Here is a 121,034-nt window from a genome sequence, read left to right as displayed (position 1 = left end):
TCCATTGTTCTGCTGGGGGACTTCAACGCACACGTGGGCAATGATGGAGACACCTGGAGAGGCGTGATTGGGAGGAACGGCCTCCCTGATCTAAACCAGAGTGGTTGTTTGTTGTTGGACTTCTGTGCTGTGGGCAGGGGCAGGGTCACTCCATCTCTACCTTGTTTTTCCATAGGGATAACATATCCCGGAAAGATTCCTTCTTCAGTCGGACGGCTTCCCTGACCACCGGTGTCCACCACGGTGTTCGTGGGTTACCGCCCCCTGAGGCACCTAAGACCCTAAGACCACAGCTCCTCGCCGCAGCTTCAGCAATGGAAACTTTGAACATTGTCCACTCGGGTTCAATGCCCCCAGCCTCCACAGGGATGCACGAAAAGCTCCGCCGGAGGTGTGAGTTGAAAGTCTGTCGGACAGGGGCCTCCTCCAGACGTTCCCAATTTACCCGCACTACACGTTTGGGCTTACCAGGTCTGTCCAGAGCTGTGGTGGATGGAGCACTTTGAGGAACTCCTGAATCCGACTAATACGCCCTCTATGTTAGAGGCAGAGCTGGAGGATAACTGGGGATTGTCGTCGATTTCCCAGGCGGAAGTCACTGAGAAATGCTCAAGGCTCTGGGTGTGGAGGGGCTATCCTGGTTGACACGCCTCTTCAACATTGCGTGGAAGTCTGGGACGGTGCCAAAGGAGTGGCAGACTGGGGTGGTGGTTCCCCTTTTTAAAAAGGGGGACCAGAGGGTGTGTGCCAATTACAGGGGTATCACACTTCTCAGCCTCCCTGGTAAAGTCTACTCCAAGGTGCTGGAAAGGAGGGTTCGGCCGATAGTCGAACCTCGGGTTGAGGAGGAACAATGCGGATTCCGTCCTGGTCGTGGAACAACGGACCAGCTCTTCACTCTCGCAAGGATCCTGGAGGGAGCCTGGGAGTATGCCCAACCGGTCTACATGTGTTTTGTGGATTTGGAGAAGGCGTATCACCGGGTCCCCCGGGAGATACTGTGGGAGGTGCTGCGGGAGTATGGGGTGAGGGGGTATATACTCAGGGCCATCCAATCTCTGTACAACCAAAGTGAGAGCTGTGTCCGGGTTCTCGGCAGTAAGTCGGACTCGTTTCAGGTGAGGGTTGGCCTCCGCCAGCGCTGCGCTTTGTCACCAATCCTGTTTGTAATATTTATGGACAGGATATCGAGGCGTAGTCGGGGTGGGGAGGGGTTGCAGTTTGGTGGGCTGGGGATCTCATCGCTGCTCTTTGCAGATGATGTGGTCCTGATGGCATCATCGGCCTGTAACCTTCAGCACTCACTGGATCGGTTCGCAGCCGAGTGTGAAGCGGTTGGGATGAGGATCAGCACCTCTAAATCGGAGGCCATGGTTCTCAGCAGGAAACCGATGGAATGCCTTCTCCGGGTAGGGAATGAGTCCTTACCCCAAGTGAAGTTGTTCAAGTACCTTGGGGTTTTGTCCCCGAGTGAGGGGACAATGGAGCGGGAGATTGGTCGGAGAATCGGCGCAGCGGGTGCGGTATTACATTCAATCTATCGCACCGTTGTGACGAAAAGAGAGCTGAGCCAGAAGGCAAAGCTCTCGATCTACCGGTCAGTTTTCGTTCCTACCCTCACCTATGGTCATGAAGGCTGGGTCATGACCGAAAGAACGAGATACAGGGTACAAGCGGCCGAAATGGGTTTCCTCAGGAGGGTGGCTGGCGTCTCCCTTAGAGATAGGGTGAGAAGCTCAGTCATCCGTGAGGAGCTCGGAGTAGAGCCGCTGCTCCTTCGCGTCGAAAGGAGCCAGTTGAGGTGGTTCGGGCATCTGGTAAGGATGCCCGAACCACCTCAACTGGCTCCTGGATGTCAAAGTGATGTCAAAATGAATGGGAGTCAATGGGATGCTCCCTAACGGGAGGTGATGGCTTGGTAACTTATCCCCTTGGATGAAAACATGGTTGGACGTTACAACCGTAATAAATGTGTCATTTATATTTTAAAAACTAGTGAAGGGTTAGGGATAGAGCTGCAGATATTAATATTAAAGGGAAACTATGCAGTTTTGGCAATTTCTTTGCTGTTTTCTTGCCAGCCCAAAGTTGCGTGGCTGGTTTTTCCGCTCACAGATGCTAGGGTGGGGAGCGAGACGGCGAAGCTGTTAACGGGGAAATCCCTCAATCTTGTGGTTGAGGGTCATACTTAACATATCTAAAACCCATTTAACCCCGGATTTCCCCTTGAAGTTAAGGTAAATTAAGCTAAAAAAAAAACGGCATAGTTTCCCTTTAATGTGCAAATTAAATATTTAATTTAATATAATTAATGTGACTCGGCCTAAGCCTACCAAGCCCCCCACCCCCTCTCTCTCTGTTGTTGAGAATGTTTGAGTTCATGTTTAAACTTTTTTGAGGTGTTCTACCCATTAAATCATTTTCTTGCATTATAATTTGATGGCTTCACCTCTTTTTTTGTCATGTAGTATGAAAAAAAGGTAATCATTACTTTAAAACATGAAATAAATAGTCACAATAACATGACTGATAAATAATATTTTCCATTTTGAGTATATGATTGATTCATTATGTATATTTTAGACATGTTACAACCGTCCCTGTACACTGGGACGGTTGTAACAGTGGAGAGACTGTATTAAAATCAATTTTGCAACCTGTACATATTTTATAAAACCACTTAAATACATTGTTTCAGCAGTTGACAGATTGAAGTTTAGAATGTAACAAATTGATTATTCCAGTGTAAATGGTTTTTGATGTGGCCCTAATCCTCTTCCGTACATCATTCTAGCCTATGTTTTGTTGAACGTTTTTTTTTAGAACTTTTTATTTATATTTTTCACAGAACAAACCAAAAAGAACATTATCTGAGACAAGTGATAAAATAACAGGAGTAATACAGAGAAAAATAATAATAATAAATAAAGATATTCTGTATATATATTGCTGCACCTAAAATGAATAATGTTCACATCTCAACAAACATGATACAATAATATACAGCCATATAATGATATAAAATATATAATGTATACAAAAAAAAAAAAAAAAAAAAGGACAGATTTCAATTGTAATGATGCAGTCATTTTTTCCATCATATAGATCTGTTTTAGTCTCCGTTTCCATTCAGTTACAGTTGGTGATTCCACAGACTTCCAATTAGCAGTAATGTTTTTTTTTTGGCAATTAGTAGTAATACATGTAAAATATATCTTTGGTCAGCATTGAAAACATCAACTGATATAACACCCAGCAAGAAAAACCGTACATTTGAGGGAACTTCTCTTTTTACAATTTTCTCCATCTCTTCTTTAATATTTTTCCAATATGCAAGGATTACTGGACAGTCCCAAAATATATGTGTATGGTCACCTGTTTTACCACATTGTCTCCAGCATAAAGCTGCAGAGGGGTCTTTTACAAAATTTGAAATAACCAGAGGAGTATGAAAATAACGTATTTTAATTTTCCAGTCAAACTCCTTCCACTGTTGACTATTAATTCCCTTATGGCACCTATAACAGAGTTTATCCTATAACACATCATCTATTACTGTATTAGCTTCTATTTCCCACGTTTCCTTAATATTGTAAGTGTTTCCAACCATGTCTGTTAACAATCTTTTATAAAGATGAGAAATATGTCTACCAACAGGGAGGCGTTTTTCTGAAATTGTGATAAAATATTGTTCTATGCCATTTGGGATTTTGCCAATTCTTTCTTTTTCCTTATGGTTTGTAATGTAATTTTTTGAACGTTTTTACTGCCTACCATTTGAGAATAAATAGCCTATAAAAAGCACTTCTTGCTTAGTTGGCAGTGGCGCATATTATGCAGCCTATTACTGTCAATAATCTAATTTTGGACATTAAACTCTTTTCAAAACATCAACTGTCTGATTTTGAAAGGTAAAGCGACCACAGTACGAAGCTCCCCGTCCCGGTTACGTGTGGTCCCGTTTTGAGAAGTCAAGGGGTTCCCGAACCTTTATAGGCACGTGCACGTGCTTTGTGAACGAGAGGGGGCGGAGACATACTGGAAAACAACAGTGAGGGACGTGCACGTCCGAGACAGCCACCGGAAACCCCGATTCGTCAGGAATGTTTGACAGACAATTTATCTGACAAATCACCAAAGAACAAAATGTTGCGACATAGGTTTTCTCTAACTACATGACGGAAAGTGGGTGGTCCTACCCTAGAACCAGCGGTGGCACCATTGAGTGGCACGGACGCGACACAGGTGCCAGCTGAAATTCTTGTTTTAGAGATTGTTAGCTAGGTTTTAGCAATACTTAAATATGGTATTAATCTAACAGAGATTACACAGGGACCAGCATTGAAGCCAGTTAGGTAAGTAAAGACCTCTTGCTTTTGAGGCGGAAATAATATGGCGTTATCAGGGATGGCAATGCGTGCTCTCAATGCTAGCTAAATATTGAATACGCAACACTCCGGGCGTTGTTAGCCACACGCTACCACCGTCTTCTTTTTTAACAACGCTACGTTAGCCACTATTGGCTAACACCGTGATACAGTCTTACCTAGCTTTAACCTTAGTATCCTAGCACAAGTTTTAACGTACGGACCGGGGACACATGAGATGGTAAGATGGTCGGATCAGATAAACAACCTGCAACGTTAAACTAATCTCGGCGTCGCCGTCACGCCACTACTTGTAACTAAGACTAACGTTACATTTTATAACAGTTTGTAAGCTGGGTTCAAAATTAACTTTTTTGTCTACCAGCCAAATGGCTAGTGAATGTAAAAATGTTACCAGCCACTCGATAGATTTACGAGCATTTAGCTGGCTAATGGTGCTAATTTTGAAACCTGTTTGTAATTTGCAACGTTAATGTATTAGATAGAACTAACCTTTCCAGTTTTACATTCTGTTGTTCTTTTTATGTTCCTAGTTCGTCGTCATCATGGTGTGTGCCAGAGTGCTCCAGCTGTTGGCGTTAGCTTGCCTTGGCTCTGCTCTACCTGCCAGAGTTGGTCAGTACCCTTTTTACACATTTAACACTTTCACAACGATGTGTGCAGTAAATCTTTCCCACGGTCATTTTTACTTGTCACAGCAGGAAAACACAGGTGGTACTAATAACATGAGTAATGGCTGCATTCCATTTAGATGCTTCAATTAAAGGGGCTCTTGTATTGTACATACTGTATGCAAGCTCGCTGACACAGGACAGAAGCTGCTCCCTGGGCGCTTGATAGCAGCCCACTGCTCCTATTGCTTAGAATGGGTTTAAAGAAGAGGTTACTGCTGGACGACAAGAATAAAATCAAATATCTCTGTCACGTAAACCTGTTACGATCTGTGATTGAGCATACGTCAGTACTCACGCATACAGACGATAATACAGGAAGTCAAATTAACAGTTTCACGTGTGTTAAGTTATGACATGTGGGAATAAAGTCGAGCTAAAGACAATCTACTGTCTCCTCGTAATATATATTATACGAAGATAGCAACACTTCACAATCACAATATTTTTTTGACCAAATACCTCAATGTCGATATTGCGACGATATTGTAGTGTTCACTATATTCCCAAAATATTTACGCAATGAGATTTGTGATAAATAATGATAGGTAATGTGGATATAATGACTAAGTGGGTAAAGGCAAATAATATAACAGTCTGGTAAGTTTAGAAAATGACATCACTTTACACACAGACTTTAAAACCAGGAAAAGGGCAACACTTATGTCACGATATTACGATATGTGACGTGTTTAATGTTTTTTCAATAAAAAAAAAAGCTATTTTGTGTCTCTTTGTCTCTCTGTGGGTTTTTGCATCTCTTTGTAGTCATGTGTGTCTCTTTTTGGTCGTTTTTCATATAATTTTGGACCCTTATCACCATATCTGTGTCTAAAATGTTGGAAAAGCTAGAGTAAATCATATATAAATAACACTCAAAAAGCTTAAAGACAAAACTTCTTAAGACAAACTGTGGACAAACTGCAATTATTAGATTTTAAAAAGTAATTTAGTCACATTCATTTGGCTAACAGGTGCTGCCCAAAACTGCTTGGGTGCTACGCCCAAACCTTATCATGGCTGGGAAAACCCTGAAATCTAAGAGGATATCTAGTCTCATATTGCATTGTTTCCTCTATGTTGATTTGACCATGGCACCATGACATTTCTGCCCCCCACGGTATCCGAAATAGGGCTGCATTGTTGGAGTGCATGTCGGTGAATAGCGCGGACACACAATGATAACTAGCCAGTTGAGATGGTGTGTGTACGTACTTGAGAACTGTAAGTCGTATAACTTCTGTTGTCAGTTCATTTAAGCCTGGTCTTGCAAATTTAAATTAAGTTAACTGGTGATTTCGTTGTTTGGACCTGCCCCCACTGCTAACAAAAAAATCCTAAATGAAACACTGTATCACAATATCAATATAATATCGATATGTTGCCCAGCCCTAGCAGAGGTCAAATTGTGCTATGTTGTGCTGTAATCGGTCGCATATAACAACAAACAAAGTTTACAGTTGTGCCACTAGGTTGAGTTTGATTCTGAAAATTGAAGTTTCTTGTTTTGTTGATCTTCAGAAGCCGACTACTATTTGATGGTAGTCCCGCAGTCTCCAGTGCTAGAGATGGGGACCAACTTCACGGCTACCTGCGTGATCATCAACACGTCGGAAGTTACAGCAGATGACCTTTACTGGACTCTTGCCGGGACAACTGTACCCAAAGAACAGTACACCAAGATCAACGGATCAGCTCTCAATGTCACTGTCCCCATCACCAGTGAAAAGACTGAATGGTTAATGTGTAAATGCAAAAAGAAAAACACCCTCTTTTTCATCCACAACGAAGGCAAATTAATTCATGGGATCGACCTTAAAAAAGGCTGTAAGTGTTTTTTTTTGTTTGCTTTGAACCACGTGCATTTAAATGGGACTTATCATGAACAACTCACTTTTTCAGTGCTTTTGCACACAACCTCTGGGGGCTCACTAGAAGGGTTGCCACGATGAAGAACATTTTCCAACAGTTAATAAACTCGTGACAACACTGGTGTTACGGAGTACACCACAAATGCGCTTACCTGATTAGACATAATAACGTATTGCACATTTTCTAACATCCTCTGTCCACCATGCGGCGTTAGTGATTGGGCTGCACAATATATATATATATATATATATATATATATATATATATATATATATATATATATATATATTTTTTTTTTAGTCCTCGCAATATCAACTGGTGCAATATACACATCACAAAGGCTGCAACATATCGCGAAAGACAAATTTTTTGTAGAAGTGTTGAAATTAATCAAATAATCAATGCATCGAATCGTGGACATGGACGATGCTGCATCGATAATCAGCAGGCTCATAATTGATTATTTCTGTTTACAATTTATTGTAGACCTAACAACATTTCTGTTTACATATTCTGTTATGTTTTGCACATTCAGGAAGTGCCATGTGCTCAGTGCTGTATATTTTTATGTATCCAATTTATTTAGTAGTAGTATTAGAGCACTGCAGAATGTTTTTTGTTTTTGAAGCTTCAAAAGCTATGAAATAAATATCCTACATGGCTTTAATAGAAAAATGTATTTGACGCATCGAGATATCGAATTGAATCGCTGACATAATCGTAATTGAATCGGGAGATCAGTAAAGATTCACACCTAATTTTTTGTTAGTTGAAAGAAATTATCACTATGAAAATGCACTTTAAAATGTCACTTTTTTTAGTGGTGCCTATTTTTTCCTTTTTTTTTTTTTTTATTCAACAAGCAATTTGTTGTATTTTAGCAGAATGCTGAAAGCAGCTGAAATTCAGAAATGAGTACACTTTAATATCTGTTTATTTATCGCAAGTAATTCAAAAACGTTATCGATATCTCATATTTTCCTCATATCGTGCAGCCCTAGCAAGCGACCGTACTGATTGTACGTCATGTTGCTGTACATCATGTGTGGACCACAACATGTTAACTTCCTGTAAATCGGAAGATCTTTGTTGCATAGGGCGGCTTCGTGTTGTTGGCGGCGCTATGACTATGGCTGCACCCCGGGTTCTTTAAAGGCCCTGAACACCCACACAGGTGTTTATAGTTAATGTGGCTGATTGGACCTGGACTGTGTGGGTGTGGTTAGACTGAGTGATTGACATCTTCCTGAGTGTTGTTGCACGTGTTAGGCGGGACAAATGACACCTTTAACAACCCTATTGGTATAAAGAACTTATGACCTAATAAGTTCCCATCAAAGCTCCGGTCCACCTTCAACTTGAACAGAGTCTAATCAGCCAGAATAACCTGTGTGGGTGTTCAGAGGCTTTAAATTGCATCCCGGTTCCTCCACTTGCTTCCCTTCTTCGCGTATTTGACTGTCCCACCAAGGAAGCATAGGAGAGACCTGAGGAAATTGTACAAGGAAAGAGGAAACTAGGAAATGTGTTTTAAGGCAGCTACACACCGGGCCGATAATCTGCCGTCGGACAGTCTGGCTTAGTGACTCAAGTCTGTTCGGTGTGTTCCGTGTCGTCGTCCGTCTGGGGGGGGGCCGTTGCCGTTTGTTTTGGCCGACCTGACATGTTCAGTCGGCGGCAGGGCAGTCGGGACTCACCCGGAAATCGGGAGCGGAATGAGCGTGACTAGAGTCTCTCAAAATCTGATGAATATCTTTTAAACTGACCTTTGTCAATCTGAAATGAAGACAGATTCAGCAACTGCACGGTCTATTTCTCTCTTCAAATGTTTTCAGAAACATGTTTCAGTGAACTATTTTAGTACAATATGAGATCGTATTCTGAACGAGCCGCCATGACAGTCTGGCTTTGAAACTTCCGGAGAAAACGAACCCAATAACTTTCGTCCAATCAGCTGCCGGTTTTCATTTTTTGGGCAACACTACAGATTAGTGCCGCCTGCTGTTATGGAGACGTATTATGTCTAGTCTCTTCTGTGTGTTCTGAGGAACTTTTTGGACCAACTCTGAGAGATTGATCAGTCCGACTGGCTTTTCTGCCGACGGTTGGCCGTCTGGTTGGTGTGTAACCGCCTTTAGAGGGATGAAGCAACTCGTAAATTTGTCGGCTGTATGGTCGGAGTTAGCAACGGTTTTCAGCTGCACTGCTTCTGGGAAGGCAGCTCTTTGTATCCTTGCTCATAGCTCCTCAGAGATCCATCCTCACTCATTGCTCCTCAGCGATCCATCCTCACTCATAGCTCCCCAGAGATCCATCCTCCATCCTCACTCATAGCTCCTCAGCGATCCATCCTCACTCATAGCTCCTCAGAGATCCATCCTCACTCATAGCTCCCCAGAGATCCATCCTCCATCCTCACTCATAGCTCCTCAGCGATCCATCCTCACTCATAGCTCCCCAGAGATCCATCCTCCATCCTCACTTATAGCTCCTCAGCGATCCATCCTCACTCATAGCTCCTCAGAGATCCATCCTCACTCATAGCTCCTCAGCGATCCATCCTCACTCATAGCTCCTCAGAGATCCATCCTCTATCCTCGGGGCAGGAACAAGAGCTTTGAGACGGCCTTAACAAAGGAGGGCCAGAACAACTTCCGGTTCAACCGAGGAGCTATCAAATAAGAGAACATGAGCCTTTAGAGGGATGAAGCAACTCGTAAATTTGTCGGCTGTATGGATGGAGTTAGCAACGGTTTTCAGCTGCACTGCTTCTGGGAAGGCAGCTCTTTGTATCCTTGCTCATAGCTCCTCAGAGATCCATCCTCACTCATAGCTCCTCAGCGATCCATCCTCACTCATAGCTCCTCAGAGATCCATCCTCACTCATAGCTCCTCAGAGATCCATCCTCACTCATGCCTCCCCAGAGATCCATCCTCACTCATAGCTCCTCAGCGATCCATCCTCACTCATAGCTCCCCAGAGATCCATCCTCACTCATAGCTCCTCAGCGATCCATCCTCACTCATAGCTCCTCAGAGATCCATCCTCACTCATAGCTCCCCAGAGATCCATCCTCCATCCTCACTCATAGCTCCTCAGCGAACCATCCTCACTCATAGCTCCTCAGAGATCCATCCTCACTCATAGCTCCTCAGCGATCCATCCTCACTCATAGCTCCCCAGAGATCCATCCTCCATCCTCACTCAAAGCTCCTCAGCGATCCATCCTCACTCATAGCTCCTCAGAGATCCATCCTCTATCCTCGGGGCAGGAACAAGAGCTTTGAGACGGCCTTAACAAAGGAGGGCCAGAACAACTTCCGGTTCAACCGAGGAGCTAGCAAATAAGAGAACATGAGATTCAGTGACTCAATATGGGCAGGTAGATGTCTTCAGGCCTGGACTTGTATCCAGCAATGGAAATTTGGGCAGATTGGATTACTGTAGGGTTACTACACTAAATATTAAATTTAAATAATAATATATCATTAATAAATAACCAGCTTTTCAAAATAACTATTAAAAAAGCGGAGAAGTATAAACATCAGGCTACTTGTATGCTACGGGGAAAGCTCTGCGTGGAGCCTCCGCAGGACCAAGAAAATCTTTGTTTCAAAAGAAGCTGGTGGCAGCAAACAACCACCGCTGGCTAAACTATTTAAAGTGCTATAACTTTTACTCGCATTGCTCCCATTTCCTCCGTGACACGCTCTCTTCCACTTCACCTGACAACTCTTCTCCAAAACAGCGCTGACTCAAGCACGTAGTATGTGTGAAATAAAAACAGGACACGTAATTTCACTGTGTGTAGTGTTAACTACGCTAACTAACCATGTTTTGTGAACCGCGTGTAGTGATAAAAAAACAAAACAAACCGACAACAGCTGTGTCTCAAAGACCGGGCAACAGCCGGGACGTTGAGAATCTGCGCGCGGGAGGTGATGGATAGTTCCCGTCACTGCGTCATGTATTCCCTTCATTGAAACGAGAGAAGAAAGCCTCACTGATGTGAAGAACAGGACAGAGATGCATATATAAATGCTCTCTGCCTGCCATATGCCATAACGCTCCAGTAAGTCCACTCACCCCGTCTATTTGTTGATAAACTCCGATTTTTAGTGAGTTGCCGAGCATTCTAAGCCCCTCAAATGTCTGATTGCCCAGCAGAAAAATGATATCCACAAAAACAATAAGGTTCTTCACACTTTCAGTGCTCTTCGTGCTTGGGCCCTAATAAGATCTGTGTGTGTTGTTTGTCTCAATGTCAGATGTTCCGGAGAAGCCTGAGAATCTGTCCTGTGTGGCAGTTCAGCAGAAACAGTACATCTCTACAAATTTCAGCTGTGAGTGGCAAACAGTAGGACGTCAGACTGCTACAGTCCCTACATCATATATTCTGTATACTGCAGTCCTCCCAGGGAGGTGAGTGTACACCTCCATGTTTTTGCATCACAGCATCGTCTGTTTGAAAGTTTTATCATCAGAAAATTCTGAAATTTTTTTGTTTTGGTACATTCCAGCATGTTGATATCAAGTCAAGCTGCTAAAGTACTTGAAATAATGTTTTGTTAATGTCAAGGTGTTTTACTGCTAGTTTCGAGGACTTGATGAGTTCATTTGTCATGGCTTATCATTTGTAGTTTCTGACTTTGAATGTGTACATTTCTGTGCAGCCCCTTTCAGACACACCCTTCACTCTGTAAACTGCTGCGCAATTCTACATGTAAGAAGCCCCTGAGGCACACATAAAGCCACACTTTATGGGGCATTGGAACTATCCTAAATGAACCGTCGTCCATATAGACCAGGGGTGTCAAACTCAGTTTCCCAGAGGGCCACACCGGAGAATTAGAATCACATCAAGAGCCGGACATGTAGATTATTGACATGCTTTTATTTAAGAGAAAAAGTCAAATATTTTGACTTTATTATTGCATGTCTCATGTACTGTCGTCTTCTCACTTACATTTTGGGCGTAAAAAAGACCCAAAAAAGGTCGACATAAAAATTCCTCAGCCAGCGACAAAAAAAAAGTTTAAAAAAGCATCAAAATTGTCTGAAAAAGTGACAAAAACATCAGAAAGCGCCAAAAACTTCCATGAAAGTGGCAAAACATTGAGTAAAGCGTCAAAAACGTTAAAACAAAGAGCCTAAAGCATTGAAAAAAAAGCATAAACGGCCTGAAAAAGCACCAAAATCTTAAAGCGACAAAAATTAAGTGGGCCTAAATGTATTGTGAACCTAAATTGAAATGCAGGCCGGATCAAAATCTGCAAGGGGTTGGATTTGGCCCCCGGGCCTTGAGTTTGACACATGTGATATAGACTAAAGCCAAAGCAATCAGACTAGAAAAGGCATTGTTACATTTCCGTAACACTTTCCTAGTGGATTCAAATTGTAGTTAGTATATGTATATATCAGCGATATATAAGTAGTGCTTATTCAATTAGTTGTTTGGTCTATATTCAATTAGTTGTTTGGTCTATATTCAATTAGTTGTTTGGTCTATAAAATGCCAGAAAAGCCAGAGATGACATCCTCAAATGTCTTGTTTTGTCCACAACTCATAGGTATTCAGTTTACTGTAACGTATTCACATTTTTAGTTTTTTTTGTAAAAAATTACTCCAACTTTTTCAACAGACTAATCAATGATAAAAATAGTTGGCGATTAATTTAATAGTTGACAACTAATCAATTAATCTTTGCAGTTTAATATATAATAAAAGTATATCTGACTTTGTCTTAGGGCTGGGCGATATGGACCAAAAGTCATATCCCGATATATTTTGGCTGAATATCGATATACGATATATATCCCGATATTTTTTTCCGCAAAGTGAGAGCAAATGTTCAGTCAAAGCCAAAATCAAATATGACATGTCACAAGTAGTTTCATAGAGACAGTTGCAAAATCAAATAAATAATAAACTGGTTTCTTCACCTGGTTCATGATTAAATGCTCAGCTGTTCAAATAACAATAAAATGTAAACCTAAATACTGTATAACAGGAGTACCTTTTTTGAAATCAAAGCTCCATATTTGTGATTCGTTCCAAAGGTCAATTAAGCTTTTGATATTAATATAATCTACTTTGTTCAAAATGTAATGCCTCATGCCTGTAAGCCTAGGTTTATAGTCCCATTCTTCCACTTGATACTGCTTCCACTTAAGTAAACTAAAAGATGAACTATCGACTACAAAACAAAGAAACTAATTAATGTGTTAATACAAAGAATATTTATTATGATCGGTTCACAGATCTGAGTCCAAACGGAAACTTCACCCTTCTGAACTAAGAGTTTCTGCTTCAGGTGAAGTTTAAAACAGACTGAAATGTCCAGGCTCATTCCTCCACTATTTATTTCTGTATGTATTTATGCGTTACATGTAATTTTAACGGGCACTGAGCTCCAGATCCTGCAGCTGCAGGCGGTCTCTGCTGCCCCGCTGTAGCTTCTCCGTCCGCCTGCCGCCCGGCAAACTTAGTGGAACTTTCCGCCGATATCGACATACAGGTCGTCCTGGACTACGTGTAAGATCCTACCGATCACCACTCTGTCTTTGGCTGGTCCGATCTGGATCAGCGGGGACCCAGCGCAGCAGCGAGGCAAAGCTGTGTTTTTCCGGGGGAAGGCGCTGCGGCCGGCCACGGAGCTCTCAGCCTCCCGCTGCCGCCGGAGCTCAGGTTGCTGGTCGAAGGCGGCATACATAATCATAAAACACATTGTCACCTGTTAAATGTTATTCATTGCTGTTTGTTCTTTTCATTTCCTCTATCGAACATAATTAAGCAGTACAAAAGTCCGGCATCTTTAGCGTTGATCTGAATGCTTCGGACCCCTGTTCCAAGATGGCGGCGGTTTTGACGTATGTTTAGAACCTCAAGGCGACATCTGTGTATATATCTATGGGAGCAAGGATCACATTTGAACTATATCGATATATGCGATATGGTCTAATTCCATATCTCATTTAAAAATATATCGATATATTTTTAATATCGATATATCGCCCAGCCCTACTTTGTCTACAACTGGTAACATCATGTGATCTGTACCTGGACATCTTATCTGGCTCAGGAAAAACACACACCTTAATACAGGTGTAAAAACATTCTGATTGAATCAGCCAGACCAGCATCTGCCAATCAGAGCACATGTGGAGGTGGTTTACAAGAAAAACTTCATTCAGCAGTTTTAAAAAGTAACATAACCCAGATTGTTATTCCTGCTTGCCCTGCCAGCCAGTGGCTGAATTGGACCAAAAAAGCTGTTGCATGACATGATCAACGCATGTGTCTTGGATATATTTATATTCATTCACACATACATCTTGTAAGGGTGACCCCGACTAATCGAAGATTCAATCTAAGGAGACTGATTCGACTGTTGAATTGTCGCAGTGTCTGAAAATGTGGTAATGAAACAAAGGAACATTCCGTTCAGGCTATATAGGGGTGCTGAATGTGTTTTTTGCTTGGTTTTTACCAATAAATAATTATTTATATATATATATATATATATATATATATATATATATATATATAATATATAAAACACAGATTATAAGTAAGAAGTAACTCGACTTTCTTCGGTTGCAAAATTATCTTTTTTTGTGCTCATATTATGAAAAAAACACTTTATGGTTTTTGGGGTGTTCTTTTGTGTCTCTGGTGCTTCCACACACATACAAACTTTGAAAAAAATCCATCCACGCTGTTTTGAGTGAGATACGGTTTGTGAATGTGTCCTGCCTTCAGTCTCCGGGTGAGCTGTGACGTCACAGTCCGAAATGAGCTGGCTAACCACAACCGTTAGCTCGTAGCGTTAGCATGCTACGTCGTTCTCAATAGCAAAGCACTGCTACAACACACACAAGTTCACCATAATCTACAAAAGAACTACTTACATGTTCAGACCTGCCAACCTGTACGCAGTTTGCGTAGAAGATACGCATTTTGACATCAAAATACGGTGATACGATTTATCACTTTAAACTACGCGAAAATCAGGTGACTGCTTTGAGTTCACTCGTTGACGTGCAGTAGCATGGCAGTAGCCGTCTGGTCTCACTCTTGATGTAAAAGAAGAAGAGTTCGACCAATCACAGCTTCGGGTTCCTTCCTCTAATGTCAAGCGGGGATATCGGCTACTGATAGTAAAACGAAAGCATCCGATGCAAGTGTTATTCAGTGGTGTTATTCCTCCCTCATTCCCGTTTAGTTTGGTTGGTTTCGCCCCCCCATATATGTATGGGTTTCCCCAAGGGAGGACGGTGCTTGCAAAGGTAAACTGATTTGATGTAGAAAGGTGAAATGAATTAATGTATGTACCCTACCGGTCAACTTTGGAGAAATCTGATTTAAAGACTTGCATTTATAAAGTCTTGGATTTCGTTACAAAGGTCTTATATTGTTTTGCCTTTCCTAGGATTAAGTTCATACCGTAACAAAATTAACTGTTACTAATGTAGGCTAATTAAAAACTGACCGGAGCCTATCGCTGGACGCACCGGACCGAGACACAAATTGAACACGCCTTTCTGACCGGTACCGGGGGGTTAGCGGTTAAACTGAGCGGAGGATGTGCGGAATGTGTCGGTGTCTGTCGGACCTTGGCTGGCCGCTCGGCGCTAACAGGCTAACGGCTTATTAGCTAGCCAAACACCGAGCGGTAACATCTGCAAAGATTGGCTCTGTGAGCGCATCAATCTGCTCGGTGTGCTTAACAAACAGAGCGAGCAGCCGCCGGACTCTTGACATCTGTTGATCCGTGCAGGACTTCACTGTGAGGACACGATGTGACCGGCAGGTAACGTTAAAGGTTATCTGCTACTGTAGCAGAGCTGCAAGGAAACGCTGAACTGAGCTGTGTGTTTTCAGTGTTAAACACTGCTGCAGTTGTTCATGCACGACTGTTGTTGGTGATTTCCAGAGGTGGAAGACTTACTCAGATCATGTATTGCAGTAAAAGTAGAAAAAACAGTGTTGTAGAGTTACAAATTACTTGTCAGTTACAAGTCCTGCATTCAACATCTTCCCTATGTAATAGTACAAAAGTATTATCAAAATATACTTAAAGTACCAAAAGTAAAAGGGCTCATTATGCAATTTAATATATTTAATTTGATTGGATTATATTATGATCCAATTAATTGTATTAAATATGACCGATAATTTAAATAAAATGTTTTATTTAATTCAAGTAGCCTACTTGAACATAATTATTTTCTAGGGTTTAAAATGTATACTCATTTGACATTTAATGGCACATTTATTCAGCGTGCGTGCCGCTGTGTTCATGAACCAGAACTTCGACAATAAATCCGTAAGTTGCTACTCAAAAAAGTTTCTCAAGGTTGGCAGGTCTGCATGTGCGCCCTCTTTTAGAAGTCTCCCAGCTAATCCTGCCTTGTAACTGACCAAAGTTGGAGAAACAGCCTTTCTTTTACTGCCTCTAGAGTTAGCTAGCTGACATGATCTACATCTGAGCTACTGCGAATGTGCGAGTGCAATCAAAGATAGTACAGAAGATGAAAAGAGGTCTCACTCTGTAGCTAAAACAGAGACCAGGTGAAAAGAGGATCTGCAGCAGTGAGAGAGAGCTGTGCAGTACAACAAAAATATGGTGTTTTTTGAAAATTAAACCTAGCTTCCCGATACATCCAGTCACTGTTCCATTATTAATGTGACTATTATCGCCACTGTTCATCACACCCCCAACCGGCCCGTCAGACACCGCCTACCAAGAGCCTGGGTCTGTCCCAGGTTTCTTCCCAAGAGGGAGTTTTTCCTCGCCACTGTCGCACTGCTTGCTCTTGAGGGAATTACTGGAATTGTTGGAATTGTTGGGGCTTTGTAAATTATAGAGTGTGGTCTAGACCTACTCTATCTGTAAAGTGTCTCGAGATAACTCTTGTTATGATTTGATACTATAAATAAAATTGAATTGAATTAAACCTATTCTGGTACAACCTTAAAATACAGCTATGAACCTGAAAATGAGCATAAGCACTTTAAAGATAATTTTTGGGGGCATTTCCCTTTATTGTATAGTGACAGTGGTTAGACATGAAAGGGGGAGAGAGATGTGGGATGACACGCAGCAAAGGGCAGCAGGTCAGATTCAAACCTGTGCCGCTGCAGGACTCTGCCTACATGGGGCGAACGCTCTTACTGGGTGAGCTAGAGGCTGCCCCAGATTATCTTTTAAATTGACGAACATATTTGTAATCCATGGCTCAATTCAAACGGGATCAAAAAATAATTATCTCTCCATTGACTCGTTGATATTTTTTCCGAATGAAGGTCCCATGAGGTCCACCGGAAGGGGAGGGACTTTGCCTCTCTATGACAATACTCCACACCCAGCTACAAAAAGGGACGTGATGAGTCATAAATCATCAAACTGTGACGATAGTTGTCAGTACAGTCACAGAGACAAAGTGTCATTCAACTACAATCCCTGCTGCAGCCAGTGAGAGAAGTGACACGCCTCCTTTCTTTGGTATTAGTTTAAGCCATCACTGTTGCTCTTCATCAACGTACAGATGAAGATTCCATGTCTGAGAGGGGCTCGTGTTTTTGTGATAGTCATACCTTTTCCTAGGTCAAATCATTGGTTTAAAGGTCATTCTTATAGCATATAGTGGAAGGGTTGTAAAGTTGGAATATATATATAAAAAAAAGTGAAATTGTTTTTGAATTTAAAGAGTTTCCATTTGTATCGTTGTGTAGGCCTTGTTGTTAATGTTCCCCTAAAGAGTATTATAATCTTTTGTCAACAGCGGGCAGCCCTATAAAGAGCCAACACAAAAAAACAATACCCAAGTGAAGTTAGGGGACACTTTCCCCCATTATATGACGCTGGAGGTCTGGGTGGAAGCACACAATAAACTGGGAAAAATAGAATCTGAGCATCTGAAAGAAGATTCCGGATGGTTTGGTAAGTTAAATGTTGTAATGTTATATGATAAAGCTTTGCACAGTAATGCAGTTTAAGAAAAAGATTATATTTGGGTTAAGGTAATACCCCGATTTCTCAAACACCATGTAACATGTAAAATCCGAGTTCTCATAACCCGGTTAACAGAGCTAGAGAACTCCTTCAGTAACCGGGGGATTCCTGCATGTTTACACCTTAAACGGAGTATGGTTGGGTTAAGTGTCCAACTGCCCCTCCCCAATCGTCGTCGTAGTAGTCGTAGTCATTGCTATGATACTATAAAACAAATGTATCAGCGGTCCATCTGTTTTACTCCCCGCCGAGGCAGCGGCGGACATCGGGAGATGGCTAAACAGATTGTCCATCTCCAGGGCTGTCAACGCCGTGTCTCGGCAAAAATGTGGAGGGACCGAGCAGCCCCCGCTGTTAACGTTAGTCAGCTAACGCTAGCGAAGTTAGCTTGCTAATTCCACCCAACACTGGTTACAGATATAATGAGCTGACGTAAGTTGTCAGTAGTCTGGCGAGAGCACTGTGCTTTCCAAAGCTGTGACAAGAGTGTGTTAATGAAACATTAAGTTAACATTTTACTAATTGAGATGCCGGTCAGTGTAATTTTGACAAAGGTCAACCGGAAAAAGCCAGTTGTGTGTCGGCAGAGCGCCACCTACTGTACTGGAGGCAGAGTTACTATGTCATTCTTCCCATTCATTCTCATGTATATGGGGAGAACTGGCAGAACCCGGTTATTCAAATTCCCCGGTTACTGCTGTGCATGGAAACGCACTCGGTGTTGCCATCTTTATGTCTGCTATAGCCTGGTCTAAAACATGTACTCACCTTAGTCACAATGCTGGCTCGGCTGAAATGTGACAGAGGCCAGTGTAGCTGTTTTCCCTTCTCTAAAATCTAGTGTGCACCAGGTGTGTGAAGGTATGGTCGCATTACGTTTTCCATCAATGGCATGATGTTCGGTAAACACCATCTCGCATAGTCTTGACCACTTGTTGTCTTTTGTTGCAGTGAAAACCGACCCTCCTTCGGACGTCAAAGTCTTTTCAGAGAACAGTTTTCCCACTTCCCTTCTGATAAACTGGACTCATCTTATTCCTACAATACGTCTGAAATTAACCTATCGAATAAGATACCGCCAGAATGGGACTCAAAATTGGACTGATGTAAGTATGTTTTTCTCATTCTACCACTCACAGTAATTTATCATAGTGTGTTTCTTTGATTTATTTGAAGAAAAAAAAACATAACCCTGCACAGCAGTGATTACCTAGGCAGACACAGTAAACCACACAGGATAAAAACAAAGTCTTAATTCTTTTTAACATCGTGGTCCTCTAGTAAAAACTTATCACACTATTACAATATCATACAGCACAACAAGTGCAGACAATACAATTAACATGTATTACAGTGGGGTAGCTATGTCAACATGCTCTTTGCCTTATTGGTCGTAAAACAAAAAGAATAGAATTGAAAATGCTACATGGTACTTAGTAACTGTTTCTTTAAAGCCACTTTAAACATGCTCAGTGAAACAGATTATTGCGCTGCTCCACTGTATACAAATGTGTTTTTGCCCGTTAGACTATTGATTAGGAAAGGGAATCAAAAAAAAAAAAAAAAATCTGTCAAGCTACCTCTTATAAGTAGGGTTGGGTATCAGTTTTTTTTTTCTTTTCTTCAATACTGGTGCTAAAGTGATGATTTAAAATCATCGCCGGTGTCTGAACCGACACTTACTTAAAAGAAAAAGAATTGCACAAAACCACAGTCTGTGGCGTTAATTTAAAATGTAATAACAACTGGGTTTTATCAGCTATGTGTAAGTTCAAACTTAGACTAGTTTGAACGTAAGTTCTGATTTAGGTCAGAGTTTACGCGCTACAAACATTTTAACAGTTGCACCATCTGAAATAGTTCTAACGTAGGCATAAGTTACAAATTAAATCTTACACCTAGCCCTTAGTAGGTGTAAAGTTCTCCGTAAAACAGCGGTTGTCATGGTGCATCGTTTTGACAGGTGGCATAATTTAGGATCACACCCCTTCAGGTATCTATTATGATTTTGATAGATACTTTCCACGAGTGGAGATACAGAGGACTTCTGACCATTACTGACCTGCAGGCAGCAGATTTGGGTTAACGTTAGGTTTTACCTATTTATAACAGTTTGCCAGTGTAGGCGATCATTGTGTTTGTTCTAACGTTTAATCTTCCCAACAATAACAGGGTAACGTTCCCTTATATTACTCCATGTTGTAGTCAACGTTTTACCACTCGATGTCTCTAATGCTATTTTGCACTAACGTTAGCTGTAGGTTAAGGTTGTATATAGTCAATCCTAATGCTTTGTCCTAGTTTAGGTACATTTCTGTCATTCTTTTGGTGATCATCATTACAAAGGTTAGCTGTTTTTAGCCGTTAGCCTCTTCGCTATTGTGGAAGAAACTGTTCAAAGACAATTGGCACAAGATAATATCATAATGATAATAAACACTGTGCCAAGAATAGCGCCTTTCACTGATTGGCCACGGGAAGTGAAAGATAATTTTCCGTGACAATATTCTGGTTAGTGTGGACTTTATGCCAGTGTAACTAAGATTAACTTTATGTCGCTGTGGTGCAACCCAACGTCAACACAACTCTAGTATCAAACTACCTTGTTTCAACCTATCGTTTTGTGTGGACTTTAAACCCTAACTTAAGAGAGAACTTACACAGCTGGGGCAACAGCCTGCTGTTCTATTTCTGCAGGAGTAGCTGCTCAGGGTGCATTCGCGGCCTCCAGGGACCTGTATTATTAGCACCAGTAGCCACAGGTGTCCCCACATCAACCAGGACTGAAATCTTTATCTTCATTTGTGTGCCTGGTACGTATTGTGGTGTAGTGTGCCTGGTAGGGGTGCATGATATATCGACTCAATATCACGTTGCACAATATTGTATCGAAAGGGGTTGCAATATTTGCAATATTTAGTTTATATTGTGGAGGGCTGCGTCCCGTCTGTTGGCTGTGTGGCTTAGTTGTGTTCGATTTAGAGTCCACTTGAAACGCTATAATGATCATTATTTCATTGGCCAGTTACCGTGGTTACGTGCCACCTGCACATGTTAGTGCACGTCAGCGCGCGGGGACCACTACGTGACAAACCCTATGGAGTGTACCACGTGTATGCATATTTGGACAGAGTGACCGTGTAAGTGAAGAAATAGCTAGAGACAACTAAACGGAACAGATCAGAGAAGCGAAAGTTGTGTCCTGTTCTCTTTATTTATATATTTGATACTGTCCAACCAGTAAAACATGTCCTCTTCTCTTTATTTATATATTTGATACTGTCCAACCAGTACAACATGTCCTGTTCTCTTTATTTATATATTTGATACTGTTTGTTCTCTTTATTTATATATTTGATACTGTCCAACCAGTACAACATGTCCTGTTCTCTTTATTTATATATTTGATACTGTCCAACCAGTACATGTCCTGTTCTCTTTATTTATATATTTTATACTGTCCAACCAGTACAACATGTCCTGTTCTCTATATTTATTTATTTATTTTATACTGTCCAACAGTACAACATGTCCTGTTCTCTTAATTTATATATGTGATACTGTCCAACCAGTAAAACATGTCCTGTTCTCTTTATTTATATATTTGATACTGTCCAACCAGTAAAACATGTCCTGTTCTCTTTATTTATATATGTTATACTGTCCAACCAGTACAACATGTCCTGTTCTCTTTATTTATATATGTTATACTGTCCAACCAGTACATGTCCTGTTTGTAGACATGGTCCTTATTTATGTTTTCATGTTGTACCAGTCCAATATGACTGTCAGTTGAAATAAACCTTGTGTTGTATTTATTATGAATTTATTTTGATGTGTTTTCCCGTAACTTTTGTAATTTGACATATGTTTAAAAGTATCAAAATTAATATCTATATTGCAATATTCATAATCGATATACCAATATCGCATTTTGTCAATATCGTGCAACCCTAGTGCCTGGTCAACCGACCAGTCTGCTTCTTGTCTTTTTGAATTATTAGTTGACAAAATCAATAAAATAGATGTGTTTAATGTCCTTTAGGTACCTCTCGGGGACACTGCATCGAACATAAAGTCCTTCAGACTCCAGGACCTTCAGCCATACCAAGAGTATGAAATCCAGGTGTCCTGCAAAAATTCCAGGGAGGGTCATGGTTACTGGAGCGACTGGAGTACCATTGTTACCAAGAGAACACCAGAGGCCCGTGAGTTTTATGGCTGCCAGTTCAGACTGACTTCGGTTTCACTAAGTAAAAGTGTTTGACCACCAAATACACTTGTTGTTCAAAGACAATTAAAGAAATATATATCTGTTCTTCCTGATGGACACAATATGATCCATTGAAATCTTCCTCACACTCAATCAGTACATACAGGTGGAGTCTGCAATTCTGGAGAAGAGTGTTGATATTTGAGCTCGGCACCCAAACCCGTCAGTGCTCCTTCAGAACTTGGGCCTGTGCCAGATCAAGCGTCCCCCTACCAGTCCCTCCACAGAGTTGAAACAGCAGCAGCTTTTAGCGACTTTTGAGCGACAAATCAAAATGTGTACAGGGTGGCAGGACAGCACAAACGGAGTAGTGTTGTGTAGTTCCTTTTGTTCTTTTGGTAAAGTAAAATATTTAGTTTTCCTTTTTTTTTTCTATCTTTTGTCTTAGGACCAACAAGTAAACCAGATCTATGGAGAGTCATTGCTGAGGGTGACCGCAAAAATGAACGACGAGTGAAGTTTATTTGTAAGGTAAATTCCTGCATCACATTCAATTTAGCACAACAATCTGTTAGATCTAATGATACTAACACTATGGTTTGTATTAGTAAACATTAATCCCCAAAAACAATACCATGTTAGGAAACATAATTCATGCGTGGAAAGTGTGGAGAATCTACTGTATCAAACTGCTTGTTGTAAAAATAAAAAATTCCGCAGTAAAAGTCAGTCTATGCATTCACTGAAGCAGAAGATGATTAAAGGGTAACTACCGTTTCTTTTCAACCTGGACCCTATTTTCCTGTTTGTGTCTAAGTGACTGATGGGAACAACAATTTTTGACATTGGTCCAGTATAAAGAGAGATCACTGCCGACTGTCAAACGTTGTATTGTCCAGCTTGGATCTACATTTACAAAAGTGCTCGTTTTGCCGCTGACAGGCTCAGTTTAATATTGTGTCTGACAACGTTATGGAAAGGATTTCTAAGGAGGTCGACCTTTCTGTTAAAGAGTAAGATTATTTTTCTTTACATAAAAATATCTGCCAAATTGCATTTGCTAAACTGCCAGACTCACTAATAAACAGTGATTTTAGCATCATAAAATACACTTCATTCAAAGTCGACAGAAATAAAATAAAACTATTTCGTCTTTCCATCCATCGCAACTCTAGTTTTGGTTGAAATAAACACATAGTTTACTGAGTTACATGTATAAATATGTTGGCTCTATACACGCTAAAAGTACTGTTTTTTTTTTTATGGAGTCTGCTGGGTTTAGTGCTAGTGATTTAAGAGCTGTTTCTGGTTAAACAGAAAGGTCTCAAAGAGGTTTTAAAAAGGTCTATCTCTGTAGGGATCCTTTCCATAATGTTGACAGACACTTAGAATAATAATCTGAGTCTGTCAGCAGCAAAAACAGAACTTTTAGTTTACTGAACATTTGCCCCATAGGTTACATTACAGCACAGTCTGTGGCTGCCAGTTACAGCGTTCACACTTAATACTGGACCAATGTCAAAGATTGTTGTTCCCATCAGTCACTTAGGGCGTTTTCACACATACCTTATCCGGACTTTCGGACTTTTTAGTTTGATCCGAACCAAAATAACAGGTGTGAAACCTCCCCCGGACCACGATCCAGATCAAAAGACAAAATTTTGGTCCGATAAAAAGAAGTGGTCTCGGTACGGCCCAAACTGAACCATGGTCCGGTTCGTTTATAGTGTGAAAGCATTTTTTGGATGGTTCAGACTTTTGGACCAAATAAGAAGCTCTGTCAGGCTCTCCTTGTGTTACAAGACCGGGGAAGCTCCTTTAAGGAATAGCTTGGTGCTTAGTGAGAGAGAGAAAGAGAGTGATGGTGAATGCGCTCAGAGCAGACAGCTGTCAGCTATCGGAGCATCAGCAGTTTTTTTGTTAAGTGGTAGTAAATGTACAGTGTAGGTTTCCGTTTGTCTCTGAATAAATTCTCCAGAAAGAAAGTTCCTGTGTCTAGCTTCTAAACAAAACAAAAAGAGCAGTAGTCAGCAGGGGAGAGCAGCAGTCAGTTGAAAAAACAGAGAAAGGATGCGAGAGGACGGGGAACAAACCAACCAGTTCTAAGTATCTGGAGACGCAGCTCACGTATGTGATGACGGCAGGACGTAGTTTTGTCACGTAGAGATCTTTAGTGCGCTTGCATAACTGCACACCTTGGTTTGGACTTTCATGTGTGAAAACGCCCTTGCAAACAAAAGATAGGAAAATAGGGTTGAAAAAAACTGTGGTTAACCTTTAATATCATACAAAATTAAAATGACGGGTAATAATAGGCTAGTATGACAGATGTTTTAACACCCTGTCCATCAAGGGAGAACCTCTAATGCCAGCACTGATAGGGGGATCTGTAACATACCAAACCTTTGCCTAAATAGCGACCTTTTCTAACATACTGCTTGTTCTGTGGTGTTGGCAGTTCATATCTGATCCCTGGCTGATCCAGTTTGAAAAAAAAATAGTAGTTACCCTTTAATATTGTACTAATAGTATTTCATAAATTTGGCACAATTCTCACAGTTCTCAGTTTTTGGAAATATGCCTTTAAAAAATGAGGTCATATCTATGGGCAGAAATGTGTCACCAGCAACTGAATTTAAATAATTTTATATTTAAATTTGCATTGTTTAATTTGAATATAAATTGAAAAACTCTATGAGCAGCATAATTCAAAATCAAATTTATTAGTTTGGAATTGAATTCTTTTTTAAACACTTTGAAATTGAAACTGTCTTTGAATCTTACTGAAAATCCAACACTTTCTGTATTTACTCTCTGCTTTAGCTTTTCCAATGTTTTAGATACAGATATGGTGATAACGATCCAAAATTATTTCAAAAAGACTCAAAACTACCACAAAAGGACCCAAAACGGTTCCAAAGAGATGCAAAAACCCACAGAGACATAACATGTATATAACATTTTTTTAAATTGAAAAACATTTCCTTGAGGAAGGACGCCTAAACCCCCCTGCCAAATACGCACACCAAAGTCTTCCACAAAGCCAGGGAAAACGCTGCACTCTTGTCGTTTGTTTTTCTGACTTGATGCTGAAGGGTAACGTGCAGTGTGTAACTTTGTCCTGCTAGGATCCTGTGCTTGCCAACGGGAGGATAGTAAGCTTCGACGTAAAGATTCAAGACCCAAAGGATAAAGTCAGGAACGGAAGTTTGGAGTGGAAGAATATACCCAGATCCAGCCAGGGGAAGATCACTGATCTCAAACAGATTGACCTGGCTGACCAGAAATCTGTCAGAGTGTACATCAACGCTACCAATTCTGTGGGGAAATCTGATGAGGCATCGTTATTCATCTTGGCGAAAGCACGCGGTAGGTGTCCATGGTCACACTCTAAAGCACACGTGTCAAACTCAAGGCCCGCGGGCCAAATCCGGTCCCTCGCAGACTTTGATCCGGCCCGCATATCAATTTAGGTTCTCATTCAATTTTGGCCCACCTAGTTTTTCTCCCCTTCTCCTTTTTTTGTCACTTTTGCTGACACTTTTTTGACATTTTTGGCCCTTTGTCCGGTCTTTTTTTGGCGCTTTTTTTCTGTGATGGCTGAGGAACTTTTTTAGGACTTTATGTCGACAAAACTGTGTGTGAGAAGACTTATAATATTTGACTTTTCTTTTAAATAAAAGCATGTTGATAAACTTTGTCACATTTTCACAGTTTTGTCGCCTTTTCTGAAGTTTGTCACTTTTGCCCAAGCTTTTCTCAACGTTTTGGCCACTTTTTTTGGCAATGTTTTTGTCCCTTCTCTAAAGGCACACCTGCAGTGTATAATCTAAACTGCTGCATGTGATATTTTGTATTATATGTATTATAGCAGGGAAGGCGTGCTGCTACACTATGCACAACTGTCAGATATCGTATCCAGCCCTAATGCCAGTCATTGCTGGCTCATCCCAACTTCCCTAAGGACTTCTTCTAGTGATAGCAGCTCTGTTTCTGTGAAGTTGTCAGCGGAAGAGGAGAATGTTAATTATTGAGATTTAATGTCAATATCTGGACTTTAAGAAGCCCCAGTCCCAACAGTATAAACATAATATGAACATACCCTGATGAGGAGGAGATTTGTCGTAGTGTAGCAGGAACAATCATATTAATGAACAAGACAAAAATACTCCAGTACTCCAAATTAATGTAACCTTTCAACTGGACTATATAGTCATTATATTTTTAAGAACTTTTTTACTTTTATGCCTTTTGTTTTCAAGTGGACAGTACAGCGATAACAGGAAATGAGTGTGTATTGAACAGAAATACAAATGCAACACTTTTGTTTTTTGCTCCCTTTTTTCACAAGTTAAAGTTAAAGATCTAAGACTTCTTGTATGCACACAAATCACACTATCTCTCTCACATTTTGGCTCCAAATTTGTTAGTCTTTGTCTTAGATGTTTTATTTCAACTTGAGGGAAAAAAATGCTGCATTTGTATTTTTGTGCTCAGTGTATGCTGATCCAAGCGTCAGGCATGATACAGTATATGCTGCTGCACCATATGGCCGCTGTTTCCTCACACTTCCGCTGACTCACAAAGCCAACCACAACATACCAGAGCAGACACTCCAGCTGTTTGTCTAGCCGCAGATGGCTGGGCCGTAGTGTGCTGCTGTGACTGGTCTAATCACATACATATACAGTAGACTCTGTGTGTGTGTGTGTGTGTGTGTGTGTGTGTGTGTGTGTGTGTGTGTGTGTGTTTCAGAGTCAGAGCTCGCTCCGGTTGAAGAGCTGAAGGTGTTTCCCCACAGGGGCCAACTGTGGCTGGAATGGAAACCCCCCAACAGTACAAAGTTGGTGTCTGAGTATGTGGTGGAGTGGTGGGTCGAAGGTGCTCAGATAGACTGGCAGAAGGAGAAGAGAAATACCACACGCACTGCCATTAAAGGTAAGCTCTTTCCTCTAAATAAAACGATTTGACAGAGTGGAGTTTGCTAGTAAAGGGATATTTCACCCAAAATATGTCATTGAGACCTAAGATAAGATCTTTGCTCATGTTAAACAAAGAAACTCTTATGTAAAAAAAATTGACAATTATGCAATATTATATAAATACATACAGGCCTACCCATGAGTTTGTTTTAAATGTATAGCCTTCTACCCGGCTGTTGTACCAGTGTTGTTACATGTCTTCTAATCAAATAGATTTAAATTAATATACCATAACAAAAGGTAAGAAATGAGCAATCAACAGCACAGATAAAAAAAAAAAAAAAAAAACAGAATAAGCAATGTCCATGTGAGATGCGGGGTAATCCAACATAAATCGACACAGTGAAGAGGACTTGTCGCTGCATTAACTCATGAAACTGCAGCAAATACTGCAGTGATGCAGGCTACTACACACAGTTCACACCTGTATCATATTATGTAATGGGCATTCTATAGTAGTTAAAGCACCTACAGTTTTAGAATGAGAGTTAAAGGCAAGCATGAAACCTACTCAAGGCTCACAGTAGGCTCGTTGGAGATGAACTGCGCCTCGCCTGTAAAGTAGAGAGCAGCCGGGGGCGGTGACAAAAACCCGCTGTCAAGTCGGACTGTTTCCAGCAGCCTTCAGGCTGAACAGGAAGCCGCAGAAACACTCACATCCTGTTAGGTCCTATTCCGATTTAATAAAATGTTATCAGACCCAAATATCAGCTTGTACACAGTCTCCAGTTGTTTTTATTATGACAAAGTAGCTGTCAAAATGCTCTACATGCGATCTGTTGCTGATGTTAATAAACAACAGACTGTAGATGATCTGTAATCTGATCAGATTTAGTCTCTCTGACTTCTAAATGTAGCCATCAGCCACACAACATGTGGTCTGTACAGAATAAGCCTTTAAATCAGACAAATGGTAGTTAAAATCCCTTCAATTCAAAATCAATACAAGTTTATATAAAACGTCATGTTGAGTCGATTCTGAACCAACCAGCTGTTAGATCAGCTGAGAGCCAGGCATTTCCCAGCATGCCCTGGGTCCGCCTGGGTCTTGCAGTCGGTGAAAAGCAACTGCGCTGCCTGCGTCTCAAACCTGTGGCCGCTTTCATCTCATGAGGTTATCGTTGCCCACGTGTGCATCAGACGTCGGACACAAATCTACCCAGCATGCATTGGGCGGCAATCGCCGGTGCTCATCTCGAACGAGCCTAGTGTGTGTGGTAGAGCTGATTGGATGTACTGCAGTGATGGAAAGGCGCACTCTAGTGGTAATGCGGTTAACTGCAACTTGGACTTCCACACCAGTGTGTATGCAGGTTTTGGCTCCTTAAGGCTGCGTTCAGATTGCCTGCGTCGGCTGTCTTTCCATTCATTTTGAATGGGGGTAGTGTGTTTAGGTGGGGAGACCGACTCAACTTTTGGAGAAACGCGACCCCAGGTCACGCTGCGGTGGCCAATCATGTAACCGGGGATCAGACTTGTCGTTGTGTTATGAGGCGGTGTGAGAGTCCCGTACAGGAAACAGGAAACATCACTGCCTTTATCTCTGCCACAAGAACATTTTAAAACCCCAAACACAAGCTCTGAACTGCCCGGAAGTTTGGATTATAGCTGAACGTTTCCTGCAACCACAAAGTTCTCGCTCTGTCTCACTCGTCTCTTTTCTTTCTCTCTCTCCTGTGAAATAAAGCTGACTTCAATTGCGGTCGGAAATGTCGAAATCTATAAACGATCTGACGGAAAACAGTGTGAAATATAAAGTCTACTTGTGCTCTGTTGGGGGGGGCGGGGGTTAAAGAACACAACAGGATGTCACACATATGAGCCGTTTCAGTGTCCGAAAATTCAAGCGGACAGCAGCTGAAAGAGCAAACTTACTGCAAACTTGTTACAGTCACCTTTCAATCCTGCAGGGTCTGTCATTCTCAGAAGCTAGATTTGGGTGGAATATTACTTTACTGATACTCTGCTTTACTCAAAATACATCATTTTTAAGAGTCAATGGGCTTTACTCTGTACTAACATTTCATTTAACTCTTGATCTTAATATCAAACCTAGGCCACCTTGACAAGTTTGTTTGCTACAACGTATCGGTGTATCCAATATACAATGGATGGATTGGGAAGCCCGCAAGAAAAGAAGCCTATCTGGAGCAAGGAGGTAAGATATCAGTGACTCATTGTAGGTAGGTGTTGTGAATATTGAAAGCAGACAAAAATTGGATAATTTCAAAAAAAGAATTTCAGACACACATTCATTCTTTTATGTCTGAGAGACCGCACAATCAGCAGCTCTTTCTTTCCATGTTTGTCTTCATGTGTCTTCACTTTCTATTTTTTAATGCATAATTGAATTTAACATTGTGACAAATTGATTGATTGATAAGTAGTGTATTTTAAACTGTCCTCGCCACCAGTGGACTCTGTTGACTATAAACTGTGCAACAGCGTCTTCTGGCTGCAGCAACACGTTTCTGATGCACACTAGTCTATAGCCACGATGTTCACTTCCGGGATTGCTCCGGTGCCACTGGAAATTCTGCCGGATGTCCCCCTTTCCAGCCAGATGTCCGTTACCCCCAGAAAAGTTGTTTAGTGGCAAGTGTCTTTTTTGGGGCCAGTCACAGACTGATGGCAGCATTACTGTAGGGCCAAATAGTTTCAGTGATAACCCAATCATGGACTGAATCGCAAAATTAAGAACTTAGGCCAGGGGGACCACCAGGCTTGCAATACACGGGAGAAACAAGGGTCTTCGTTAATTTCAAACGGTTCCACCATAGATGTTGCCACAAATCAGTATTAATTCGGTCTATATTGAATTCAGATAACCCACAGTTGTATGATGAGCACACATGATGTTGCTGTTGTGGTTGCAGCTCCGTTGGAAGCCCCCATTGTCAGATTGCACAAAGCAGGACGTAACCAGGCCACGCTGAACTGGACGGAGATTTCCCGAGGCAGTCGTCGAGGCTTCATCACAAACTACACCATCTTCTACACAAGTGGAACTGAAGTACACAGTACGTAGCTGTCGCACGGTATCCTGAATAGGCTTGAGTTTTTTTACACTTACAGCTGCCTTTTTAGTTTCCTGACAGTACCCCAACCCCTGCCTCTATTAGCGACTAATTTCGATTTTGCTCATTTGCAGACATAACCGTGCCAGCTAACACCGCCTCGTACACTCTGACGTCATTGTCCGGCAACACCAAGTATGACACTTGGATCAAGGCTTCAACCATCGGAGGCTCAAAGATCAGCTTTAATCACTCATTCACCACTCTGAGATATGGTGAGTGGAAACTTTCCAATATGTTGAACTGTTCCAGATGTTTTTCACAAATGTCCCAAAGGCAATTTCTCATAAAAATCATAAAATGTGTAGGGTTGGGTATGGTTTGGTTTTTTTCTGATACCGGTGCTAAAGCGGTGCCTAAACAATGCCTAAACCGATACTTTCAAGTTTTAAATAAATAAAAGAAGAGCACAAAAGGACTGTCTGCGACATTAATGAACTGCTTGTATATTGCTAAGGCCATATGGTCTAAATGTCCATCCATCCATCCATCTTCGTCCGCTTATCCGGTGTCGGGTCGCGGGGGGAGCAGCTCCAGCAGGGGACCCCAAACTTCCCTTTCCCGAGCAACATTAACCAGCTCCGACTGGGGATCGAGGCGTTCCCAGGCCAGGTTGGAGATATAATCCCTCCACCTAGTCCTGGGTCTTCCCGAGGCCTCCTCCCAGCTGGACGTGCCTGGAACACCTCCCTAGGGGGCGCCCAGGGGGGCATCCTTACCAGATGCCCGAACCACCTCAACTGGCTCCTTTCGACGCAGCGAGCAGCGGCTCTACTCCGAGCTCCTCACGGATGACTGAGCTTCTCACCCTATCTCTAAGGGAGACGCCAGCCACCCTCCTGAGGAAACCCATTTCGCCGCTTGTACCCTGGATCTCGTTCTTTCGGTCATGACCCAGCCTTCATGACCATAGGTGAGGGTAGGAACGAAAACTGACCGGTAGATCGAGAGCTTTGCCTTCTGGCTCAGCTCTCTTTTCGTCACAACGGTGCGATAGATTGAATGCAATACCGCACCCGCTGCGCCCGATTCTCCGACCAATCTCCCGCTCCATTGTCCCTCACTCGCGAACAAAACCCCAAGGTACTTGAACTCCTTCACTTGGGGTAAGGACTCATTCCCTACCTGGAGAAGGCATTCCATCGGTTTCCTGCTGAGAACCATGGCCTCCGATTTAGAGGTGCTGATCCTCATCCCAACCGCTTGACACTCGGGTTGCGAACCCGATCCAGTGAGTGCTGAAGGTCGCAGGCCGATGATGCCATCAGGACCACATCATCTGCAAAGAGCAGCGATGAGATCCCCAGCCCACCAAACTGCAACCCCTCCCCACCCCGACCACGCCTCGATATCCTGTCCATAAATATTACAAACAGGATTGGTGACAAAGCGCAGCCCTGGCGGAGGCCAACCCTCACCTGAAACGAGTCCGACTTACTACCGAGAACCCGGACACAGCTCTCACTTTGGTCATACAGAGATTGGATGGCCCTGAGTAGAGACCCCTCACCCCATACTCCCGCAGCACCTCCCACAGTATCTCCCGGGGGACCCGGTCATACGCCTTCTCCAAATCCACAAAACACATGTAGACCGGTTGGGCATACTCCCAGGCTCCCTCCAGGATCCTTGCGAGAGTGAAGAGCTGGTCCGTTGTTCCACGACCAGGACGGAATCCGCATTGTTCCTCCTCAACCCGAGGTTCGACTATCGGCCGAACCCTCCTTTCCAGCACCTTGGAGTAGACTTTACCAGGGAGGCTGAGAAGTGTGATACCCCTATAATTGGCACACACCCTCTGGTCCCCCTTTTAAAAAGAGGAACCACCACCCCAGTCTGCCACTCCTTTGGCACCGTCCCAGACTTCCCACGCAATGTTGAAGAGGCGTGTCAACCAGGACAACCCCTCCACACCCAGAGCCTTGAGCATTTCTGGGACGGATCTCATCAATCCCGGGCTTTGCCACTGTGTAGTTGTTTGACTACATCAGTGACTTCCGCCTGGGAAATCGGCGACAATCCCCGTTATCCTCCAGCTCTGCCTCTAACATAGAGGGCGATTAGTCGGATTCAGGAGTTCCTCAAAGTGCTCCCTCCACCGCCCTATTACCTCCTCAGTGGAGGTCAACAGTGTCCCATCCTTACTGTACACAGCTTGGATGGTTCCCCCTCCCCCTCCTGAGGTGGCGAACAGTTTTCCAGAAACACTTTGGTGCCGACCGAAAGTCCTTCTCCATGTCTTCTCCAAACTTCTCCCACACCCGCTGCTTTGCCTCTTTCACGGCAGAGGCTGCAGCCCTTCGGGCCCTTCGGTACCCTGCAACTGCCTCCGGAGTCCTCCGAGATAACATATCCCGGAAGGACTCCTTCTTCAGTCGGACGGCTTCCCTGACCACTGGTGTCCACCACGGTGTTCGTGGGTTACCGCCCCTTGAGGCACCTAAGATCCTAAGACCACAGCTCCTCGCCGCAGCTTCAGCAATGGAAACTTTGAACATTGTCCACTCGGGTTCAATGCCCCCAGCCTCCACAGGGATGCACGAAAAGCTCCACCGGAGGTGTGAGTTGAAAGTCTGTCGGACAGGGGCCTCCTCCAGACGTTCCCAATTTACCCGCACTACACGTTTGGGCTTACCAGGTCTGTCCAGAGTCTTCCCCCACCCCTGACCCAACTCACCACCAGATGGTGATCGGTTGACAGCTCTGCCCCTCTCTTCACCCGAGTGTCCAAAACATACGGCCTCAGATCAGATGAAACAATTATGAAATCGATCATTGACCTTGGCCTAGGGTGCTCTGGTACCAGGTACACTTATGAGCATCCCTATGTTCGAACATGGTGTTCGATTATAGACAATCCATGACTAGCACAGAAGTCCAACAACAAACAACCACTCTGGTTTAGATCAGGGAGGCCGTTCCTCCCAATCACGCCTCTCCAGGTGTCTCCATCATTGCCCACGTGTGCGTTGAAGTCCCCCAGCATAACAATGGAGTCCCCACTGGAGCCCCATGCAGGACTCCAGTCAAGGTCTCCAAGAAGGCCGAATACTCCGAACTCCTGTTTGGTGCATATGCACAAACAACAGTCAGAGTTTTCCCCCCACAACCCGCAGGCGAGGGAGGCGACCCTCTCGTCCACCGGGTAAACTCCAACACAGCGGCGCTCAGCCGGGGCTTGTGAGTATCCCCCACCCGCCCGGCGCCTCACACCCTGGGCAACTCCGGAGAAGAAAAGAGTCCAACCCCTATCCAGGAGTATGGTTCCAGAACCGAGACTGTGCGTAGAGGTAAGCCCCACCAGATCTAACCGGTAGCGCTCCACCTCCCGCACCAGTTCCGGCTCCTTCCCCCACAGAGAGGTGACGTTCCACGTCCCCAGAGCCAGCGTCTGCCGCCCGGGTCTGGTCCGTCGAGGCCCCTGACCTTCACTGCCACCCATGTGGCATCGCACCCGACCCCAACGGTTCCTCCCACAGGTGGTGGGCCCATGGGCTGGAGAGATGGGAGCCACGTAGCTTGTTCGGGCTAAATGGTCTAAATGAAATGATTTTATTAATAATGTAATAATAATAACTTATAACAATACTTATTTCACCAGTAAATTGCTGTTTAACTACAAAAACAACCACCAGATGGGGGCAGTCACGTGGTCAGGGTGTGACGGGAGTATTTTTTACAACAATTGATTCCCGTGTCACCCGTACCTCCAATGCTCTGTTTTATTTTTTATTTTATTTTTTATTCCAATGTTGTAGTTCTTTCTTTGGCTAGTCCAAATATAATTTGCTGTATTAGGACTACAAATGAGACCAACATGTAACGTATATTGCAGTTAATCAGCTTTCATGTTCTTGGTGCAAGTCTCTTTCAGATTGTATCACAGACATAAAACTTATTCTTCAGCTTTGGGGAAGTGCAAGTTGAATTTAGGGCTTAGTTGATGTCATGATAAAGGTCTTAAATTCCATTGTTAATGGTCTAAAAGGGTCTTCAAGGTCTTAAATTTGACTAGGGGAAACCTGCAGAAACTGTGGAATGGCTGGTTTCATATGGACTTTGTATAAGCCAGGGAGTCTGTTAACACACATGTAGATTGACTTCATTTATTGACATGCATTATAGCAACTAAACAGCAGCTGAAGTGCTATGATTGAAGTATATTGACATGACGTTTTCGCTCTGTACCTAGCTTTGCTTGGTCAATTGTTGGTGGAATGTCTCTGAATGTCCTCTGTGTTTCCCTTCAGCCCAAGGAGAGATGGAGTTAATTGTGGTCGGAGTGAGCCTGGGCTTTCTGTTTATTGTTGTCATGACCATGCTGCTCTGTGTCTACAAAAAAGATGTGTAAGTTACACTTAAACACCCACACTGCTGCTGTCAGAGCAGTAGAGCTGGAACAATTCCAAATGTTGCTGTACAATTAATTGTCTCAGAAATAAATTGCGACTAACAATATAATTGCCTCTTTCAGGGGGTCCTCACAGTTACTGCAGGGGGGGCACCAAATAATTATTTGATAACAACAACATTGATGATAGGCTTACTGGCCTATAGGCAAGCTACCCACTAGGGTAGCCAAATAATGCCATCCAAAACATGATGTATAAGTATAGCTTGGAATTGTATGCATCATAAAAGCTACGTGTAAAGGCTTCCGGCTGCCCTGCATGTTACTATAGGTCCAGTTTAATATGCAACTCGATTTGATACAATATTATTATCTCTCTTTTAGCTAAGGGCTCCTTAGCCTAAAAAAGACCCCTGATTTAGAGCATACCCCGACCTTAAGTCAGAGGACTTTTCACAGTGGGACTATGGACAGCGGTGAATAGTTCAACCCGAAAAAACTGCTCAGATACATGTGTGTAAATTAAAAGTTATTATAGCGGTATTATTAGCTTTTGATCCACAGTTTCTAAGCGGACACATAACACACATTTCCCCTCTTACAGGCTCAAGGAGAACTTTTGGCCTCAGATTCCAGACCCTGGAGAGAGCACCATCGGAAACTGGTCGCCTGATTATCCTTTGAAAGTGAGCACTTCTTTTGAACTGACACAGATTCAGGCATACATCCTTTGTGTTGGCTGACATTTGAGTGTGTTGACTACAAACTTTTTGCCAGGATATTTCCTGGCCTGGCAAATAAAACAGAAATCATAGTTGCACACAAAAGCTGTCACAATGTACTGTTATTATGCATAAAACATTACTAATCGACTAAATAATTCTTTGTCGACTAATGCCTACCTTACACCAAATGGTTTTTCAAGTGATTCCACTGTCACAGTCTAATTTCCACTATGAGAATTAAACCCTGAGAGTCTTACTAGAGTCGGGGGGGGGGTCTCCAGTTGTCGTCGTCTCCATTTGTCGTCGTCGTCTCCATTTGTCGTCGTCGTCTCCATTTGTCGTCGTCGTCTCCATCGTTTGGTGTAAGGTCCTAAAACTCAGTCCAGTCAGTCTTTCTCCCGTCTGGACGTTGAGACAAAATCAAACGTCATCCTAAGTGTTAAGTCTTGGTAGTGAAGTTAGATCACGTGAACACTGTCACAACCAATGGGTGCTCTCCCTCCAGCACCAAACGGGGAGTTTTCCAACGGGAGATTTACCGGCAGATAAACGCAGACCTCCCTGTACTGGAGACATTCTTCTGCGTGTACGGCAGAACAAAATCCGCAGACTTTTCCTCAAGTTTACATTTTTCAAAAATAATCTAGTTGTAGCCTTGCAGTGTGTGTGACCCTGCAAGATCCCCAGTCTTTACATATTATCACAGTCTTTATATATATATATATATATATATATATATATATATATATATATATATATATATATATATATATATATATATATATATATATATATATATATGCGCCGTAGTGGTCACGTTAACTTATTCTCACCACACCATCACTGCTCTTTGTGTTAGCATGTACAGGCCTTGGATTCGATCGGTCAGTTTCCAGTCCTATTTGTTTTTAGTCCGATTCTAATTAGGGCTGCACAATTTATCTTTTTTTTTTTTAATCATCATTGCGATATTAACTGGCACAATAAACACAATGGCTGCAACATATCGCACGACACAGACATTTTTTTAATAACTTTTCATTCTTTTTTAGTGGTGCCTTTTATATTCATTTCGGTGTTCAATTTGTTCAATAAAAGAATTATGGAAATGATTTCCTTTCATGTGTTTTAAAATCAACAAGCCATTTGTTGTATGTTAGCAGAATACTGAAAGCAGCAGAAGGGCAGAACTGAGTCCGCTTTAAAACTTATCGCAAGTGAAATCGTTATTGCGATATTCAACAACGTTATTGCATTTGGCATATTTTCCCCATATGGCGTAGCCCTAATTGTCACTTTGTTTGGAACTTGTCCTCCTCTACAGGCAGAGACACCGAGGGAGAACGGTCTGTTGGGCATCAGCGTGCTGGACGTGGACGTGTGTGACGGGAAGTGTGTGTTCGAGGAGGACAAGGCCAGTCTGTCTCTGAAGAAGGGCAAGTATCTGTCGGAGGAGCACAGCAGCGGCATCGGTGGCTCCTCCTGCATGTCCTCGCCGCGCCAGAGCGTGTCCGACAGCGACGAGGGCGGAGACATGGCCGACACCACGGCCAGCACCGTCCAGTACTCCTCGGTGGTGCCGGCAGCCCCCAGCGGCTACAAGGGTCAGACCCCCAACTCCCAGCCCCAGCAGGCTCTTTTCTCTCGGTCCGAGTCCACGCAGCCCCTGCTGGACTGCGAGGAGAACCCGGACGTGTTGCAGCAGGAGGGCAGCAGACAGTCCCAGCGTTCCCCCCCCCGACCGCCCCGCTGCACAGACGGCGCCGACCCCGCTGGCATCGCGGAGCAGCAGGAGCTGCTGGAGCCTCTGGACTTCTGTCCGCTGGGAGAGGACTCTGAGCAGGCGACGCCTGTGGACGGCCAGGCTGCTGACTGGCTGCCGGCGCCGCCGCCGCTCTCCAGCTACATGCCCCAGCTGGGGGGCTACAGGCCACAGTAACAATACATGTCACCCACGGCAACGGTTCTGTGCCTTTTTTGTTTAAAGTCTCTGAACAGCCACACAGGTGTTTTCAGTTCTTCTGGCTGATGTGCTCATGTTGAATGTGGGCCACAGCTTAGAAGGGACTTCTTAGGTCTAGGGATGTCCCGATCACAGTATGGGATGGGAGCCGATTTTGGCATTTTTTAACTGATCGGGGAGCGGCATTTACCGTGATTACCTTACTCCGATCATGTACATCTGCTTGTAGGGGTTGCTGCCTTTAACCACACACGCCCTGCGCCACAAACGCACCACCAGACTGCCTGGATGGCGGCACTTTCAGACCAACATGGCGCGGCCAATCACCAGTGTCTGTCCAAAGAGAGTCTCGTAGCTCGCCATCTCTTGGAAACAATTAAAAAAAGTGTTTCTTAGTCACCCGTTCCTTACACAAGCGGATTACTCTAATTCTCCACCCTTATTCCGTGACTATTACAGGGGCGCTATGCAGTTTTGCCAATTTCTTCGCTGTTTTCTCTCTTTTTGCTCGCAGGTTTCTCTATAGAGCTCCCCCTACAGCTTCAGAATAGATATTTGGCAATGCTGTTGTAGAAAGTCATTGGTGACTCTGAAAACGCAGCTCCTATGTTTCCTTGTGTCTGACTCCTCTCTCGGTCAGTCTGCCGTTTCCTCTTTCTCTGTTCCTCTGACAATGCTTTCCTAGCTTTCTGTTTCTTTTTTTTTGCCGGCTCAGCCATGACAATAGATCGCTACCTTCTTCTTATAGCTAGCCGGTTCCTGGATGTGTGCAGTGCCGTGAAGCAGTTTGTTACATGGCGAGACCTGATATCACGCCATACTTCCTGATGCCGAGGCCGCCGGCTCACAGGTCAAAGTTGCGAGGGTGTTTTTTCCGCTCACAGGCGCTAGGGGGGAGCGAGATGACCACCATTCAACTTGAAAAAATGTCATATAACCATTCCAATGACTCCGAAGATGTTCAGTTAAGGTCAGTTAAGCTAGAAAAGATCGGGACTCGGTATCGGCAGATATTCAATATTTCAAAAAATTGGATCGGGGGTCAAAAGAGCTGATTGGGACATCCTTAGTTAGGTCACAAATCCTTTCTACTGACAGGAATGATAAAGGTGTCATTTGTCAATCAATCAGTCTAGGACCCCCCCCACCACCACCACCACCACCACCACACACACACACACACACACACACACACACACACACACACACACACACACACACGGTCCTGGGAAGAGGGTCCAATCCGCCACATTAACTCAGAACACCTGTGTGGGTGTTAAGGGCCTTTAATGCCAAATGTTAATTTCAAGTCTTTGAAGCAGTAAAGAATAGGGCTGTGCAATTAACCCAAATGTTAATTGTGATTACAATTCTGGCTCCTAATGCTCACAAATAAACCGATTAATTGCAAATTAGTTGAACTGTACATTACCTTTTGCACCAAACTCTTACTTTGTCTTTTGTAAGAAAGACGAGAAGGATGAAGGGACATTTCACAGTTGAAGGTGTGTTCACTGTTGATTTCTTTAACCGCTTCACTGTTTTTTTTTAACTCTAATAATTGCAACATCTTTCCAAAAGACAACGAGCAGTCGTGTTAAACGCTCGTGATTTCAATATTCAAATTTTTTTTTCCACCATGGAGCAGCCCTACTGTAGCAGCATAACCAAGTATAACTAGTTGAGGATGCTTCAGGAGACTAATCTGCAATAGGAATTAGAGCTTGTAGCTGTAGTTTTGCTAGCTTTGCACTCCCATGGGGAAAATGACACAGCATATCTTTGTGGTCAAATAATGCCCCACAACATACTCGACACATTTTAGTTTGGAGAGTGATGGGTGCTACAGCAGGCGGAGAGAGGTCTGACACAGGGAGTCTGTGGCTTCATCTACACCGCTACCTTTTCATTTTAAGACCATATCGATCGCCATCCACACAACCCCAGACTTTGCTAACCAAAACGGGGGCAGCAGTGTTTCCAAATTTCTCCGTTTTAGGGGCTCGAAAATGCCGCGGTAGTGTGGACGCGAGGCGCGAACGTAGCAAAAGAGCTTTGTTTTTAGGCCCAAACGTAGCCGTGGGAAGGTAGCCCTTGATTGGCGCTTAGTGTTCCTGTTGGAGCGGTCTCTTGCTGTAGCGCCCTCTTGTGGAGGGACTGGACCTCAGCAGGGATGTTGCCGTTGGTTACTCGGGCATTTCATTGTCATCGTCGTTTAATGGCACAGACTTATGTTTTTTAGTTTAAGTATATACACTGCACATGAATGTTATCTAGTAAAAGAAGTTCACACTGACATGTACATGATGAAAGGTATCTTTAACTGCCTTTTGAAAGTAAAAAAAATCAAAATCAAAAATCCAATGCATATCTGAGTAATATACAGTTTCTAGCTCATGCGGCATCATTTAGTTGAAGCATCACCTCCGCTGTATTTTTCTATCATTTTATGTTCATTTCTAGAAGCTGAAGGGCTTCCTGATGATGAGATTTACTCCTTAGGTCAGAGATCTTCAACAGGGGGGCCGGTACCCCTGGGGGGGGGGTCCTCAGAGTTGCTGCAGGGGCAAATTATCGTTTGGTAGTTAAAAAATATATAAATACACCATTATTAGTAATGTATACAACAATGATGATAGGCGTACTGGCCTAGAGCTAAGCTAGCCATAAGGTAGCCAAACAGTTTAAGGATTCACTGTCACATTTTTTACTTTAAGACATGAAGTATAAATATGCCAACAATTTTTATTTTAAAAGCTTAGTATTGTACGATGAAAAGGTATGTGTGAAGGCTTTAGGTCGCCCTTCACGTTATTGTAGGCCCAGTTTAATATGCAACTCTATTTTATACACTATATATGTAGTAGGGGGTCCTGCTCCGTCTCTTTTTCAGCTAAGGGGTCCTTGGCTTTTTAAATGTTGCCTTACGTATTGAAATTGGGTATTGAATGACGAGGCATTTTTTCAATACTTTTAGAAGCAGTTTGGTCGGTGCCTGAAAAGGATTGAATTAGGTCCCCAGCCCTACCGTTGACCAACAGCAGCTTGATGCGTAGAGCTGTGAGTAGTTGTTGGGAAGTGGTCTGACAATGTGATCAATCACTGTGATTTTTGGGAGTTGGGCCTATGGCCTAATTGCTCTGACCTGTCTGAAGGACTGCAGAGCTCTGGACACAATCAACAGAAATTCCACCTTAATAAAAAAAAATCTGCTTGCCTGCAAAGTTTTGTCTTTTTTGACCGTTTTATACTATAATATCTTCAACATGTTTTAGTCGTGCTATATGAAAGAGAAGGACTATTGCGGACTGGATGTTGTGTGAATTTAGTTTTTTTCAAAGCACGGTTTCAGTGGGAAGTGTTGGAGAGGTGAAGCGTTTCCTTACCTGCCGGCAAAGGTTAAAGCTTTCTCGGTGTTGGAACGCTGTATATGCTGATTATTATCAAATATGAAATAAATGTTTTAACTAATGTGTTGATGTCTGCTGGCATTATTGTGCTTAAGACTTGTGTAATTGTCTGACAAAAGGATATGGAAGGATTTCCCCGCCATGAAAAGCAAAAGAATAGATCACATTTCTTTTATTTAATTTTTTTTTTTATTTCAACATTTTGACTTTCTAATTTAACAGATACTAAGTCAAGATTTTTAGATTTTATTATTTAAAAGGGACAACGCAGATGAATCAACATGAGCATACAGTCCAACATGTAAATAGCCAGATTTAGCCACACAGGCTAATCTTCATCTGCAGTCCCTTGGCAGGTTGATGGCTTATAACATTAGATAAGATATACAACAACACAACACACACACATACACAAGAACACATGGGCGTAATAAGTCAAATGACACAACCAATATTCCAGATGAAGACAGCTGGCAGCTTGATGGCATGAGAGAAACAGAACCCAAGTAGCATAAACAGTAGACAGGTCAAAGTGCATAGACACACATTAAGACACCCAGAGACACTACTATAGACTATAGGGACATTACAGTCTAAATCTTGACTTCTGGAATATTATCTAGTGATTACTATCTTGTGAGTGCAGTTTGTGCCAGTACTGGGTTTGTAAAGGGGATTTGATTTGAAACTGTAAATGCTGAATATGCTAAGTGCATTTTATTTGCAATGAAAAATGTTTAATTTGTGGAATTTAAAGGTGGAGTCCATTTTTGTATGCAGTGCCATCTTCCAGATGGCTTCACGCTCAGGTATGTTGGGACGCTGCAAATGACGTTCTGTCGTCATTACCTCGTGTTAACGGCAGTAGAAGTACTTCAGACTGGTAAACATGTCAGACAAGTATGAGAGTTCTGTGATAGTATCTCACAGTTATGATCCACTAAGTCTTAATTAATGCATAACTATTGGGCATTTATTATTACATTTTAAATAGGCTGCAAAGATGAATCAATTAGTTGTCAACTTATTTAAATCGCCAAATATTTTGTTAATCAATTCCTCAGTTTGAGTCATTTCTTATGGAAAAACATATCAAACTTCCCTGATGTCCGCTTGTTAAATGTGAATATTGTTCTAGTTTCTTCAATCCTCTGGGACAGGAAACTGAATATCTTTGAGTTGGGGAGTCAACGAGACATTTGAGGACGTCCTCTTGGGATTTTTGGGAAACCCTAATCAACATTTTTCTACTTTTTCTGACATTTTAGAGACCAAACAACTAATCCATTCATCCAGAACATAATCTGGGTGAAAAGAGTTGTTAGTTGCAGCCCTGTGAGTTCTAGTTCTAGTTACGAGACTAAGCACAACAAACTATTTCATTTGAGCCATTCCTAGATACTTAGTCTTCAAGAATCTCATTATTCAGTATATCTGGAGGAGTAGAGGTGTGATTTGGTACATAATCAGTGGTGGAGGAAGTATTCTGATCCTTTACTTTAGTAAAAGTACTAATACCACACTGTAAAAAATACTCTGTTACAAGTACAAGTCCTGCATTGAAAGTATCATCAGGGAAATGTAAAGGTGAAAATTAACAAATTACAATTACTCACATTACTTTGAGTAGTGTTTGTGTACTTTTACATTTTAAAGTAGTTTTAAATATCTGTAGTTGTACTTTTACTTGAATGTCTTGTTTGAAGTATTGTACTTCGTTACATTTTAAATCACATCAGTTATTAAGTAAAAAATAATTTCTATAACGTTGTTTTGTGTCTGTCGATAAACTCCAATCCATTGGGGTTTTCGCTTTTAAAGTTTTTTTTTTCTTTCTTTTTTAAAAGGTTTTTGTCACTTTCTGGACTTTGTGCCCTTATCAAGTTGTAAATGAGTGTGAGTTAATTTAATAAGTATATAAAGTGTAAAGATATTGAATAAGAATAAATATAAAAAAGAATATCACCCCCACTGTGTAAAAGTAACTCAGTAACTTTTACTCTGAATACATTTTAAATGAGCTACTTTTTACTTTTACTTGAGTAGATTTCTAAAGGCTACCGGTATTTTAACATGAACTTAAAGGGACAATGTAAGTTAATAGGACAATTGTCCAGCTTGTACTTAAGTTCAGAGAGTGCTGGTTTTGCCGCTGGTTTTGCTTTAAGAGTTGTTTCTGGTTAAACAGAAAGGTTTCAAAGAACTTTTAAAAAGGTCTATCTCTGTAGGGATCCTTTCCATAATGTTGCCAGAAACTTAGAATATTAATCTGAGTCTGTCAGCGGCAAAAATAGCACTTTTGTGAAGGTAAATACAAGCTGGATAATTGTCCTATTAACTTACATTGTAGCTTGTTTCTCTGCTGCCGACTGCAGCGATCTCTCTTAAAGGAACACGCCGACTTATTGGGAATTTAGCTTATTCACTGTAACCCCCCGAGTTAAACAAGTCGATACATACCCTTCTCATCTCCGTGCGTGCTGTAACGCTGTCTGACGGCTCCAGCTGCATCAGGCCAGCACAGAACATGCAGGTGAATGGTTCCAGTAATCCTACTGCTAAGAATAAGTGACAAAATAACGCCAACATGTTCCTATTTACATGTTGTGATTTATAGAGTCACAGCGTGTACAAAAAACAACGTAACATGAGACACAGCCGTCTTCTAACTGTAAACAAACCTGGAACTATATTCTCAGGCGGAAGAATATAGTACTTGGGCGGAGTGATATGCTCGCAGCAAGCCTGTCTGAGAATATAGTTCCAGGTTTGTTTACTGTTAGAAGATGGCTGTGTCTCATGTTACGTTGTTTTTTGTACACGCTGTGACTCTACAAATCACAACATGTAAATAGGAACATGTTGGCGTTATTTTATCACTTTTGTCACAATTGGGAGCAGTAGGCTAGTTGGAACCAGTTACCTGCAGGATCTGTGCTGGGCTAAGCTAATGCTGGAGCCGTCAGACAGCATTACAGCACACACGGAGATGAGAAGGGTATGTATGGACTTGTCTTACTCTGGGGGTTACGGTGAATAAGATAAATTCCCAATAAGTCAGCGTGTTCCTTTAATACTGGACCAATATCACAGATTGTTGTTCCCATCAGTCGCTTAGACACAGAAATATAGGATAATAGGGTTAAATAGGTTAAAAAAAAACAGTAGTTACCCTTTAAGTGAAAGTTCAACAAAGTAATACTGAAGTAGAATGTTTTTGTAGTCTTACCACCTCTATGAAAATGTAGTTAAAGTATTCTCCCATTGTAGTGTGTGTAAAGGATCCAACCAGCTGTGTGTATATTGGTCTCATCATCTCAGCTGGACTTGTAGCCGTTATATTGTTGACTAGTTTACTTTAGAATCAAACATCAGATTTAGAAACTACATGTGTTTAGTGTGCAGAAATCTGAATGTGTATCCACGACGTTCCACCTCCGGGAATGCTCCGTTGCCGTCGAAAATTCCGCCGGATTTCACTAATTTCGGCCGGATATCCGTTGCTTTGGGCTTCCTTTGTGTTTGTGTTCTGACCTCCGGTGGATTTGTGAGGATATGGTTAACTGCTCCTCAGATCTCTGCAGGGTAAATCCAGACAGCTAGCTAGACTATCTGTCCAATCTGAGTTTTCTGTTGCACGACTAAAACTACTTTTGAACGTACACATGTTCCACCAAAACAAGTTCCTTCCTGAGACTATTTAGCAGAGGCACCGTGGCTCCGTCCGGCATTTAGTGCAGCCCATGACAATTGTGATTGGTTTAAAGAAATGCCGATAAACCTGAGCATGTTTTTCTCAAGCCCCCAAGAACAGCGCCATGTCTTAAAGCAACCAAGGACTTAGCGGTTAACGCCCCCTCTGGCCCAGAAAGACTTTTCCCAGAGACTTTGCATGGCGAAAGAAACTTCTATATTTCAGTGGATAATTTTAAGTTTGGGGTACATGACCTTACCAGCCCGAACACTTAAAGGGTCCTTGTTTAAAACCTCACGTTTAAAAAATGTTTAACATTTACTAGTAGCCGAATCCAGAGTTAGTAAACTAGGCATGATGAACGGGAGCAGATCCACGTCACCCTGCACTGCAGGCTCATCGGACAGTCCTCCCGAGGTCCTGTAGCTGGAATAATGGATATAGCTAGTTCTCTTAATACATCCATGTTTTCTCTCCCATCCAGGAAGCAATATTACGAATCCCACCATGGCCATGCCAAGACCCGCCCTACGAAGCAGCTCCATTGGTTGGGGTTAGGCATTTGACTTTGAGTGGTTACGGTTAGGATAGCCGATTGGTCAGGGGATAGGACAATAAATGCTATTGAATGGCGGGTCTTGGCGTGGCCATAGTGGGATTTTATATATGTCAACGTTAATATCGCATCCAGGAACGCTGTGTGGACTAGCCAGACCTTCCTCCGCAGCGCTGTGAAGAAAGGTCTGGCGATGCAAGACTAAATATACCAGCAGACAAGCTAATCGAGCACAAATTAGTGCATAAAAAGTCACCAAAATGATGTATTTGAACCTCATAATTAAATACAAAATGAGGGGAAAACTGCAAAAAGGTAATAAAAGACCCCCCACCCCCCCTCTTCCACTAGGCTGGCTATGGACCTGTGTTGGGTATATTCTTCAAATTTATGGCAAGAAAACGTACACAATACGAACACTGTCCCAATCCCCCTTAATTCCCCCTGCACCTTCTCCTCATGACTCGGGCTTCCTGGGGTACAATATGTCCGGATGATGTTGATGCAGCTGCTGTGTGTGTGTGTGTGTGTGTGTGTGTGTGTGTGTGTGTGTGTGTGTGTGTGTGTGTGTGTGTGTGTGTGTGTGTGTGTGTGTGTGTGTGTGTGTGTGTGTGTGTGTGTGTGTGTGTGTGTGTGTGTGAGCAGTGAGAACTACAGCTCCCACCGCCGCTCGTGTCTCTTTAACGGAGGTATTCTCAGGACGGGGAGGGGGGGTGGATGGGTTCATCGGGTTCATGTAGTACTGGACGCCGTCCTTCTCCCATTCTAGGTTGTCTGCCTGCTTCGGTAAAAGGGCTAGCTTTAAGGCAAGTGGGGGTGATGGAAGTTTGCGGTGGAAAGGGCTAAACAGTCGAGCTTGACCTTTTATCCGGGACACAGAAACTCGGATCAGCTGGTGACTCCAAACTAGCTGCCATCTTTAGGTCATTCGAGGCATCTCGCTAACTTGTGTTTGTAGCGCCAGCCCAGCTGTATGAATAAGCCTGCTTTATTCGTCTATTAGGGATGGGGGGGATCGCTTTGTCCTGTGCTGTCTAGTGGTGGAATAGAAATCATGATGGCTGATGGATGTTGCAGAGGGATGGAAAGAGGCAGGGGTAAGATTGCATCAGATTCTTTACCGAGACCCACATATCCTCAGCAGTATGTCCAGACCGGCTCGCAGCAGCAGCAGTGCAACGACATCCAGGAGCTGGCCTCCAAACGCGTCGACATCCAGAAGAAGCGCTTCTACCTGGATGTGAAGCAGAGTGTCCGGGGACGCTTCCTGAAAATAGCCGAGGTGTGGATCGGGAGAGGCCGCCACGACAACATCAGGAAGAGCAAGCTGACGCTGTCCATGTCCATGGCTCCCGCGCTCCGCTACTGCCTGGGAGACTTCATCGATTATTACGCCCGTATCGGACTGCGGGGGGGCCTCGCGCCTCCGCAGCTCGAGGAGCACAGCAGCAGCAACGGCCAGGGCCGCGCGCGCGACTCCCGCCGGAGAGGACAGGAGCCGCACGCGGGGCTGTCCCCGGACGGCTCCGCGGTGTCCGACGACCATGCCCACCGCGTCCTCAAGAGCGAGTTGATCGAGAGAGACAACAGGAAGTACTTCCTGGACCTGAAGGAGAACCAGCGGGGCCGGTTCCTCCGCATACGGCAGACCGTCAGCAGAGGAGCCGGCACCATGGGCTACTACGGCCAGGGCATCGAGCAGACCATAGTGCTGCCCGCGCAGGGGCTCATCGAGTTCCGGGACGCGCTGTCGCAGCTCATCGAAGACTACGGCGACGAAGAGAGCGACGAGCGCGGCGGCCGAACCGGGTCCATGAGGAACCAGGACGACAACCCCGAGCTTCCCGAGGCTGCGTCCTTTCGGGTGGACAATAAGAGGTTTTACTTCGACGTCGGTTCCAACCGCTACGGTATCTTTTTAAAAATTAGCGAGGTGCGGCAGCCGTACAGGAACACCATCACCGTGCCCCTGAAGGCCTGGACCCGGTTCGGGGAGAACTTCATCAGGTACGAGGAGGAGATGCGGCGGATTTTCTCCTGTCATAAAGAGAAGAGGACAGACGCACGGCAGGACAGTGAGGACCAGGAGGACTGACCTTGGCAGTAGGCTGTGTCCGTGTCCGTTTTGCATGTGTACCCCCCAATGATACCTATGTGTCCCTAACAGCCTATACCACACTAGATGTAGTGTCCCGCGTTAACTTTTTGGCTCAAAGGGCTGGTAAAATACAAATTCTAACCTGCCAAGAAGTCATGTATTCATAGCCCCAAAATGCCTACATATGTGTCAGTGAAAAATATCGACTGTTCCATGTTCTAAATTCTTCATTTATTAGTGCTATTTAATGCACTATAGACACTAGTGGCAACCCCAAACCTATTTGGGGGCCCTGAGCAGAATTTTAACACCCCACCCCCCCCCTCCCATTTTAACTTGAAGAGGGTGCTGTAAATTACAGTATTGTTTAGTTATTATAAGTGACATGGAAAGGTGACGCTAGTGTTATTCCAAATGTGGTGCCTGCTAAACCACTCTTAATATTTAGTCCAGAAAGCATATCGGTAATCAGTTTTATGATGTGCAAATGTGCAGAAAAACTGTCAACCACAACTCAATCTCTGAAAGTACAAAAAAAACAACTAATATGTGTTCGGTATAGATTGTGCAAAAAGGAAAATTAAAACATTTGTAGTGATTACTTAATGTAAGTGCAACACACACCGGCTGCATCACTAAAGGTGTGGGCTCAAATAGAAAATAACACAGGTGTTGAGACGCGTCATACAGCTGGTGTGTGTTGCCACACACACACACACACACACACACACACACACACACACACACACACACACACACACACACACGCACATCATGTAGAAGTTAGGCTTTCACATCAACAACAGAAATGAATGCAGGCTTCTGCATTCATTACAGTGACACAACGTTTCCTGCAGTGCAACTGGCAAATCCAGTATGTGCAGTGACCAGCCCAGGTAGAATAGCCTGCAGTGTGGAAGATGTAGCGGCGTGCGGGTTAGCTGCTTACCTCGGCAGCATCGAGATGGAGGGGGAGAAATGAAAAGTGCAGTATAGTATAGAGTCCAGCTTCAAAAGACAACCAGGACAGAAAGTGCTACATGCGTGGTGGGCCGGTTTCTGATAAGCCTTCAGACTGGCTTTGCTGTGTGTGTGGTTTTTTTTGTATCTTTCGCCCCCCCCTTGACAACACAGGCCCCTTGCTCTGTGCTGCTGTAGTGTTTGTGTTTGTTTCTTGCTTTGAACCTCAAACACTTGAACAATAATTGAAAAGTTGTGGCATTGTTAGATCCCTGTATGTCTCTTCTCACCATCCAAAACCCCAGTTAAGGCAGAGAAGAGAAAACACAAATATGTGGATCTCATTATTCTTAAGGATACAGTAAAGCCTGATTTATGGTTCTGCGGAGGCCCCACGCAGAGCTTTCGCCGTAGCCTACCTAAGTGGCCTGAAGTTTATGCTTGTGCGTTAGTGTGTGCGTCGATCTCTGTAAGAGAATAGCGGGGCCGGCGTGCGTGCGTAGGCATGTGCGTGCATGGGGAGTGTGTGGTAGAGCGAGGGAGAGAGTGACAGCGATTATCTTCAGAGTGAGTAGTGACTCTAGAGTCCTAGTGAGAGAACCAAAGATCTCCCCTGTTCATTCTGACCATGGTGGAAGATCTGGAGCTGGAAAAGTTAACCCTCTCCTTGATTTCATGTTGGTTATGGAGAAGGAGAACCAGGAAATGAATCGCTACCAAGCCACAGCCGAGCGACGTGTGGTCACATTTTTCAAGAGGTGCACGTGAGGCTACGGTGTAGGGTCGGTATCGCCACGTACCTTCATATGTAACCATGGGCGTTGATTTAACGCAGAAGCATAAATCACGCTTTTGTTGCTATTGTTACATTTTTGTTTACGGCTCAGATTGTCGCGCTGTGTTTGCTTAGGCAATGCTCAAATTTTTACCAGCCACTCAATAGATTAACCATTGTGTTTTTCGGCTGGTGAGTGAAGCTAATCTACTAGCCACTTGCTTATTTTACCAGCATTTGGCTAGTGAATGTTGCTAATTATGAAGCCTGGCCAGGTCGCAGTAGTGCCAGTGTACAGACAACTGTTAAATGGAAGTGAAGCTGTTCTCTCTGAGTTTCAGACAGAAAGTTGCAGCTGAAACCCATCCATCATGGGGAGGCATGGAGCTGGAAGCAGACCTACAGTAAACTGGCTCTGCACTGAAACCTGGAGGAACCTGGTTCTATAATTCCATTTGTGCGCCATTTGAACAATAATAATTTCTCCCTCCCACACGAGTTGGGGATGAGCAATTTCCTTCTCAGGTTAATTCATTTAAAGTTTGTTTTTTTGCAGCATGAGGAGGTCAAATCTTCAGTAAAAAGTTAGAGCAAAGAGTATGGGGGGGAGGGATATGTTATAGAAATCTCTTCTTTTGTCTGTTTTTCTATCCTGTTAATCATCTCATGAGCCCTGAGATGTGAACCACTGATGTAGTCAGTAAAGCGATGCCTTTTAAACTCTTTTGGATACTTGAAACATTGAGAAATATTTGATTTGATTTTAATATATGCCCCCTTAGACCATTACTCACTAATAATATTTGAAATGAGACATCAAAATGAGCTCTTTCCTTATGACATTCGACCAGTAGCTCCAAAATCCCCAAAAAATAGTGTATTTGATTTTGGAATATGTGGTGCTATGGAAATGTGTTTACACATTTTCTGTTAGTCATATAGAGTTGTTGATGCCCATGTAGGACAGCTCAGATCTACAAGTCTCGGTTTTCATCATGGCGTAAACAGATAGGTGAAGGTAAACCCTGGTGTTGGAGAATTGGTAGCCCGGGTAGAAATGAGTGGGAGAATAGAACGGGCTCAACTTGGTGCTCAAACGGGCCTGTTAACCGCACCGACTGCGTTTACATGCACATAATATATCAGTTTTTGCCCTTATTCCAAAAAAGACAGTATTCTGACTAAGCTGTTTACATAGTTTATGAAAGTGAATATTCCACTAATATTTCCATTTTTTCCCCCATCCTGATTTTTTCAAACTTTTCCAGTGGCAGACGTGTTGGACCGTGCGAACACAGCCTCCCTCTTTCATTCCTTCATCCATCTTCTTAAAAAGATTGGAGTTGCAATGTTTGCGCATATCTAAAAACCTGTTCATATCTAAGTCTTTGATAATGTTTAAAGGTAGCTGTGTTTCCTACTATAAAACGTCTTCTTGTACTTATTCATACAGTATAAGAAATGTAATGAAAGCAACTAATTATTGAAAGGCAATGTAAAGTGTGAAAAAAAGAAGCTTCATCTAGCCTATCATAATGTTCGTCCATTTTACTGTACTGACTGGTCCATGGACAGAAGCAACTCAAACGTGCACATTTTAAACACAAGTGTCTGAGTGGCCCTTTGTCTTAGTGTAACTCCGACTGCTGTCAACTCTAAGTTTAATGGAGTTGAGATGTAATGAAATGGTATTGGTGTAGGACGGAGAAAAAAAATGCAAAAACGTTAAGAAAAATCAGTGTTAAAATAATTGTACTGGTGGCAGACGATTCTTGTGATGCCTTTAGGTGCATGAAAAGCACAGGACTAGTTGGCTTTGGTGTGTTTGCTGTACTGTCTGGTGTAGGGCATGAACCTTAATGATTCTGTGAGTTGTTTTAATTTCATATGAATGGCAAAATATATATAGCAGTGTAGGAAGTATAAGTCAAAGCACAATTTATTTAAAAATATATAATGTGGAATTAGAATATATATATATATATATATATATATATATATATATATATATATTCAATTCTTTACATTGATTTGATTCTGCATTGATATCTAGTGAATTTGGCTCGAAAGGCACATTTTCTCAAAGATTAAATCTTGCCTCAGCCACGATATTAAGATATTAAGAAGACATGATATTTATTCTCCTGAAAGTGGAATGTGAATTCCTTGAAAGGAATAATGTCATCGGTCTTTTGTATTCCAAATAGCATTCCTAAAAGCACTTTAAAAGCTGCACTTTTGTTCCGCTGCTTTCAAATCAGTTGAGTTAAAGGGACCATTTCTATCCATGCCTTGGGTGTAAAGTGACAATCATGGATCCCTGCTTCTAGAATCTGAAGCGCTGCAGTTGAACACAACTCCCATCATGATCTGTGTCAATTTCTGACAGCTTTGTCCGCAATGTGACATTCTGGAGTTGAACACCTTGTGTATATTAATGCAAATACCACATTTTAAATAATCATTGTCATTGATTTTTTTGAGAAATGAGCACAACAGTTGAAAGGCAGATTTCGTTCTGTGGACATGAACAATGGTAAGATTACTCATGCATGACCGAAACTGTTCCGACTGTTAGCTTACTGTTGATTTGAAATTAATTTGAAACATTTGAATACTGTATGTTCAATGTGTAATTATCTACTGTACCTGAAATTGAAATTGACAGTTCATAAGCTCAACAGGCCATGCCTTTTACTGCAACAGGAAACATTTGGTAAATGCACTGTCCATCTGATCCGTGTCCAGGCTTTTTGAGTGAGGAATCTTTTTGAATTTTACACCAAAGATGGCACTGCAACTGAATGGACCAACGTTTATGCTTCAGTGTAGATCAACAATAGATCACGCGGGCAGTGTTGTAGTACTCCAGACCGGTCTTGGTCTCAAGACCACTTTTTGAAGGTCTCTGAATCTACATTTTTATTTCAAGACCACAACTGCAGGGATATCACTAAATTGCCTGAGCATTACTGTAATTGGATGTAAAACTTCCTGCCTAACATGCAACCAATAACTTCACTAATTTCTCATTTGAAATTTGTTAAAGTTAACCCCTTCTCCCCGCCCCCTTTACACAAACTCCCAAGAAATGAATGCAAGAAACAGGAGAAAAAGCTCTGGCCGTCTGGCACTGGTCTAGTCTCAACCCCACAAAGTATCAACCTCAAAGTCTCAGTCTCAACCCCTCAAAGTCTCTGTCTCAACCCCTCAAAGTCTCAGTCTCAACCCCTCAAAGTCTCAGTCTCAACCCCTCAAAGTCTCAACCTCAAAGTCTCTGTCTCAACCCCTCAAAGTCTCGGCCTCAACCTCTCAAAGTCTCTGTCTCAACCCCTCAAAGTCTCTGTCTCGACCCCTCAAAGTCTCGGTCTCAACCTCAAAGTCTCTGTCTCAACCCCTCAAAGTCTCGGCCTCAACCCCTCAATGTCTCAGCCTCAACCCCTCAAAGTCTCTGTCTCGACCCCTCAAAGTCTCGGTCTCAAACCCTCAAAGTCTCGACCTCAACCCCTCAAAGTCTCAGTCTCAACCCCTCAAAGTCTCGACCTCAACCCCTCAAAGCATCAGTCTCAAATCCGTCATAGTATTGGCCTTAACCCATCAGTCTAGGTCTCAACTCCTCAAAGTCTCTGTCTCGACCCGTCAAAGTCTCTGTCTCAACCCCTCAAAGTATGAGTCTCAAACCCCTCAAAGTCTCGGCCTCAACCCCTCTTTCTCGTCTTGATACACTCTGGTCTTGGTGAAGACTTGGTCTCTGTTTAGGTGGTCTTAACTACAACACTGCACACGGGTTACATTGTATACATTTGAATGAATTAGGTGTTCGATCTGGTTCGTTTGAACTTTATTTATAATGTTTAAACTGGCAGCCCGAGCACAAACAGGACATTGGACCTCCATAGAAAGGTTAAATGTTTTTTTCATGGATTATTTCTTTTTGCTATCAAAAAAAGTATCACACATTTTTAAAAGTATCTTGATGAATGCAATTCTCTTCTGTAAAACTCGGTCTCTTTGAAACTACTGTCTGGTGTTAGCAGATTTTGATGGTTTCGTATCATGACTTTGTGCTCATTTCACAACATTTCATGAGACCAAGAGGAATGAATTCAGGATAGGAAGGAAAAAGACCTTGGCTGTAAAACGTCACTTTTTTCTGACTTTGTTACTGTATGCTCCTGTCTTTTTCTGTAGAACCAGAATGGTGTGCTGGATGTCAGTGGTGGAACCCTCATGAAAGAGATATTGTTGGGAAGTTTTGTCGGACTGCAGTGCTAAAAAGATTCTTGAGAAAGCTGAGTGGGACTTTTATTATTTGTGTAAAACGAATGACCCTGACTTAAAAGAAGAACAAATTAACCCTCACTTTTCTTCGTCCAAAATCTAAATAAATATATAAATAAATATATAGCTAGATAGAAAGATAAAATCTGTATTTATAAAAATGTTAGTCTTTTATTTGCATAATAAAAAGTGGGTAACAATATATTCATATTTGTTATGTGTTTCCCTTAAAGAGGCATACTGGTGTTTTGCTTTTTATCCCCTTATTAATAAGTCATATCCTTTTTATATTACTGCTGAGCTTTTTCTAAAGCATGCCACCAGATTGGATTGAGTTCAACCCTCTGACCCAGAAGACAAACATTAAGATAACAGACGATTAAAAAAGTGAAACTTCTTGGCATTAAAAAGATTGCCTTTTAGCTACAGCAGCCAGACAACTCTGCAATGTGTAATGGCCGAGCATCGTTTAGCGTGCGTGACGTCATGGCGTGTGCGTTCTTCCAGTGCGTGTCACGTAGAAAAGATAACATGGGAAACGCTGCTAAAATAGCAAAAAGCTGTTTGCAATCAACCGCGCAGACTAAAAGAGATAGAATTCCCTGTGCGATTGTTAGCAACGTTTCAGGTGCACTCACTTTCAGGTTTTTCTCCAAATAAAGTGGTTTCGGTCATCTGGATCATCACACGTTCTCAATTTCCCTATAGTAAGTGTGACATCACATGGGTCTTTCCATGAAACTTCCTAGTCAAATTGTTCAGAAATGTTGGACCTGTAAAAGCAAGGCGTTTGCATGACTTACTGACATCCATCTAAAAGGCAATCTAAAAGCTAGAGCGTGTAATTAGAAATTTAAATTTGAGTAGTGAACACCCTAACCCTCTGTATCTTCCTCAGTGACAGAGAACAGCAGCTGTGGTCAGCTTGACTTGACCGTGACATTGGATTCCAATCAGGGTTCAAAATGAACTTTTTTCGTCCACCAGCCAAAACAGCTAGAGAATGCTGAAATTTGACCAGCCACTCAATAGATGACCGTTGTTTTTTTTTTGGCTGGTGAGTGATGCAAATTTACCAGCCACTTGCATTATTTTACCAGCATTTGGCTGGTAGATGGAGCTAATTTTGAACCCTGATTCCAATGGTGGCAAGATCAGTGGAATCAGCGGAGAACCAGGGTCAACAACGTGTTTAAGCTTAACTGAATTTAACATACATTTAAGTTTTGTTTTGCCAAAGCAGCCCTATGTGCTCCTATTTCTCTTCTTTGACACGTACAAAAAAAAAATCGTATGTCACCGTCCACTGGCTAAATTTTAGCCACATGACACGGTCTTGATATGACCGGTTATAGATCCGCTGAGGGAGAGACGTGAAATTCAGATGACGCCGTCATAAGTATAAAAGCACAACAAGCAAGCAGTGCGTTCAGCCAGAGATTGACCACAGCTGCTCTTCGCCGCACTCAGGAAAGTACAAACAGTAGCTGAGTGTTTGACTCACAGAGAACAGATTTTGGGGTTGTTACTTTGAAGTGATAAATAGCATACATACACGCTGCTGGTGTGCTCCTTTCTGTCTTGTGAGTCATTTTTTTTGAGTGGACAGTCAGCAGAGAGCTAGAGCAGAAGGGCTACAGGATGTTGGACTTTGATGGAAGGACTGAACTGTTAACACAGATCTAACATTTCCAACCCTGACGCCTTAAAGCACCTTTACGATTTGACTGTATCTTTGCTTATTTGAATCCATTTGTTACAGCAAATACGGAAATTATACAAAAGTCCACTTCACATGTATTACTGTAACTTTTGGATGGCATAGTCACATCCAGGATAAAAACGGATCAAAGTACCGAGCTGGGATTCACCTGGACAAAGGTGACAATGTGTGGCTGTGCAGGTGGAGTGATGTGAATGTATGCACACTGAAGAAGACGTTCTGGTTTGCTGTTTAGTTTTGCCTTCTGTTCACCATCCGTGTTGGATGTGGGAAATGTAGAGATGTAGCTGTTTGGTAATCATTTAAAAAAAAAAAAACTGAAGTGAATAATGGAAATGTGAAAAGGTGTATATTTAAATACATGTAATGTAATACATTGGTGTGTCCTATTAGTCCTGTAGAGTAAGACTTAAAAAAACAAGGTTTTGTACTCTAGCACTTTCTTTAATGTGTACTGTATTAGTTCATCTTCTACATGTAAAAGTACTGTATGAATATTCATTACTTGCCTTGTAATGTTCGAAACGAAATGGTAACCAAGAAAACTATGTTTTTAGAGTGTATGCATGCCAATGGTTGGGTCCCAGTATAACAGGAAAACTATATGAAAAAATGGTGCTATGTTACATTATATAAAGGTGCTTCTATGGACCCTAGCTGAATGCATGCAAAGAGGAACTATCAAAAGAAGAAGAAAAAAAAGAGAAAATGGATGTCTTACTGCTGTTCTCGAATGAGTGCTGCCTTCCAAAGATGTCGGAGAATTTGGAAAAATTCAACTTTCTTTTGCTTAAAATGCAACAGCCCTTCAAGTATCCATGTATCCAAACTAGGCATGGGCTGGTATAAGATGCTGATAGTGTGATAACTTTCAGCAAAAATATCCCGGTTTCGCGGTATTGTGGTATTGCAAATACATATATATAATAAATATATTTTGAAATGTCTGGGTAACAAAAACCAACTTTCCCCCCCACTGAACAAAGTGTATTTTATTTTAAAACACACTGGCAGGGGGAGGGATTTCTAAACTGCACTTTCTGTCCGTGACCATTCATAAAAAACATCTCATACATTATACATTAGTATGACGAAAAATTTGAGTGGTTTTGAAACTGTGACTTTTCTAATCCGCGGTATACCTTGAAACCGGTAACCGGCCCATGCCTACTCCAAACATACATGTAGAGTTTGTTGGGAAGGAGCATTTTAACTCGGAGAAAGAAAGTTTTAGCGGAGCATAAACTCGGACACGGAGCGTGTTATTACACTCTGTCAGCTGGGAATTTCTGACCGAAGACCAGAAATGGAATGCATAGTAGGTGGTAGATCTCCTACCTGATCACAAACAGTGAAGTCTAACTGTAAATGTCGTCTTTTCCAGACTCCACAGCTCTAAGTTTGATAAGGTCCTGAGTCTGTTAGTAGCCCCTGAGCCACAGTGACTAAACATGGAAATTGGCCAGTTTCATAAAGTGAGTCAAACTTAAAGAAGCAGTCAGTCACCAGGTGGTTTCTGTTTTTAAGAAAAGAAAAATGTCATGTCTATTTACAGTTACACTGCCTTTGTGACAAAGGTCTAAAAGATCTATAGACAATCTCAATGACATCATTTTGTACTCTTAATTCTTCAGATGTTTATGTGTTTTTTTTTCATGTATAGGACGGCAGAGTTATAGGACGTCAAACATAAATATAGTGTTGGAAAGTTCGGAGTTGTTTGAGTGTGGAAGACTTTGTGCTGATTGTTGCTGGAAAAGAATTTGGAAAAAAAGAAAATGTGTATGTTTATTGGTTGTACTGATCATCTTTGTTTTTATGTTGCTCATTAAATGTTTTACAGGATTATCAATGCTTTCATTTGATTTTGTTTTATTTCAAGACTCCAACCAGTGCCAAACTATACACCCAATGCATCTGTGGGCTGGTAACCGGGATCTTTTGCTGATGTGGGCAGCACGGTGCCTCAGTGGTTAGCACTTCTGCCTCACAGCAAATTGGCACTGCAGAGTTCGATCCCCGTCCGGGCAGGGCCTTTCTGTGTGGAGTTTGCATGTTGTCCCGGTGTTTGCGTGGGTTTCCTCCGGGTGCTCCGGTTTCCTCCCACCACGAAGACATGTATGCTAGCTAACTAGGACTACAGTTGAAAATGAGCTGGCTAACACTGGTACATTTACAGAAATGTTGACTAATGTGCATTGTCCTAATCAAATAAATAAATCTAGAGTGTTTCAGGAAGCTTCTACTTGATCATCAGATCATAACATTATGTTATAACATCAAGTAGAAGCGTAACCACTTATTCAAGCAAGGGTGTAACTTTGGGTTCAACATTGGGGGGGGCGGGTTGAATTGTTAAACATTTTAGAAAAAAAACCCTCAAAAACATTGTAAGCCATCCCCTCTGTAAATGATGCCTATGTATTCAAGATCAGTCATCATTTTAAAGCAACACTATGTAACTTTTCCCACATCGGTCCCCCTACACTACAGGTTGGGGAGCAGCTCACGTGGCTGTAGTTCCAATGAGACAACCTGTAGGGGGATCCGAGTGAAAACGTCACCATTCACCTAACTTCCTGTGGGAATCAGAGGTGGGAAACTTGGGCTGGATTTTGATACCCGAGTTCCCCAGTTGGTGACGCGTTGATGACAACCGACGTTTGATGGAGGCGACTTTGGTTCACTAAACATATTTTAATGATAATAAACTGTTTATTGTGGACAAATTCCTCTGCCAATAAACATACACAGACATAATATGTTTAAAATTATTCATAAATAGGCCTATGTATAAAAAAACAACACATTATCCGTGTCTTTTCCCGTTGGTTGTCCTGCAGATAACACAAACACACACCTGGCGATGTGCTGTTTGGATGCTCGCATAAGAAAACAGCAGAGAATCTTCTGTTATTGTGGCCTCCATGTTCTCACACACCTGATGCTCTCAGCTACGGCCAACCGTTGGTGGCAGTCATGCAAAAAGTTGTTATGCCAAACGCCAATATAACAGAAGAAGAAGACCACGCATCCCGACCATGTGAACGCTGCCAGTCGGACAAACAACGTAACCAGAGGGGCGGTGCCTGTTATTCCCAGGTGGCATGAACGCAGCAATAGTGTTGCTTTAAATTGTGTTGATACTGACCTTTACATCATTTAGTCAAATTATTCCAAATTGAGTAAGGAAGGAGGAAGAGAAAATATGTTTTATTTCAGAGTTTGAGGATGAGTCATTGAATCTGGTTCATATAAGGAAGGAATTTCATAATGCTCGTAGAATTCAAGGCAATCTCCAGGAAAGAAAAGATCTTCAGTTTAGCTGGGTTGTAGTCTCGCATTGCCAGCTCTATCTCCACAGCGCCGTGGAGTAAGGTCTGGCTACACCACAGATGCATTCTGGGATAGGAGGAAAAAAAAACGCTCTGGGTTGTGCATTTAACCAATCCCAATGGTCTTGGGGGACGCTAAGCTCCGGACTCAGAGACTGTGGCTCTCCTAAATAGTCTCAGGAAGGAACTGGTTTTGGTGGAACATTTACACCCCGCATTAGAAAACTCCACATACAATATTAAATTAAGTTAACTGTTGACACAATACAGCAACGTGAGATATTTAAATCAGCTGATACACAGTTAAACCTCATTAGCTCTTACCACTGTATCTCTGTGTGTACTTCGTCCACAGAAATGCCACCAATCAGTCCCAAAACCTCCCAGTTAGAGAGGAAATTACCTAAACATATTCTTTGTTAATCTTTACAATCAAAAATTACAAAATTACTTCTAATACATCCCTGAAACAAAGCTAGCACTCAGGAGGAGAAAAAGGTTGTATATTATATATTCGCGACGGGCTTTGCACTGCACTGCGCCGGGTGCAAGATAGGACCCGTAGAGTACATTGTTTGTACACTCAAATTAGCAGTGCATTGTGGGTATTATATAGTGCATTTTATAGTGAATGAAAATAACCGCAGAGAATTCTAGAGGATAACTATAGAATGGCGAACACACATTATACTGTATAATGCACTATTTCTGTGATAGGGAACGGTTTCCAACACAGCTTTTGACTTAATCCCACTAGAGCACCAAATGTGGATTAATCCGCCGCTCAAAATAGTCCCAACAAATGCACTTATTCCCCCTGTTTGAGTAGCACTTGATAAAAACTAGTGAGCAGCTGTTCTAAGAAATGATGAGGAACCAATGGGCCTGGAACTGAGAGCCACAGAGGGAAGAAATGGCAGGAAGCATTGAGAGACGCACTCACATGCTGGTTCTGGTCTTTTCATGGGATTTGTTGACAACAAGAAAAATAGGGAATAACAACATCATTTATCCCGATGTCATAAAGGTTAGAGGACAGACACAGCACTGAATGTACATATATATATATATATATATATATATATATATATATATATATATATATATAGTTATATATATATACACACACAGTTGGCATATATTTACACATAAATGCATACAGCGTAGTGGTGGAAAGTAAGTAAGTACATTTACTCAAGAACTGTACTTTACTGCAATTCTGAGCTAGGCCTACTTGTACATCACTTGAGTATTTCCACTTTATGCTTCTAACCCACTAAATTTATGTACAGCTATAGTTAGTGATTACCCTGCAGATTCACATGTTGCATCACTTTATATGATATGATTATGATACATGGCTTCTGCAGATACATTCTCTTAAAAGGTCCCATGGCAAGAAAATGTCACTTTATGAGTTTTTTTAACATTAATATGCGTTCCCCCAGCCTGCCTATGGTCCCCCAGTGGCTAGAAATGGTGATAGGTGTAAACCGAGCCCTGGGTATCCTGCTCTGCCTTTGAGAAAATGAAAGCTCAGATGCTTCCTCCAAATATTTTCTATTGGGTTCAGGTCTGGAGACTGGCTCGGCCACTCCAGGACCTTGAGACACTTCTTACGGAGCCACTCCTTAGTTTCCCTGGCTGTGTGTTTTGAGTCGTTGTCCTGCTGGAAGACCCAGCCACGACCAATCTTCAATGCTCTCACAGTTGGGATGGTGTTCTTGGGGTTGTACTCATCCTTCTTCTTCCTCCAAACACAGTGAGAGGAGTATAGACCAAAAAGCTCTATTTTTGTCTCATCAGACCACATGACCTTCTTCCATTCCTCCTCTGGATCATCCAGATGGTCATTGGCAAACTTCAGACGGGCCTGGACATGCACTGGCTTGAGCAGGGGGACCTTGCGTGCGCTGCAGGATTTGAATGCATGACAGCGTAGTGTGTTACTAATGGTTTTCTTTCAGACTGTGGTTCCAGCTCTCTTCAGGTCATTGACCAGGTCCTGCTGTGTAGTTCTGGGCTGATCCCTCACCTTCCTCATGATCATTGATGCCCGACGAGGTGAGATCTTGCATGGTGGCCCAGACCGAGGGAGATTGACCATCATCTTGAACTTCTTCCATTTTCTAATAATTGTGCCAACAGTTGTTGCCTTCTCACCAAGCTGCTTGCCTATTGTCCTGTAGCCCATCCCAGCCTTGTGCAGGTCTACAATTGTATCCCTGATGTCCTTACACAGCTCTCTGGTCTTGGCCATTGTGGAGAGGTTGGCGTCTGTTTGATTGAGTGTGTGGACAGGTGTCTTTTATACAGGTAACGAGTTCAAACAGGTGCAGTTAATACAGATAATTAGTGGAGAACAGGAGGGCTTCTTAAAGAAAAACTAACAGATCTGTAAGAGCCGGAATTCTTATTGGTTGGTAGGTGATCAAATACTTATGTCATGCGATTAAATGCAAATTCATTATTTAAAATTACAGACCTCTACATGCTTTGTAAGTAAGAAAACCTGCAAAATCGGCAGTGTATCAAATACTTGTTCTCCCCACTGTGTGTATATATATATATATGTGTATGTATGTATGTATGTATGTATATGTTAAATATATATGTTAAATTCACATTCTAATGGAGATTATATATATATATATATATATATATAATCTCCATTAGAATGTGAATTTAACAGGATCATGTATCATGTTGTAACTTTCATGCTCCGATACAGTAGGTGGCGGCATACACCTAAAAGTTGGTTTGTAGCCCGCCATTAAATGAAGAAGACGAAGACCATATTGCATTCATCAATAACAACAACAGACAGAGCCCATCAGGGCGAAATGTACTTTTAACTTAGCATTTCGTCTTCATTCGGACTGTGTTGCCAGTAACAGTTAGCTGTTATTTAGATAGCGTCTTCTGTAGGCCTATATTTAATTTTTGGGAGTGAGGTTGCAGCATCCGCCGCCGTGAGTTGACGTCTGGCTCTTTTGAAGTCACGTTCGTCTGACTAGCTGGTGGGAACATTTGCTGACAGAGCAGACCAGAGATGAGCTAAGGACAGGAAGGAACACTTCTCTGCACACTCTGGTAAGGATTGGAGCTAATGCTATCATGTTGAGCATGCTAAAATGACAGCAGGGGAAGACATTATCCAAAGTTAAGGCGTGCCATTCAACATAGTAACGTTAGTCTGTGTGTGGCTTTTCACCTGAATTCAGTCAGGTAACGTAAAGTTAATCCACTTCAGGTAAAATTGGGAACAAAGGGGAAGAGAAAGTCGCCATACGGTAAGAATAACGTTAACGTTACACCCTTCGCTTAAGTTAGCTGAATCATTACAGCCTCGGCACTTTATAGTTTAACAGAATTCCCTCTTGACGACCAGCCTCGTTATCTCTGTACGTTTCTGACAGTATCACAGGAGTAGGTTTTTTAAAAAGAATGCTATCTTTAAGTCAACACCGCAGACAGTCCAAATAATTGAACCCGTTTAAACACAGGGTTTGTAGCGTTACGTTGTGCAGGGGTTTATATGTGGTGTCATGTTCCTTGTCTGAGGTTATCTGATGTCACTGCTGAGTAGTAGCTGTATGTAGGCTCCATTACTGGAGTGAGGAAGATGTGAGGAAGAGGACAAGCTTCATTGTCATATCTGTGCATGAGTCAGTTTAGAGTATCACCACCCTACATAATGTTACTACAGGTAGCAAATAATCTTGTTTCTAAGATAAAAATGTCCGTGAAATATCAGGTTAATATCAGTGGTGGGATGTACATACTGAAGTACTTTAATACTTTTAAGTCCATTTTCCTGATGATACTTGCAGACTTTTACTTAAAGGTGCAATATGTAATACTCACAGCTAGCGTTAAAATAGTTACTGGAGTCCAAATTTAAAATACTGGAGAGAGTGGTCTCCCCCGCCCCCTCCTCCCCAGAATCAAAGTTCACGGGGGTTGCCAGTTTGAGAAAGCAGCATCCAAGAATGTTGCTAGACCCTAGTCTCACTATGGTCTCACGTAGCCAGACGTTACGCCACAGCGCGGCGGAGGAGCTAACACTGGTAATGTTGACAGTCCTACAAGCCTGTGCTCACGCAGAGCTCTGTACCCGACTGACAGACACGCTTTGAAAATGACTTGCTTAAAAACACAGCAACAACAGCTAAACACCACTACCTCGCTGTTCTCTCTACGTGACTGACAGACACACTTTCTCGGCTTTAAAATTACGGCAAGAACCGTTAAAAATACGAACTACCTCGCTGACAGACACGCTTCCTCGGCTAAAAATTAAAGCAACAATCGCTAAACACACTGCAAACTCACGGCCCTCTCTACCCGACTGAACAGGCTACCTTTTCAAGAGGAAATTAGCCAATTCAGCGTCATTTTGAGCTCTAAGCTGTGAGTATCAGAATCAGCTTTATTGGCCAGGTTTGCGCAAACAAACAAGGAATTTGACTCTGGTTAATCTTTGCTCTCTAAGTACAACACTCACTTAACATATAAAGAATAAAAACAGAACAGTTGAAATATAAAAAAAAAAAATACTGTTAAGTATGTGTCTCCATCTTTCAAATATATCTACAATATTTACCAGGGGTTTGTTGATCCTGTTCGTTTGTTTGCTGCTTTCATGGCTGTACTACCGTTACAGCTGTACCGTGCTGAGTTTAAGTTTTTACAGGTATACAGTATACAGTTAGTGCAAGTTGTGGTCTAGTTAGTGATGTAGATCGGTAATGACACAGTAAACGTCATTCATTTACAATAAGAGAATATGTTACAGATGCATCCTTTCATTTCAAGTGTTGCTATGGTAACTTAGCCTACTTTGGATGTCTCGTGAAATAAACCAGGTATCACTGTCACTGGGTCACGAGCCAGAGCATTAAGAGATTGTTGTAACAACCAACATAATAATAACTTAGATTCATATAGCACATTTCATGAAACCCACGGACGCTTTACACAAGTAACGTTACAGAGGGACAAAAAGAAAATAGTAGGCCAACACAAACACACATTTTGTTTTATTCCCTTCATTATTTCAGTTGATATTAATTTTACATGGTGCATATTCCTAAATGAATATGTTTCATCAGATCTCCACAGAGCAAACTTGCGGTCATGTAATAATCCATGGAGGAATAGGTGTTAGTTGAGGCCCAGCAGCGCATTTATATCCCTGGGCCAGCAAGCAGGTTTATTTGGCCTAATCTGGTTTTGACTGTATGAAAAATCGGCTTCCAGAGATTTTAAACTTGCTTGAGACAAATAATCCAGCAGACACCGTATTCACTGTAATGGATTAGCCAAGTATCTACAGGTTGAAATGAGTGGGAAAATAATTAACGATTCATTAAATTCAGAATCTCTCTCTGTTTGTATCGTATGAAATTAAATGACCTAAGGAATCTATTGGTACTATCTGTCCTGCAGGCTTGTCGGGAAGGGGGTTAAAAACCGGACCAGTTAGGCGTGATTGATGGTTCTGCGGAGGCTCCACACAGCGCTTTTGCCGTAGCCGACGTAAGTAATTTGTGTGTCTGTGTGTCTGTGTGTGTGTATGTTAGAGCGAGTCAGAGAGTGATGGTGATTATCTTCAGAGCGAGTAGTGACTCTAGAGTCATAGTGAGAGAAACAAAGTGTCTCCCCTGTTCTTTCTGACCACGGTGGGAAATCTGGAGCAGGAGAAGTTAACCCTCTCCTTGATCTCATGTTGGTTATGGAGAAGGAGAACCAGGAAATAATGCAACGCTACCAAGCCACGGCGTGTGTCGTGTTGTTAAATTTTTTCGAGAGGTGCACGTCAGGCTACGGTGTGTCTCCACGTACCTACGCACGTAGCCACGGCATAGGTTTTACGCAGAAGTATAAATCGTGCTTTAGGCTACATTTTGGCAGGAAGGAAGGAAAAACTGGCATGGCCATTTTGCGGTCAATAGCCTCTTTCTGACCAAGTAGTTACAGGAACGGAGTTGTAGGAACAGTCCACTTCTAAACAGTTCTACTAACTACTCTTCCCCCAAAACCGTTTTTTCCAAGTGGCCATAGGGACTGGTAGGAGGGGTAAGGGAGTTCAGACAAAGTTGTCGGAATGCCAGTGTAGACCTTTTGTGATGATAACACAAAAATTGGTGTGATTAGATGGCTGTGTGAACACAAAAGACCTTTTGTTATTATAACAGCCATCTAACCACCACAATATTTTGTTTTATATTATATATATTTAACCTGCTGCTGCTCTTTTTAATCAAGCAGGTACTCTTACTATCTTCATGTGTGCATGTACAAATAACTGTAGTAACCCACTTTTCTATTAAATATTTGATTTATATCAAAGTAAAACACAACACTATTAAAAGGAACTTAATAATCCCCAAATTGGTCCAGTTGGAACAAGAGAAAAAAAGGATTCTAGGAACTGCAAAAATCCCTCCGGTCGGAAAGGGACTAATTTAAAGGTAAACGTTGATATTTTAGTAATGCAGAAGGTGAAAGGGAACCTCATACAATCTCTTTCGCATCCAAGCAAAATTGGTTTGGTAACTGAAATATCCCAAATCGGCATTGAATCGGAAATGTAATCAACCTTGTCAATTGATTTGGGAAATCAGTGGCGATACCCAGCCCTAGTTAGCTGTAATGTCAACTACATACAGTATATTGCACTTCACAAATATTGTTTTATGGTTGCCGTGTGACAGTCACTGATTAGATTTTACAACATATTTTTCTCCCAGTCAGGTGATGAGAGTTGAGAGGCTGTAGCTGAATGTCAGCGGTCATGGAGGACGACAGCCGGCCTCTGCTGAGCTCCGAGCAGACTGGAGAGAGCTACTCCACAGACTCACCGGACTTTAAGGCTAAAAGGTAGATTACACTGAAACACTACACCAATCAATATACAGTACTTACTAGCACTGCAGTATGCTTGCGTGCACAAGACCTGTGCAGTTGCACACAGGTTCATGTTGTTCTACTGTCAATCTTCCTCTATAATACCATTCAAATTTCATTTTTTATTTTTCATTTGCTCCAATGTAGCCTGTTAATATGTACTACACTACTCAGGCGTATGCATTGTCAATGCCACTATAAGCATGTGGTTGTTGTTACACGTTCTGTCCACTAGAGGGACTTCCAACATCAGCCTGGCCTTGAAGGGGATCTACGTCACGGCGCATTGCATTTCTGGCACGCCGCTCTCTGTTTACATTATTTTCCACCACGAGCACACAGCGACAAACACAAATCAACAGAAAACTGTGTAATGGAACACGATCTAACAAGTGTAGTGAAGTAGCTCTGTTGTAAAGGCTAACAGTGCTCGGATAGCACAATGACATCATGTTAGAAAGCACAGCCGCAATGCATTGATAACTAAGCTCAAAGTCAAAGCTAACTCTGACAGTTGTAGGGCAGCTAACATTAACTTTAGCTGTCTCCATGAAGCTCCCAGCTAAGCTCCTATAACTCATGACGCAGTTAGGAAACCAGAACGAGCTAACTAATGATAACCTAAGCACTTTGGCTCGGTGGATGTCGATTTTAAAGTCATGTTAAAACTATTTCCGATCCTTCTTCTGATTTCCAGCCACAGCCTGTCACTCCCCCTGTACTAATGTTACTTGGTACGTAACGTTAGCTCACAATGCCGTGTGTTTCTCACTCCTGTAACTTATTGTTCATCAGACATGACATGAGAAGAGGGAGATTAGCTAGCGTTAGCCAACCTATTTATAAAAATCACATTTGAATAGTAATTTCAGCATTCGAATAGTATTGATTTTTTTACTATTTTAATTATATTCGACTTTCAGAATTCTTTCCAACAGCTTAGGACACATGTCAAGGCCCGCAGGCCAAATCCGGCCCCTAGCAGATTTTTATCGGGCCCGCATATCAATTTATGTTTTCAAATGATTTTTGTCCCACCTAGACTTTGTTGCTTTTTGGACATTCTATTGCTCTTTTTGAAGTTTTTGCCAATTTCTCTCCCCCTTTTTTTTTTTTTTTTTTTTTTTTTTTTTTTGCTTGTTTTTGCCACTTTTTTCAACACTTTTTCAAATGTTTTTTCCCTGTTTTTGTTGCTATTTCCAATGTTTTCTGGTGCTTTTTTCTACGATGTATTAGCATCGTTAGTTGCTCATGCACGCCCACTCATATTTATTGTATTAAAATAATTGTTGAATGGATGCAAGATAATCAGAACGTCTAAGGCCTACGAATCTTCTGTACATATTATATAAGGATTAGATGGTTGTGGGTTGGTGAAAGAAATGCATTATTAATGAGGACAATTTTGACTTAACTGTAAACACTTGTTATACGCATTGACGCATGAGGAGGAGAGTGGGAGGGGCAAGGTGGAGGGTGGGGGTGTGGTCTTGACCAACTGCCACTTTTCTCGTTTGAAAGCCATGATGTCTCTCTCTCTCATGGGTTGGCCAAATTCTCTGGGCGGGCAAAGCAGAGAAAGGGGAGGTAACCTTGCTTGTTATGACCTCATAACAAGCAGATTCCAAAAAGGCTCATCTGAGCTTTCATTTTCTCAAAGGCAGAGCAGGATACCCAGGGCTTGGTTTACACCTATCACCATTTCTAGCCACTGGGGGACCATAGACAGGCTGGGGGAACACATATTAATGTTAAAAAACCTCATAAAGTGAAATTTTCATGCCATGGGACCTTTAAAAGACAACACTGATACATCACAACAATACATCATTTAAAAAGCAATAGCCTAGAGGGACTGCAAATGGGCAGTAATGAATAACTTATTTGGGTGGATGATTTAAGGTAATTATTTAATTCAGATGCCTTCAGAGCCGAGCAGAGTGAAGGAACAAACATTGGGGAGGACAAGCTGCTGTTCTGAACAATTCTAATTAAAGTTGTATAAATACATATAATCAAAATAATAAAGAATAACAAAAAAAAGAAACCCTAAAGACATAAGACATAAAATAGTGCATGTTAAAATATAGGGATAAATATATACATGATAAAATAAAAATAAAAAACTACTCCAGTCGGTGTGTTATTTGAAGCAAAACTATGGCATGAAAGCAGAATAAAATGTGAATAAGGTTTTGGGGTTCTGTTTACTGATTGTTGTTGTCTTCCTGTCACAGAGGAGAGAAGAGACTAGAACATATTCACATTTAACAAGATGACATCAGAAGTTTTACTTTTTTTTTTCCCATAAAAATGACTCAAACCGATTTCATTGACTATCAAATAGCTGACGATTAATTTAATGGTTGACCACTAATAGATTAATCTTTGCAGCTCTACTCAGTCCCTCCAGGATTTCGCGGCCTTTTTTTGAGATTGTTGCGGCCCAAAATGGCAGATTTTTGCGGGAGCTTGTGTAAAAAAATTGCAATAAAAGTTGCGATGTCTTTTGTATTTTTGTTGCAATGAAGTTGTGAGTCTCTCGCGCCTCAGTTGCAGGGGGGAACTGAGCAGCAGCCCCGCCCGCTGCAGAGAGCCGACAGGATTGAAACAGCAGCAGCTTTCAGCGACTTTAGAGTGAAAAAACGTTACAGCGTATATTGATGTTGAAATGTATACAGGTTGGCAGGATGGTCTGTAATGTTTTGCACGGTCTTTTTCTGTACGTTTTGTTGGTAAATGTGAGACGTTTGAGTCACACACGGCTCGTCTTCATATCCGAAACAAGGAAATGAATTTGGCGACGTACATGTGTTACGTCAACCCGTTCTCACTCCCCCTTGGTCAGTGGCTCTCAGGGTCACATACTGACGCAAAGTCTGGCACGTGGGACTGCTGTGATTGGTTGAAGTTGCGGGAAACTCCGGTTATTGGTCAAATTTGTGGAAAAGTTGAGGTGATTGGTCAAATTTGCGAGTCGCATGGACTTCACAGTGATTGGTTGAATTTGCATGAATTGTTGCAATGGCGACATCGTGAAATCCTGGAGGGACTGTCTCCTACAAGCTTTATCGTGACGCTGGCCAATATATAATATCATCCCTGTGGTAGTCATTTCTGAACCATTAATCATGGGTTGATGGTTCCTTCTGCGCTGCTTTGAGCGGGCGTGCTGCTGCTTGCGGCTCAGGCCTTGCTGTTTACAGACCGCGTCCTGCGTCAAAGCTGCTAATCAGTCTTTTCTAATTATTATTATTATTATTATTATTATTATTATTATTATTATTATTGCACACTCACCTGTCAGCTCTCCTCTAGAGTATGCCTCACCTGCATTTCACTGAACATAAACAAGAAATATGTGTCATACGTAAAGTATGTGACAAACTCTTGAATCTAAACTTATCACAAAAAGTAAGAAAATTTGTGTTTGGTAGATTCTCTGTGGTATGCTGTTTGGCAATAAATCTTATACTGTTGGAAAGCCTGTTAAGTTCCCTTACAAATGGTGCCCCATTTGTAAGGAACATGCATTTGTGGGATGAGCAACAACACTGAGTATGTGGGTTGCACCCATGAAAGATTTACCAAATCTTCTCTGCCAATGCCAAACAGGTTATTTTGCTGTTGCTATTGACACTTGTCACTTGACACAGGAACGTTATGTTCAGTGATGAGTCCAGATTATGCCTACGGCGGTTGGATTGTAGGGTAGGAGATTTGGCAAATTTTTCATGGGCGCAACCCACATACTCAGCGTTGTTGCTCATCCCACAAATGCATGTTCCTTACAAATGGGGCACCATTTGAAAGGGAACTTAACAGGCTTTCCAACAGTATAAGATGTATTGCCAAAAAGCATTGTTACCACAGAGAAATAATCTACCAAACACAAATTTCCTTACTTTTTGTGCTAAGTTTAGTTTTTTTCCTATTGAAGAGCATAACAGTATTTCAGTTCAGTACAGTTTGGCGTGGAGGATACAAAAGCTCACTGATTTGCCTTAACATTTTGATAGTTTCATATCATCAAGAAAAATGCAGATACAAAGGCATGGGCAGAGTTAATACTAAATCAACAAGATAAGATCTGGATTATTTTTACTCAGAAATGTGATATCTCCTACCACATACAATATACTAAAGTAAATTTAATATGGAAGTATCTGGATTATTATCATGAAAAGACCACCATAAGAATAAGATAAGAACCATACACAATTAAGCTTTAACTTTGTAGCAGACCCTTATTGTTTTACACATTCTTTGCGTACGTGTGTGTGTGTGTGTGTGTGTGTGTGTGTGTGGCCAATACAGTATCATTTACACAAGTTTGGATCCAGCATGGTTGTCTGAGCTGGCCTAGACCATGCATGTTTCTCTTTTCTGACAGTGTTTTTAGATAGCTTTCCACACGTATGGCCTGGAATTCGTTTCATAAGCTGTGTGTCTGTGTGTGTCTGTGTGTCTGTGTGTCTGTCTCTCTCTGTCTGTCTCTCTCTGTCTGTCTGTCTCTGTCTGTCTGTCTCTGTCTGTCTCTCTATGTCTGTCTGTCTCTCTCTCTCTGTCTCTCTCTGTCTCTCTCTGTCTGTCTCTGTCTGTCTGTCTGTCTCTCTGTCTGTCTGTCTCTCTCTCTCTCTCTCTCTCTCTCTCTCTCTCTCTCTCTCTCTCTCTCTCTCTGGCACCACCCTAGTTTTAACAGTTTGTGAATTTTAATCCAGTTAGGTATTTCACAGTGACCAACTAGCTTTCTAGCACATAAAGCATCACAAACGTGAATGTGACTTCCAGCAAGTCACACATGTATGTTTGTTTTAGTGTATGTGAATTCCTTCAGTCAAGACATTTTTACTACTAATCAAAAAGTGTTTGTGCTCTGTTTAATTCAAATTTAGGGGTGCATTTAACTGTTTTTTATTTTCAGTCCTTCAATTGTTTTATGATCAATTGTGTGTCTATAAAAGGTCAGAAATCAATGGGAAAATGCCCATTACTAGTTGCCAGAGCCCAAGGTGACTATTAACAGGTTGCTTATTTTGTCCGTCCAACTTTCAGAACCTTAAGATTTTCAGTTTAGAATGATATGAAGCGGAGAAGAACAGCAAATCCTCCCGCTGGAACAAAAAATGTTTTGCATTTTTGCGCAATTTAAACATGTAATTGATTATGAAAATGATTTGACAGATGGAATATTGCTAGTAATGTCATGATTTTTGTCTGCTTCTTCTAGGCCCTTCCACGTAGAGCCCAGGAATATCGTAGGTGATGACCCGCAGGAGAGAGTCTCTGCAGAGGCTGCCATCCTCAACAGCCGAGTCCATTACTACAGCAGACTGACAGCCTCTTCTGACAGATTGCTAGTAGGTTGCATCACTACCTAGTTAGGTGTTATAGCCAGGGACAGGTTATCATGATCTTGACACAATGCACTAAGTACCTACACATAGGGCTGCACGATATGACCTAAAATCAAAAACCTGATTAATTGACCCTAACCCTAACCCTAACTTGACAATTGCAAAGTAAGCATTAAAAAGTCCACTGAAAATGCTGTTTTTTCCATATATGCACGCCACACATACGTTTATGGGCTTAATGAACTAATGAATGAATTATCTCTTTTTAAATTGCACTTTTACAGCAGAGCCATCTCTAAGATGCATTGCTAGCACACACTTAAACAGACAATGCTGTCAAAGTAACAGCGCTGTGTTGTATGAGGAAAGAAATGTCCTAGAACGCATTTGCATTTTCTTTTGCCCCTCAACAATTATGAAAACTAATATCAGTTACCCCAAATCATGTTTAATTTGAGTCAAGTGAGTGAAATGTTTTCTTATTTTATAACACTTTTTTATGGACACCCTGCAGCCAATCAGAATCGAGTATTCACCCAGACCATGGTATAAAATAGGGTAGCTGTTAAGCAGGAATTGTATATCAGAATGGCCTACCTCTATAAATGTAATTTAAAGTAGGGTAGCTCGTTCTGTCGGATAGGCTTTATCAGAATGGACTACCTCCTGTATAAATGTACTTTAAATGTCTAATATGTAATATATGTAGGCTACTGTAATAAATCCAAAAATTACTCCAATGTGTCGCCAGATATTAAGGAAACATACTAAGTTGAAATACTATCTATACTAACAATGCTAATGCCAGTATTTTCTTACATTACTTTTGAAATGTCTGTTTGTGTTTTGGCCTGTGTGTTGGTATCAACTGCCCAGATTGACAGCCAGGCCGCGTTGCCAGATATACTGTAAAAACATAAACCCAGCGCGCTGCAGCTGTAACGTTAGTACAGCCATGAAAGAACAAACACACCAACAGGATCAACGGCGAGAGATTCTACCCGACCTAAAAAAACGGCACGTTTCTAGTTGCATGACCAGAGATGTTAAAAACCCAGGGTAAATATTGGAGATGTATTTGAAAGATGGAGACAGCTTAGAGCCCAAAAGGACGCCAGGTTGGCTAATTTCCTACTGAACAGGTAAGCATTAGCTTTAGGCTAATTTATCACGGCTACTGGGACGGGCATTTAATGTCATTTCAATCTAATTTTATCCCAGAAAAAAAGTGAGTCTGTTAGTTGGGTACAGAACTCTGCGTGAGCACGGGCTTCTATGACTGTCAATATAGCCAGCATCTAATGTTAGCTACTCCACTGTGCTTTAAAGTAATGTCTGGCTATGGGAGACGTGCTTCCAGCAACATTGTTGTGGATTCTCCTTTATCGCGCTTTGGAGGAGGGTCTGGTAAAGTGAGACTGTGGATGCTGCGGTCTCAGCCTGGCAACCTCCGTGAACTAAATTAAAAGACTGAGGAGGAGGGGGCGGGGGAGACTACTCTCTCCAGTATTTAAAATTTGTACTGCAGTAACTATTTTAAACACTAGCTGTCAGTATTACATATTGCATCTTTAGCTCATTCTGTCAGGTGGGATATATCTATCACATAGCGTTTAGATTCTCGGCCCAAGCCCGGGTTCGGGCCATTATTTTCTGCCACTATCCAGTTGGCCGGGCCCGGGCCGGACCCTTAATCAAGCGTTTTTTTTTCTCGTTTTTTTTTTCTTTTTAAAGCCTAATTGGGTGGGGAGAAAGCTATGCCATAATCTGAAATATTATACATGTATATAGGCTATATAAAAGTAACAAATGTGTACAAAAGTTAGGCTGCAGTTACAAAATGCAACACGTGTCATGCGTGGAGTCTCCCCTCTACTTGCATGCATCACACCGGGCCTGCTGTGCTGAATAAACAAACAGCGCAGTTTACATGCTTTTTCCTTGTTGCATTATTCTAAACAGATTTCTGCAGATCAAACAACTCGGAATTGTAGTTGAGAACGTCAGTTATAACGGCCCACGTGTTAAAAAAGTGTCGGTTTAAATTGGGCTCGGGCTCATAATTGCAGTTAATGTGTCGGGCCGGGCTCGGACACAACGTGCTCGGGCTGGGTTGGGCTTGATTTTTTTGGGCCGATCTAAGCTCTACTATCACAATTGACTACCTCCTTTTATAAATGTTGTTCTAAAGTAGGGTAGCTCATTCTGTCATGTGGGAAATATTAGTAATAATGGCCTACCTCCTCTATAAATGTATGTCTCAAAATATTGTCTTAGTATCTCAAAATATTGACTTAATAGCTCAAAAATAATGAGAAAGTATCTCAAAATAATGACTTAGTATCTCAAAATACGAAAGTGGATCTACAATTCCAGGAGGGAGACCCCTGAAGCACGTGGAAAGGTCGAACAACTATGACAGATTACAAGCCCACCCCCTCCTCTGAGCTAAACAGTTTTGGTCGCTTTGAAGCCATCAGCAGCCAACAAGCAGAAACAACTGAAGCTGGGGTTAATGGATGGGTGGGTGCACCTCTCACACCTATCTCCATTTCTGGTAATAACGTCAGGAGGACACTCAAGCATGTGAATACCAAGAAAGCAGCAGGACCTGACAGTCTCAGTGAGCAGGTCCTCAAACTGTGTGCTGACCAACAATTATACCAGGTATTCACAATGATATTCAACCTGTCACTGGCTCAGTCTGTCATACCCACGTGCTTCAAGAAGTCCACCCTCATTCCTGTGCCCGGAGTGGCGAACCTAGCACATTTAACGCCCTAGGTCCCCTGGCCTCCCTCCCATTCATACAGATGTTCAGCCAGAGAAAACCTGGGCAAACCAGTCACGACAGTTTCACATGGGGCGGGTTTAAGCTGATGACTGACAGAGGAGCGTCACGCTTGAATGATGTAACTGCCATTCTCTGTCCAGCAAAACACACCAGGCTCCCGAAACTCCCATTCTGATTCTGAAGATTCTGTTACTCTTTTGCCTATTTCTCGCCTCAAAGGTTTTCAGAACCTCATTTAAGTTTACTGTTTAGCTGTAGTTAATTGTTGACCCCTTTTTTCTGCTCTAAAATGGACCAAGCACAGCCCCAACTTGTGTCTATCAAAGCTATGTCGTTTTGTTGCTCTGATTGGTTGAAGGTCTATTCAATTGTGTCCAAAGGCATTCGGATCTGCACGATTGGAAATCGAAAATGAACTGAAAAGGTTACAGACTAATATGCATTTGGTGCTGAGGTCAGCACAACAAGCTAGCATGCGAGTCAGTCAGTCACACCATAGTCTGGCGCAACAGTGGCTCCGGCTTTGCCCCTCCCCTTCTGCTATGTGTGTGTTACTGTTTTTCCAAATCCTTTTCTACGGAAACAACAACCACCAAGCTACGTGCTAAAAATGGCAAGTTTTGACAAAAATTTTGATCGTATAAATTTGTGGCATTCACTATTAAACAGACACGTGCTAGCATGACGTGCTACCTTTTTCCACAGGGCGAGATAAAGACACGGATGAAGAAATTGCAACTGGCCAGTTCTCCATCTTATACAGATCAGCAGAAACATTCATTTCTTCCAGGGCGCCCCGGAGCCCAGCTCTTTATCCCCACCCCTTTGACGCAGCTTTGAGACGCAAAAGCAGAACGGGATGAAAACAATCACTGAAGCAATTATATAAAAAAAAAAAAAAGTATTTACATGACATTAAATATTATCGTATAGTCAATGTAGAACTCATTGTAACACATCTATTTTGTATATTTAGTTCATAGAACAAGAGCTGTTAATGCACAAATATTGTATTAATTTTCTTACAGTACACAAAGCTGCAAAGTTGGCATTCAATTTCATCCTGTTTCAAGAAAGGTTTTAAAAAGTCTTATATTTAAATTGAAGAACCCTGGGGGTACCCTTTTAATAAGTTATCAACAACAAATAAACAACTTAGCAAATAATAAACCATAATAATAAATAATCTGGTTTACTTATTCTATTGACACACACCAGTAACTCAAGCTGTGTTTGTGCTTTATTTACCGCTAGGTGGAGCCATAACCCATCTCACGAGGTGTTCAAACCAGTAATTCTCAAGGAAGACCTCAACCAAAGACCAAAGACCATGTTGAGCTTGTTTCAAGTTAACAAGTTAATTCTTTAAAATTCACATGTATGGAACTTATAACATGATTTAACGTTCAAGTAAAAATAATGATACACGTTTTAAATGCAGTATATACATACTGTGTAGTGTGCAAAGTAAAATATAAAAAGTACAACTCTAGTTGTTATTTGAAGAACTAATTACACTCACTCCCTGTCATCACACTTAACTTCTACAGTGCAATCCTACGGACCTTCCTCCCTTTTTATGAGTTTTAACTTTGAAAGAATCCTCTCAGCTTAATGAACGGTTACTGGTAGAGTGCGCTATTGTGGTAAATTATATTCTGAAAGAATTGTTTTCTTGTCTCTGTATATTATACAACCATAATGTGAAAATAATGCCATTATTTTTCATACAGTACATTGGAGCCCGACCGGTATATTGGTGGGCCGATATTTTTGGCCGATATTAGGCATTTTCAAAACTATCGGTATCGGCATTTATAATGGCCGATAAATGAATATTTAAAAAATAAAATGAAAACGGACAAAACGCCTCATGCTCTGAGTGTTGGCGTTGCATAGTTTGTCCACCAGAGGGCGCTCTACAACATCCCTGTTGGCAACACTTGTGTTTAACCCTTTAAGTTTCATATCTTAAGTTTGTATTTTTATGTGTTTTATTTTTCAGAACTTTAATATATTTTGATGTTCTGTTGTGACAATAAAACAAACATCATGCTATTTTACTGAGAACTCATAAATAACTACAAATACCTAATGTTAGGGAAATCTGTTTATGTTTTGTTATGCGTTTCTGGATAAAAATTAAATTATATATATATATATAGGTGTATATATATATATATATATACACCTACCTATCTCAGCCGATATATCGGATTTTTAAATCACCAAATATTTGTATCGATATCTGCCTTAAAAATCCTTCATTGGTCGGGCTCTACAGTACATGCTCATGTTACTGTACCTGTGAGAATTTATCTTTAGCATCTGGCTGTTTTTTTGTTTTTTCTTCAGAGTCCTCCAAACCATGTGATCCCCCGGCAAGAGGAGATCTACATCTACAGCCCACTGGGGACAGCTTTCAAGGTGACAGGCAGCGACCCCTCCTCTAAAAACCCCAGTATCATCACCATGTAAGCCCTGCCAGCTAAACTGTCTAATCAGTAAATCAACCTGAGCTAAATGTTCTTTTTGACTGCTTTGATTATTACCTTGCTTTTCTCTCCTCACAGATTTGCTATATGGAACACAATGATGGGCACATCGATACTCAGCATACCTTGGGGTATAAAGCAGGTAATTCGCTTTATTCCACATACTTCAAGTCCTTGGCTCGTTCAAAGCCACATCTGTAATGACTAGCTTTGCATCATTGCTCATTACATTTGACTACAGGACAAAACTAAAGTCATTGTTGTCTTTGTCCCTTTAGGCTGGTTTCACTCTGGGGATCCTCATCCTCATCTTCACAGGCCTGCTGATGCTCTACTGTTGTTACATCGTTCTCAAATCACCAAAGGCAATACGTAAGTCCAGCTACACTTAGAATAAATGATTCTGCTAATGGTGGCTTAAAAGTTATAATACAGCAATTATCCTTTTAAAGTTTTGAAAATTGTTTAGATTATGTTTCTGATACAAACCAACGTTTTTCAATAATTTCAGAGAATTGAGTATCATTTTTTGGATACTAGCACAGCAATTTCCCCTATACCTTGTGTTTTCTTTTTGAGATAGTCATTCCTTTCAAGAATTCCCTTTTCAAGAAAATGCTTAAAACAAGAGTAACTGTACTGGGAATATGCAACTATACCTAATACAATGATGACTGTGAAAGTAACAGCTAACTGATATTATAAACCTTTGTGAAGTCCTGAGCGCATTATTATTTTTGAGGTCCAAGCACTAACTCTATTGTATTTGCTGTGTTATTTATTCTTTGTTCTCTGTGTGTGTGGAAGAAACATTCATAGCTATGTTTTTTTTTTTTTTTTTTTTTTTTTTTTTTTTTTTTTATCAAGGAGTAGCTTTTGCAGATTTCTTGTATTTGGTGTGAGATTTGTTTTGGGTGTCTCATGCCAAAAGCGTTAGCACATTTAGTCGTCAAAAATTTTACAGGTTACTTTTCAATAATCTGCTTCTGTCACTGAGATTCTGCCCAAAATGCCATGTATTCTAGTTTTTTATATATATATATATATATATATATATATATATATATATATATATATATATATATATATATATATATATATATATATATATATACACATACATACATACATACATATACATATATATATATATATATACATACATACATACATACATACATACATACATACTCTGGTTGGTTTAGAAATTTCTTTCTACAATAATATCAAAACAGTGAACAAAAAAAACTCAACATATAGCGTACATTTATATTTTTACATTTTAGAGTTGAAGTATATTGCAGAGAACAGTACCTGAACTAGTAAACACTCGTGAATGAGGTGCAAAATGATTTCTTGAGATTAGGAGTGTCACGATTTTAATTTTTAAATTGAAAATCGATGAAATGAGCTTTCAATTTGGAAAATATTTTCTTCTCTATCAAACCTCGCCTACTTGCACACATCCGAAGAAAAAACAAACAGACGCATGGTAGCTTACCGGCTGGTAGCATTCAGCTAAAGACACAAGGTAATGTTAGCTTAGCGGTAGCATGCAGCTGCACTTTCCAATCACCATCGCCACTGCCAGAGTCAGAAATACAAAGGAAATACAGAACTGGAAAATCCTTCTACTTTTCTTTAGTCACCGTGTGGCAACATATTTCCTTCCCCATGAGTGAATAACCAAGGTAAAGCATGTGGGCTCCGACGGGACCCCATTGTGCATTCATGTACATCTCTGTAAAATGTTAATTTAGAGAAACTCAAATAGTTGTTGTAAAGTACCCTTCTGCCATCTATTGGCTCTTCTGGCATTGCCGTCAGTGCTGAAAAGAAAATGTTTAAATCCAAATTTGAATTGAGTTATGACCTTAAAATGTCAATTCGAATGGTGAATTTGGAGAATCGTGACACCCCTATTGAGATTAATTTCAGCTTGGACTTGCACTTCCCAGCCCTTGTCCAAGGCTTTAAAAGAAATAGACAGTGTGCACTGCAGCAAGGCGTTGCCCGGACACACTGCACCTTTGCTTCTGAGTTGCGTCCTGTGTTTGGACCCCCGGTATATTTGTTATACTAGTTTTTTTGTGATTACAGATTAACTAATGGTTATTATTGTTTCATTAAAAAAGACGTTTAATTACCTCTAGTAGGTGTTTGCGAAGAGTGTCTTTTGTATACATGTTCCTACAGAGGAGCTTGCTGATTAGATGTTTCTCAGTAACACACCTTGGAAATTGTACTTGACTCCCTTAGGTTTTTATGTTGTGATGTGTTTTATCTTGGACCTATTGTACCTACCTATGACCTGAATATACTCCCATCCACACAGACCAGGGTAAGGACTGGTAATTCTGAAATCAAAAGGCTGCAAGGAAAGCTAATGACTCTGTCTCAACTCTGATTGTGGATGATTCGCTGTAAAACATCTTAAAGCATTGACCAAAATGTTCCCAAAGATATGGTCTATGACATGACCGAAAGTATTTCACATGTATTTATTCTCTGTGTTCTGTCCAGCAGATATGGACACTTCCGACTGGGAATTCCCTGATGTTTGTAGTTACTACTTTGGCAAGTTTGGCAAGTGGTCCAGCTTGTTCTTCTCGATGGTGTCACTTATTGGAGCCATGGTGGTTTACTGGGTTCTCATGTCCAATTTCCTCTACAACACCGGACAGTTCATCTACAGTAAGTCCCAATGCTCTTGTCATTACCAGAAAAGAGGTATCACCTAATTATGTAGTTCTGTTTGGTTGATTACAAAGACAACTCAGCACTTTAAATGCATCTAAACACTTGGCACTCTTTGGGTACTGTACCATGGCCACTTCTGTCTGTACAATGTGTCTGGTTTTTGCTTCAAATGACCTGAAACTGCATTTTAGGGTTGGGTACCAAAACCCGGACTGAATGACAAAACGGATTTTGGTGCCCCATTTCGGTGCCATTTAAACACCTGTGCTGCTCCCTGGTGTTACGACACGAACGTAGTAAAAGTATTGTTTTAGCACCGGTATCAGAAAAAAAATCCCAAAAATTCCCAACTCTACTTTGCAACATGGCTGATGTGTGTTGCAGTATAGCCTGCTAAGCATACTGTATAATTCCAATTCTCTGCCTCGCCATGTGCTCATTACTGAGTACGTTGTCATGATATGTAGTGAATTATGACTTTAATTTTTAATTAGTTTATTTGACAGGGACAGTGTTGATAAATCAACAGCAAAGTAACCTAATGAGCCAGAGTTAGCTCAACAGGCTAAAACATCTGTTGTTGCTGTTGTGGCCAGTTTCAAAATGGCAACCTACATTTTAATGATTTATACAGTCAACTTTAAAGGTTAAGTTAGTAAAATATGTCTCTTTAGTAACATTTTGCCATGATTATACTGGCAAATATAATCATTTTGTATAATGTATGTTCCACAACACTTTTAAGGTTTTAAGCAAATCTCAAACTTCTCACTCATTAGGTCACAGTCCTTTGAGTGAGATGAGTATGGAGCTAAATCAGGGCCAAATGTTTTGTTAATTTGAAAAAAAATATATATAGTTGACAAACTAAGGCTTGAAATTGAAAATTTAAGTTTTGGTCAAAACTTGGAAAAAATAAAACCATGTATTCAAACTAAAAATAAGTGTACCAATTTTTCTTTCAGTTTGAATAAAATTTAGATTAAATTCTGGAATTATTTTGAATAAATTATAAATTTTCATTTTTCACTTTTATATATTTGTTTTCAGTTCCACATTTCATGTTTTCAGATTCAAAACTTATTTTTTTTACGGCTTCAAATTTTATTTTTTTGGTTTCAAATCTTTTTTTTTTTCAGTTTCAGATCTGTTTTTCGCTTTCAGATCTTTTTTTTTTTTTTCTTTCAGACTTTTGGCCCTGATTTTGCGTAGGGGGCGTGGCTTCAACTCAGAGGGGCGTGGCATTATGAGTGACAAAGAAGGCAGAAGACTCCTCTGTCATGTTGCCTTCAGGAAATGGTGTTACTGTGAGAACTATGACTGAATGCTTTCTATCCTCTATATACATGTGATTTTTACTTAACAAACTGATGCCAGTGACAAAGTTCCATTTAAAAAAATTGTTTTGGACAACACATGGTACCAATTACATTATAAGAGCAATAAACTGTGCCAGATTGTGCAGTTCAGCAGGAACAATGACTTCTTCCACTTCCATGTACGACTTTGAATGTAGCACCACAGTATTCACTCGGCAGTCAGCATAGCGTCCGCTCTGCCAAGGCAACCTGCTGGCGCAGCCCACAGGTAAGACATGTGAAAGATATTAGCCTTTTTGAATAGATACTTTGGGATATTATCCCCGCAGTGGCATTTGTTTTGTCATTAACACATAAAGGGAAAATAGGTGGACAGCTGGAAATGAAGCATCGCTAGCACTAAAGTTAGCATTAACGAACGTTAGCTTCACACTAGCTGGTGTTTTTACACTAATTTCAGTGTCCAGCTCAAGTTTTTTGACTTTAACGTGTAGTGGTCTTTGTTAACCTCTGTTTGTCAGAATGACCATAACTCGACAGTGGCTTCCTGCAGCCGTACAGCCTTATAAATGTAAAACATTATAGATAACTAGCATTGCTAGTGTTACCTTTTCATGGTTAGTTTAAACAACATAACTTGTCCTGGTCCGCTTTGTTAATCAATCAATCAAAGCTTTTATTACGGACACACAGTGTCCAGAAAACAGACCGTAGGACATACAAATACAAAAAGACAAGTTAGTGTATTCTGATACTTAAGTTAGGCTGTGGTAGAAGCCTTCAAAGTTTGCCCACTTGGCATATTTTGTAAGGCATAACTGTCATGCAGTGACATGTAACGTTATAGTGTAAAACGTAATTTATCAGGCCAGAGCATTAATGTAAAGTCATATTTGTCTACTCTGTAAAAAGAGACCTTCTTCACTGCAGCCACTGTCGAGTTATGGTCATTCTGACAAACAGAGGTTAACAAAGACCACTACACGTTAAAGTAAAAAAAAACTTGAGCTGGACACTGAAATTAGTGTATAAACACCAGCTAGTGTGAAGCTAATGTTAGTTAGTGCTAACTTTAGTGCTAGAGATGCACCTATTTTATTTTTTTATTTTTATTACTACACCTATTTTCCCTTTGTGTTAATCACAAAAAAAATGCCACTGCGGGGATGTCGCAAAGTATCTATTCAAAAATGCTAATATCTTTCACATGTCCTACCTGTGGGCTGGTGCCAGTGAATACTGTGGTGCTATAAGTCATACATGGAAGTGGGAGAAGTCATTGTTCCTGCTGAACTGCACAATCTGGCACAGTTTATTGCTCTTATAGTGTAATTGCTACCATGTGTTGTCCAAAACAATTTTTTAAATGGAACTTTGTCACTGGCATCAGTTTAAGTAAAAATCACATGTATATTGAGGATAGAAAGCATTCAGTCATAGTTCTCACAGTAACACCATTTCCTGAAGGCAACATGACAGAGGAGTCTTCTGCCTTCTTTGTTAGGCTGTCACTCATAATGCCACGCCCCTCTGAGTTGAAGCCACGCCCCCTACGCAAAATCAGGGCCAAAAGTCTGAAACCGAAAAAAAATGATCTGAAAGTGGAAAAACAGATCTGAAACCGAAAAAAAAAGATTTGAAACCGTAAAAAAAGATTTGAAGCCGTAAAAAAAAAACATGAAATGTGGAACTGAAAACAAATATAAAAGTGAAAAATTTATAATTTATAATTTATTCAAAATAATTCCAGAATTTAATCTATATTTTATTCAAACTGAAAGAAAAATTGGTACACTTATTTTTAGTTTGAATACATGGTTTTATTTTTTCCAAGTTTTGACCAAAACTTACATTTTCAATTTCAAGCTTTAGTTTTCAACTATATATATTTTTTTCAAATTAACAAAACATTTGGCCCTGATTTAGCTCCATAGATGAGGCTTGATTTGATAATAATGTTCAGTACATTTTTTCCCTTTTTAAACTGACAGATACAGCAAGCTAAGATAAAATGACAACAAAGGATATTTGCACAATCTTAGACAATGTGATTCTGTATTAAGCTGACATTTGCTAGATTGTATTAAGAATTACAGTAGCTAGCAAGCTGACATGGTCACATTCATTCACTACAGCATAGGTTATTTATCTCTTCTGCAAATATAATGGAATTACACATCAGTATTCATTTTTTTTTTTTTTTTTTAAGAGTCTAAACCTCTTTTGACCTTTCAAATTTTGCACTGACGTTCACTCTAAAGATGATCTACCAAATCCAGAGCAAGATGGTGGTCGGGAGCATAGACGGTTGGCTCTGTCTGTCAAGAGAAAGTGAAATCCTAGCAATGTTGCAATCACAGCTTATAGATAACGGTTATTTAGTGCATTATTAGGATGTTGTACCACTAAAACATGCAAGAAGAGCTTTGAACTGATGGTTTCCTCTCTTGTCTACAGACTATGCTCACAATGTCAACATGTCAGATTCAGAGTTTGGAACCAACGGCTCAGATAGAGGTGAGTCCCTGACCCTATCCAACTTTCAACTTTATTGTAGATGTGTTTTTTTTTTGCCAGAATATATTTATTAAGTTTTGTGCATACACAAACACAAGACAAAGCAGCAATCTACAAATATTTAACACTTATCTTTAAAGGGGTGATAGAATGATTATATAGGGTATTTCACACTGTTCCTTATGGTCTCCTAATGGGGTGTGTAACATTGGCTGGGCTGAAAATGGCCTGGTTGATATTTTATTGGCCCTTATGCATCCCTGTGTTTTGGCCCTATTTGTAACAAGAGCTTTTCTTCCAAATATGGTATGCTCGTGAATATTTAGATGAGCTGCGCGCTGATTGGTTGAGCGAATTGCCATACGCAGACATTAGAGATGCGCGCTGATTGGTTTAGCGAATCCCCAATACACACACATTAGAGAAGCGACAGAATCTCATATTCCAGATACTGCAATGTTTCATTACCAAATTCACTCCTGAGACTTTTTTATGTGAGAAATCAACTATATAAAGCTCAAATATGGGCCGTTTTACGAAAATTGATGGCTAATTGCAAATATGGTAAGACGTATGGTAAGTGTCGGACTTCAGCGGCAGTGCTGCTGCCTCGCCGCCCGCCCAGCCTTCCTTCAAAGACCCCGGCCTGCTGTGAGCTCCGTTAGGCTGGCAGCCCTGACAGAGCTCCAGGGCCTGTAACTCCCCTCTTCCTGCTAGCTAAATGGCCCGTGTGTGAGAGTGAGAGCGCGGTCAGCGCGCTTGTTACACCAGCAATCTCTTACCAAATGTTACACACAATGTCCCGCCACTTAGCTATACAACATCTAAATGTCTTATAAAGCTAACAAGTTCAAGTGTCCGATTTCAAGTTAATTAATATTTGTGAAGTTTAGCTAGGTGTTTCGTTAGCTGCGACTGTCACTTCAATTCTATCTATGTGTAGCTACAAATCACCGATAGTTAGCTTCATTTTTGGTCATAATTCGAGTATATTTACAGTTTGAATTTCGTCACGCCACTTATACAACATCTAACTAAATGTCTTATAAAGCTAACAACGGTGTACGATTTCAAGTTAATGAATATTTGTGAGCTGTAAGGGTTTCGTTAGCTGCGACTGTCCTTCAATCCTATGTGTACAGATTGAGGCTAGTTAGCTTAATTTGTTGTCATAATTCGAGTATATTTACAGTTTGAATTTCGTCACGCCACTTACACAACATCTAACTAAATGTCTTATAAAGCTAATAACGGTGTCAGATTTCAAGTTAATGAATATTTGTGAACTGTAAGGGTTTCGTTAGCTGCGACTGTCCCTACAATCCTAGCTATGTGTACAAGATTGCGGCTAGTTAGCTTCATTTTTGGTCGTAATTCAAGTATATTTACAGTTTGAATTTTGTCACGCCACTTATACAACCTCTAACTAAATGTTTTATAAAGCTAACAACGGTGTCCGATTTCAAGTTAATTAATATTTGTGAGCTGTAAGGGTTTCGTTAGCTGCGACTGTCCCTTCAATCCTAGCTGTGTGTAGCTACAAATCACGGATAGTTAGCTTCATTTTCGGCGAAATTCTGAGTATATTTACGGTTTGAATTTCGCCACGCCAGTTATACCACATCTAACTAAATGTCTTATAAAGCTAACAACGGTGTCCGATTTCAAGTTAATGAATTTTTGTGAATTCCAGAGGAATTCTAAGAGGAGGCTAGCTAGCTCCATCCAGCCGCAGGCTTTATCAATGAGACTTGCGGACAAGAGGCGTGTATTTCCCCAATCGTTTGTTTAAATAACTCAACACATTATAATTACACACATTAAAAGATTAACTGAAACCTGTGGTAACAGATTGCTGGTGTAACAAGCTCGCTGACCGTGCTCTCACTCACGTACACCGGGCATTTAGCTAGAAGGAAGAGGGGAGTTTCAGGCCCTGGAGCTCTGTCAGAGCAGGGGCATTTAGTTGTCTATTTCCCCAAGAGACGGTGACCTTGCGCGGGTATGGAGTGCTGTAGGCTGCAAGTCGTGACGGAGCTCCAAGTTCCTCATAGCAGGCCGGGGTCTGTGAAGGAAGGCAGGCTGGGCGGCGAGGCAGCAACACAGGCAGCACCGGCGCTGAACTCCGACACACAGTCGTACAAAATTTGCAATTAACCATCCATTTTTGTAAAGTGGCATAAAAAAGTTTCAGAAGTGAATTTTGTAATGGAATAGCAGAGAGCTGCGTGACCTAGATTCAGAAGACTACCTGATCTCAGGTCAGTTGTGTAGCCTATGTAAATGTTGGGGCGTGACCGTTCTCTTAATACACCCATGGGCTGACAAAGGTTCCGGTTTTTGGGAGGTTGACGTCAACTTCCAGCTTTGTTGAGATTTTCCCGTTTTCAGTGGCAGTTTCAAAATATGAGATTTTCATAGTAAAGGGGTGTCAGTGGGACTTTGAGCTTCTATGTATGTCCTATTTACCCACCGAACTGTCGTTATTCAACTATGACAGGGTGAAATCAGTTTTGCATTCTATCACCCCTTTAAAATAAAAAATAAGAATAGAATACATAAGTTATACAAATCAGGTGATACAAATTATTGTCCAGAATTAAACTGCAGTGTCCACACATCTCAGTCATTGTCATCTGTAAAATCCAAATCTTTGGTATAATCAATAAAATTATTCCAGATATTCTCAAAAAGTCCCTGTTTGCCTTTTAGCACAAATGTAATCCTCTCTAGTGGCAGAGCAGACATCATCTGCCGTAACCATAAAGTGCCTCTTGGTCTACATGTTTTTTTCCAAAATAAAGCTATTCATCTTTTGGCGTTAAGCAGACTAAGGTCTATAAATGTACGTTCATTTTTAGTATAGTTATGCTTCTCTGGATATAAGCCCAATAAAAATAATTTTGGTTCTAATATTATTTGTTTGGAAATAATATTTTGAATAATGTCTTTTACTTCTTCCCAAAAGAGTGTAATTTTTGCACAATGCCACATACAGTGAACCAGTGTTCCTCTACATTGTTTACACTTTGAACACACATCAGGAATGTTTCCATTATCGACAGAGTTCCATTGGTGTCACATATGTTCGCATTAACCATTTAAATTGAGTAACTTTAAGACGAGTATTTATTGATGTTGTGTGGGCTAAAGTGCATGCATCTTGCCAGTCTTCCTCTGAAAGTTGCAATGACAAATCATCCTTCCAAGCTCTAAATCTATCATGAGAACTTTCAAGAACGTAAGACATAATCAGATTATTGATGTGATTGGTGATTTTGTTTCAAGCTGCTTTATTTGCCATGCCAACAATTTTCCAGCCCTATCACCCTGCTCGTAAAATGTCTGTTTCAAGCGTAGAAGACTTGAGGCCGCTCTAAAAGCAGACTGCTTATCATATTCCGCTCTCAATAATAATAATTCTTTCTCCAATTGTGAATTATTAATATTTTCAGAATTATTAACTTTCGTTTGAAGGGCTCTTATTCTATTTTCCAACTGTAATCTAGTTTCCTGTATCTTTTTTGAATTATAACCTGTATAACTGATGATATGCCCTCTCAAAAAAAGCCTTGAAAGCTTCCCATTTAACGCATGCAGTAGTTTGTGTAGTATTAATTTGAAAGAACTCATCTATCTGTTTTTCTAAATATTTCACCAAGTCTTCATCTTGTAACCATTTATGTTGGAAATGCCATCTGGGTGGATCTCTTAATAGTTTATCATCCCTGTAGACCAAACAGCATGGTGCATGATCCAAGATCACAATATTATCATAAGAGCAGTCAGAAATTTTAGATTGCAATTCTGAAGAAACAAGAAAGAAATCTATTCTAGAGTATGTCTTAAAAGTACCCGAATGACAGGAATAAGCTCTAATATTCGGTTTTCTCTCTTTCCATATATCTAATCAATTTAAATCTCTCAAACCTATGGATTGTAGCCCTACAGTTGTTATGGGAATTGTCAACCCCAGTTGATCTGTCCATTTCTGGGTTTAATGTACAATTTAAAATCCCCGGCTATCATATGAAGTCCTGCAAGCGTTGAGAGAGTAAGAAATAGGTCATTATAAAAATTGCTATCATCCACATTAGGACCATAAACATTTGTTTTATTTAGCATTTCTGATAACAAAGATCCTTGAAGTATTAGAAATCTTCCCCTTTATCTTTTAATAATATTTTTTATTTTAAATGGAACTGACTCATGAATTGGTGTCATAACCCCTCTAGCTTGAGATGTAAACGATGCCGCATACACAGTGGCCCTCATTTATCATTCTTGCGTAGAAACGGGCGTATATATTGTAAGATTATGCATACACTCCTCTCACCGCCTGATTTATGAAGCTGTGCGTACCTTTGAAATCCAGGTGTACGCAATACCTGCCCTTGATAAATGCCGCGGCTGAAAACGATCGTCATTAGAATAACACGCCCCAATATATTCTAGGTTTTGAGGCCTCGCCCCTACAATTCACGACACGGTGAGACATAATCCAGCTGAGAAGCGGCACTTTTCAGAGGTGGAGATTGAAACCCTGATATCTCCAGTTCATTTGCATTAAAGTGTGTACTATTTGGCAGCCTGAAAACTGGTATTAAAGGCTGTAGAAAGAATGTGGCATGGAAGGAGATCACTGATGCGGTCAACAGTGTTGCCGTAGTAAATCAGACTCCAGCTGAAGTTTAGCCTATTTAATTTATACATCGACACATTTTTCTATAGTCCTAATTAGAGATGTTCCGATACCGATACCACTATCGGTATCGGCTCCGATACTGCCTAAAACGCTGGTATCGGTATCGGGAAGTACTGGAGTTTATGCACCGATCCGATACCACGTAATAAAGCCCTAAAGAAAATCTACATTAAAGTAGTTTATTTATGTTCTTTTTCCGTTATAACTGACTGTCAAACTGGAGAATAAAAGAAAGTTCTGGGGCATTCATTGTTTGTGTTTGTTCATGTTTCACAAAGAGTTTAACCTGAGCCAGACCGACAACAAAGATAGAAATAATATCACATCCATACAGGGACAGTAGTATACAGCTGTTAAAACATAATAAAATATATGACACTCTGGTATCGGATCGGTACTTGGTATCGGCCGATACGCAAGTTCAGGTATTGGAATCGGTATCGGGAAGCAAAAAAGTGGTATCGGGCCATCTCTAGTCCTAATAGTAATATACATGCTTCTATTGCAATCTCTTAGGCCTACATATGTAGGTGTACTTATATTTAAATAAACACACGGTAGCGGAGTTTATGCAGTGTCTTTTATTTTACTCGTGTTTTTTTTCATGAGTCGGAACGAGGCAACAGCTGAGGGAGAGCGCTTGTCCTCCGCCCCCCCGTGCTGGACCCTGTCTCCTGACAGCAGAGGGGCTGGAAAAACAAGCCAAAATAACTCTGTCAATGGCAGAAATAAATCATTCACTTGAAAGAGAAACAAAAACCTGAAGAATAAATACAAATGTTGTGCATCGTCATGTTTCCTGTATTGAATATCCTTGCCAAACAACACTATAGGCTACCTTTTAAAGCGAGGAATAATATCCTGTCTCCTTAGTATAGCCCCCAGTTGGGGCTGTTCTGGACACTGCTCTCCGGGCATCGGGTCATCTGGCTCCATCGCTACATTTATGGCACCGTGTTTTCCTGCGAGATGTTGTACAGAACCAGGCTAAAACAATGTTGCATACCGGCGCATAGAGGTCTTCTTTTAGTTTGTCAGTGCGTTTTGTGGTGTTAGGAATTGTTTTTCTGTGCATTTCCGCACTAACTCAAAATTATGCGTACATGTAAACCACCTCCTGAGCTGGCGTAGGATTTGAGCGTGCCGTATGCCAACGTCCATATTGATAAATCTCAAAGTCACCGTGGTTTTGGTGTACGCACTTTTGATAAATGAGGGCCAGTGCCCTTCCACCTCCTTCTCACCCTTATACTATCATCAATGAGGTGAGTTTCTTGCAACAGTACAATTTTAGCATTCATTTCTTTCAGTTTGTTCATAACCTGTTTTATCTTTTGAAGACGTTGCAGACCTCTGCAGTTCCATGAAATAAAATTTAAGATTCACTTCTTGAAACATAACTTATGGAAAAAAAAAAACTTTACCAGGTTGCTTTGCAATGTAAAACTATCCTTGCTTATAGGCATAACAAATTGGGATGTTAGAACAAACATCCAACACTCTGAACTATCATAACCCCCTCTACCTTCCCCCACTCAAGAGGGTATCCCCCCCTGCTGTTGGTCTCCCGTTATTGCTAGGACCGGTCCACACCAGTGAGGATCAGTCAAACCACTCTCTTGTTCCAACCTACTCTAATTACTACTGCCACTGCTACACTCTAACAAGTATTAACTTATAACTCCTGCTCACTTTGATTTACACTTGGCTTGTTGTACAACAATAACATCTTAATTTGTCTCAAAATAATGTGACATCTTATGATCACTGTTTAATAGAAGTACACAGTCATGCTATATATTACACTTTTGTAAATATATAGCTTCAAACTTTAGTACAAAATAATTATGTGTCAGTCATTAAGTGAAATAAAATAATAAAATAAGAAAGGCCTTGTCATGGTTATTTGTGTCCTACCTACAACAAATTACATACCACATTAATTGGCTTATTGGCAATAATCATCTTGTATTCCTGCCTCTTCTTCATGTAAGTGTTTTATTCTCCTGAGAAAAACGTGTGCCTCAGCAGGGCTTTTAAAGGAATAAGTTTTGCCCTCGTGAGTCACCAGCAGGGTCGCAGGATGAGACACTCCATGGCGGATACCCAGTTTACGTAATTCCGCACTAATCTCCTTTTTCACATCTTGTAGAGTTGCTGCCAAACAATCAAGCCTAGAGGTGAACCCTGTTTCCATTGAGACTAACTTTGCCAGTATTTGATCAGCTTTGGTGTCTGCTGGTTCATTTTCATTGTCAGTTTGCGTATTCATGGCCTGGTTAGCTTTGGTTGCTTCGTCACAACAATTACAATCAAACCGGCTCGGCTGTCTGGTTGTCCCACCTTTACCTTTCTGTGACTTTACCTAGCTAGGCATCACACCTCAAAATCTTCTATTTGAAACTGTAAGTGAGCAGGAGAATTTTTTGCGAAATTAGCAGCAGAGCAGCAAAAAGCACGTTTTCCTACATGGCCGCCATAACCGGAAGTCGTAGATGTAGGTTTTAGCAGAAGACACATTGTGAGAATTTGGTCTTGAATTCCCGATGTCAGAATTTTGACAAAGGCTGTCTTTGGTCTTTAAAGCTCTAAATTGTTCGTGGATAGATCTATTGCTGCAACTAACGACTATTTTCACTGTTGATTAATCTGTCGATTATTTTTTCAATTAATGGATTAGTTGTTTGGTCTCTAAAATGTCAGAAAATTGTGAAAATTGTGGATCGGCCCAAGATGACATCCTTAAATGTTCTAGTTTTGTCCACAACTCAAAGATTTTTCATTAAAAAATGACTAAAACCGATTAATCGATTATTACAGGAGTTGGCGATTAATTTAATACTGGACCACTCAAATTGTGCTGGCATGGTTGTGAAGTAGAGGGTACGCTCATGCACTTATTGTGGTACTGTCTGCTTGTTAAACAAATTTGGTCTGACATTGTTGAAGACCTGTCATGTTCTCTCAGAATTGTTATCAAGCCTTGCCCGAATACTTGTATATTAGGCAAAATTGTACAAATGTACATTGACTTTTTTATCTGCCAAATGGATTATTCAATTTAACTGGAAAGACCGCAAACCCAACTGTTTCAACCTGGAGTACTGGCGCAAGGACTTCATGGACTTGTGCGATAGGTTGATGTCACTTAAAGGTGCTCTAAGCGATGTTGGGTGACGGCACTTGTTGTTGACGTTTGAAGTATTTTCAAACAAAACAAGGCTAGCTCGCCCCTCCTTCCTCCTCATCACGTCCCCTCCCCCTCCCTTCAGTGCTTCCGCGCACTAACCCTCCATCCCCCACCCCCAAATCCTTCTTGTCGGTTATTGGCTGGAAGACTGTTATGTTTGGTGGTGCAGGTTAGCGCAGTTGGTTTTTGTTGGCGTTTGCGGAGCCTGGGCTGTCTACAGAGACCGTGTTTTTTACAGTGTGTTCAGGGGACAGACAGCTAGCAGATAGTGAGGAGATGTTTCCTGTATGTGACAAAAAGAACTTTAAGGTCCCTGGATCTTTATTTGATCATGTCTTGACAAACAATGTATAAGCTCTATGTAACTTCTGTCTGGTTGTAAAACCAACTAAATAGAAGTTACAAAGAGCTACATTAGAAAATAATGTTAATGGCAATAATAACAATAATGGTACTGTGGATGTGCAGGACAAACAAGATGGAGAAGTGAAATCAAGTTGAGTCTGTTTACTCCCACTTAATAGCGACAGCTTACAGCTTCAGGTAACACAGGTAAAACTCACAGTACTGCCAATAAGCTCAAATAGTTTCCCAGAAACCCCCTCTCTTCCCAGTGAGCTCCCTACTTAAAGGAGCTGCAGTCTCTAGTGAATATGTCTATATTGTGGTTCACCACAGTACCACAGATTCTGAAATATTCTGCAACTTCATGTTAAGACTGCACACTTCTTAAAAATGACTAGGTGTTTCCTAATAATAATCTCAAGTAGGAAAATAAACGTTTTTGGTTAGTAAACTGACTTTCTGGATGCTAATGCTTTGTTGATGTGTTCACCAGTCATCTGTCCATACCCAAACACTGAACCCGGAGGGAACCACACCATCAGCACACTATACATCAGTGGAAATGACACTTCTGATGGCACCTCTTTTGAACACTGGTGGAGCAAAACCAACACCATCCCCCTCTACCTCATCATCCTGCTGCTGCCGCTGCTCTGCTTCCGCTCAGCCGCCTTCTTTGCCCGGTTTACTTTCTTGGGTAAGATGGGGCAAGAGCAATGACATGAAGAGTGGATAGCAGAGTTTGTGATAAGTCAGAAGGCGTGGGTATTACCTTAAATAAAAGCATCCACTGCCACCAGAGTTTTTTTAACTCACAGTTGCGTTTTGAAACATCAGCAGTGACTTAGGGGAGGTGCTCTAAAAAACAGTGGGCTTATTTAGGTCTTTGGTTGCCTTTAAAACCGCATTAATTGATGTTTGGCAGCCAGCTAGTTGCCAGTGTGTTGGACTTATGATGTTTTACTTCAGTTTAAAATAATCTAATATCTGACTGCAGGTGTATGAGGTAACCAAGTAGCTAAATTAGAACTCAGCGGAATAACCAAAAAAAATCAAATATCACAATATTTTTGACCAAATACATCAATATTAATATTGTAGGGTTGACTATTGGTGCTTCCACACAATATTAACACAATAAGAGTTTTGATAAATATTCACCAGTAATGTGCATACAATGACTGAGTGGGTAAAGGCAAATAATAGAACAGCTAGTAAGTCTGATAAATTCAGAAAATTACATCACTTTACTGTAATGCAGCCTTTAAAACCAGGAAAAGAAAACTCGTGTCATATAACTATATTATATTACATTATATATATATATATATATATATATATATATATATATATATATATATATATATATATATATATATATATATATATATATATATATATAATCAATGTCGATATAATATGAATACATTGCCCAGCCCTAAGCTAAATCGGCCAGCATGTCAAGGTAAGTTGTATGTGCTGAGGTCAGTACTAGACAGCAGGTTTAGTGTAAACTCTTGAGTTTGTTAACCCTGAGGTGAGGGAAACTGAGTTTCAGTTCCAGAAACAGATCCCTTTAACCCTGGATCTCTTCACTCTCATTTAAATATTACACATTGTGGAGTCATTCTTAGCTCAGAATCAGGTTTATGCGTTGTCCTTTTTTGCGAGTTCGAGAGGTTTTGTGACCTATGGGATTCTGTGCACATCGACAAGACAACTGTCGTGTGTCAGTCATTTCCCCTGCACTGAAACAGTTACTGCGCATTTCTTAAGTAATCGCTGTTTAAAAATCTAAGTGAAGCTTTAGACACATACTGTAAGATGCAGTAGATTTTACAGGTGTATTTAATAAAGTGGCCAATGAGTGTATGTAAAATATGAGATTACAATAATTTCTCTGTAAGTAAAATACAGTATGTCTTATCTGATTGATCTATATTTTTGTGCTTTGTTTTTTTTCTATATTTTGTCCTCATCAGGTTATAGCTAAATGTATATACAGTATTTAAAGTTATTTTTTTTTTCCACCACTTTCATTCATTAAGGACATTTCACTTTGGTGAATAATGAATAAGAGGACTTAACTTATTGACTCAATAAGTCAATTCTAACTTTCCTTGCTGCTGCTACGGTCTCTCTTAACTCATAGTGAACATACTGATTCATACTCTGATCAGCTGTTCTTATCTCGGGTCTATTCAATTTAGAGTTCAGGCTTAGGTTCAGATTTTGTTAATCCTGGTTTCTGGAACAGGCCCCTGTTTTTTCTTGTAAATATGCTGTGTGCTGTTTCGTTCATCCATCCATTGTTGCGTCCTTCTGTCTTGTCCAGGCACCATATCAGTGGTCTACCTGATTGTGCTGGTAACGATTAAAGCTGTCCACCTCGGCTTCCACCTAGAGTTCCACTGGTTTGACACAACCAAGATCTATGTTGCAGGTAAGGCTTGTGCAGATTTGAATGCTTATTTATTTATCTTTCTACAGCAAGTCACATGGACCTATTAGACTCTAGCTAACTGTAGTTCCATTATATACGAGGATATTGATTCCTGCTTGAAGTCCAGATTAAAAAAGGTTCTTCCTGTGACACTGTTTTTTTCTCCCCCTTTTACATCTTTAGGTGTATAAGGCCATTGAATACAATGTTGCTGATCAATAAGCAGAATTGCTTTATGGATTTTTATATGATTATTGCATCAAGGTGGTTGGATATGTTGGATACCCTTAGGGTACAGATTTGATCATTGACAAATTATCAAAAGATGTTTTATCAATATTAATAAAGTTATGAATATGGTTATTAATAACTGTATCAAATCGACAAAAATCAAAACTGGGCACCACCCTGCAAGTCAGGGACCAATAATCAAACTGTGGAACAGTCTCATTTCTGTGAAAATCCTTAAAAGGGAACAAAGGAAGGGGTGATTTCGAGCACGGACCGGTTCAGCCAGCAATTATTACAACAAGTACACAAATAATCACAAGCAACTACTAATTAAGTATAATAAGATTTATTAACTTCACAATTATCTGTAGCTAATCAATAATCCTTCAATAATAAACTTATATACCTTTTTACAATATCACAACCAAAAACAAAGCTGTGTGTGTGTGTGTGTGTGTGTGTGTGTGTGTGTGTGTGTGTGTGTGTGTGTGTGTGTGTGTGTGTGTGTGTGTGTGTGTGTGTGTGTGTGTGTGTGTGTGTGTGTGTGTGTGTGTGTGTGTGTGTGTGTGTGTGTGTGTAAGAGGAGGGGTGGTGTCGAAGTGTAGTTCTAACACAAAAACAACTTCAAAAATGGCTACTCCTGTGAGCTGCACAAAACTATTTAGCCTCAAGAGGGCGATAGTGGTGCTGGGTGCACGAGGAGGGGTTGAACAGGTAAAGGGGGGGTTGCTAGCTTTAACCCCACGTGGTTAAACTAGCAGCGTTAGCTCGGGAGCTACGTGGCTAGCTTGTGTCCGTGTGTCTGTTAGTAAAAGGAACAGAATAAAGGAGGAAAACACTCTGATCTTAGTTATCGATAATGGCCAGCTCCCTCAGCCACCCAGGTCTGGACCCCACGTGTAGTTAGGACAGACTGAGACTTTTGATTTACCGAGGGAAACTTTGGTCATTATAACCACTCCATTGGCTAACAGCTGATTCACCGCGATTATCTCGCGGACAGTAACTAAACTCCGTGAAAGGAGTGGTTTAGCAGGTAGCGCTTATGGTTTTAACCAGCTACTTAACACAACATAACCAACGGTATAATGATCGATTATACATTCACAGAAAATAGATTAATAATCCTATATGAACCATTACATGATTACAATCAGATCACATTAATGGCACAAGCGGTAGCAAACCCTTTGCTCATTAATAAACAAACCAAAACGCACTAGTTCTAACGTCTGCCCAGAACTGTGTACAGCCTTACTGTGTGCGTTGTTTGTCAGTTAATCTCTTGCCAGAGGTTAATGATCCGTTTCGTCCAGAGCAGGGGACGATACGTGATCCAGGTCGACAAGCAAGAAACAGAACGCCGTCCTTTTCTTGAATCCAGGCTGATTAAACCCGCTGCAGATGAGGGGAACACTCGGCCAGTATTTCCTCGGATCCCCTTTGTATATCAGACAGATATAAAATGTCCCAGCTCAACTCGACCAGCGAGGTGATGCTGGCTAGCTAGTCCGGACTAGTGTGCCTCCTGTAGTAACCGGGGTCACCGTGGAAAAAGCGAAGAAGCACAGATGCCGACAGCTTTTATCCTTCCTCCGCCTCCTAGTGGCGTGGTGGTGCATTCAAAGGCCCGACAGCCAGTGGGAAAACTGCAACTTTGTCACAGGTGTGAAGCAGTTCTTTGTCTCACCACCAGTCTGCCTTGTCCCACACGTGTTGAAGGTAGATTCTCCATTTTGGGGTCTCTGCTTCCAAGTGGCGGCCTGTAGGAGTTTGGTGAAACTGGCTTTGGGATTCACATGTAGGCCAAGATCCTTTGTCTCTGCCGTCAGCTCAATCTGAGCCATTTTTGGTTAAAATCAATGTTTAACCCCCTGCTTCTTGGTCCCCAACAAATAGTTAGCCAAAAGACATTATAGGTATTTACTATATTATCTTTTATCAATTTCTCAATAGGTCTTTTGAAAATGGTACTATGTTATTATATTTATCAAGATCGTGGTATAAATTGAGATATGGTATTCCACTGATCAGAGTTAACATTGGTGAGTTTATTACTGTGTCTGTTGATGTAATTGGTGGATGAAGTGTTTTTGCCCTGCTGGCATAGGGATGTTGATTTTGGTCTGTCTTTTGGTTGATGACCAACTCTGCCATGCAGTTTGATATTATTAGTTATATTAATAACCTTCTTTACCCTTCCCCTAGCTCCACCATCTTGCCAAAATTCTCTCTGGGCCAGATGTACGTACAATTGCGAAAGTAGCGTTATCGGCGCCGTTGCCAACCTGCAGAAAGCACACTCTGTGAAACTTCAGCTTACGTCGTATTTACAAAACCTCGAGTTCATTTGGTAATCAGTGCCTTTCTCCACCCACTATACCATAAATTGTGCACATTTAAAAGCGCAATTGAATGGGTGATGTCATAAAAATCCTGCTTGATGCGTGTTATTTTGGCATTAGTGGTGGGGAAATGTATGTATTGACTAGTGCGCTGTAGCAAAGCGTTAAGTACTGGTGCTATGATACGGCTGAGTGCAGACTGCGATATTCCCACTGCTGATGCTGTGACTGTTTGAAATGACCCTGATGCCAATATTTGTAATGTAGCGAGGAGTTGAACAGCTGCTGGAATGGAATGTGAACGCTGAGTCGGAGATTGGATGTCATCTTTGATTTATTCCAGTAACTGTTATATTGCCTGGCTGCTTAATCTGTAACGCTTAATGAATTTTGTCTTCACTCAACTGAAAAAGTTTGATCCTTGTGGCAAAAATCCTTTCAGCTCGTCTCCATCTTGCTCGGATTACTGCCGCCATTTCACCAGTAGGCATATGCCAGGAAACCCGCTTGCGCCTGGTTTACACCTGCTTTTAAGAGGCGGAGAATTTTCACCGCAAAATAGTGGTGCGGTTTTTTTACGTACGCACTTTACGCTTCCCCTCCCATCTCTTTATGGGAAACTACCACTTTCCCCTTCACCCTCCTATGAATGCATATGCATGACATGGAAAAGTGCAATTTGCCATTTTCAGCTCCCTTACCTCAGTGCGGCCTGTTTGTAAACTTAGCACAAAAAGTAAGGAAATTTGTGTTTGGTAGATTATTTCTCTGTGGTAACAATGCTTTTTGGCAATAAATCTTATACTGTTGGAAAGCCTGTTTAGTTCCCTTACAAATGGTGCCCCATTTGTAAGGAACATGTATTTGTGGGATGAGCAGCAGCGCTCAAACAGTGTATTTCTACCTAATTTCCCTCTCCAAAATCACTTCAGAAGTGTAGTCACTAGTAGTTGCTAGGGATGGGCATTAGATAAAATTTTCTTCGTCGATCGTCGGGAGAATTAATGATCGACTATCAATTAATCATTAATATTTTTATATTAAAATTCATTATTTATTTAACTTTTTATGAATTAAAAATGCAATGAAAATACAGGGTGTTTTTCTTCGGTGAGATCTTTATTACAAGAAGAGAAACTTAAATTGGACGTTAAACTAAACTTGAAGATAGATGCGCTTCAGTGCTCTAAAGCAGCGGAACCTGCAGCTGCGAGCCGCCATTCTTAAACGGAGACCCTCGTTTGTTCCCAAATAATAAATACATTAAAAAAAGAATCATGTTAAACAATAACTTAAACAAAAACATAATAATACTTAGATCTGACAGGTTTTGCCAAAATGTAACTCAAAACTATTCAAGGCACGCAGTCGAGAAAGAGGGTGAGAGAGATTAGCCTAAACAATCCAATTCAATCCAACTTTATTTGTAAAGCACATTTAAAACAACCAGGTTGACCAACGTGCTGGACATTGACATGATTATAAACACGCGAGTAACACAAAAAACATTTAAAACAAGACTAGAAAAATAAAATACAGAATACAACTCTCAAGCAGGTTTAAAGGCCAATGAATAAAAGTGAATTTTAAGTCGTGATTTAAAAATGTGAAGGCTGGGGGCCAGTCTGACATTCAGAGGCAATTCATTCCAAAGCCTTGGGGCCACGACTGAAAACGCTTGATCTCCCCTATTTTTGAGTCGTGTTCTAGGGACAACAAGGAGTAGCTGGTCAGCAGGAGCGTGGGGCTTCAGTAGTTCAGCGATATAAGCTGGGGCTTGACCATAAAGAGATTTAAAAACAAACAACAGAATCTTAAAATGTATTCTAAAGCAAACCGGTAACCAATGAAGGGAGGCAAGAACAGGTGTAATGTGATCTCGTTTACAAGTTCCGGTAAGGAGCCGAGCGGCAGCATTATGAACTATTTGTAATCTTGAGAGGGAGGCCTGGTTAATACCTACATATAAAGCATTACAGTAATCCAGGCGAGTTGTAATAAAAGCATGTATAACCCTCTCAAAATCGGTGAAAGATAAAAATGGCTTCAGTTTGGTAAGCAGACTGAGTTGAAAGAAACTAGCTTTTACAACAGAATTGATCTGCTTCTCTAGTTTAAACTCACGGCCCATTTTAACACCAAGGTTAGTTACCATGGACTTGACATAGGGTGTCAGAGGACCCAGGTCCAGTTGGGAGGCACCAAGAGTCTTAATATCATGACTTCAGTTTTACTTTCATTAAAATGTAAAAAGTTTAAGGCCATCCAGGCTTTTATGTCAGAAAAACAATCAAGCAGTCTTTGTAGGGAATTATCACCCTTTTTACAGGCAAGTAGATCTGTGAGTCATCTGCATAGAAATGGAAGCTGATGTTATGCTTCTTTAAGATGGAACCAAGGGGAAGCAAATACAGGGAGAAGAGAATCTGCGCCAAAATAGAACCCTGAGGAACTCCACATGTCAGTGGTGCTGCGGGGGTGAAGTAGAGCCTTTGAACACTCTCTGATAAAAATGATCTAAACCATTCGAGTGCCGTGCCTTTAATCCCCACACTGTGCTCGAGACGAGAGATAAGAACACTGTGGTCAACAGTGTCGAATGCTGCTGTGAGGTCTAAAAGCATTGCAGAATCTCCAGAGTCTGTTGAGATTAAAAGGTCATTAAAAACTTTTATAAGTGCAAACTGTGCTATGAAATGCTTTAAAGCCGGACTGGAACACTTCAAGGATACCATGCAGATCTAAAAATTATTGTAACTGCAGGAGAGCTGCCTTTTCTAAAATCTTGGACATAAAAGGAAGTTTAGAGATTGGACCATAGTTTGCAAGAACTAAGGTGTCCAGATTTGTCTTTTTGATAAGAGACTGCACCACTGCCTCTTTAAAACAAAGTGGCACATGATCAGAAGTAAGACTACTGTTAATAATTGCTTGGATGTTTGGTCCAATAGTGTGCCACACCTCTTTAAAAAGACGAGGTGGTACAATATCAATAGGACAAATTGAAGGTTTTAAATCAGTAAGGGCCGAGAGGGATAAAGGCTCAAACTTGACAACTGCTGCACACACTTGGGAAATGGAAGGGTCAAAGGCTGGAAGTGAAATGCTAGCTCTAACGGTGGTGATCTTTTCCACAAAGAAGTGGAGAAATTTTTCACAGGCTACAGAAGACTCTGCATTGTGGATCAGGGGGTATGAAGAACCGAGCTGATTTTGCTAAAAAGAACATGAGGTTTATGGCAGTTTTTTTCCAATAACTTCCGAGAGGTATTTAGCCTTTTCAGCTTTAACAGTTCTCTGGTAATTACGCCAACTATCCTTTAGGATATCGTAAAATACCTGCAGTTTATGTTTTTTCCACTGGCGCTCAGCTTTCCTACACTTTTGCCTAGCAGCTCGAGTTAAGTCATTTATCCAGGGTTCAGAATTCGGTTTGAAACGCCTGGGTTTAAGTGGTGCAATTGTGTCAAGAATATTGCTACAGATAGATGAAAAAGAGGAAATCAACTCCTCTATACCCAGACAAGCGGATGACCCTATATTTTCCATAACCTCAATAACCTCACCTTATTCGTAGAATTGGGCCACAGTGGCAGGTTTAATCATCCTGCGGAGACGAGGCAGAGCGCATTTCTTAACAATATTAGTGCTGATAAGGGAAACGTCAAATAAAACCGGTGCGTGATCAGAAAATACAGCTTTGTGTATTTCAATATTTAAAATAGGCAAACTGTGTGTCAAAACAAGATCTAATGTGTGGCCATGGATCTGTCTCGGACCACTTACAAACTGTGTAAGGTTAAAAGCATCAATAACATTTAAAAAATCTTTAGCCAGCAGATTTGTTGGACAGCATACATGAATATTCATATCTCCTACAATTAAGATCCTGTCATATTTCGGCATGATTTCAGACAGTAATTCAGAAAAATCTCAGATGAAGTTCTTGTTGTATTTCGGAGGTCGATGGATAAGTGCACACAGAACAGGCTGAAATTTGCCCAATTCTAACATTGTTAATTCAGAACTAGAGAATGTAGTCATTGGCAGCAGCCTGCAGTTGTACTTGTCCTTAAAAATAACGGCAAGTCCTCCTCCTCGACCAGTAGTCCTTGGGCAGTTAAAATATGTGCAGTCAAGCGGTAAAAGTTCAGAAAAACTGGACTCACCAACATTCAACCAAGTTTCAGTCACAAATAGGAAATCCAAATTGTTCCGGGAAAAGAGATCCTTCAAAATAAAGGTCTTATTTGCCAGCGATCTAGCATTGACCAGGGCAGCTCTGACAGGAGCAGGGGAACGGGCCGTACAAGGTTACATGACTCAACGACTGAAGATGTCCATGGTTAACGCCACCTCTACGAGGGCAAGGATACTCCATATCCGACACGAGAATCGGTACCAGCCAGGTGCTGGCAGGATCTAAGGCACGCCAGGAAACATAGCGATCTTGAAGCGAACAGAAGTGACGGCGGGTTCCAAATGCAGAATAATCCGCTAGGTTAGCTTTCAGCTTCACCAGCTGGCCGCTGCGTCTCCCACGGCGTCTAGTGCGTCTTCTCCGGACAAGGGAAGCCGGATTGCGTACGTGGTGAGCAGGTATGTTCAGCAGGAAGGGAGGGAGAAAAGTTTGTTGACCACCCCAGTCAGACTAGGGCGACTTCTCCAATGCGGTAATCAAGCAGCGTTTGGCGATCATAAACCAGCAGAGAGTCAATACATTGTATAAGCAGTGACACAAACAGTAAAATCACAAACAATTTGCCCCGCACCAGATAGCTTGCCACACACACTGGCGCCATCTTGAAAGGCCATTCCATTATAGACAAACAATGAATAAATAATGAATTAGTCTACTTAACAAAGCCTCATAAAACATAACTAGTAACTCACATACAACTTCTGCACCAGTCTACAGATTTTTGTTGAGAAAGATAAGTATGTTGACATGATCTGGGGTCAGACGTGACGGCAACCTGGTGACCGCCGGTCTAGCCGCCGAAAACACCCGCTCTGAGGGGACTGACGTTGCCGGGCTAACTTGGCCAGCCCGGGGAACCTTATTCCGTTCATTTTCCACCAGTCTGTGGAGGTGCAATCCAGGGGTAGGGGAGTCTCCCTCAGAAAGTTCTGAAGTTCTGCTTCGATGCCAGCCTCGCATTGAGTGATATAGTGCTCCCCAAGGAGTTGTGCCATAGCAGAGGAATGGGAGGCCGCCACTCCAGTGTTTGCGCTTCCCTCGTCCGTGTCAGACAGCGCAGCCTCGTCTCCCTGAGCCTGTGGGATAGCCGCCCTACCTCCACTGCATTAGCAGCCAGTCTCTGTGTTGGTGTAACCGTGTTCAGCAATTGAAGGCTGAAACCATCATGTCAGATCCACTTACCATCTTTAAAGGGGTGCCTCAAGGCTCCATCTTGGGCCCAATCCTTTTTTCTATTTACATTAATGACATAGCCAGAGCTGCTGGCACCTCACGAATTCACCTTTATACAGATTACACCATTTTGTACTCAGTTGGTTCTTCTCTCACCTCTGCAGCTTCCAATCTTAAATTAAGCTTCACCTCGATAGAACAGTTCTTTGATAACCTTCACCTCTGTATTAATACTAGTAAGACAAAATGTATAATTTTTAGCTGAAAACCTGTTACTGAGACTCCACCTACAATTACCTGCATGAACGGTATGGCTATAGAGTATGTCGAAACATATAAATATCTAGGTATCTGGTTGGATTCATCTTTGTCATTTATTACACACATCAAGAACCTTCAAACTAAAGTTAAAGCTAGACTAGCTTTTATTTTCCACAATAAAGCTTCCTTTACTCATGCTACCAAATGCATCCTTGTTAAGATGACAGTATGGCCAATTTTGGACTATGGCGATACTATTTACAGAATAGCACCAAATACAGTCCTAAAAAAACTTGATACACTCTATCATTCAGCCATCCGTTTCGCCACTAACGCACCTTTTCATACTCATCACTGTGATTTGTATAAACTGGTGGGCTGGCCCTCCCTTCATACACGGCGGCTCCATCATTGGTTTTGCTTCATATACAAGACAATACTGGGCAAGACACCTCTCTATCTGTCATCTTTTTTTCATGTTGCTCATAACACCCATTATACAAGATCAAGTAATTTTATTAAGTTTAGTACCCCCCCTACTTCTACTACCTTTGGACGCAATGCTTTCCGCTTTGCAGCAATACATGATTGGAACACACTACAAAATACTCTGAAACTTACGTCTCTAATCCCAATTTCCACCTTTAAGCTTAACCTACAAAACAACATAGTCGATTCCTGTTCCTGTTGATAAACATGAATCATATTTATACACATATACTTAAGCATTTTATTTTAATTTTTTTTCTTTGCTGTCTTTTTTTATTTTTTAATTGCTTGTTCTGTGTGTTATGTGTATGACATGTATATGTATAGTTGTGGAGTATGTTACCATTTATTTCTGTAGCCTCTTGGCCAGGTCATGTTTGTAAATGAGAAGTTGTTCTCAAACAGTTTACCTGGATAAATAAAGGTTTAAAAAAAATAAATAAATAAAGAAAGCGCAGGTGTTTGTGACGAGGGTCCAGCATTGATGAGATCATGGTGGCGAATGACACAAATCATCACCAGACTCAACCTGTATAAATAAATATATGATGGGGGAATCAATAATCAGAAAAAACACAAATAACAGTCAAGTATGCATGTAATTGGGTATATCATGTAAACTAAGATAAAAAAACAAGTTTAGCTTACATTCATTTGCTTGATGAGGGAAGAACGCACTTTTTTCTTGAATTCGGTGAGTCTGGGCCCATCACCTTCACTGCGCATGAGGTGGATATTGATGAGGCCGAAGGTGATGGGATAAGTGTTGCTCTGCAGACATAACCGTGGTGGCACATTTAAGTGCAGACAACACAGGCTGTGTGTCTTCGATCAGCTGCCAGTACTCCTCCTTCATCTCCAGGATCCTGGCATCTTGAAGCTTGATCACGGTTCGGTCCGACAGCACAGCAACAACAGCCCACCGCTGCTCCATTAGCCGTTCAAACATCTCGCACACGGAGTTCCACTGTATTTTACACGACTGGATAAGCCGGTGAGTTGCGAGGCCCATTTGCTCCGGTTTCTTTTGTAGCGCTTTGGTTGCTGCAGTGCTGTGGTTAAAGTGGCTAACGAGTTTACTAGCCGCAGATATTACCCGATATAGATACGGTGCAAATCCGCCGTGTATGGCCAACTGGAGGGTGTGTGCAAAGCAGGTAACGGAAATCCAGGGCACTCTGATGGGACTGTTGGCAGCAACAATATTGGCCGCGTTGTCGTGAACGCATGCAATAACTCGGTCTTCAAGTCCCCACTGCTCTACAGCTCCATTCATTTTCTCAGTCAGGTGGTCAGCGGTATGCCGGCCTGGCAGGCTTTCTGTGAGCAGGACCGCTGAGTTTATGTGCCAGTCATCACTGATGTAGTGGCAGGTGATGTAGCTCTCAGCTGTTAAAGCAGTCCAGCTGTCTGTAGTTAGAGCAACTCTGTTAGCTGTGCTCAATTCTTTTAACAGCTCCTGCTTCCTTTCTTCGTAGTGAGTGTCTACCAGTCTGGTGATTGTACGTCGTGACGGAATGCTGGTTCCAATAAATTTATAAGTTGTCGAAAACCTTTGCCCTCAACAATACTTAAAGGCAGCATATCCATCTCAATGAACTTGCAGATCCCTTGGGTAATTTTCTCTGCTTGATGTGCATCGTAGCTCCTCCGTGCTAAGGCCGACGCGATGCTAGGTTGAGACTGAGAGCAGGATGCACCGCCACCGACATTAACCAGGTTAGGATGTACTTTGTTTAAGTGGTACATAATTTGAGTCGTGGCCGTGCTGTACTTATACACGGCATTGCGGTGTTTGCAGTGAACTAAGTCATTTTTTAAATCAAAATGGTCCCACGCCACACTTCACCGTGACCTCTTCATGATTACTTTTGAAATCAAAACAGAAACTTGCAGGTAACTGAGTAGCCTACGGTGCCCCGGGTGGTAAAATGTTTAATTGCTGCCACACAGTGAAATTCATTTCGTTGCTTCAAGACTCGCACTACGTTACGCAACCTGCATTAGTTATTGAAAACAAATTAACGTGATCGACGAAATTCTTAATGATCAATTATCGATCGTCGATTAATCATGCCCATCCCTAGTCACAGCACTTACTTGCTTTGGTTTTTGTAAAGCATTGAAGTTCATCAAAGACTGGTTGACATAAGAAAATTTCCTTTTTCATTTCATTTTATTTTCTATGCATCCCACTACAAAATCACCCCAGTAGTTGAGAATGATTTAGTATTTCCAAATAGGGCTATTTATGTCATCTTGTAAAAATTTGTCTTTTTTTTCATCATTTCAGCTATTTCTGGAGATTATGGGTGCTCACCATTTCCTGGTGTCCAATCAAAACATTATATTTATAACTGATTATTGTATTACTTATTAATTATATTAGCATTAGTCAAATGGAAGACACTATACATGTTGAACTATCTTTATAATTTCTGTGTCGCTGATCATATTACCTTGGAACATAGCAATGCACAAGTGAGTTTTTACAGTTTTTAATTGATCATAATTTGTCAGCTTTTTCTCAAAGAGAAACCCCTCCGCCCAGTGACAGGATACCCCTTGCTAGGCTAACTTCCCTACGTGAGCTCACTCACATCTCCCTAACTTTATCATTGTTCAACTAACCTGCACTTTCTGTCTCTCTGACACAGAGGACAAAGTCTTGTCTCTGAGACTGCTGGGCCTAAATTGTGCTTAAACATTATACACAAACTAAAACATTGTATTGAATAAACACCCATATTGAGACATGATTGAGAGTGAATCCTGCTAAATGTATGTTACTTTAGAAAGAAAAGTGAATATATGTATGGGGCCTGGAAAGGATCTGGATCCCAAAGTATAATTACATAGTGAGGTTACATTTATCTGATTTCTTGATTATAATTAATTATGACATATATGACCGACATTACAAGGATTAAACTTCACAAAACAATATCTAATAAAAAATACTTACAATGAGAGTGTACCTGTTCTACCACACTTTGCAACCACTGGGGGAGCACTTATGTAGATTAAGATTTTTTTTTTTTGATTCTGTAAAGTAGCAAATGTATAATTTCTGTCTTGTTCTTGGTTCTTTCAGAGTTCAGACTGCTCTTCCCTCAGTTCACTGGTGTCCTCACGCTGGCCTTCTTCATTCATAACTGCATCGTCACGTTAATGAAGAACAACAAACACCAAGAGAACAATGTGAGCCTCATTCACCCATGCTCCTGCCCAGCTTCACACACTACAAACACATGCATTGTGCTGTACTAATCTGGTGTCTGATCTGATGACTTTCTTCAGATAGCACAGTTCAGTCTCACTGGTTGTTTCTTGTTATCATTCTGAGTGAATTATGTGAGTTTAAGTCAGCGCCTTTTTAATGTCCAATTCAGAAACAGGAAAAAAAAGAGTCTTCAAATAAATACCATATATCATATATTGGGGGTGGCAGTAGCTCAGTCCGTGGGGAGTTGGATTGGGATTTGGAGGGTTGCAGGTTCAAGTCCCCGTACGGACCAATGTACGGAGTGTGGACTGGTAGCTGGAGACATGCCAGTTCACTTCCTGGGCACTGCCGAGGTGCCCTTGAGCTACATATAGTCACAACATGGTTTATTGACCTCCGAAAACTCAGTAAGTAAAGTGATGTTGAGCCTGAGGTGAATGTGTTTTGGTGTTTTCAGGTGCGGGACCTGTCTGTGGCTTATCTTCTAGTAGGGCTGACCTATCTGTATGTGGGAGTGTTGATCTTTGCTGCCTTTCCCTCACCTGCTCTCTCCAAGGACTGCATTGAGCCGGTGAGATTAACATTTTCTTAAAAATGATTGCGTATTTTCTTAAATCGGCATAATTTTCTACCTGTGTCTTTGATATACATCTGGATCCAGATACTCACTTAAAACCTCTAAAGTTGACCTCTAAAGTTTGATTATTGACAAAGTAGTAGTTTAAACGTTTGCCATAATTTTACATTTAATTACCTTTGGATGAAATTGACTTTTCAGCAATTTAATTTAGCATGTATGATAATGTAGTGTTGTTAACAAAGGAACAGTACGTAACATTTTTAGGGTAAGGAGCATGAGAGCAGAAAGTTTAGCGTTGTGAAGATTTTAAATCCACATGGTTCAAAGAGTGGTCTCTAATTTTCAGGAAATGTGAAAAAAATGCTTCTTTTGTTCATATGAATGGAAAGCCAAATGTTTGTCTCTGCATAGTTCTTAGGGTCATCATAAGAACACATTTGGTTATATGGATTGGAGAATCACTACAAACTGCTACAAAAAAAAAACAGTTACAGATATTGCTTTAAATTCATATTATGATCGACCGTGAATAGCTTCCCTACAGATTTGTCAAATAAAGCCCTCCACTGCTTTCTTCTCTCCTACAGAACTTCTTAGATAACTTCCCCACCAGTGATGTGTTGGTGTTTGTGGCTCGGGCCTTCCTGTTGTTCCAGATGATCACAGTCTACCCCCTGCTGGGATACTTGGTGCGGGTCCAGGTGATGGGCCAGATCTTTGGCAATCATTACCCCAGGTAGCACTGAAGGATATTATTGTTGAAGTTGTTGTTTCTGTGGAAGCAGACCTGCACAGCAGCCTAATGACAATAATAACTTCTTCTTTTTTTACGACAATGTGTTTACATTTTAACAAACATCTTAAAGTAGCGTGAAATATATATATATATATATATATATATATATATATATATATATATATATATATATATATATACTAGCCTTAAATTTAGACTGAATGGCAATTTTGTTACCTCTCTATCCATTTAAGTAGTACATTATTCATTCTGAGACTAGCTGTGTCTAATGCATACAGTAACTGATCCTCCAAATATTTACAGCAGATTTACATGAAAGCACAGGCAATATTCCACACAAATCTGCATCTTGACATTTGTTTGAAGCTCAGTGTAATCTGCAATCAGTCTAACTTATGTCTCCTCCCTCACATACGCTTTTGGCGCCTTTTTTTTAAATAAATATACTGCATGTTTCTGGCCAGAGTGCATCTTACAAGCATTTGTCACAGATGTGTCTGAATGCTCCTTTGTCTTCCTTATGTTGCCAAACAGCTGCTGGACTATTTCACATTCAGGTGTATTTAATATAGCCCAACTAATAATATTTCTTATAGAGGCTGGGAACCTAGGAGCATTTTACTAATTTGCTGTTAAAATAACAATGAAATGCTGCGTTACTGACTTTAGACCAGGTTTTTGTTGGTCAATGGTGCAGATCTGTATAGTAACGAAGTAGAACTACTTTACTACTCTACTTAAGTACTAAACAGCTGTATCTGTACTCTACTGGAGTATTCTTTTTTTCGCCTACTTCCACTTTTACTTGAGTACATATTTTCGAGGAGTTTAATACTTTTACTCCGATACATTTTTTATGTGCTGCATTGTTACTCATTACTGTTGTAAATTCCTCACGCTACGGAGACTGTCGGTTACAGTGAGTGTATTTACGGCTACGTTAGTTACATACTAATTATGTAATTTACGTAAGAAATCCCCGAGATCGCGTCACGTTTCTTTTCATTAGGGTTGCCCGTTCAGAAGTCAGAGACGATGTAAGTTTGTTCTCTTTCTATTTAGCTATTGTTGCAGCAGATTAAGCTATTCCTGAGTTGTTTCAGTCTGCAGTGAGTCCTGAATGTTAACCGTTTGACCCTGTGATGTGAAGCTGATCTAGTTTATCTGGATGTTTGACCCTGTGATGTGAAGCTGATCTAGTTTATCTGAATGTTTCCTGTTCATCACACATGTTAATAGCTAGTGTGTGATACGTTTTTTGGGGCTTTAATCGTTTCTGTGCTGGAGAGGATGTTCATTTTACTTGCACAGTGTGATAATTATACATTTTATTTCAGTATTTGTTAATATTTGTTATTTTTAATATAATATATATAATATTTGTTAATTCCTTTGGCTACAGTGTAGCCTAGAAATCTAGATGCACCCTAGTGGCAGCAAATTTAATTTGCAGCTAGGGGGGTCTAGGCACTCTCTGTTGGCTTGCGAGCTGGAAAAACCAAACTCTGGTCAGGCCAATCACATCGTGTATAGAGTCGGTGGGCGGGGCTTATGGCTGCTGCTGCTGGTGAACAGTGGTCTTCTGGAAGACTTGGAGTTCAGCTTTTCTTTTGAGAAAAGAACAAAGAATGCCACTGAAGTCATTCTTAAAAAAGGAAGATGTGTTCAGAGTTTTGCCGACCGGATATGGTAAAAGTTTAAAGTTGAATCTATCAACTAGCTTCTCTTCCTTCTTTGTTGCTCTGCCTGGTTGTAGCGCTATCCTATTACGTGCAGAGGGAATTTGAAAGACAACCATTTATCCCGTCCCTCGGATTGAGCTCCGTCAATGATGAGTTCCCAGACCCTACATCTGGATGTGAGTCTGGCTTGTCAGGCTAGCTACAGTGTCCTTTAAGCAAAACATTTGAAATAATATAAACAATGTGATATTCAAACTTCTGACTGCTTTCTTTAAACTAAATAACACAATACTTGTACTTTTACTTTCAGTACTTGAGTAGTACATTTTAAAATAAACTACTTGCAATACTTAAGTACAAATGTTGAATACTTTAGTACTTCTACTTAAGTGTGATGCTTAAAGAGCACTTCTACTTCTACTCAAGTCACTTTTTTGATAGAGCACTTGTACTTTTACTCAAGTATGGGTCTCTAGTACTTTATACACGTCTGCAATGGTGCCGTCACTTTCCGCTGCTCCGCTCAAGATAGCAATACGCCCAGAATGCACCTGAACACACCTCCCTGTAAGACCAGCACGCCCAGAATGCACCTGAACACACCTCCCTTTAAGACCAGCACGCCCAGAATGCACCTGAACACACCTCGCTGTAAGACCAGCACACCCATGGGCCACAGATGGGTGCAGGTGCATTTGCTGTTTAAACGACGTAGGCGCTGGACGGGAAACTGACAACTGCGTCGGTCTTAAACTAGTAAAGACTGGCTTTGCGCTGCACCGCGCTGGGTGCAAGATAGGGCCCTCCGTTTGAATATTCAGAATAAGGCCTTTTTCTGAATTAAGACATGTGTGATACGCCGGTATTATTCTAGTTTTAGAGGCATTCTTTGGACATGCAGCGCATTCAGAATATGTGTCTCAGTCAGGTTTTTTTTACCGCAGTTTGCAGCCTGTTTATGGCTTACGGACAGCTCTGTGCGTTGCTATGGTTACAGTAAACAAACCAGCCAGCAGTTTGCAGGGCTGCGGCAGAGATGCACGGCCAAAAGAAAAGAAGGACAAACGCAGCTACTTTTAAACATTATCAAAGACTTTGATATCAACAGGTTTTAGGATATGAGGCGACCTTTTCAAGAAGCTGGTTCACACGGTCAAACAAGTCCACCGCCGCTGGAAAACTTTGAAACGTCCTGTTTTGGGCGGCTGCATGTAAACGGGAATATTAGTGGAATATTCACTTTCATTAGCCATGGAAACAGCTTTGTCTGCATATTGTCTTTTTCGGAATAAGGGCAAAAAACTGAATATTATGTGCATGTAAACGTAGTCATTTAGACACGAGCTGGGGAACACAGTGCAGCATTTAGCAGAGTCTACTCCAATTGAATAATAATGTTACTGCGTGTCTGCTGCATGTGTAAATCGGCAACTGCTTGCTAACAACCTTTTACGGTGCGAATATGTCACAGGCGTGTGCAATTATGCTTTTGTGGAGTAAGCACTTTTTTTTACCTTGTTCCTTACAGAAAGTCAAGTTTAAGTATTTAGATATTTTTGCACTGTCAAAAATGTTACAGATTTAAGGAGATATATTGTTATAGTTAGAAATATTTACCAGTCAAATCACTAGATTTGTCATTACATGTTTTGCTATTCTGACATTCATGTGTGATATTTATTATTTTATTATTTGTGATAATTGTATGATGAACATTTTTTTATTGTGACAATATTTTTCATGATGAGGTTGAATGCAATCAATTATTGCGTTTTTGAAGTTGAAGAAGAGTTATCCAAATGATTAAATATTAATTTATATAGCACTTTTAAAAACAGAATTTGCAAAGTGCTTTACATTTTAAGTCTTAGATATTAAACAAACAGGATAGCAAAAAAACGAAAAAGAATTAGAATTTACAAAACAGAAATGACATCAGCAACAAAGGATGAATACGGATGAACTCTGTAGCAGTTTGTTGTAGTCTCCTGTGCAGTAAGTTTTCAGTCTTTCAGCATATCTTATAATTTCACGTTGTCTCTCTTTAGTTTCCTCCACGTTGTGGCACTGAACATCGTAATAGTTGGAGCTGGTGTCCTGATGGCCAAGTTCTATCCCAATATTGGATCCATCATAAGGTATGTTTTAACTTCCTTATTCACATATACTGTATGAAAGCCAATGATTCATTAATTGTAATTGTTAATTCTACCTTAGTGTGCGTTCACACCAAAATAAGTGATCCAGCGATTTGCTGCAGGGTTGTGTGTGTGGGGGGGTGTCAATGAAACGGCCGATTTGTGCGACGTCCTGTTATGTTCCTAAACCCCCCAACAAAGCACTAGTAGACTTTATATTTCACAATTACTGTTTTCCGTCAGATCGTTTATAGATTTCAACGTTTCCGACCACACTTGAAGGCAGCTTTATTTCACAGGAGCGTTAGAGAAAGAAAAGAGACGAGTGAGACAGAGCGAGAACTTTATTGTTGCAGGAAACATTCAGCTATAACCCAAAGTCCTGGGCCGTTCAGAGCTTGTGTTTGGTGTATTTAAACTTTCTCGTGGCAGAGATGGAGGCAGTGATGTTTCCTGTTTCCTTTACGGGACTCACACCGCCTCAAACCACAGCTCAAACACAGGCTGTGTGAACGCAGCCTTACAGACTTTGCATTTCATTTTTTAGGGCTGTCTTTAGGATGCAAATTAAGTCATAAGTTAAATGCACTAGTTTACCTGTTGTGAAACTGTACTATGTAAATAAATCCGACATAAACTGTACTGATGTTAACTCCGTCTCCGTGCAGGTTTTCTGGAGCGACATGTGGCTTGGCTCTAGTGTTTGTCTTCCCTGCCTTAGTCCACATGATCTCCCTGAGAAGGCAGGGGCTGCTCCGCTGGCCGTCAGCCATCTTCCACAGTTTCCTGGTCCTGTTGGGCATGGCCAACCTGCTGGCTCAGTTCTTCATGTAGAGAAGCAGTCAGAGACAGACTCCTAACCAATGTTAGGAGTCTGTCTCCTAGTGTGTTTTATCCCACGTATGTCATGGCCACTAAAATAATGCCCAGATGAACGTCAGCAGCCTCCAGCTAATCAGATTTATTGTCTGTTTCTATGGTATCAAAAAGAAGGTATTAAATATCACACACTTCCTGTAGTAAGAGTTACTGTGATTTGTAAAGGTTTATGTTTCAGGGGAATCCAATGTCTTGGTTTGATTACATTATCTATTTTTTAATTTTCTACATGCAATCCAGCCAATAGTATTGCTATGATAAAATCTTTCATTTAGATAATTTCCTACGTGATACTGTTGATTATTCCTGCTTAGACTGATCTCAGACCTGTCCAGCCAAGTGGTATAGACACACTGTAAACTGTGTTGAAACTTATTGATAAGTTGAGCAGTGAGCTGGCACAAACCTTTGGAACATGGGGTCACTTTTGAGAGCTGTAACACCACCAGGGGAGCATCTTCTTACGCTATTGTATTAGAGGTTTGTTTTTATGTAGATTCAAACAGCATTTCAATCAAACATTAACTCTATAGACATATAATCCATTCTGTAATAATAATAATGGATGGATGACAATGTGAGAGGTTCCTAGTGATTAACCGACAGAATTATCAGCTGAATCTGCAGCTGCCCTCAGCTTTACAGAGCTTCATGGTGAGTTTTAGCTCATTGTTTAGCTGTCCGACCTGCATTTGTTTTTTTTTGGTTTTTTTACTCTCGCGGCTCTCATAGCGTCTGTTTGCCCCAGCAGGCAGCTGATTTCAGAGTGCTCAGCACCAAACACACACAGACAGACTGTTAGAAACTAGCTGGTGAACAAGGTGGAGGATTTGGCAGCCAGACCTTTTTCCTCAGGAGTTGGTGGAGACCAATAACAACTAACAAGAGCGTGACTATTGGAATATCATTCATCAGGTGGACAGAGACACTGCTCCAAGTGAATGATCATGTTCTGTGTCTGCTGGATGTGGAAGTAAGGAAGTTTGCTAAGAAGTTCATCACATCAACTTAAAAGGTGATGATGTGTCAATGTTGCATTCATAACTTGTTATTGCAGGTTTAAGTTTGTTACACGTGAAGCTTTACGGCTGGATGTTATGATCATATGGAGTTGTGTCGTGCTGACACCAGGGAATGCTATTACTAACTGATTATGTTGTATGTTATTTGAGAACAGCCATGTTGTGTGCATATTTTTTTGGAAGAAACATTTGGTACAATGTTTTAATTTTAATGAGCAGTGTGCAGATTTACATGTTTGACATGATGCCTATTTTCTAAATACTGCGTCTAATTTGTTGTATTTTACTAATGATAGGATAGACAAAGGGAATAAGTGCGTGGAAATAAACCATATCAATCTATAAGAACTGTAGTTTCCTCTTCAATCAAATTATAAGATAAGATAGAACTTTATTCATCCTGAGGGAAATTGTTGCAGTACAAAGTAGGAAAGAGTGCAAATATATATAGCCTAGTGCAAATATATATAACAATAAATGCAAATCCAAACTAGAACTGCAAGCAGTTATTTAGGTGTCCACAAGCCTGCATACACCTAAAAGTTGGTTTGTAGCCTGCCATTAAATGAAGAAGAAGAAGGGGTCCAAGACCTACGGAGTCCTCGAGAGTATACACAATGCCCTGAATGTGAACAGGTTAACAGTATGGATCAGAACTCAGGTTAACAGTCATATGGAAGAGGATTAGGGCCACCTGTGAAAAAATTTCTGAGTTTAAAGTCAGAATTCTGAATACATTTTTTTTGTTTTGTTTTTTAAGACTTTTTGTCTCATAATTCAGATTTTTTTTTTTTAAGTCTTTATTTATATTTTTTTTATTTTAAACGACCGTTACATTCAAGCAATTACCAAATGAGTTGCTACAAAGCTAATTAAGGCTATCCGCTCCACACAACTGCGTACGGTGACTTTCCTGCGCAGAAGAGTCCTACATGTTTCTTCTAGGAAGGTTTGTATCGTGGACGTGCCGACATAACTTAAAATTCCTCATGGGGGTGACAGAAATTACGCACTATAGCTTTAAATCTTCCAAAATTGAATAATGCTTAGAATTGTCTAAATCTGAGAAAATTAGGAAAACTGCCCAGCAGGTGTCGCTGTGTCACCCATTAAAAGCTCCAAAACCTACCGTCTGTGGCACGGCATAGCGAACGTTCTGGCCTGTAGGCCTACAAGTAGGACTTGAAGTATAGTACAGGCCAAAAGTTTGGACACACCTTCTCATTCAATGCGTTTTCTTTATTTTCTTGACTATTTACATTGTAGTTTCTCACTGAAGGCATCAAAACTATGAATGAGCACATGGAATTATGTACTTAACAAGAAATAACTGAAAACATGTCTTATATTTTAGATTCCTCAAAGTAGCCACCCTTTGCTTTTTTGATAGCGCTGCAAACCCTTGGTGTTCTCTTTTTCCCTTATTAATGGTGTTGGGACCATCAGTTGTGTTGTGCAGAAGTCAGGTTGATACACAGCCGACAACCCTATTGGACAACTGTTAGAATTCATATTATGGCAAGAACCAATCAGCTAAGTAAAGAGAAACGAGTGGCCATCATTACTTTAACAAATGAAGGTCAGTCAGTCCGGAAAATTGCGAAAACTTTGAATGTGTCCCCAAGTGCAGTCGCAAAAACCATCAAGCGCTACAACAAAACTGGCTCACATGAGGACCGCCCCAGGAAAGGAAGACCAAGAGTCACCAGTTAATCCGAGTCACCAGCCTCAGAAATCGCAAGTTAACAGCAGCTCAGATTAGAGACCAGATGAATGCCACACAGAGTTCTAGCAGCAGACACATCTCTCATTGAATCAGAAGGTGTGTCCAAACTTTTGGCCTTTACTGTATGATGAAAGCAAGCTAGCTATTTAGTGCCGAAATTATTAGTCAATCAACAGAATAATAATTGGCAACTATTTTGATGATGGATTAGTCATTTTTGTCATTTTTCAGGCAATAATGCCTAATTTTTATAGGTTCCAGCTTGTCAAATGTGAGGATTTGTTACTGTTGGGAATTCGTAGGTGTACAGATTCAATCATTGGCAAATTTTCAAAGATGTTTTATCATGACGAAACCCAGGGGTTGCTAGGCTACGTCCCAGATTAGCTGTTAGCTAGCCGTTAAGCTAGGTGGTAGCTGCACAAACGCTATTTAGCCTCAAAAGGGCAGTAGTGGGCTGCGTTGCAACACAACGTGACTAAGCTAGTCACTTAGCTCTCAAACTAACGTGTTGCTGAAAAAGAGGGACACACTAGCTACTTCGCTATGTGCTAGCTGTGTAGCTATTCGACATACAAGACTCGCTGTTGGCTAGCTGTTCACTTGGGCGTGTGTGTGTGTGTGTGTGTGTTAGTGAAAGAGGAAAGAAAGCCCCTTTAAAAAAAGAGACACTTTGGAAAACCTGATTATCTCACTCAGTGCAATAAATAAAACTCTGTGAAAGGGGAGTTAGCAGGTAGCAATTACAATTTTAACAAGCTAGCTGCAATTCAACACAACATATTAACCGTGCACCTTGATCAGTGGTGCTTTCACAGAATTAGATTTGAGTCAGCGGTCACAATCATAGATTAATAAATCAAACGCTCACCAGCGCTTATTAATCTATCAAATTAATGGTAAACAATGGCAACATTAGCCTTTACACATTAATAAACATATTATGTTCTATCTCTGCCCAGAACACTAAGCCTTACTGTATGTAGTCCATCAGTCCGTAGGCTTCCAGGGAAAAACAGAATGGGTCTGTGTCACTCGTCAGCGGCCACGGAGAAACTTTCCCTCCAAAAAGGGCAGAAGGAGGGGAGCTTTGTCGACTTTGATGAGAGGAAAAGAAAAGCGGTGTCCACTGTTATCCGATTTTCTGGTAGAGAAACGTTTTCTCTTCTGCAATTTTGGAAACACAAGGTGCGCGTTTTACAGGATCCAGTAGTGTCCTTCAGAACAAAATCCTCTTTGTCTAGAAGTGGAAGTATTTTTGCACAAGCGCTTGCACGCTCCCTGCAGCAACGGGGTTGCAATGGAAGACATTTGTGTGTCAGAGGTTTTTAGTTTAAAGCCCCATGCTGTGTTTATGGTCCCGCTGAACCAATAGGAGAATCAAAGTTACAGGACGGTGCAAACCTTATCTGCAGTCCCCTCCCTGGAGACATTTTGTGACTCTTCTCCTCGTAGTTTGGTGAAAAGGGCTGTGGGTTTTCCAGCTAGGCCAAGATCTCTTTGTCTGTGTCCACATGTGCCACATGTGTGTCTTGTCTCCAGAGGTCAGTTTAATCTGAGGCCTTTTGGTTAAAAATCAGGTTTAACACAACTACTGGTCCCAACAGTTACATTTCTTTGTCTCATATGATTTTGTAATAACATTGGGTGGTAGTTGTCTGTGTGGACTGTGACAACTAATCAAAGACTAATAAGGTTCACCAAAGGTCTGGCAATGCGAGACTAAGGTCCACCTGTTCCATATTGTTGCTGTCAGAGACCCTGGTAAGTGATCATTCTCAGCTGGACTTGATTGTTGAGACGCTGAACTGATGAAGCAGAGCGAGTGGCATCGTGTTCTGGGGGAGTTTCGGGGGTGTTTGCCCAACCAAGCCAGCTGTATTGCACTCAAGGGGGGGGGTCCGTTCGCAACCGGTTGGGGCTGCCGGCACTAAAGACAGAACGACTCTGAATAGAGTTCCTGCGATAGGTCGATGAGCGACCCGTTCTCCAGCTCTGTTTGTGGACGTCTGACACCGGTCAGCCGCTCCATTGCTTTAGCGCTGGACTGACGTCACCCCACGTGCTCCAACTGCACGTGAGCCGGGTCGGACCAGCGCCACAAGCTCAGACCCCGGGAGAGGTTCTTGACATTTTTGAGAGTTAAAGCGTAACTCTCGCCAAAATGCATCCTAGGGTATTTTTGTGAATGTACGTGAGTCAAACTTTAGTTTAAAAGCATATTTAGGACCGAAGCGCCACTTTTAAGATTCATCGTTTTTGGGCCAAATGGCCTTTTGAATGGGAGTGCTAGGGGCACTTTTATGCTAGTCTCAAAAATAGCTATTTTTGAAATACTAAGAAGGCTCGACACAACATGAAACTGTGCTCAAAGTATCACCAGGGGCTCTACACCTTAACAAAAGCATTGACAACATTCTTCGTGTACACAGATTTACTAAAAAGTAAGTTTTTGAGCAACTCACCGCAGCTGTTGTTTCCGGCCGCAGCCATTTTATCAGTCAAAAACAATCGATTTCCAAATGCAATGTAACAGGGAGGAGAGTAAAGACGGAAAGCTCTTAAAGCTTAGTTCCATATAAATGCACGGATAAGTCGTTGTATTGTCGTTATTGAAAAACGATATTGAACGTGTAGTTGAAAAAGGAGCCTCATATGGAGTCTGTTCATTCGCATTCGGATATTGACTGGTTTTGACTGCCGTGGTGGTATTGGCCGGAAACAACAACAGCTGCGGTGAGTTGTTCAAAACCTTTCTTTAGTAAACTCTGGGTACACAAAGAATGTTGTCGATGCTTGCGTTAAGGTGTAGAGCTCCTGGTGATACTTCGAGCATACTTTCATGTTGTGTCGAGCCTTCTTAGTATTTCAAAAATAGCTATTTTGAGACTAGCATGAGAGTGCCCCTATCACTCCCATTCAAAAGGCCATTTGACCCAAAAACGAGAATACGGTGAACTCGCCAAGAAATCTCCCCCGGTCTCTTAGAGACAGTGTAAAAGAACAAAATGCATGTGATAGATATAAAATACTGTGGAGATATAAATTGAAAAATGCTAAAGGGGTGATAGAATGCAAAACCGATTTTACCCTGTCATAGTTTAATAACAACGGTTCGGTGGGTAAATAGGATATACATAGAAGCTCAAAATCCCACTGACACCCCTTTACTATGAAAATCTCATATTTTGAAACTGCCGCTGAAAACGGGCGAATCTCAACAAAGCTGGAAGTTGACGTCAACCTCCCAAAAACCGGAACCTTTGTCAGCCCATGGGTGTATTAAGAGAATGGTCACGCCCCAACATTTACATAGGCTACACAACTGACCTGAGATCAGGTAGTCTTCTGAATGGTCACGCAGATCTCTGCTATTCCATTACAAAATTCACTTTTGAAACTTTTTTATGCGAGAAATCAACCAATCAATCAAATATGGGCCGTTTTACGAAAATGGATGGCTAATTGCAAATTTTGTCCGACTGTGTGTCGGAGTTCAGCGGCTGGTGCTGCCTGTGTTGCTGTCTCGCCGCCCAGCCTGCCTTCCTTCACACACCCCGGCCTGCTATGAGGAACTTGGAGCTCCATTACGGCTGGCAGCCCACAGCACTCCATACCCGCGCAAAGTCACCGTTTTTGCCCTGACAGATCTCCAGGGCCTGCAGCTCCCCTCTTCCTGCTAGCTAAATGCCCGGTGTATGTGAGTGAGAGCACGGTTAGCGAACTTGTTACGCCAGCAATCTCTAACCACAGGTTTCAGTTAATCTTTTAATGTGTGTAATTATAATGTGTTGAGTTATTTAAACAAACGATTGGGGAAATAAACGCCGCTTGTCCGCGAGTCTCATTGATAGAGCCTGCGGCTGGATGTAGCTCTATCAATTAGAGCTAGCTAGCCTCCTCTTAGAATTCCTCTGAAATTCACCAAAATTCATTAACTTGAAATCGGACACCGTTGTTAGCTTTATAAGACATTTAGTTAGATGTTGTATACGTGGCGTGACGAAATTCAAACTGTAAATATACTCGAATTACGCCGAAAATGAAGCTAACTGTAAATATAGCTACTCTAGTTATGCCGGCAGCCGACAGCCAACCAAGATTAACTGGAACTGTGGTAAGAGATTGCTGGTGTAACAAGCTCGCTGACCGCGCTATCACTCTCACACACGGCCATTTAGCTAGCAGGAAGAGGGGAGCTGCAGGCCCTGGAGCTCTGTCAGGGCAGCAGCGTTTGGTCCATTAACCCCAAAACGGTGACTTTGCACGGGTATGGAGTGCTGTGGGCTGCCGTGACGGAGCTCCAAGTTCCTCATAGCAGACCAGGGTCTGTGAAGGAAGGCAGGCCGGGCAGCGAGGCAGCAACACAGGCAGCACTGGCCGCTCCGACACACAGTCTTACCAAATTTGTCATTGGCCATAAATTTTTGTAAAACGGCCCATATTTGAGCTTTATATAGTTGATTTCTCGCTAAAAAAAAGTCTCAGAAGTGAATTTAATAACGAAATAGCCCGTAGCTCATTCTGAATATTCATGAGCATACCATATTTGGAAGAAAAGCTCTTGTTCCAAATAGAGCCATATTCACAGGGTAGTTAAGGGCCTAATAAAATAACATCCGGGCAATTTTCAGCCCAACCAATGTTACATACCCCATTAGGAGACCTTAAGGAACAGTGTAAAATACCCTATATAATCATTCTATAACCCCTTTAAAGGTCCCATGACATGGTCACTCTTTGGATGCTTTTATATAGACCTTAGTGGTCCCCTAATACTGTATCTGAAGTCTCTTTTATATAGACCTTAGTTGTCCCCTAATACTGTATCTGAAGTCTCTTTTATATAGACCTTAGTGGTCCCCTAATACTGTATCTGAAGTCTCTTTTATATAGACCTTAGTGGTCCCCTAATACTGTATTTGAAGTCTCTTTTATATAGACCTTAGTGGTCCCATAATATTGTATCTGAAGTCTCTTTTATATAGACCTTAGTGGTCCCCTAATACTGTATCTGAAGTCTCTTTTATATAGACCTTAGTGGTCCCCTAATACTGTATCTGAAGTCTCTTTTATATAGACCTTAGTGGTCCCCTAATACTGTATCTGAAGTCTCTTTTATATAGACCTTAGTGGTCTCCTAATACTGTATCTGAAGTCTCTTTTACAGTGGGGGAAATAAGTATTTGACCCCTTGCTGATTTTGCAGGTTTGCCCACTTACAAAGAATGCAAAAATCTACAATTGTAATCATATGTACATTCTAACAGTGAAAGACAGAATCCCAAAGAAAATTCCAGAAAATCTCATCATATGAATTTATTAAAATTGATAACCATCTGATGAGGAAAAACAAGTATTTGACCCCCTGGACAAACAGCAAGTATTCTGGCTCCTACAAGCCAGTTAGTCTTTCTTTAAGACACAGCCCCAATCCAAACCAATTGTCTACATCAAATATACCTGCCTCACCTCGTTACCTGTATAAAAGACACCTGTCAACACCCAAACAACCAGCATCCAAGATCACCACCATGGGCAAGACCAAAGAGCTTTCTACGGACATCAGGGACAAGATTGTTGATCTGCACAAGGCTGGGATGGGCTACAAGAGAATCGGAAAGCAACTTGGAGAGAAAAGATCAACTGTCGGTGCAGTTATCAGGAAATGGAAGAAGCACCACACCACCGCCAACCTCCCTCGGTCTGGGCCTCCACACAAGATCTTGCCTCGTGGGGTGTCCCTGATCATGCGAACGGTGAGGAATCATCCCAAAACCACAAGGGGGAACTGATGAATCAACTGAAGGCAGCTGGGACCACAGTTACAAAAGAAACGGTTGGTAACACACCACGCCGTCATGGATCGAAATCCTGCAGCGCACGCAAGGTCCCCCCTGCTCAAGAAGAAACATGTACAGGCCCGCATGAAGTTCGCCATTCACCACCTGGACGACTCAGAAGAGGCCTGGAAGAAGGTGATGTGGTCAGATGAGACCAAAATAGAACTTTTTGGCCTCAACTCAACTCGTCGTGTTTGGAGGGCAAAGAACACCGAGTACAACCCAAAGAACACCATCCCCACCGTCAAGCATGGTGGTGGCAACATCATGCTTTGGGGGTGCTTTTCAGCCAAGGGGACGGGACAACTCCATCGTATTGAGGGGAGGATGGACGGGCCATGTATCGTGGAATTCTGGACCGACATCTCCTTCCCTCAGTGAGAGAGCTGAAGATGGGTCGAGGATGGGTGTTTCAGCACGACAACGACCCTAAGCACACCGCCAAAGCAACAAAAGAGTGGCTGAAGAAGAAGCACATCAAGGTTCTGGAGTGGCCTAGCCAGTCTCCAGACCTGAACCGATTGAAAATCTTTGGAGGGAGCTTAAAATTCGAGTTGCCAGGCGACAACCTCGGAACCTGAATGATTTGGAGGCTGTCTGCAGGGAGGAGGGCCAACATCCCTGCCGAAATGTGCCCAAACCTTGTCACCAACTATAAAAACCGTTTGACATCTGTGCTGGCCAATAATGGCTTTTCTACAAAATATTAACATGCTGTTTGTCCAGGGGGTCAAATACTTGTTTTTCCTCATCAGATGGTTATCAATTTTAATAAATTCATATGATGTGATTTTCTGGAATTTTCTTTGGGATTCTGTCTTTCACTGTTAGAATGTACATATGATTAAAATTGTAGATTTTTGCATTCTTTGTAAGTGGGCAAACCTGCAAAATCAGCAAGGGGTCAAATACTTATTTCCCCCACTGTATATAGGCCTTAGTGGTCCCCTAATACTGTATCTGAAGTCTCTTTTATATAGGCCTTAGTGGTCCCCTAATACTGTATCTGAAGTCTCTTTTATATAGACCTTAGTGGTCCCCTAATACTGTATCTGAAGTCTCTTTTATATAGGCCTTAGTGGTCCCCTAATACTGTATCTGAAGTCTCTTTCCCGAAATTCAGCCTTGGTGCAGAATTCCAGCCACTAGACAGTCCCACAATTAGCTTTCCTTAGGATGTGCCATTTCTGTGTCTGTAGCTATTGAGGAGGAGAGGGGTGGGGGTGGGGGGGGGTTGTGGCCTTGACTAACTGCCACTTTGCTCGTTTGAAAGCCATGATGTCTCTCTCTCATGGGCAGGCCAAATTCTCTGGGCGGGCAAAGCAGAGAAAGGGGAGGTAACTTTTCTCCTCATGACCTCATAAGGAGAAGATTCCTGATTGGCCCATCTGAGCTTTCATTTTCTCAAAGGCAGAGCAGGATACCCAGGGCTCGGTTTACATCTATCACCATTTCTAGCCACTGGGGGACCATAGGCAGGCTGGGGGAATGCATATTAATTTTAAAAAACCTTATAAAGTGAAATTTTTTAATGCAATGGGACCTTTAAACTCTCATTACAAAGGTGACATGTATGATACCTGACGTATCTACATGGTTCCTTTGATGGTC

The 121,034-nt window shown here is 41.3% G+C and overlaps 3 protein-coding genes across 8 annotated transcripts; all 3 read left to right on the top strand.

Annotated features, from left to right (window-relative positions):
* The first annotated feature begins 4,038 nt into the window (after positions 1-4,038).
* il6st (interleukin 6 cytokine family signal transduce) lies at positions 4,039-37,951 on the top strand. 3 transcript variants are annotated; one of them, XM_028601506.1, is made up of 16 exons: positions 4,039-4,245; positions 4,922-5,003; positions 6,581-6,886; positions 11,201-11,354; positions 17,721-17,878; positions 18,902-19,056; positions 21,996-22,158; positions 22,612-22,694; positions 25,292-25,532; positions 26,919-27,101; positions 29,202-29,303; positions 30,022-30,165; positions 30,297-30,437; positions 34,473-34,569; positions 35,178-35,259; positions 36,623-37,951. In XM_028601506.1, exons 2-16 carry the CDS (start codon positions 4,934-4,936, stop codon positions 37,235-37,237), a joined length of 2,694 nt encoding a protein of 897 aa, XP_028457307.1. In that variant the 5' UTR covers positions 4,039-4,245; positions 4,922-4,933; the 3' UTR covers positions 37,238-37,951. The 3 variants fall into 3 exon arrangements, with proteins under 3 accessions (XP_028457307.1, XP_028457306.1, XP_028457305.1); XM_028601505.1 differs by having other exon boundaries at positions 4,039-4,355; XM_028601504.1 differs by lacking the exon at positions 4,039-4,245 and adding an exon at positions 4,414-4,608.
* Positions 37,952-45,611: 7,660 nt separating this feature from the next.
* On the top strand, positions 45,612-56,591 carry purg (purine-rich element binding protein G). Its single transcript, XM_028601547.1, has 2 exons — positions 45,612-47,024; positions 52,946-56,591. Exon 1 carries the CDS (start codon positions 45,976-45,978, stop codon positions 47,014-47,016), a length of 1,041 nt encoding a protein of 346 aa, XP_028457348.1. The 5' UTR covers positions 45,612-45,975; the 3' UTR covers positions 47,017-47,024; positions 52,946-56,591.
* Positions 56,592-60,886: 4,295 nt separating this feature from the next.
* slc38a9 (solute carrier family 38 member 9) lies at positions 60,887-110,972 on the top strand. Of its 4 annotated transcripts, none has more exons than XM_028602067.1 (16): positions 60,887-61,186; positions 63,545-63,634; positions 64,849-64,978; positions 70,236-70,365; positions 75,512-75,630; positions 75,730-75,793; positions 75,930-76,023; positions 78,178-78,345; positions 82,128-82,187; positions 90,921-91,124; positions 92,763-92,870; positions 104,665-104,771; positions 105,254-105,367; positions 105,964-106,112; positions 109,864-109,953; positions 110,622-110,972. In XM_028602067.1, exons 3-16 carry the CDS (start codon positions 64,881-64,883, stop codon positions 110,785-110,787), a joined length of 1,671 nt encoding a protein of 556 aa, XP_028457868.1. In that variant the 5' UTR covers positions 60,887-61,186; positions 63,545-63,634; positions 64,849-64,880; the 3' UTR covers positions 110,788-110,972. The 4 variants fall into 4 exon arrangements, with proteins under 4 accessions (XP_028457868.1, XP_028457864.1, XP_028457867.1 ...); XM_028602063.1 differs by having other exon boundaries at positions 78,175-78,345; XM_028602065.1 differs by lacking the exon at positions 60,887-61,186 and adding an exon at positions 61,195-61,386 and having other exon boundaries at positions 78,175-78,345.
* Positions 110,973-121,034: the final 10,062 nt, after the last annotated feature.

The sequence above is a fragment of the Perca flavescens genome, chromosome 16 (genome assembly GCF_004354835.1).
Source record: "Perca flavescens isolate YP-PL-M2 chromosome 16, PFLA_1.0, whole genome shotgun sequence".
NCBI classification, from domain to species: Eukaryota; Metazoa; Chordata; class Actinopteri; order Perciformes; family Percidae; genus Perca; species Perca flavescens.
This window is presented reverse-complemented; position numbering and strand designations above follow the sequence as displayed.

Coding starts and splice junctions, on each gene's coding strand:
- purg (XM_028601547.1), top strand. CDS start 45,976: ATGATGGCTGATGGATGTTGCAGAGGGATGGAAAGAGGCAGGGGTAAG.
- il6st (XM_028601504.1), top strand. Junction 17,879..18,901: donor AGAAGATTCCGGATGGTTTG/GTAAGTTAAATG, acceptor CTTTTGTTGCAG/TGAAAACCGACCCTCCTTCG. Junction 27,102..29,201: donor CACACGCACTGCCATTAAAG/GTAAGCTCTTTC, acceptor TATCAAACCTAG/GCCACCTTGACAAGTTTGTT.
- slc38a9 (XM_028602066.1), top strand. CDS start 64,881: ATGTCAGCGGTCATGGAGGACGACAGCCGGCCTCTGCTGAGCTCCGAG. Junction 70,366..75,511: donor CCTCTTCTGACAGATTGCTA/GTAGGTTGCATC, acceptor TTTTTTCTTCAG/AGTCCTCCAAACCATGTGAT. Junction 104,772..105,253: donor ACAAACACCAAGAGAACAAT/GTGAGCCTCATT, acceptor TGGTGTTTTCAG/GTGCGGGACCTGTCTGTGGC.